At 53.1% G+C, this 137,523-nt stretch overlaps 8 protein-coding genes and 1 pseudogene across 13 annotated transcripts; 5 read left to right on the forward strand and 4 right to left on the reverse strand.

Moving 5' to 3' along the window:
• The first annotated feature begins 14,931 nt into the window (after positions 1-14,931).
• On the forward strand, positions 14,932-21,568 carry SLC6A8 (solute carrier family 6 member 8). The gene is made up of 13 exons (XM_075539694.1): positions 14,932-15,662; positions 16,766-16,897; positions 17,214-17,505; positions 17,798-17,930; positions 18,387-18,521; positions 18,602-18,705; positions 18,790-18,914; positions 19,024-19,136; positions 19,218-19,355; positions 19,433-19,535; positions 19,624-19,724; positions 19,832-20,002; positions 20,130-21,568. The coding sequence occupies exons 1-13, from the start codon at positions 15,422-15,424 to the stop codon at positions 20,271-20,273; spliced, it is 1,932 nt and encodes a 643-aa protein (XP_075395809.1). The 5' UTR covers positions 14,932-15,421; the 3' UTR covers positions 20,274-21,568.
• A 1,687-nt stretch (positions 21,569-23,255) lies between these two features.
• On the reverse strand, positions 23,256-38,371 carry BCAP31 (B cell receptor associated protein 31). Of its 3 annotated transcripts, none has more exons than XM_075538984.1 (8): positions 38,352-38,371; positions 37,501-37,624; positions 35,903-36,003; positions 33,250-33,397; positions 25,063-25,198; positions 24,539-24,662; positions 23,951-24,051; positions 23,256-23,509 (listed from the first exon to the last, which is right to left on the reverse strand). In XM_075538984.1, exons 2-8 carry the CDS (start codon positions 37,590-37,592, stop codon positions 23,471-23,473), a joined length of 741 nt encoding a protein of 246 aa, XP_075395099.1. In that variant the 5' UTR covers positions 37,593-37,624; positions 38,352-38,371; the 3' UTR covers positions 23,256-23,470. The 3 variants fall into 3 exon arrangements, with proteins under 3 accessions (XP_075395099.1, XP_075395096.1, XP_075395097.1); XM_075538981.1 differs by lacking the exon at positions 38,352-38,371 and adding an exon at positions 38,211-38,286; XM_075538982.1 differs by lacking the exon at positions 38,352-38,371 and adding an exon at positions 38,175-38,267.
• Positions 38,372-38,652: 281 nt separating this feature from the next.
• Positions 38,653-70,134, forward strand: ABCD1 (ATP binding cassette subfamily D member 1). 2 transcript variants are annotated; one of them, XM_075538626.1, is made up of 11 exons: positions 38,653-39,884; positions 42,080-42,260; positions 63,287-63,429; positions 63,506-63,674; positions 63,971-64,065; positions 64,474-64,619; positions 64,792-64,937; positions 65,319-65,403; positions 65,485-65,610; positions 65,699-65,931; positions 66,630-70,134. In XM_075538626.1, the coding sequence occupies exons 1-11, from the start codon at positions 38,988-38,990 to the stop codon at positions 66,761-66,763; spliced, it is 2,355 nt and encodes a 784-aa protein (XP_075394741.1). In that variant the 5' UTR covers positions 38,653-38,987; the 3' UTR covers positions 66,764-70,134. The 2 variants fall into 2 exon arrangements, with proteins under 2 accessions (XP_075394741.1, XP_075394742.1); XM_075538627.1 differs by lacking the exon at positions 66,630-70,134 and having other exon boundaries at positions 65,699-66,463.
• On the reverse strand, positions 54,213-54,848 carry LOC142434892 (large ribosomal subunit protein bL35m pseudogene; annotated as a pseudogene).
• A 26,780-nt stretch (positions 70,135-96,914) lies between the features above and the next one.
• PLXNB3 (plexin B3) lies at positions 96,915-108,736 on the forward strand. Of its 2 annotated transcripts, none has more exons than XM_075538752.1 (36): positions 96,915-97,029; positions 98,313-98,436; positions 99,395-100,432; positions 100,597-100,776; positions 100,965-101,093; positions 101,174-101,274; positions 101,470-101,602; positions 101,696-101,852; positions 101,946-102,054; positions 102,135-102,249; positions 102,333-102,458; positions 102,532-102,648; positions 102,846-102,939; positions 103,013-103,182; positions 103,294-103,445; positions 103,578-103,683; positions 103,838-103,968; positions 104,065-104,241; positions 104,331-104,526; positions 104,604-104,843; positions 104,933-105,091; positions 105,191-105,342; positions 105,420-105,520; positions 105,619-105,842; positions 105,998-106,176; positions 106,258-106,324; positions 106,466-106,775; positions 106,858-106,961; positions 107,047-107,137; positions 107,237-107,418; positions 107,501-107,661; positions 107,746-107,893; positions 107,992-108,056; positions 108,160-108,235; positions 108,317-108,391; positions 108,486-108,736. In XM_075538752.1, exons 2-36 carry the CDS (start codon positions 98,377-98,379, stop codon positions 108,588-108,590), a joined length of 5,730 nt encoding a protein of 1,909 aa, XP_075394867.1. In that variant the 5' UTR covers positions 96,915-97,029; positions 98,313-98,376; the 3' UTR covers positions 108,591-108,736. The 2 variants fall into 2 exon arrangements, with proteins under 2 accessions (XP_075394867.1, XP_075394868.1); XM_075538753.1 differs by having other exon boundaries at positions 108,317-108,378.
• A 387-nt stretch (positions 108,737-109,123) lies between these two features.
• On the forward strand, positions 109,124-112,608 carry SRPK3 (SRSF protein kinase 3). The gene is made up of 15 exons (XM_075538507.1): positions 109,124-109,173; positions 109,240-109,370; positions 109,545-109,653; positions 109,745-109,832; positions 109,967-110,054; positions 110,324-110,430; positions 110,502-110,667; positions 110,772-110,797; positions 111,016-111,145; positions 111,233-111,472; positions 111,554-111,654; positions 111,819-111,926; positions 111,994-112,063; positions 112,143-112,235; positions 112,309-112,608. Exons 1-15 carry the CDS (start codon positions 109,124-109,126, stop codon positions 112,491-112,493), a joined length of 1,692 nt encoding a protein of 563 aa, XP_075394622.1. The 3' UTR covers positions 112,494-112,608.
• A 74-nt stretch (positions 112,609-112,682) lies between these two features.
• On the reverse strand, positions 112,683-118,292 carry IDH3G (isocitrate dehydrogenase (NAD(+)) 3 non-catalytic subunit gamma). Its single transcript, XM_075538866.1, has 13 exons — positions 118,151-118,292; positions 116,159-116,200; positions 116,040-116,051; positions 115,814-115,911; positions 115,517-115,629; positions 114,925-114,985; positions 114,715-114,847; positions 114,488-114,621; positions 114,308-114,410; positions 114,084-114,230; positions 113,120-113,214; positions 112,977-113,037; positions 112,683-112,865 (listed from the first exon to the last, which is right to left on the reverse strand). Exons 1-13 carry the CDS (start codon positions 118,229-118,231, stop codon positions 112,767-112,769), a joined length of 1,179 nt encoding a protein of 392 aa, XP_075394981.1. The 5' UTR covers positions 118,232-118,292; the 3' UTR covers positions 112,683-112,766.
• A 115-nt stretch (positions 118,293-118,407) lies between these two features.
• SSR4 (signal sequence receptor subunit 4) lies at positions 118,408-120,482 on the forward strand. Of its 2 annotated transcripts, none has more exons than XM_075538864.1 (6): positions 118,408-118,618; positions 119,322-119,464; positions 119,869-119,943; positions 120,012-120,101; positions 120,182-120,247; positions 120,332-120,482. In XM_075538864.1, the coding sequence occupies exons 1-6, from the start codon at positions 118,552-118,554 to the stop codon at positions 120,434-120,436; spliced, it is 546 nt and encodes a 181-aa protein (XP_075394979.1). In that variant the 5' UTR covers positions 118,408-118,551; the 3' UTR covers positions 120,437-120,482. The 2 variants fall into 2 exon arrangements, with proteins under 2 accessions (XP_075394979.1, XP_075394980.1); XM_075538865.1 differs by having other exon boundaries at positions 118,418-118,618; positions 119,337-119,464.
• A 2,356-nt stretch (positions 120,483-122,838) lies between these two features.
• Positions 122,839-127,595, reverse strand: PDZD4 (PDZ domain containing 4). The gene is made up of 6 exons (XM_075539229.1): positions 127,342-127,595; positions 126,498-126,588; positions 125,653-125,751; positions 125,300-125,362; positions 125,028-125,129; positions 122,839-124,912 (listed from the first exon to the last, which is right to left on the reverse strand). The coding sequence occupies exons 1-6, from the start codon at positions 127,410-127,412 to the stop codon at positions 123,155-123,157; spliced, it is 2,184 nt and encodes a 727-aa protein (XP_075395344.1). The 5' UTR covers positions 127,413-127,595; the 3' UTR covers positions 122,839-123,154.
• Between the last annotated feature and the right edge of the window lie 9,928 nt (positions 127,596-137,523).

Here is a 137,523-nt window from a genome sequence, read left to right on the forward strand (position 1 = left end):
TGGGTCCGGAAGGCACAATATAGGGCGATAATTAGTAAAGATTATAGTAAAGTCATAAAGAATAAGATAGAAGAGAGATTGAAATAATGGAATCAGACACATTTCATAGTAGCATGCTCACCTCAGCCCCACTTAGTAGTACAGGGCAGGAAAGAGACAGTGAGAGGGCAGGAAAGAGGGGGAGAGGGGGAGGGGAAGGAGGACAAGGGAGTGAGGACGGAATGGCGGTAAAAGAGGACTGGGGAGACAGAGCGCTCTTTATTTCTAACCAAGGGTTATATATATCTTTGGGGGTGTGCAAGCCCCCTAATTACAGATGAAGACATACATCACAGGAAGGGGTTGTACTATAGGTAATACAGTAATAAGAGGGGGACGATCTATGCACGCAATAGGAAGGGGAGGGATTGGGGGTTCACGTGTGATAGGATGGGCGGATCCTAGATTCAGGATGGCAGCCTAACTTTGGATGTCACTGAGCAGGTTTGACCTGTTCCCTGACTCTCCTTGGAAGCAATTACTATCCTTATCTGTAGAGTGTGCGCCCCACCTAAGGTGGACCAGGTGCCTTCAGGGAGAAGATCTTTAAGCATCTGACCTCCCACCATGTGCTGGCAAACAGCCTCTCATGTTTGGTATAGTTTGGGGGAGACAAATCTGGGGGAAAGTCTTATACACCACAAAGCATGGTTGATCACATTGGCTGAATTAAGCCCACCTGGGTGATGCCATGAGCCTGGGCCTACTTGGGGCTGCCCAAGTGTACCGCCCACCTGGCTTGGGGCCTGAATTTGAGCATGTCCAGTTCAGGGGTCTTCATAGGTGTTTAATGGTTGCCTGAGTCCTTCCCAATCCCCTTTAGGGAGGCCTTCGCAGGCATGGGAGGGACAACGCCCGTCCCTGTCTCTACCTATCAAACACAAGTGGTGAAAAAAGTATAATCCCTGGTTCCCAGAGGAAGGAACTTTCAATCTAGGAACTTGGGAGGAAGTGGGTACAAACTGAAAGAAAGCATACCGAGATAGGAAGAATATCCCCGTGGAAACATGGTCTCTGTGGATTCAAGTTAATATGGTTTTAGATCCTCTGCCGGAGGAGAAAGGATTTTTAGTCTAGTGCAGTGGTTCCCAACCTTCCTAATGCCGTGACCCTTTCATACAGTTCCTCATGTTGTGGTGACTCCCCAACCATAACATTATGTTCGTTGCTACTTCATCGCTGTCATTTTGCCAGACCAAGAGGTAACATCAAGATAAGCAGAGAAAAGGTTGAAGGGGTCAAGGACTTTGGCTTGGGTCCACAATCAGTGCTCATGGAAGCAGCAGTCTGGAGAGCAAAAGATGAGTTGTAACTGGTAAATGTTTTGCAGAAGGTCTCTTCAGAGGATTGAAAAGCAAGGAGGTGACGGTGAGGATTAAGGGGCAGCTGACCCGAGCCAGGGTTTTTTCAATGTTCTCATAAGTATGCGAAAGTTGGACATTGAAAGTTGGAATTGGAATAAGGAAGGGTGAAGAATTGACGCATTTGAATTGCGGTGCTGGAGAAGAAGATTGAAAGTAGCATGAACTGCTGAAAGGACAAACCCATCTGTCTTGGAAGAAGTGCAGCCAGAGTGCTCCTTAGAGGCCAGGATGGGGGGGCCAGAGTCTCATGTACTTTGGCCATGTTGTCAGGAGAGACTCGTCCCTGGAGAAAGACATGCTGCTTGGTACAGTGGAGGGGCAGTGAAAGAGAGGCGGGCCCTCAAGGGGATGGATGGACACGGTGGCTGCAGCTCTGGGCTCAGGCACAGGAACCATGGTGATGGTGCAGGGTAGAGAGGCGCTTCATTCTGTTGTGCATAAGGTCGCTATGGGTCAGAACTGATTTGATGGCACCTAACAAGAACAACAACAACTTGTAGGCAAAGCCTCAAACGCCGACCGTGTGACCGTTCCTAGCATGGGTCTAGGAGGAAGGTGGAGGAAGATACTGATAGGGTTCACCTGCAAGTCACTGCAAACAGGATTCCCTGGATTTCTGTCCTGCTGAGTATAAAATAGGTCCCCTGGACCCAGGATCCCCACACAATGAATCTCCTGGATCCAGATGACAGCTAGACTGTCGGAGGAGCAGCATCAGAGCCAGGCGGTGGGCTTTCCAACCCACAGAGCAAGGAAAGCTGAGTGCCTTCCGGTTGCTGCTGGACGTGCTGACCCACGGAAATGGAGCTGAGTGCCTTCCCGTTGAGGCTAACAGCACAGTGGTGCGCCTCTGCAGGCGTTTATCCTAAGACCGGAAACTCTGGAACATGGCCTGATAAACACTGTATCCGGAACCTTTCTCCCTAGCAGCTTCCTTCATAAAGCCTTTAAGCATGAATTTTGCCTATGAGTTCTGTGTAGCCATTGCAATGGGTATTAGAATTTAGATACAAAGAATGCTACTTAAAACAAGGTAACAAGTTCACACACCAATACCACTTAACCAACACACTGTAGGTAAAAGACCAGAGCAATTGGCGAAATTAGCAGTTACAGACACACAAGAAACAACCAACTCAACAGCATGTACTTGCAGCACATGCAGAGAACACCACGTGAATGGGAGCGCCCATGTGCCCGGGTCGTCATGACAGCTGGGATCAGATGTATTAAAAGGCTCAAAACTCACGGGTGCAATGATGATCGAGGTGTCATCACCACCACCACCTGCCCCCACCCTCCGGGGAGGGACTCCAGAAAAAATGGGTGACGGGAGACAGTGGACAGTGTGAAACATGAAAACAATAATTATTTATAAGTTATCTAGGGGTCATGAGGGTAGGAGGGTGGGGGGAGGGAAGGGAAAAGGAGGAGCTGATAGCAAGGGCTCAAGGAGAAAGAAAATGTTTTGAAAAGGATGATGGCAACATATCTACAGCTGTGTTTGACACAGGGATATATGTATGGATGGTGGCAAGAGCTGTAAGAGCCCCCAATAAAATAAAGAAAGAAAATGCTTTGAAAACGATGATGGTAACATATGTACAGACGTGCTTGATCCATTTGATGTATGTCAGGATTGTGATAAGAGCTCCCAGTAAAATGACTTATAAAAGCAAACAAACAAACAAAGGCTGGGCTCACCAAAAGGAATTGTTGCCGTTATAACTACATACAGGGAGCGCGCGCGCACACGCACACACGCTTTTCCATGTGATTTGGGTGAAGGTTGTCAGAGCAGATCAGCAGATTTACTGACATTCAATGCTTCATCCACATTCTGTTTCAACTCATCCACTGCAATCCCCTCAATGTGCCCTCGCTTCCCAAGTCCTCCTTGTGTTTCCATTCCTCCTTTCCTAACACTTCCAACCTTTGTCACTGCGGGAAAACTCCCATTTCGCCTCAAAAGGTTGCTTATTCTGCCTCTCAGTCTCACTGTTCCCCTGATAGACCTGTGTGTATTGTTTGCTTGAAAAGGGATCCATGGGAGTGAGTTCAGCTTCGGGCCTGAAGGGTGGTTGAAGGCCCGAGTCTTGGGGGTTCTACCAGTCTCTGACTAGCAAACTGGTTCTCTTTTATGATTTTGAGTTCTAAACGAAACTTTTCTCCCACTGTCTCCAGGACCTTCTAAGAGTTCCCTTTCAGAGCAGCTGGTAGTGGGAGCCGGGCACCACCTAGTTCTTTTGGTTTCAGGGATGTGGAGACCCATGTTCGCAGGGTCCTTCCATTCATTAGACTAACAGTTTCCATGTGACTTCCCTCAATTTCCCTTACTCTTCTTGCCTGCAGACTGCGAGAGACTCGTGGCTGCATCCTAGATGGCTGTTCTCGGGCTTTTACGACCCCGGTCTTTGCTCACCCAAGTAGGAGGTAGCGCATTGTCTCTGTGGACTAACTGACCTTTCGTGCCTCCACAAACTGTGATCCTGGCCCCACCCTACCGCCCACCCCCAAGGCCAGGGACTCATTCCCTACAGGGAGAGTGTTCTGAAAAATAACACATTTCTGCGGAAATGCCGCACAAACCACGGCTTTGACCTGCACCCTCACAGTGCCACCAGTGTCAAGCTGGGAAAAATTCTGGGCTAACTGCAGCCATGATGAAGATTTCGTTTTGTTAAACATGCAATGAAAGAAGTTTTATCACAAATCGTGACAATTGAGGAGCTGAGACCAAGGGCTCAAGGAGAAGCAAATGTTTTGAGAATGATGAGGACAAATGGACAAATGTGCTTCACACAATGGATGGATGGATTGTCATAAGAGTTGTACAAGCCCCCAGTAAAATGATTTTTAAAAAATCAAGACAATAAATACTCCAAAGGCCTGGTTCTCAAACTGCGAAACTGTTTCATTGTGCCTTTTTGCTGAGGGGGAGGCCAGCTACCGTGCCCAAGTGGCAGTCCAGCTCCACACAACTACAGGGGGAAGATTCACAGCAGAATCCCTCCCTCCCCCCTCCCTTCCTGACTTTTTCTTTTGACCAGGAGGTTTTATTTAGAATTGGAGGTCTTTGATAACAAATCAGTCTCTGCTTCTTCCGTTTTTTTTCTCTAAAGTTTCATCACGGGGAATTCATACTCATTCAAAGAGGCAGCTTGCGTTTTCAAATTCGCATAGCTCACAGAAGACTTCTCACTAGACCAGTGGAGTCTGACATTTTGCATCGTCTCACCCCCTGAACGGCCATGATCTCAACAACTGGGTCCGCACACAGTGCGCACAGAGGGGGCAGGAGAAGGTGGACGCGGAAGGACATGGGGAGCAGGGATGGGGGAGAGGGGCCAGGGGAGAGAGAAACCGGGGACCAGGGGATGGGGGAGAAAGCACCGGGGGAGAGACACGGGGGAGAGAGCTCTTTATTGCTAACCAAGGCTTATATATCTTTGAGGGGCGTGCAATCCCTCTAATTACAGGTAAAGACATCCATCACAAGAAAGGGTTGTACTAAACAAAAAAAAAAGGGTTGTACTAAAAAAATAATAAAAGTAAAATTAATTTTTAAAAAATTTTAAAGAAAGGGTTGTACTATAGGTAATACAGTAATGACAGGGGGACGATCTGGGTATACACGCAATAGGAAGGGGAGAAATTGAGGGTACACATGTGACCAGATGGCGGATCCTAGGTTCCTGATGGCGGCCTAACCTTGATTGCCCTTGAGCTGGAGGCTTGATTTAGCCTAAGCTTCCAGGGGAAGTAATCCATTGTCCTTAACAGCAGGGAGTGGGCCCCACCTGTGGTGGGACCAGTCTGAGGACTGAATGCCTTCAGGAAGGATATCTCTAAGCATCTGACCTCCCACCACATGCTGGCAAATAGCCTCTAAGGTTTGGCATGTCTTTGGGGGAGACAAAGCTGGGGGAAAGTCTTTTTATATCCCACACTTCCTAATGCCGTGGCAATTTAATACAGTTCCTCATGTAGTGGGGCCCCCACCCCAACCAAAACATTAATTTCCTTGCTACTTCATCACTGTCATTTTGCTACTGTGATGAATCGGGCGAGCCCTGTGAAAGGATCATTAGAACCCCACCCCCCAGCCCCCAGCCTAAAGGTGATAACACATCCGAAGAAGGTAGTTCAGAGGCTATTAAACACTGCCATGAAGCTCCCTTGCTTTCAAAGGTAGAGAGAACTAGCAGAAAAGGACAATTTAGAAACCAAACCTACAGGACATTTTTGTTGTGGAAAGATTAGATGCTTGCGAAAGGAGTGCCGGCAATACCTTGCAGCGAAGGGTGGGTCCAGAATCAGCTTTCCTGAGCCCAGCCTCTGCTGAGGTAAAGTCAGGCAAGGAAAGGTTAACGAGTGCCTCCAGCAGCTTGTTGAAGCGGAAGCTTGGGAGCCTCTGCTTGAAAAAGTAGTGCAGTTTTTACCAGGGAAATTTAGCCCAAGTACTCAAGGCATTCAAACTGATACTGGAGTTATCGGGCAAAGTTATGAGGAAAAGCGAAAAGCTGTGCTCAAATCAGAAATTATTAAAACTGGTATTTGGAGTCTGCTGCCTGAAAGAACTCTAAGGCCTTTATTAGGAAGGGCCAACCTCAATTCTCCAGGTGTTCAGATTGTTACTGGAATTATCGATCAGGATGACGAAGAAGAAAAAACTAGAGCAGTGGTTAAACCTGCAGTACCTTGGTTTAGAAAGGAGGAAGATTGCTTAAGCCCATAAATTTTGCTTCCTTACATTTCTATTGGTAAAATAAAAGCCACTTGGGAAAGAGCTTCTGAGCCATCTGATCTCATAGGCCAGGGAGTGTTTGGGGACGCCATCATGGTCAAGCTAAAGCACCCCCACCTGGAACTAGAGATTGGGGGAAAAAAGTGTTTAGGGATGTTGAACTCTGGAGCTAAGGTCATAGCCATGAGACATCGACAATGGTCTAAGGAGTGGCCACTATTTTCAAAATGACTTCTTGATTCCAACATAGAGAAACTAGGGGAAGTTAACCAGGGGAAAATATGGCCGCGTTTTAAAGTCGTTCGGTGGATAGGGCCTGAAAGACAGTCAGGTTTAATGAAGCCTGTAGTTATGCTCACGACCTCTGATTGCAACATAAGGAAAATTGGATATAAAGGGAGAGGCCTCAGTAAAAAACAAGGAGATCCCCCTCTAATGGAGGTTGCTTCTCAATATAAGTGTTACGGATTAGCAAATCCACATCTGTTCATCAGGACTGCTGTTAGGAGGCGTGCACCCATTAAACCAACTTGGAAGTCCGATGACCCGATATGAGTGAAACAGTGGTTCCTTATTAAAGAGAAACCGCACACTGCATGTGTTAGTTCAAGAGCTGATCAAAGAAGGTCACAGGGAAGAACCTCTCAGCTATTGGAGTTCCCCTGGATTTGTAGTTAAGAAGAAATCTGGTAATTGGCGTACGCTTATAGATTTAAGAGCCATTCATTTGATTGTACAGACTGTGTGGGCCCTCCAACCAGGCCCCCCACCTTCACTTAGATAGCTGACAGCTAAAGACCTGCATCGCTGCCAACCAGTGAGTGGGTATGAGCCATCAATCATAATTTTGCCATATACCCCAGCTCAGATAAAAACACTTATGGAATCTTCTAAAGCTATTCAGATAGTGTTAGCTGAATTTTGTGAAAAATTAAATTGGCATTACCCTCCGGGAAAGCTCTGGGAGTTCCATAAATGAACTCCGTGCATCTCAGTCTCATCCCATAGGCCCCTTGAGGGAGCCCCCACTGACTTGACAGGAGGCGGCAGTAACGCATAGCGGCCTACTGGGGTCCTGCTTCTCGACCCTGTCGAACTGTCACACCTCTGCCCAGAAAACAGAAATGTCAGCTCGTTCTACTATTCACAGATGTACAGCAGCCTATCGATGCAACCGGTGATTCAGTGCGTACGGTACGAGTGTGTTCCTCCAGTGAAGCAGTGGAGCTGAAGCCACATCCACGCTCTGACATTGGCAAGTTGTTCACCACCCTCCAAACGCAAATAAGGCCCCGTCTCCATCTGTTCTTCATCGGGCACACGAGGGCGCACACCCAGCTACCAGGGCCGATTTCTATGGGAAATTCCACAGCAGGCAAGTTAACCCAAAGGGCATTCGCTGCTCTTACACTCCAAAAGCTGAGCATCAAAGTCTGGATGACAACAGGGATTGTCTAACGTGAGCCCAAGCCAGACAAATGTTCAGCGAATGCGCGTCAGCAAGCCTCATGTAGCGAGGGACCTGATGGACTTTATCCAGGTGGAGACCAGTCACATGCACTCCGGCAAATGGATGTCACTCACCTACCCTCCTTTGGATGGCCAGGCGCTGTACACGTTACTATAGATACTTACTCAGAATTTTTATTTTCATTTGGAAATCATTTTATTGGGGGCTCATACAACTCTAATCACAATGTATGCATACCTCCATTGTGTCAAGCACATTTGTACACGTTTCCATCATCATTTTCAAAACACTTTCTTTCTACTTGAGCCCTTGGTATCAGCTCCTCATTTTCCCCTCCCTCCCCGCCACCCTCCCTGACGAGCCCTTGATCATTTATAAATTATTATTATTTTGTCATGTCTTACACTGTCCGACTTTCTCAGACTATTAATGGGCGTCAGCCATGACTGGTGAATCCACAAAACATGTCGCCATTTACTGTCCTGTTTCACTGTGGTGGGCACCCCAGCACATCTGAAAACGGGCAATGGCTCCCCGTACGCCAGCAAACGGTTTTTGTCAAGATTGGAATAGTCATGTCGAGCGGGCACACGGCACTCTAAAGTCTCATTTATTAAAACAGAAAGGGGGAGACAAAAGGTGATTCTGTGCGTGACAAACTTCATTTAGCTATAACTCGAAACTGTTTCTCCCTACCCAAAGCTTCTAACATTAGGGCAGATAAACCCATTTCTACTCCTACAGAGAAAGCTGATTTGCGGACAATGGCGTCTGGGATCCGGGTTTGCTAACCGACCTTGGGAGGGGCTGTTTGCTTTGTGTCTTCCCGGGCGAAGGAGTGAGTAAATGGATTCCCGCCAGGCGATAAGTTCGGCTTTTGGCAGGACAGTCCCAATTTTTAACAATTTTTCCCCCGTGTCCTGTGGCATTTTTAAAAAGTCCCGATTTTTGGAAAGAATGCACGACAAGCTAGGGTATACGGTTTTCGGCTGCCACGTGGCTATTTCGCCAGGATATGAGTTTTATCACTGGTGTCTTGCTGGTGTCCCGCTTTACCAATGTGAAAATCTGGTCACCTTAGCCAAGGTCCAGGAAGAAAGGAACAGCTGACAGCGTGACATGGAGAATGGAAAGACAAGCTCAAGACCTCAGTTCTCATTGCGGAAGCTACACAAAACATCAAGAAAGACCTGGCACATCTGTGACAATGGCGATTGCTGCTCGCCCACGCTCGTGGTCATTTCCGCCATTGCTGACATTGCCAGCAATCATAACGCAACGTTTTCATGCAAAACGATTGGACTACTACACCAGATTGTTCATTTACTTCATCAGTTTATAGACTTTCAATCGCATTCCATGCAAAAATGTATTAGCATGCAGATTTTTTGTTTGTTTTTAAATTATTTTATTGGGGAGTCGTACAACTCATCACAATCCAGCAAGTGTGTCAAGCACATTTGTACATTTGTTTAGAATGCAGATTGTATGTAACCCCTTGTCCATATAACGCAACCTTCCAGGAATGGGCTTTAAATATAAACCATTGGCAGAGATTTAAGGGAAACATCTCAGCAGCTAAAAAAGAAAATGTTTCATTCAAAGTCTTTCTCATAGCTGAGGTACAGGGAACAAACATCCCATTAGAAATCAGACAACTAAAGAGGGAGATTCTCAATGCATTGAGATTTTCTATCATCCCCTAGCTTTGGCGGCTGGATCCCACAAGCTTGAGTTCAAAGTATTTCACACAGCTTAAGTTCTGGTCTAATGGTGTTGTTCATTATCATAATTTTGATAATCAGCAGTCACATGCTGTTTCCATAGAAAGTAAAGGTGTATGAAAGAAAATCATGTGGCCTTAATGGCTCTTTGAATTTTATACATAAAACAAAAGGGGTATTTTGTGTGGGGCGCAGAGAACAGGCAGAGAGTGTATACAGATAAATCGTTTAGTCTCAGATATTAAGGAGCCTGGCAGACTGGGTTCTGGAGTGGTCGAAGTCCTTCACCCTTGTCAGTTGGAGGTGAGTCCCAATCACATTCTTTTTTTAAAAAACTTTTTAATCATTTTATTGGGGGCTCATACAACTCTTATCATAATCCACACATACATCAATTGCATAAAGCACATGTGTATATTAATTGTCATCATTCTCAAAACATTTGCTCTCCGAATCACCTTCTTATAATTAATATTTTTCCTCATTATATTCTCCCATCGTCGTGCTACCTTAGAGTTACCTCGTGCAAGCACATGGCCGGCACCTTTAACTATAGAAGCAGACATTCTTTTGCTCTCTCTTCCTGCTGTGTCACCCAACCCTCCTCAAGCCTTCCCCCAATAGTGGATGGGCTGGCAGGGGGTGGTTACCCACAGAACCTGGATTAAAAATATTTGCCATAGCTCAAATTTTTTATTTGGCTGCATTAATATTGTCTTTAATTTTGCCTTGGCAGCTTACAATGTATAGAAAGTGACCCTGTTGTCTCTGTAGCTGTTTTGAATTTAATACATAAAACAAAAGGGGAGTTAGTGGGAAATAGAAAAGCAATTCCTCAGGTTGTCTCCCCCATAATATATGCCAAACCTGAGGCACTGGCTACACACTTGGAGGTCCACTGCCTGAAGGTTGTCAGCCATCTAGAGCAATGAGACCCTATGGTCTGTGCCACCCTGAGTAGAGGTCACTCCCTTCTGATCAGGATAATGGATGTTCCCCTGAAGGAGCGCCCAAAGACACCTAAAGTCAAGCCAACTTAGGAACGCCCAAAGTTAGACTGCCATCTGGATTCTAGAGTCTCCCCATCCTGTTACATGTATGTCTTCCTGTCACATGTAAGTTTCTAGTGCCTCCCCTTCCTATTGAATGTGCACCCCTAGCTTGTCCCCTTCCTGCTACACGTATGCCTATTGGACAGCCCCTTCCTGTTATAGTTACCTGTAATTAGGGGAGCTTGCACGCCCCCCGAGTGTAGCTAAGTCTTGGTTGGAAATATATCCTCTCTCTGCATGGATCAGTCCTCTCTTAAATCAGCCCTTGCATGCATTCTCTTGTCTGATGTGTCTTTAGTTTGACCCCTCAATGACACAACTGCCCCTTGGACCTGTTCGATTGTGGGGGCTGGTGCCCCACACTCTGTACTCAAAACCCAACTCCTTGCTGACGAGTCATCAAGTCTCATTCCCAGCAACCCAGGGGGACATCATAGAACTGCCTTTTGAGTTTCCAAGACTGTCACTTTTTACAGGAGTGGAAAGCTTTGGCAGGTGGTTTCAAACTACTGACCTTGCAGTTAGTAACCAGGGCTCCTAGGACACAGCCTAGGATGGCTACATCCACAGCATCACCACCACTTGGTGAGGATGTGGAGCAACCAGAACTCTTCTTCAGCACCAGTGGGATCGCCACTGTGGAAGGCAGTCGGGCAGTTCCCGAGAAGGCTAAGCACTCATGGCCTTCAAGTTTTAGCCAAGCGAGGTGAAAATGCATTTTCATTATGAAAACCTGCATGCTAACATTTACAGTCCCTCTGTTCAGAAGTGGCCCAAACTGGAAGCAATGAGGATATCCCTCAACGAGTGACTGGCAGTGATCGGAGCCACCGAGTCCATGCCAACTCACAGTGACTCTATAGGACAAGGTAGACTGTAACTCTTTATAGGAGCAGGAAGCCCCATCTTTCTCTGACCTTCCAGTGAGAAGTCAGTCTGACAAGGGGCACACTCAAGGATTCCACCTAGGTGAACATTCTGGAAAGGCCAAAAACATCCAGACTGTGACCAGATCAGTGTTTGGCAGAGGATCAGCACTGTGCATTAAGTCAAAACCCGTAAGCAAGAACTTTCAAGTCGGCAAACTCACTATGACCCTTCGGGAGGTCGGGGGCTCCCAGGACAGAATGCAGATTGTGACCAAATATGTGCAAGCAGATCATGAGAAGGTCTCAGAACTCGGGCGTCAACCCAAGTCACTTTGGACATGAGGTGCGCCTGTTCCGCTGCAGGGAAAAGGCATGGCAAGCAAGCCCTGCCCTGTGCCTGAGAAAGCTGCTTCCCAGGCATGTGGGGGCAAGCGACTCTGCACTCCCTCGGCAGCTATCAGGGAGCTGAACGATTAAGTTGTAACAGATGGGCAGAGCCAAGTTTCTCACTGTTGAAGGGGAGGTGACAGACAAGCAAGGTGGAAAAGGCTAGAAGGATCCCTGTGGACCTGCACTGAAACTGGAGGCATCAGTACGAATGCCTCTTCAGCTGAATACACACACAACCCATGTATATAGGACTACTTATCACAACTGGCTGCATTCCCCCCCCAGCCACGCCCCTCGGCAGGGAATGGCTGGTGGTTGCGAAATGCTAACTTTGGGTTAGCAGCCGAATGCAGAGCCCATAATTGCTACCAGGGAATATTTATGGATATGTATCTATACATGAGTCAGGACATGCATCTATTTCCGGGCTGCTGAGATGTGGCTTTCTACTCCCATAAAGAGTCACCATTTCAGAAACCCCTGTCCTATAATGTCGTGTCGTTAGGAGATGGCATTGACTCGATGACAGCGAGTTTTGAGTGTTTCTTGGCGATTGAGAGACCCAGAAGCAAGAATACGCCAGTGACAGTAAAGGCCAGCAACGGCCGCGTCTTTGTTCCTTGGAGAAATGGCTGATACTGGGACTGGACATGAAACATACAAGATGTGCCCAGAGAGTCTTAGAGGGCCTGGAGGGAAGTGATAACCCAGAACACACAGACTGATGGACACCTGTCGAAGGGGCAAAAGATGAAAAGACACCATGAGCAACAAAAGGAAGCGGTCGGCGCTGGCTGCATTTCCAAGTGCCCGGCAGCTACCCAGGAGTCGGAAGTAAACAGTGCAGACAGATGGGAGGAGCACGGCCTTCCAGTCATGTGTCCGGTTCCCCTGCCCCTTCTTCTGAACACCCAGCAGGCAAACACTCAGCCTAAGCAAGGTCAAGCTCCACAGTGATAAGGCACATCTAGAGCATGTGCCCTGGATGAGGACAAAGTAATGAGAATGGCACTTGGCCTCTGTGGCCTTCTGCTTGGAACGCCTAGAGACGCAGTGGAAGCCTCGGGCAGTCTACACATGCTCCCCAAATTGTCGAGGTCATTAGAAACAAGGATGGAGCCCAGAGGAGCAGAGGAGACATGAGGTGGCACATTGTGGGGGACCTTGGGACAGAAAAGAGACCTCTGAAAAGATGACTATGGAGGTCTGGTGATGGTATGTCTCCTCTGCATGTGTGGACTGCCCGAGGCTTCCACTGCGTCTCTAGGCGTTCCAGGCAGTGAACGTTCTTCACAGATAGGTTGGGCTGGGGCGGACATGGGACGCTCCAGGCCCATCTGTTAATGTAAACCTGAAAACACACCAAATTCTTTCCAGCGGTCTGTGCCTGTGAGCCAAGGCGGGGGTGGGATGGAGGGGAGGGATGGGCGGGGGTGGGGCAGGTTGCCCCTTCCACTCCCATGAGGCCCCACAGCCCCTCTGGCCCCTAGCAGGGAGCAGGCCCTCCCCTACTGGCTGTGGTGCTGCTGGGAAGAGTTTGTCACACAAAGCCTTCAAGGTGGACCCCAGCTTCCCCTTTGTTGCAGCTAATTTCCATTCTAAAGCTCATTGTGCCTGCAGGCCTGAGCCGCCAGGCTTCCTGCAGGCCCTGTCGCCTGGCCCGCCCCCCCCCCAATCCCCAGCTGCCTGTCGCCCCCATCACCCGTGGCCACCAGTTCACCCCAGTGATCACCCCCTCCTTCCCTTTGGACTGGATTGAGGACCTAGCAGCCGGACAGGACAGTCCCAAGGAGGCCAGCAGGTGTAAGGCCAAGGGCAAGTGTGGGGAATGTTGGACCGGTTCAGGGGACTACTGGGGACTGGGAGAAAGTAGGACAAGAGGCCAGGTTGGGGGCACTGCTGCCCATCCCCATACGACCCCCAAGGGTAGGGACCCTAGAGAGATGGCAGCGTACCAGTGGAAAGGTCTACACCAGGCTGGGCTGCCACTTTGTCTGGACAGTTTCTAGCACCTTTCAGCTGGCCAGCGTCCCCACTGCTCCCTGTGACCTCACAGAGGGCGAATGGCCCTCAACTGATCTTGTAACCTCCCTCTGAGCCACCTCATTCCTGCTCCCTGGGAGGGAAGCTGCTGCTGTCTGCAGTCAGACCTCACTCGTGCCACAGGCCAAAGCAAGCTCTTCCGTCTGAGCATGGGGATCCTGCCACTGCAGCGGGGTGGGGGACACCCCCCACCCCACTAAACAGCCCTCTTTTTATACCCCTGTGGCCCCTCCCATCGAGAGCGGGCAGCCCTCTGAGGATGGCAGCGACTGGCTCCAGCAAGGGGTGGGGGCACCGACCCCTTCCTTTTTAGCCGCAGGCTCATCTGTGCCCTGGAAAATTCCGAGCAGCCAGCAAGGAGGAAGGTCTCCCCACACCCAGGCTGACTCGGGACGCCTGGAAGTCCCTGGGGAGTCGGGGCCTGCGATCTTTGGGGGCAGGTCTGTGCCCCTGTCAGGCACCAGGGGGCAGCCTCATCCCATTTCTGACCCAAAAAACCCTGAAGGTCAGGGGTCTCCACCACCCCTCTTGTCCCTACCCCACCAGGTACGGGTCAGGGTGGCAAGGGTCACTGGGGACCCTGCCCCTGGGAGGTTTCTCCCCATACAAGGCCAGTTCCTGCTTCTCTGCTCAGCTGGCGCCCTGTGGGCCCCTCGGGAGATTCCCGAGACTTGTCAGCCCAAGACCTGACCTGGACCTCTAGCCCCTTCCGGGGGCGCGCCCCTTGCAAAATCCGGATGCCCAGAAAAGATCCCCCCCCACCCTACCTCAAGCCTTTGGCTCTGCGCCCCTCCCCAGCCCCCTTTGGTACGCGAGAGCGAGACACTTTATGAGCCTGGAAACCCAGCGCACGTCAGCTTCCATCCTGCCCCCCCGCCCCCCGGCTGAGGTCAGGGCGCTGGGGAAGCCATGGTGCTAGTCGAGACTGGAGCAGGGCGAGAGGGGGGGTCAAGGGAAAGGAGAAGAGAAGACGGGGCCGGGCGGGGGCGGTGGAGAGCCTGGCAGTCTCCCAAGCGGCCGGCGGGTCTGTACGCGGGGCGTGGGTGTAGAGCGCGGAGGGGCGGGCAGGAATCCGTGGGGTGGGAGGGGCCCCGCGGCTAGTCTAGCCTTCCGCGCCCGCAGGAGCGGCGTCGCCTCCGGGAGGAGGCGGCCCAGGAGGGGGAGGGGAGAAGTCGGCGTGGGGGTGGGGCGACAGTGACATCACCCGGAGTCGCTTCTTAAACGGCGGCGGTCAGGCCTGGGGAGGAGAGAGCCGGTTGCAGCGAGGTAGTCTGTCGCTGAGCCCGCCGCGGGCCCACACAGCGGCTGGAGCCGCGCCGCCGCCACCAGCTACCCGGCTGCCGCGGGCCCGTCGCTCGGGGGACGCCGCTCGGCCCCGCTCCCGAGTGCGGGCGCCCCGCCACCCGATGCCACCCGCCGCCCTCTAGGCTGAACCTCGGGCCGGGTGCGCCGCCGCCGGCGGAGCCAGAGCCGGAGCCGCCGCTGCGGGCGGGAGCCTCGGGAGCCGCCGCCGCCGCTCGGCCCGGCCCCGCAGTCGCCCGCGCGCCTCCGGGCCCCCGACACACATGAGATTCTTCAGGCTCACTTTCAAGTGCTTCGTGGACTGCTTCTGAGCGCGCCCCGCGCGCCGTCCGGCCCGGCCCCGGGAGGGCCCGTCGCGCCCTCGGGACCCTCCCCGCGCCCGCACCCGCACCCGCACCCGCGCCCGCGCCCGCCGGGGCCATGGCGAAGAAGAGCGCCGAGAACGGCATCTACAGCGTGTCTGGCGACGAAAAGAAGGGCCCCCTGATCGCGCCCGGGCCCGACGGCGCCACAGCCAAGGGCGATGGCACCGTGGGCCTGGCCGTGCCGCCGCGCGAGACCTGGACGCGCCAGATGGACTTCATCATGTCGTGCGTGGGCTTCGCCGTGGGCCTTGGCAACGTGTGGCGCTTCCCCTACCTGTGCTACAAGAACGGCGGAGGTAAGCGCCCCCGCCGGCGGGGGGGTGACAACAGGGCCCCCCCCCGCCAGTCATGTGCCTGGAAGTGCGGGGGGAGGGGCCGGCCTCGGGATTGGCCTTGGAGGTGGGAAGCTAGCCTGCCCTGGGGGTCCCAGAGGTGAAGATCCTTGGCTGCCCCCGCGATTCCGGAGTCTTGCACACAAGTGGCACATTGTGTGGGGCCCCCACGTGTGCACACACGAACACACACACAAAGGGCTGCTCTGTCCCTCCCCCTCCCAGTAGCCCTTCCCTTTCCATCCCTTCCCTCCCCTCCCCTCCCCTTCCCTTCCCTCCCCTCCCCTCCGCCCGTGCCTGGAACACTGGGTGCCAGAGCCAGCCTTGGAAGCCTGCGGACCGGCCCCTCCAGCGCCACTACAGGCCACACCACATGCACACGCTAGGGTGGCCACCCACTGCCACAACCATGGCCTCACCACTACTGGAGCCACAAAGCTGCAGTGATTGCGTGATGGAGTGGGGAAAAGGCCCACTGATAAAATGCCTTGGTCCAAGGTCACGCACAGAAGTAGGCTGAGGCTGCCATAGAGCGGAGGGCAGGTCCTGGCAAGGAGAGGGGGTGGGGAGAAGGCGGGGAGCAGGATGGGCTGCTGGGGTCACCCGCTCCCCACACTGCCCTGCCAGGGCCTATCTAGGCCTCTGGCCCTGAGCCATACTGAACCCCTCACCACCCTACTGTCAGAAGCCTACTGCCTACCTCCCCACTCCTGGCATTTACAGGGGCGGCCCCCCTTCCTTGGCCCAAGCCCAGCCATGGACAACATGTATGCACACGCCACACATGCCTGCACACATGCCCTCAACTCTTCCTTCCTGTCTGCCTGGTGGCCAGAGGCCCCACTCAGCCTGCGTGTGTCAGCACACGTAGCCTCAGCCCTGTAGGTCAGTGCAGGCGGCCGTGGGGAGCAGCCCAGTGGGTGGTGAGCCACATGGCTCTGGCCGCCCCTGGCTGGTTCACCTGAGTCAGCACCACAAGCTCCACTGATTCACCAGGAGGGTGGGGCTCAGCTGGGCTCCACCCCTAGGAAAGCAGCCTGATTCCGCCCCATGCCCCCCCCACCCAGGTGTGTTCCTGATCCCCTACATCCTGATTGCCCTGGTGGGGGGCGTCCCCATCTTCTTCTTGGAGATCTCACTGGGCCAGTTCATGAAGGCAGGCAGCGTCAATGCCTGGAACATCTGTCCCCTGTTCAAAGGTGAGGGCGCGGTAGGTGGTGCGGATTGGCCATGTAGGGGGCCAGGGGAAGGAATAGCAGGGCACAGTGGGACAGTGGGGGTGCCTGAGCCTACTAATAGTTGCCCATTGTACAGAAGAGACAGCTGAGACAGGAGCAGTTACTGTCTCTGGTGGGGAGCCACTGGCCATAGGGACCCTCTGAGGCAGGAGAAAGTGACCCTCAGGGGCCTTGAATTCCCCACTGAGGTGTAGAGGGGCAGTGAGAGCAGAGACTTGGTTGCTGCACCCCCTGGTCGGGGAACTGGCCAGCCAAAGGTACCTGGTGCCACCCCTAGGCCTGGGCTTCGCCTCCATGGTCATCGTCTTCTACTGCAACACCTACTACATCTTGGTGCTGGCCTGGACCGTCTATTACCTGGTCAAGTCCTTCACCGCCACGCTGCCCTGGGCCACGTGCGGCCACAGCTGGAACACCCCCAACTGTGTGGAGATCTTCCGCCATGAAGACTGTGCCAACGCCAGTTTGGCCAACCTCACCCGCCATGAAGACTGTGCCAACGCCAGTTTGGCCAACCTCACATGTGACCAGCTTGCTGACCGCCGCTCCCCTGTCATCGAGTTCTGGGAGTGAGTCAGGCGCCTCTGGGCCCAGCCCAATGTGCCCCCTCTGTTCTCCCCGCTTGGCCGGCATCTCTGGGGCCCAGCCCTGGGAGTTGCGGCCAGGTGCTGAGAAAACCCTCCCAGGCCACACCAGCTGTCATTCCCACTCACTGTCATCCAGGCGCACCTGCCTGGTGGGGAAACTGGTGCCACATGTTTTGGTGTGGCCCAGCCAGGTGGACCAGCAGGACCAGCTGCAGCCACAGCAGAGGGGGAGAGCCATATCACTGCCCTTGCCTCACGAGTGGTCACTCCCTAGGAACAAAGTCCTGCGGCTCTCCGGGGGACTGGAGGTGCCCGGGGCCCTCAACTGGGAGGTGATGCTGTGTCTGCTGGCCTGCTGGGTGCTGGTCTACTTCTGTGTCTGGAAGGGGGTCAAGTCTACAGGAAAGGTAGTCATGTGGGGGCGGGGGATGGGGCAGCCTGGTCTGGGGAGGCGGGGGGCAAGACCTCAAGAAGAGGAGGTGCTTTTAGACCCAGGGAACTTTGCCCCCTGCCCATCCTCCCAACTCGGGACCCTCACTATCTGAGCTCACTCAGTCTCTTGTCTGCCTTCCTGGCCCAGGCCTCTCAGGCCCCAAACCAGGGGCCTGCCTTCCCCAGAGAAACGGCCTGGACATGTGTTTGGGACATGGGAGGCAGAGGGCCTGCCCTGGCCTGGACCCCACAAGCTTCTCCACCCATGCACCTGGGGGCACTTTCAGATGAGTGCTGCCAACCTGTCATGCTCCAAAGGACGGGCTCCCAAACACTGCCCTTGCTGCAGCTGACCTTGCTGCTGGGGGTGGGGTCGGGTGAGGGTGCATCTGGCCCATGTGATCCTGGTCTCTGAGAATCCTGACCCCTAGATTGTGTACTTCACTGCGACATTCCCCTACGTGGTCCTGGTTGTGCTGCTGGTGCGCGGCCTGCTGCTGCCTGGCGCCCTGGAAGGCATCATCTACTATCTGAAGCCTGACTGGTCCAAGCTGAGGTCACCTCAGGTGAGGGCTGAACAGCGCAGGGTGGCTGGGGTGGGCTGCTGGGACCTGCTCACCCTCGCCTATGCACCCTGGCCCTCCAGGTGTGGATCGATGCAGGCACACAGATTTTTTTCTCCTACGCCATTGGCCTGGGGGCCCTGACAGCCCTGGGCAGCTACAACCGCTTCAACAACAACTGCTACAAGTAAGTCTCTCAGCGCCCCATGCCTGCCTGCCAGCCTGCTCCTGGCCCGTGTGTACTGATCATTTCACTTCATCCCACCACCAGGGATGCCATCATCCTTGCTGTCATCAACAGCGGGACCAGCTTCTTCGCTGGCTTTGTGGTTTTCTCCATCCTTGGCTTCATGGCAGCCGAGCAGGGCGTGCACATCTCCAAGGTGGCCGAGTCAGGTGAGGGCTGCAAGCCAAGCCACCTGGATACCTGAGCCCCTGCCCCTTCCTCTGTGCCAGAGGTTGCGTATCTGAGGGCTGTTCTGACACCCTCTGCATCTCCCCACAGGACCCGGCCTGGCCTTCATAGCCTACCCCCGAGCTGTCACGCTCATGCCAGTGGCCCCGCTCTGGGCAGCCCTCTTCTTCTTCATGTTGTTGTTGCTTGGTCTCGACAGCCAGGTCTGGAAGCGGCCAGCGGGTGGGGAGGGGGGTTGGGGGGCGCAGAGTTGGGAACAGGGCCTCACTTGAGCTGCCTACTAGTTTGTAGGTGTAGAGGGCTTTATTACTGGCCTCCTGGACCTCCTCCCGGCCACCTACTACTTCCGCTTCCAAAGGGAGATCTCTGTGGCCCTCTGCTGTGTTCTCTGCTTCATCATTGACCTCTCCATGGTGACTGATGTGAGTGGGCTGGATGGGCCACCCCTGGCTCCCACTGTTAACCAGACCCTGCCTGACTTGGTTGTGCCTCTCACCAGGGCGGGATGTACGTCTTCCAGCTGTTTGACTACTACTCAGCCAGCGGTACAACACTGCTTTGGCAGGCCTTCTGGGAGTGTGTGGTGGTGGCCTGGGTCTACGGTAGGTGCTGGCATGGGGAAGGGGTGGGCCGGGCCAGGCCAGGGTGGACTGTAGGCAGGACTGCAGCTCCTCATGCCCTCCCTCTCAGGTGCCGACCGTTTCATGGACGACATCGCTTGTATGATTGGGTACAGGCCGTGCCCCTGGATGAAGTGGTGCTGGGCTTTCTTCACTCCATTGGTCTGCATGGTAATGTAGGGTAGAGTGGGGGTGGCGGCGGTGGTGGTATCCAGAGGGCAAGCAAGGGGGCTCATGTGGCTAGGCATGTAGTGGCTGAGGCCTCTCCCCTGCCCCAGGGCATCTTCATCTTCAACGTGGTGTACTACAAGCCGCTGGTGTACAACGACACCTATGTGTACCCGTGGTGGGGCGAGGCTGTGGGCTGGGGCTTCGCATTCTCCTCCATGCTCTGTGTGCCCCTCCACCTCCTGGCCTGCCTCCTCAGAGCCAAGGGAACCATAGCTGAGGTCAGTGCCCAACACCCTGCCCGAGGGAACAAAGCCTGGGGCTGGCAGGGGAGTGGGGGGTGGGTTGTCTCCAGAGGATGGGGTGGGGGCCCTGGAGGAGAGGTCACTGTGTCCTTCTGTCCCACAGCGCTGGCAGCACCTGATCCAGCCCGTGTGGGGCCCCCACCACCTGGAGTACAGAGCTCAGGACTCGGACGTCAGGGGCCTTACCACCCTGACCCCTGGGTCGGAGAGCAGCAAGGTGGTGGTGGTGGTGGAGAGCACCATGTGACAGCGGCCCTCCTCCAGCCAGGCTGGCCAGCTTTCATCACCAGCCCCCTTCTTGGTAGCCATAGCAGCCCCTGCTTTTGCCCCCACCCTAACCCTCCATGGAGGGGTGGGGGTGCCTGCCTCTCCTTGACAGTTTGGGGGGTCTGCCTGGGGTGGGGGTTGGGGAAAGCACAGTGAGTGCTAAAATAATTTTTCCATTTTTAATAAAACACCAAAAATATCACAACCCACCAAAAATAGATTCCTCTCCCCCCACCCCTCTTGTCGGCAGTCCAGCTGGCATACATGCTGCTTCCCAGACCCTTCCCTTCCTCTGAGTACCCCGAAGGCCCTGCTCACTGGCCTGGGGCCCCTTCCTCCAGGTTCTGCCCTGCACAGTTCCTGCTCTAGGGAACCCACTGTCCAGAACCAGCAAAAGCCACGTGGGGGCCTGAGGAGAGGGAAAAATAAGGCAGGGTTAGAAGGGGGAAGAGAGTGATGGAGGCTGAAATTGCAACTGGGCCAGCCAGATCCCCCACCCCACCCCCTCCTAGCTTAGAGCACCAGCCTGCTAAGGAGTCTTCTGGGTCTGGTGGCTAGCAGTTGTGTGCGTGAGCCCTGTGTGTCTGGAACATATCTCAGCAAAAGTGAATACCAGGTGCCAGTGAGCAAACCAGGCTTGTATTTTGCACATTTTTTAAACACTTGAGATATGCTTGTATATTTCTAAAGAGAAACAGGCCCATGGGGCCTCCTCACACCCTTCCCCTGTGCCCTGACAGCCTCCTTTCCCCCTGCCAAGGAGTGTGAATTTCTAGTTCTAATTTTCATAGGCAAAACCGAAGCTTCCAGCTGTCAGACGAATGAGTCGTCTGCGATCGTGGCCCCAGATGGGTTGGGAGTGGTAGGGCAGGGCCCTTGATGGTGGTGGGGTGATCTCCCTTCCTGGTCCCACAGACAATTGAGCAAGTAAAAGTTTCTGTCCTAAGGGGCTCTGGACTGTTCCCCTGGGCTCTTCCAGGCCTGCCTACACCCCACTCTGCTCCCGAGTGGGCCAGGATAGCAGGGATCCAAGATCATGCCTCCTGCCTCCAAGCTTAAGGCTGTGCATTTCCAACGTCTGAAGTCTTCCACGTAGCAGCTTTAACCCCACGTCTGCAATCATGGCAAGGCCAGGCAGCTGAGTGGACCCAGGCAAGGATCCTCCACCCAGCACCTTGACATAGGTGAAGGGTGGGGATGTCCCTGCACAGGGACATTATTACTGTGCTAAAAAGCCACTGCAAACATAGCAATAAAGACATGTCATTTTCCAAAGTGGCTCTTGCTTCTGCCTCAGCTTCCCTGGGGGAGAGAATGGTGCAGGGGACCTTCCCCCAGTGGGGCCTGGCCTCTGGCAGGGTGGGCACGGGAGGGAGATGAGGGGAACATGGAGCTGACAGTTGGGCAGATTGGTATGAAACCAAGCAAAAGAGGGGGGACAGAAAGGAGAGTGGTGTTGAGAGTTGACATTTCACAAAGGATGATTCACTGAAAAGGTCTGAAGGTGAGGTGCTGGTTGGCAGCACTTCAGGTCAGAGGCCAGCGAGGTGGCAACACCACACCCAGCCGGAAAGGTGGTTCTGGGCTCAGGTGTGCAATCAGTGGGGTGAGGGCTCTGTTGAAGACAGTAGAGGACAGTGGGGAACCTAACATGGCCAGTTGTGTAGGAGTAATTTAAGTGGAGGTGTCTGCTGGCAGCTTGAGACGGGAACCAGGAGTTCCCCATAGACGGACTAGGAGTGTGTGCCAGGCTGTGGAGGGCCTGTCCTCATCAGGAAGGAACCCTCCATGGGCTGGATGCTTCCAAGGTCAGGTCAGATGGCCTGTGGAGGCTAGCTGGTTTTGGCAGTGCATTTTGGGTGCCACCAAGCAAGTGGGATGGTGGTAGGATGTGGACCTATAGGAGGTGGGCAGATCTAGCATGGAATGTGGCTTCGTGGAGGCCTAGGAGGCCCTCGTGCCCATCCATCAAAGTCTTATCTCCAAGATTACTTATTTCCTTCTCACTGTACCTTGGCCTCTCCCCCATACCTCTGCCTCTCCCCCACCCATCTTTTCCTGCTGCCCCAGAGCCCTACCTCTAGCCCATCCTCCAACCAATTGTCCCTTGCTCAGCAGGACTGAGGTCCCCACCCTTGATGAAGACTAGGGGTGTGGCAGGAGAAAGCCAGGGCCCACAGGAAGCAGGCAGCCTGAGAACAGGTGAGCAGGACATTCCCACAGCTCAGTCTCACCTGAGGAGGCGCGCGCGCGCACGCACGCGCACACACACACACACCCTACCCCCTGCAAGGCCTGGCACAGACGGGCACTCAGGAGGGGGGCGGTGGGCCTGCTGTTGACGAGGCAGGATTGGACTTTCGCCTTTAGAGGCTCAGGGTGGCCTCAGTGGCGTGGCCGCTTCCTGGAGGCTTCTGCATAGCAACAGGCAGGTAGCAAGGGAGCGGCCAGGCCCAGGGCAAGGCTGGTGGACACCCCGCCTCGGTCAAGGCCAATACCCGGGGGCAATTCCATCCTCAGCTTGGGTCCCTGATACAACCTGGCGCAGCTCCAGGGGTGGCTGAGGAGGTGACTCACCCTAGAGTGACTCTTAATGCCTAGTCTACTTCTGGGGGCTGGAACAGGTCATGGTTACGGTCATGGCCAAGGGCAAGCTGTCTCTTGGATTCACATTAATCAGAGGTCATCCTGTAACCTTTAAGAGAGGGTGAGGCCAGGAATGACTGGTGGCACTCTGCCAAGTTCTCTCTGTCCCAAAAGTGAAGAACAGAAACTTGGAGCTGGCACCTGCCACCCAAACCCCTGCCAGCTCACCTGGATGACTGGTCCCCAGTTCCAGCTGCCAACCCCCTGAAGACTGGCAGGCCGACACACCCTGGGCTGCCAGGACCCAGGCCTCAGTAGGCGGGTGCAGAGTTCCAGAGACAGGACAGTTTCGGGCCTCAGCAAGTGGGGGATCAGAAGCAGTCATACAGCAACCTTTATTGCCCCACCCACAGAGAACAAGGGAGGGGCCTCAACAGCTAGAAAGTAGCCCCTGCCCGAGCCACCCAGACCTGGGTGGAAAGCAGACCCCTGTCGGGTGCTGGAGGGACAGAGGCCAGGGAAGAGAAGTAATGGGACAAGGTGAGGTGAGTGCATGCGTGCAGGCTGGGGACTGCTGAGGAGCGACTGTCCTCACTCCTCCTTCTTGTCGCTGGGCCCATCAACCGCCACCTGGAGGGGACAGAGAGCAATAGGTTGGCAAGGTGGACTTCCACCTCCAGCCAAGGTGCCAGGGTGAGACCATCCCCCCACCCCTGACCCCACGGGAGCTTGCTCCCCTGCCCAGTCTCCCTCTCTCTTGCTTGGGCCCCTTGTTCAGTCAGGGGGTCTTCTGGCTAGTTTAACCCATGGAAAGGCACCTCCCCAACAACTCCCAGGAGCACTGAAGTCCCACCCATCTAAGAGTGGCATTTCCCCAGCTTCACATCTTTAGTGGCTCCCAAGGAAGCTGCCCCTCTTGCTCAGATTTGGAGGGGAGGCACATGACAGTGTGGGGTGGGCAGGCTCCCCCCTCCCCACCATCACCTCTCCCTGAGAGGACCACAAGGCCACCATCTCAGCTCCTCAAAGCGCTGCCCTTCTGCAAGGAAGATGAGCCGGGTGCCCCCTGACCTGCAGCCTGGCATGCTCCTCCAGCAGGCGGTCATACTCCTTGGTCAGGCCCTCTGACTGCTTCCGCATGGCCAGGGCCTCATTCTCCGCCTTCTCCAGCTCTGCAGCCCAGGCAAACAGGTGAAAGGAGGACACGGCAGGTTAGAGAGCAGGGGCCTACCTCTGTACCCACCCTGAGCCTCCCACCCCACCTAAAAAAATGGGATGGCATTAAGCCAGATGGAGACTTTCAGTCTGACCTTAGAGGAAAGCAGGTGGCTCTCCCCAAGACACGCTAGGAGTCTCCCCCATTCCCAAGCTGTTTTCCATTTAAAAAGCAAAATGCAAAAAAAATAAAAAGCAAAATGCTCAGCCACGAGCTCCTCCTGCCCAATGGGCCACCTGCTCCCTGACACCCCCACCCCATATGTGGCTGGCCCATGCCTAAAGTGATGGGCTGTGAGATTTGTGTTCCCACCCAGCTCCACTCAGGCCGATTGCCACTCCACACGGCCTGGGGTGGAAGGGGGGGGAGGACGAAGAAAGAAACGTGAAGACAAATCCTTTGGCACAAGGGGGAAGTGCCAGCTGTGGGGGAGAGCTGCTCACTTTGCTTGCTGTTGGCCAGCTCCTCCCTCAGCTTCTTCAGCTCAGCCTTCAGGTTCTTATTCTCTTCCTCCACCTTCACCTCAGCTTCCCCAAGGCGCAACTTGCCTCCATCAACACCAGCTTCCTAGGAAAAGAGCCAAGGGCCCGGATTACTCAAGAGGGAAGGCCCAGTTCCAGACCTTCCCTTCCCTCCCCCCTCCCCAAATGTCAGCACAGAACTGGCCCACTGCTTCTTCTAAGCCACCCATCAAAGGCCAGGGCTGGGCTGCCTGCCCAGGGGAAAGGCAGGGCAGGGCCAGCTGGACCACCTGCTGGCGTTCAAAGTCGCATGTCCTATCTGCCTCAGTCATCTCCCTGCACCCAGCATTCCTCAGCAGGCCCCACTCCATCCTGACCTCAGGAGCAAGTGCCTGAGTCACCACTGGCCCAGACACCATCCCCCACAGGCTTGCTTGCTACTCTCCCTCTACCCTGGGTCCCCAGTCCATCCACCATGGTGGGCTGGGGCAGGCCAGGAGCCGCACCTTTTTCAGCTGCTCGTTCTCCTCCATGTACTTCTTGGCCGCCTCACTGGCGCTCTCTGCCTGCTTTTTAAAGGCTTCATTGGAGGCCAGCAGGGTGGCCTGCTGGGAGATGAGAGTCACCAGGCGTCGAAGCAGGCTGCAGAGGACAAAGATGGGGGCTGGTTGGCATCCACTCCTCTCTGGGCCCAGGGAAGGGGTCTCTGACAGGGACTCAAGCTGGCAGTCTCCCAAAGTGGGGCCTCTCAACTCCTTCATGCCAGATGCCAGCATTTCTCAACCAGCAACCGGATGCCCCAGCTACCCCAGAGCCACCTCTCAGAGGAGCTGAGAGGTGGGCCACAGGGAATAAGTCACATTCAGAGCTAAGGTTAGGGGGATACCTTCACATTCCCCAGGAGGAACCAAGGGCTGCTCTGCTCCTTTCTGCACACACTGCCCCAGGCAGCCAGCCACTTTTCACATGGCCAAGGCCACCTGATGTCCAGCAGAGGCAGCCAGGTGGCAACTGGGAGCAGAGGTTGGACCCCCAGCAGAGGGACTGGCCCACTCCATCCTCCATGATGGCAGCTGGCAAGAAGAGGCGGGATGCCCTCCCTTCAATCCTTGAGAGCAGCCTGGCTCAGTCAAGGAGCCAGAGGCTAGAAAAAGATGGCAGCTTGAGAGGAGTCTCAAGTCAACCAGAACCAGCTCCAGGGGGTGCACATGAAAGAAGAGAGCCAACCCCTTCATTCAGGCTGAGAGGAGGCCGGGTGGTGCACCCTCAGTGACCCAGGCCCTCCTACAGGGTCTGCCCACCCATACCTGCCACTCAGGCTCCCTGAGAAGGGCCAAGGACAGCACTAGGCCCACACTGCTACTGGCCCGGCCCTCAGTCCCAGGGTCCTGGTGAAGCTGCTCCATCACTGAGATGGGGCGAGGCCCCAGACCCCAGCAGCATGGGCCCAGCCAGGCACTTGACTCCTGGCAGGAGAGGGCAGTTTCCAGTGACATGTGCTTGCTAAAATTAGTGTCCGGGAACCTTGTGGCCTAAGGCTCAGGTTTCCTGCCTAGCTCAGCCTGCCCACCAGGCCTGACCCTCACTGGGCTGCCCCCCTGGAGGTGGAAGGAAGGACCAGCTGCCCCAGAAGCCAGGGAAGGAGCCAGCCTGACTCACACCATCATGGCTGGAAGTCACTGGGCATGTCAAGTGTGACAAGCCCACAGGCCCAGCACAGGTCCAGGGGCTGCGCGCCAAAGCTGTGGCACCGGCCCACTACCTTGGGCTGGGCACCAGTAGAACTGGGCACCAGCTATGGGGTGTCACCTAGTGGACACCACCAGGACCCAGCTGGCTAGGGCTGGCAGGACCATGGATGACACCTCCCCATGGAGGTCAGCTATAGGCAACAAGGGCCCTGTAGGACAGAGCCCACACACCCCACCCAATAGATACCCACCCCCTGCCATGTCCTTGGGAAAACCCAACCTATCCTCTCTGGGGCATCCCAGGCTGAGGGAGGGTTACAGTCAGGTCTGTGGACACTAAAAAGCCGACCCCAACATTCACTGCCTCCTCTCCACTGCCCTCAACCCCACCTCAATGGGTGGCAGAAGACAGAGTGGCAGAAGACTACCTGCACAGAGTGTCTCCCCACACAGGCACCTATATGCTCCCCAGGACGCCTAGGGTGGCCACAGCTAGTCAGTACTGGATCTTGAGAGTAGAAAGCTACCTTCTCACCGCCTCTCCTCTCCTGATGCCAATAAATCAGTCACTGCCAGGCCTCTCTACCTCTGCTCTGTCTCCTCCTGTTCTCACATGGCCTTCCCGTTGATCTCATTTTAGCCCAGACATTTAGACCCAAAGACTCTCTGGGGACCGTGTCCAAATGGGTTCTCTCGTCCCCTCCTGATTCCCCACTCAGCCTCCTGTTATGGAGAGCCCTCCAGCATCTTTTTTTTTTGCAGTGTGGCATGCTTCTAGAAAGGCTGGAGACTGGAGGACCCAGCACAGTAGGGCCAGCTACCCTTGCACAGCCCTTTTCTCAGCCCCTTCCCTCGCTCAGGGCAGCAGGGAGCCATTGCACTCAGAAGGAAGTGGGGAGAGAGTGGGTGGGAGGGGCCTGCCAGATTTTCCTCAGATATTCTAGGGGTTGAACACTAACCAGGCTGCTTCCTGGGGTTAAGGTAGGGGGAGGGAGAGGGACAGGGGAGGCCTGTGGGCCTGGGCCTCAGAGCCACAGTGCCACCTGTTGAGGCTCTCGGCTTACAACAACTAGGAGAGGCGCTGGTTCTTGCCTCTGCTGGAACTTCTTATGAGAGAGCCCAGGACTAACAACATAGAAACCATCCCCAAGCCACCACGCAGTCTCCTGAGGACAAGGAAGGCAGCTACAGGCTAGGGCACAGGAGGCGGTGTCTGGGGCCAGCCAGGGCTGCTTAACATTGACCACCCAGCAATGAGACACCACTAGACTGCAACCCAGAGAGAACGCCCAGCCCTCTGCCCTTTGGGCAAAGGGAGCCCTAGGGTCTCTGCTTCTCACAGACGGAAGTGTGCCGAGGCTTGATCATAGGGAGTGAGGAAGAGAGTTCTGGGGTCTGACAACCACTTTCTCTGCCCTGCGCCGGCTTCCTCAAGGCTGAATGGGTAAACTGGCCCACCCTTGGCTACATAGGCAATGCTTTCTGACAGGACGTTACTCAAAGCCCCCAACTGCAACCCTGAAACATGGCTTCCTGTGTACATAGGACACCTGGTATTAGCAGCCCTGAAGAATGGCGGGAGCGGAAGCCAGATTTCTGAGGGTTCTTGGGGGACGTCAGGTGACTCTTCCCAGCTCAGGGTCACATAGCCATGGAGACTGGTCTTTGGGGGTAGGGGTGCTTCCTCCAACCGATCAGAACCATTTCAGCCTCTACCCTGGGTAGGCCCCCAGGGATGGGAGGGGGTAAGCAAGCAGTAACAAAAAGCCCCAGGCTCTGGGCGCCCTGCTTTAGAACCACAGCTGAGACAACAATCCCCTCAAATCCCACAGGCAGGCAGGTAGCAGAGGGGTCATCAGCCTGGGTCCAAGGGTAGCACAATTAAACATTATCTGTGTGACTAAAGAAAGCCTTACAAAATGAACAACCACCACACCCACATATACGCATGCGCATGTGAGGGTATGATTCAGGACTGTGAACCGGTTCTTATGTAAAGCAGCACCCGGGATCTATCTTGTGACATGCAGACTATGAGTCAGTATAGCTGGGAGGGGGGGAGAGAAGAACAGGGTCTGGAATGAATCAGTTCACAGACATGATATGACAAGATGGCACTATGCTCCTAGCTCAAGGGACCCCCATCCCTCTTTTCCTTGAAAGGCTGTGCTCCCTGCCCCCAGCAGCTCCTCCTGTATCTCAGGTCCCTTGAGGCTTGAAGACGTTCCAGAATGTCTCCTGAGCGCTGTGGTGAGCCACAACCCCAGCAAAGCTGCCAGCACCTCACATATCTGTGACCTTTGACCTGGTCCCTGCTCCATCCCACTGTGGGCAAAGAAATGCTATTAAACACACATATTGCACCTGGCCCAGCCAGATAGGTAAAGGCAGGGGCAGTTAGCCTGCAAATACGACAGCCGGCTGCCCCCCCACCCCCACGGCCTCTCACTCAACTAATTCCTGCCATGAACACACGCCCAGGAGGCTCCCAGCCAGTCATGAAACCAGAAAGCGGGACAGGAGCTACCACAGGTCTACTGAGGCCTCCCAATGCCTGGAAAAGACACGGATGTGCCAGACCCAGAGGAGGAGACTGGTGGTGCCATGGGTGAAGCACTAGGCTGCTAACAAGAAGGTGGCTAGCCGTTCAAACTCGTGGCAAACCTGCTCCCAAACCAACAGTCTCTGCAACTGAGGGAGCAATTCCATTCTGCCCTAGGGGGTAGCTGGCACTTGGCAGTACCTCGGGGGCAGTGGGTGGGACTTCTAGGGATCAATCCTCTTGGGAACTGATGGGCAGTGGCTTAGCAGCTGAGCATGTGACTGCAGTCGTCATTGTCCTCCAAGAGAACACCCCAGTTTTCAGAAAGGGAATGAAGAGAAGGTAACTTTCGCACAGCTTGCACCATCAGCAGGGGCGGCTATGTCCTCCCAGAGGTCAGGACAGAGGAACTAGGGTTACAACACAAGAAGGTACCAAGCCCATGTCAACTCACAGGGACCCGAGAGCAGATACCCTCGGCTTTCTTCTGCAGAAGACCTGTGGGTTTGAAGTGCTGACCTCATGGTTAGTGGTCCAACGCCCAACCCATAGCACCACCAGAGCCCCTTCTATCCAAAGCCAGATCAGTAGCACTGAGGAGGGAAGCCTTGCAGCAGAGCCACCCTGTCCAAACAGTTTCTACCAACTGAAGCCTTCTGGGGCTTGACTACAAGAACCAGAAGTAGGCACGAGTCTAGGCTTGGCCCGAGAAGCCCCATGGGCTTCTCAGTGTCTTTTGGCTTCTCTCCTCCATTTGTAAAGGCCCCACACAGCAGGTCTGGTTAGTGACTCAGGGTCTGAAAGTTCTTATTAGGGACTGTTTGGGCCGGGCCAAGAAATTGAGTGCTAGAAAATGTTGGGGTTTTATGGAAAGAGGGTTCTACGATTCTTACTGGTTTCAACTAGAGCTCATGGTGGAGCAGACTATTCACCCATGCAGTTAAGAGTCGAGCCGAGGGAGAATAGCTTGAAGTCACAGCTGGGGTTTCAAGCTCTCCCATTTGCACCAGCAGGTCTCTACACTTCTCCAGAACACACAGCCCAAAGGAGGGGCTAGGAGGGTAGGAACAGCTCAGTTCCTGGAAACCCCTCCCAGCCCCCAGACAAGGGCAAGGAACAGGGCACAGACAGGGCCAGGTGCCCAGGCCTGGATGAACTCTTGTCTAGGCAGAAGACTCCAGGGGCCTTGTGAATTGCAGCTTCTACAGTACAGGCTAGCCCCCAGGCCATGGTGAGGGGTTGGAGGGTCCAGGACTCCACCCGTCTACTGTCAATGATTAAAAGAAAAAAATCACAACTGAAGGGGCAGTGCAGCACAACTAGAAGCCCCAGATGCATGGCACTTGCTCCTGCAAACACCTGGAGTCACTGGGAAAGCCACTAAGATGACCTATAGGGTGATCAAGGTCACCCAAGTACAGAAACCCTCCTCTGATACTCCAGGCTAGAGCGCTTTGGGCCTTCCTCTTGTCATCAGACGGCAATTATATTTTTAAAGTGCTTCCTCAGTTCCCAGATGGGTTGTGGTTGTCTGGTGCTGAGCTGGGAAGAGAAGCTTCCGTGGCTAGGACCATGCTGAGGAAAAGAAAAGAAGCTCCTAGGGGCTCAGCCACTGTGACTGGAGCAGCCCCAGCAATAAAGGCATAGGAGACCTAGGTCCTGGGGGCGCAGCAATTTGTGCATCTCCTAGGCTCCCTCTTCTAGAACAACCCCCTCCCCAATTCTTGTCTCTTTCTGGGGCAAGGCCCTGGTTTGCATACAGGGTCCTGGGCCCTACTGTGTTCTCACATATGGACAGAGAGGTGAGGGATCATGGCTGCCTCAACAATTTCATGCACATGAGCACATAAATGCAACCACTTCTCATTGTATGCATTTATAAATGAATGCCGTCAGGACACCAGGCGTGTCAAACGGAAGGCAGGCTAGCAGACATGGACAGCACAGAAGGCAGGATCAGCATTGAGAGGGCAGTGCACTGGCTAGAATAAGTGCCTGTGTCGCTGTAGGAATGGCGTCACTAGAAATGAGGGGTGCCTGTATTTAAGGCCACCTGAGAGGCCATAGAGGTAACTGCTGGCCATTCTACCCCATGGTGGTGGCGGCAGAGCAGGACTTGACTCCGGGCAGCAGCCCCAGTACTATAGGCCCACAGTGGTGGCTCTGTTGCACGTCCATTTAAAATCCACACTGCCGGGTCGCCCGCGCACTCAGCTTCCGTGAGTGCTGTATACTGGGAACAGGCCCCAGGGTGACACAAGGACCGGCTAGGAGGCAGCCTGCTAGAAGGAGAAGGGAGTGGGGAGGGCAGCAGCACCAGGAGTGGGGAGGGCAGCAGCACCAGAGCAGCAATATGCTCTCAGCCAAAAGCAGCAGTTTGCAGGCACCTGGGCAATCTCCCCAGAGGTTCCTATACCTACACACTGCCACTGGCTCGGTGGTCCTACGCAGGTCTTCACACCCTCATGGAGAGGCTCACTCAGCCTTCAGATGGCAGCACTGAGCAGGCTGCCAGGGCTGGCCAGCCTCTGCAGCCCCTTGACACAAGCCTGAGCTGTGCTGTGCCTCTGAACACAGTCCCTCATGTGATTTGGGGCTACACCTGCCCAACATTTAGCCTCTCATCCACAAGAAAACCACCCAAATGGGCAAACACTTGGCTGAAAAACTTCGCCCCAGCTCTCTCATGCACCTGAATCCACTGGTCTTAGAGCACAGAGATTAAAGTGGCATCACATAGCAATCGCAAAGGATGCCACTCACTTCCAAGCAACTCCTTCTACAACAGTGGTTCTCAACCTTCCTAATGCCACAACCCTTTAATATAGTTCCTCATGTTGTGGTGACCCTGCAACCATAAAGTTATTTTCGTTGCTACTTCATCACTGTCATTTTGCTACTGTGATGAATCAGGCCACCCTGAGGGGTCGAACGACCCAGGGTTGAGAACCACTGTTCTAGAACATGGCTGTTGTGACTTTTCAGCCTCTCTCCCACTCTCCCTGGGGCAGTCTTCCCACCCTGGGTTGCTTGCCGCTCCTCCCACCTTCCTTGACAGAGAGCACTGGCAGGCAGGTTTTAGTCCCCAACACCTGACGAGAGGCTCACTGTGCTCTCCTTCCCTCCTGGTTTCCGGTGCCCCCCACCCCCCTGCCCACTCCACTGGCATATATGTGTTACCTTGACTGGGCCACAGTGACCAGTGTTACCTCACCAGCCTCTATTTTGTGACTTTGTGGTACCACTCTGAATTATAGATGTCATGGTGAGGACCCCAGACATAAAATGCCACTAGTCATCCCCAACTGACAATGACTGAGTGACGATAAGCGGAGGCAGGACCCACCTACAGGCTCAGATTGGATCCTGGGTCCCTCCCCACTGAGAGATGAAAACACGAGAGCCAGTGAGACAAGAGCCTCCTGCCTCCAAGAATGAGAAGCTGGGTGCAGAGTGTCCCCCTCCCCTCCACCCCCAGGTGGCAGCCAGCCCTTTCCATTGACCTCTTTGGGACACTTCCTGAAACCTTGATATCTGAATGTCCCCAGGCTCATCATTTACCAGCTTCTAGAAGTTTTCAGCTGACATGCTTCTGAGTCCTTCTCTAGGGCCTTGCCTCCTCCAGCAATGTTCCCACCTGGCCTGGTTCAGCTTCCACTGAGAATCCAGGTATACCCGAGCAACTAAGCCAGAAAACCCAACCCTCAGACAGGAAGGTTGCACCCAGGGTCAAGAGTGGGCACGTCCTGGAAGCGCTGAACGTTTTGCTCTCTGGGCACACTACCAAGTAAGGAGTCTAGCCTGATAACATTGAACAACTTTTACCATTGAGCCCCCGAGAAAGCCCCTTCTCAGAATTTTTGCAAATCTTTGGCCTTGGCTGTGTGGCAACTGATCAGCCAACCAGTTAACAGCTGGAGAACAAACGAGCCAAGGGTCTGAACCCTGCTATGGAACAAGAAGCAGCCATCAGGACCACAGGGTGGCCCTGGCCCTTGGTCTCACCAACCACCAGCAGCCAATGGTTTGTCTGGCTGGGCTCACTTAGGTCAGGCCCCCAGACATTAACCTCTCCCAGCCTGACTTACAATGACTCTGAGTGATGGAAAACTTCACTCATGCCTGCAGTGTTTACACATCTGATCCCTTGCATGATGTTTAACAACGGCATCCCTCACAGATGTTCAACGTCAGGACTTACATAAGGGGCAGTAACACTGAGAACTAAAAGATGTTCATCACCAAACTGTTACAGAATTGGGACCGGATCACTCTAGAGGAAGAAATCCATGGACAAACAGTGCAAGTGGCCACACAATCACATCCCAGGTCCTGAGTCTCAGCTCATCCCCACCCCCTTGGAACGTTGCCCGCTGGGAAATGGTGAAGCTCCCCTAACTGGGAGAGCGCCCCTGTCTGAAGGCCCCTAAGCCACAGGAAGAGCCCCAGGCAGCGCTTACAAGGACAGCAGCAAGGCGAAGCCAGCGATGTAGAGGTTCCTCTGAGCACGGAACAGCTTCATGTGGAAATGCTCCATGGCGCCAGGGTTGTTCTGGAGGTTCACCTTCTCCGTCACGTCGTCATACTTCCAGATCTCCCGGCCAGCATCTGTGCAGTGAGAGAGGAGCTTGCCTCCAGTTCCAACTCAGAGAAACCAGGTCCCCAGCCCTGGGAATGGCTGCTGAGGAGCTCCCCAACCCCCAGGCAAGGAACATGCCAACCAAGACTCTAGATCTGCTGAAGATCTTGTCTCGTGATCACAAAAGGCACTCATAGTCATTCTCAGGACAAGCACACCAGAGACCTAGGAGGAGAGGTGCCACAGGCATGTTCCCCAGGAGTTTCCTGCTGTACAGGGGGCTCAACCTTCTACCCCAAGTTCCTCAAGAGCAGAGAGCTTCCCAGACTGATCATAGTGCTGGGCACAGCTGCTCTACCAAGGGAGGGAGCCTGGGCTCCCAAGAGTCCATCGAGTGTATGGCTCCAGGTGGGGGGTCCTGACTGTGGAAATGGCATCCCTACTTCCCCCTGCTAATGCTGGGTTGGAGGGAAGGGGGCTGTGTACCTGAGCTGTGACTGCTGGAATGATTGGGCTGCTTGGTTTTTTGGCTGATCTCCATGGGGGCTGAGGGTGAGCCTATGTCATGGGACCAACAGCTGTACAATGTACATTGTCAGCAGAGGATCAATAGAGGGGGGCATTGGTGATGGTGTCACCAGCTCAAAGAATCTGACAGGAATTCAAATGAGGTGAAAAAGGTGTCCAAGACACTGGGAATGCAGACGACACAGCACAAAGCATTGTGTGGCGACTTCAGAATTGAAATGGCAGCATAGAAGATGCCTGTGGCCACTCAAAAAGTGTGGGAACCCTCAGGGGTGTAACCAGTGAACAGCTAGCTGCTGACTGCAAGGAGGTGGCTTGGGTTCGCCCACAGGTGCATAAGACAGGCCTGGGTTTACTTCCAGAAATGCGGTCACTGAAAAAATCATCATGGAGCACAGCGCACCAGGAGCTGGGAACTGACTCCATAGCAGCTGGTCCAAGGTTCCAAGTTTCAGAATTCAAGAAAATAAGGGTACATTATTTCTCTAATCAGAAAAAGAGGATTAAATAAAGTTTTATTCTGTCACATGCACTCAGGAAGCTGGTTCCCTGGAGGACCACCTGGAAATATGAATCAAAAGCCTGGTGCTTGGTGTGGGAGGATGCCCGGGAAATCCCGGGAGGCAGCATCACTCTGTCCAAAAGCACTACAAATTGGAATCAACTTGACAGCAACGTGCTTTAAGGACATTTTGGGCCGATGGTACAAGTGGACCAGGGGACATAAGTGGAGACCTAGGCACGTAGCACAACAGGGTACCCCTGGCCCCATCATCCATCCTCAGGGTCAGTTCTGCCCCAGGTCTTTCCCACCAAAGACCCTAGCCAGCCATGACTAGAGCTTTCACCAGGGTCACCTAATGCCCAACTGGCGCACACTGCTCCCCAACAGTACCCCGAACCCCAGGGCAGAGAACCAGTGACAACCTCGCCCCCCACCCTCATAACTGTCGGCAACTTCAAAGGTCCTCACAGGATCTCCTGAAGAGGATAGGGAAAGTGAGTAAATCGTCCTCTCCCCAATTCTGGCCCTCACCCCAAGAGCTAAATCCCACTCAATCCAAGAGCTCTGCTGTCTGGTTTCTCATGGCACGCAGCCCTAGGGATGCTACGCATAAGCCCCACCCATTTCTGGCTCAGAGAGAACCTCAACTGGGAAGAGAGCAAGTCCACAGAGCCTCTTCTAGCGCTCCGGGAGGCATGCAGGCAGCTGGCACCCATCCTCTGTGCCTGGGTGCTGGTCGGCCACACCTGGCCAGTTCTGAGGCAGCCCTGCCTGAACAGATTGGACAGGCTGAGACAGCAGAAGGGCAGTGCCAAAGGCTGCTGTTGGAGAGTGGAGTTGTGCACACTCCCTTGGCCAGGCTCAGCTGGAGATCGTGGGGAGGTAAGCCCTTGGACCTGTTCCTGGATGGCAGCCCAGCCCCTACAGAGCTGCGGTGTTCTCAAGCAAGGGCCTGTCGCACTGACCCCACAGCAAGGCAAGCCTGCCAGTAGACCTGCAGCCAGCCTCTCTCGAACCCCTCATCTTCAAATGGTCACCTGCCAACCCCTCCCATCCCTGAACCAGCTCAGCTTCCAAGCACCTAGGGGTATACTCAGCGCAGAGGTTACAGAACTAGAGAGCCAGAAGGACCCTGAATGACCTGCCTGAGAGACCTGGGGTCTCTCTCCTCCTCCTACTGAAAACAAGTGGCAGGGCTTCCCATCCCCCCATCCACCAGAGCCTAGGTCAGGCATGGAGGGAGAGCAGAGTGCTACTGTGGAAGTGACAGGTGATCGGTTATCTGATCACGTTCATGGGCCTGTGAGGGGGGGCATCCTAAGATGAGGGGGGCCATCCCAAGATGAAGGGGGCTGGGTCTAAGCTCCACCCACTTCTAAAGGGGCCCTGCAAACTGTGATAGTCACCTAGACACAGAGTGACACAACCGGTCTACTGCAGGGAACTCTCCCATGGCACAAGTCACGGGCAAGGGTCAGGGTCTCAGGCCCAGCTCACTCACCCACAAGCAGAAGTACGAGAATAACAATGAGAACCACAAAGAAGGTGTTGCCGTAGGTCACTACCAACTCCACCAGGCGTGACTTGAAGATCTTCTGCCACCTGTGCAGGAGACAAAATGGCCTGAGGCTGGATTGGGCACGGGAAGGGGGAGGGCACCAGCGAAGCCAAGGGAATCTCTCTGGTGTAAGACCCTGCTGGCAAATCAGGTTACCCCAAAGGCAGCCATTCGAACCTACCAGCCACTTCCTATAGCTCTACTCAGTCCCGGGGGAGTCAATAGTAGTGAGAGTTAACTAGATAGCAGCAGGCTAGATCTTGGGGTCAAGAGAAGTAACAAAATTTTTAAAAATGATTGTCCATGTGTCAAAATTACTGGAAAACCACATTCTTAAACAAAGATAGTTGCTGAGAAAGGCAATTACCTTCCCATATTTCTTTTCAAGGTATTCAAAATCTTTTGTCACATGCTCCTTATTTCCTTAGGGTGTTTTTTTGACATGACTAATCAATCATCCTTTGTCCTTTATCTATACACCCACTCCCCTGGGATTGAGAAATGAGTCCAACCCACCACTTTTACCCATTAATATTCAGTATGGCCCTCTGAAAGGTTAAGAACCTTTCAAAAACATCGAGCAGATATAGAAAGTGAGCAACCCTTTCCAGATCAGAGCCAAAGTTTCTAACTGTGGCTAATTTTCAAATAGTCTATGGGACTCAGGATCCAATGTGGCACTGGGCTTGCCTGTCGCTCTAAGTGCCTTCCAGCTCACCCCTTCTCCCCAAGATCCTCTCAACTGCTATCGAGTCGATGCTGACAGACAGCAACCTTATTTATAGAGCAGGGGAGAACTGCCCTGTGAATTCCTAAGACTCTGTTTATGAGAGTAAAAAACACTGTCTTCCTCCCTTGGAGAGGGCTGGTGGTTTAGAACTGCTGGCCTATGAGAGCACAGGGCAACATGCAACTACTATACTACCAGGACTCCTTCCTGTCTCCTTTGGGAGGTAGTCTATCTGCCAGTTTCCCAGACTGCCTGCTGCAAGATGCGGGTGAGCCTCTGGTACACCTCCAGCTGCCAGTAGCCCAGGCTCCCCACTACAAGCACAAGGAGGGAGGAGAAATGGCCTGGGGGGGTGGGGGGAGAAGAGGTGTCAGCACAGATCACATGTTCTCTTATCAGGCATGAAGAGAAATGCTTTCCGAGTGCACTTTCCCTAGCCTCATGGGAAGAGAACCCGGCTTCACCCTTCACAGACTGAGTAACGTTTGTGAAGCAACGCTAGTAAGGCCAGAAGTCACCAAACCTGCAGCAGCGTGAGTGGGTGCTGCAAGCCTGCCGGCGCCCATAGCCGTCCCTGCAGACTGCAGTCCAGGGACTGCAGGGGAGGGAGGGCCAGAGCCTGAGTTGAGGGGTGTATGTAGGGGGGGGATCTTTCCTTGGGGGCATGCTAAAGGGCAGGATGCAGGGTGTGCAGGGAAGAAACTCAGCCAGAGGTGAAAATGCAGCAGAGCAAACCAGTGGTGCTTTCAGCAGGACCGGGTATCAGCTTGGTCACCCCCCAACCCTGGGCCTACCCACTGTGCAACCTGACCTTTTCGGGGGGATGAAGGGGATGCAGAGCAGCAGCACGACGAAGACCTCGGCGTACAGGAAGGTGGCCACGGCGGTCCACTGCAGACTCATCGTGGCTGCGCGGCCTTGATTGTCGCTGTCTCCTGCAGGCACACGCGCGCGCGCGCACACACACACGCGCGCACACACACACACACACACACAGACAGACAGACAGACAGACAGACAGACAGACAGACAGACAGACAGACAGACACAAGCAGGCGTGAGCGCCCGGTCCGAGGCCAAGCCAACTCGGCTAGCGCCGCCAAGGAGACCACAAGAGCGACTCCTAGAGGGCGCGAGGTGGGGCTTAGGGGCGAGGCCGGGAGCCCCAGAACCCTCAGGGGCCCCATCCGGAGAAAGTTCAAGAAGTACCAGTTTTCCTGGCAGCCAGAGGCGGCCCACCCCCCGCCCTCTCGGCAACGGGAGCGGTAACCCCGGTCGCTCCCACGGCTGACGCGCTGGTCAGGGGGCTCCCCACGGGGCCGGGCCGCGCCCTCCCCGCCGCCTCAGGGCCTCGCCCCGCTCGCCGGCCCCTCACCCTCGCCCCCCGCCGGCTCCCCTGAGGGTTCGCATTCTCCACCCGCCAAGTCCCTCAGCCCGGTCCCCCGCACCCCGGCCCAGGGCCCCAAGGCGGCCGCCGTTGCGCACCGTTCACCAAGTTCCTCACAAACGCCGAACACGCACCTCAGAGAAACAGGCACCTCCGCCAAACTCTCCCACCACAGCTACAGGCCCCGCCCCTTCCCCTGCAGCCGGAAGCCGGAAGCCGGCCACGGCCACGCCCCTCCCTGCCCGCCCACCAACCGCCGCCAAGCCCCGGCGGACCTCCGCCTCACGGTCAATTCTCACCCCGCCCCTGGGGGCTGGGCGCCAGGGATGACGGGACTGGCAGCCAGCCGCGGCGGGCGCGCAAGACGGGGCCTTGACGCGAAGGCGCAGGCCGCTCTGCCCGTCTGGTCCGCGAGATCCTCCAAAGCTCGGTGGTTGGGAGGGGGCGGAGCCACTTGTGAGGCGAGAACGGGGTGGGGCGCTCGGCCTCCGCCTCCCGCCCCGCCTCTGCCTCCGCCCCTTCCCCGACTCGCCCCTGGGGAGGGGTGGGTGTGGGTGGGGATTATGGGCTGGTGGCGGAGTCACTGTCGCTTCAGCCAGGCTGTGGAGCGGACGGACGCGCCTGGTACCCCAGGAGGGGGCTCCACTGGGGTAGGAGGAGGTGGCGGGAAGAGGCGCCCTCCCTGACGCAGGGGCTAGGGGTCTTGCGTGGAGAGGAGCCCAAGTCCTCTGCTCAGCTCCCAGCAGAGGCCTCGAGACCCTGAGGGGCCTGAGCCCACCCAGCAGGGACTCTAACCGCACTCCAGTTGCCTGAAGCAGCAGGCCGAGTAACCACTGCAAGGCCTTCCAGCCTCCTGCCTCGACTGCTGCTTCAGGCAGTAGTCCCCGTCGTGCAGGGGCCACCCAGGTGACATGCCGGTGCTCTCCACTGCCAGGCCCTCGAGGGCCACTACGCTGAAGCGCACAGCCGTGGTCCTGGCCCTCGCCGCCTATGGCGCCCACAAACTCTACCCTCTGGCGCGGCAGTGCCTGGCTCTAGCCAGGGGCTCCCCAGGGCCAGCGGGGGACCCCCAACCAGAGGCCCTCACGACCTCAGCCAAGGCCAGCTTGAACCGGGCGTTCCTGCAGCGGCTCCTGTGGCTCCTGCGCCTCATCTTCCCCAGGCTGTTGTGCCGGGAGACTGGGCTGCTGGCGCTGCACTCAGCAGCGCTGGTCAGCCGGACTTTCCTGTCCGTCTATGTGGCCCGCCTGGACGGCCGCCTGGCCCGCTGTATCGTCCGCAAGGATCCACACGCCTTCGGCTGGCAGCTCTTGCAATGGCTCCTCATCGCCCTCCCAGCCACCTTCGTCAACAGTGCCATCCGCTACCTGGAGGGCCAGCTGGCCCTGGCCTTCCGCAGCAGACTGGTGGCCCATGCCTACAGCCTCTACTTTTCTCAGCAAACCTACTACCGAGTCAGCAACATGGACGGGCGGCTGCGCAACCCTGACCAGTCCCTGACAGAGGATGTGGTGACCTTCGCTGCCTCGGTAGCCCACCTCTACTCCAACCTGACCAAGCCGCTGCTGGACGTGGCCGTGACCTCCTACACCCTTCTCCGCGCTGCACGCTCACACGGTGCCAGCGCAGCCTGGCCCTCAGCCATCGCTGGCCTCGTGGTATTCCTTACTGCCAACGTGCTGAGGGCTTTCTCACCCAAGTTCGGGGAGCTGGTGGCTGAGGAAGCACGACGCAAGGGGGAACTGCGCTACATGCACTCCCGTGTAGTGGCCAACTCGGAGGAGATCGCCTTCTATGGGGGCCATGAGGTGCGGATGGCTGGAGGCCGGGGTAGGGAGAGGGGCTGGGGCCAGGCCTGGCCCCGACAGGCCACGGAAATAGAGAAGCAGGAAGGCCTGTGGGGCTGCCCCGGGCCAGCCGCCTGCCTGAGCCCAGCCACTTCTGCTTCCTCTGGCAACCTTGGGCTGCCAGCCTAGCAGGACGGATCCTGCTCCTGCCAGGCCACCCCTGAAGCAGCAGCAGCTGGCCAGCGGTGGGACAAGTGGGCTGCCAGGCCTCCTGGCTGGGCCCTCGGCCCTTTGAAGGCCAGCCGGGGCCGCGTCCAGCGGCCGGCATTATGGGCATGACTCAGCCCACGCGGAGGTTAATGAGTACTGTCCTGGCGGCAGGCGCAGCGCTGAGGGTCACAGCTGCCCCCAGAGGCCTGCTGCCAGGCCCCCCACCACCAAGGGACGCACTTCCTGCCAGGCTGCCCCTGGCATGCCGCCCTTCCGCCTGGCCCGGGGCTCAGTTCCGCGGGCAGCAGCGAGGGGGGTGAGGTGAGGTTACTCCAGGCCAGCAGTTCTTTATCTCGCTTTGCCCCTCCCCTTCCTTGTGCTGGGGTTGGAGCTGCCTCAGGCCCTGCTCTCTGGGACTCTGGTTTGGGTCCTGGGGGGGGGAGGGGCGCAATGGCCTCTGTCCCCCTGTGTGCACTCTCAGAGGCCCGATCTTATCTCAGTGGTTTTGCACTCAGTGCTCAGGAGCGAGTTAGTCCCAGACATGGATGACTTGCCCCTCACCTCCTGGTCTGCAGAGGGGCATCCGGGCCAAGGAGCTGGCTGCTGATCAGCCTGGTGTTGGGCTGTGACCCTCTTGCTCCTGAACTGGGGCTGGCAGTGCCTTGGCAGGCAGCCAAAGCTGTGGCCTTGGGTGAGGTTAGCACGTTCCCCGTGGCTACATTGTCTGTCCTGGCTGGGGCTCCTGTCAGCTCACCGCTCCAGTCCGTTGTGGGGCTGGGCTCAGGAATGAAAGATGCAGCCCTGGGCCTTGGGTGGGGCTGGGCTGGAGAGACCGGATTGGTGACAGAGGATGTCTTCTGGCCCAGGACCTATGTTCCCAACAGGTCCCCTGCGGTCTGTGTGCCCAGGTGGGCCGAGCGTACACTGGCTGTGCAGACACAAGGAGCAGCCTAGCTCTGCTGGCTGGTCTCCCCATGGACACAGGCCCAGGCTCCCAGCTCCATCGCCAGGCACGCCCTCTCGTCTGCTTGAAGACAAGTGTGGCTTTCCTAATAAGCCGAGGTTTTGTGGCAAACAATCTCAGTCTCCTCAGGGCTCTGGCTATGTAGTTCACATGCCAGCACTGCTTCTTACCTCTATGCTGTGTGATCTCAGGCAAGGCGCTTTGCCTCTCTGAACATATTTAGTGGGACGGCATGAGAATCGAGTGGAGTGGCTAATCTGGAAGCACTGGGAGCCAGGCTGGGCGTCCCGAGGTTCCCTGTACTATACCAAGAATCCATGGCCCTTTGGCTCCCTTGCCATGACCACTTCTGGAGGGACCCCTACCTTTCCTGGCTGGTGGCTGGCTACTGCTACAGGACTCCTCTTCCATTCCTGCCACTGAGGCCCCTTCCCTGAACTGTGAGGTGGCAGGTGGTGACTAGGACAAGAATGGGAGGGCTATGGGCTTGGGTCTTCCACGGAGTGAGCAAGCAAGGCGTGCGTCTTCATGGTTCTGGTGGGAAAATGTCATGAAGTTTGTCCTGGCAAGGAAACCTGGGGAAGGCGATGAGGATGGGTGAGCGCAGCCACTTGCAGTCTCTGGGCCCAAAGAATGGGTTGCACGGAGCCGGTATGCCTAGGACTAGGTGTCAGAAGGGGAAATGACAGGTCAAAATCTTAGTCTGGGAGACTTGGGAGCAGATTGGGTTCTTGGCAAGCAGCGCCACACAGCCCGGCTGTCTGCCATCTTTGAGTGAGGCACCATTATTTCCCACTCCTCTGCTCAAGAGAGTTGGTTGCTATGCAATGTGCACGCTGCCTTGGTTTTCCAAGAAGGAAAATGCAGTCAGTCCTAGCTGGGCACGGACCTGTACTTTCTCCCCTTCGTCACTCCACTGTGCTCCTGCTGGATGAGCCTTCTACCCCCTGTAAACTCAGTCTGGTGGGGCCCATCGGCTGGTGGGGTGGGTCCACACCATTGTCACCAGCCCTTCTCACTCTGATCTCTGGTGGCCCCGCAGGTTGAGCTAACCCTGCTGCAGCTCTCCTATAAGGACCTGGCCTCCCATATCAACCTCATTTTGTTGGAGCGCCTGTGGTATGTCATGCTGGAGCAATTCCTGATGAAGTACGTCTGGAGCGCATCAGGCCTGCTCATGGTGGCTGTCCCCATCATCACCGCCACTGGCTACTCAGAATCAGGTGAGAGCCTGGGGACCCCATGTGCCCCGCTGGGGCAGGAGAGGAGGGAGGGCTCACAGCAGCATTCACTACGGGGCCTTCTGGCTGAATTTGCAGAGGAAAGAGACCTGGCCAGAATGCCTAGTGGCCGGGCAGCTGGCCTGCCTCTTGTTTGAACCCTCTGTCACATCTTAAGTCCTACCCTGCCCCTCTCTGCTGGTCAGCAAAGCACACATTCTATGTTTCGTCTTGAGTCTTCAGAGAAACTTGGGTTAATCAACAGCTCCCTCCTCCCCAGAGCCCTGCTCACAGAGAACCAGTTTGCTCCAGTGCAGCCAGGCCCAGGACAGGCTGGATCTCGGGCTTTGGACATGTTGCTTTATCCAGTTGGTGCCATTCCTTAGGCACCTCCATACTCCCTTCATATTCATTTACCTTCTTCCATAGGCAGGCAGCCCTCAGAAACTGGGAGTCTGTCCCCAGCCCACCCCAGTGGCAGTGGCATGACGCTAGTACAAGGAACTCGGAAGATGCTGTCGGGTAAATGTTGGCCTGCTAACTGCAGGTCAGGGCTGCAAGCCTACAGCCACTCCTGGGGAGAAAGATGAAGGTGTCTGCTTCTGTAAAGACTGACAGGTTTGAGAACCATGTATGTGGCTGCTGTGCATCGGCATTGACTTAATGGCACTGGGTGTGGGTTTGGTAGCCTATCAAGTGTACAGCAGTGTTGTTGTTAGGTGCCATCAAGTCACCTCTGACCCATCCAACAGAACGGAAGTGCCCGGTCCTGTGTCACCCTCACAATTGTTCCTATGCCTGAGCCCGTGGTTGCAACCACTGGGTCAATCCATCTCCTTGTTTTAGTTGCTCCTCTACTTTACCAAGCATGATGGGCTTGTCCAGGGACCAGTCTCTCCTACTTACATGTCCAAAGTATGTGAGGCGAAGTCTCCCCCTCCTTGCCTCTGAGGAGCATTCTGGTTGTACTTCTCCCAAGCCAGATTGGTTTGCTGTTCTAGAAGTTCACCGTATTGTCAATGTTCTTTGACCAACACCATCATTCAAATACATCCATTCTTCTGTGATTTTCCTGATTCGTTGTTCAGCGTTCACATGCAGAATGTGTAATTTTAAAAACATTGACTGCTGCGCGTTAATTCTGAGTTATAGCTACCCTACAGGACAGAGTAGAACTGCCCCTGTGCGTTTCTGAGGCAGTCCATCTTTATGGGTGCTGACAGCCTCACCTCTCTCCCTTGAAGTATGAAAAGAATTGGAAATATTGTGAGAAGTTCCAGAGTGTGCCACAGAGACACAAAGTGAGCATGCACTATTGTGTTTCGTTTTGTATTTTTAAAGCACTGTCTGTGTCGGGGTGGGGGTGGGGAGCCCTCCATTTGCTGGCTCTTTGGAAACCTTCAAAGGAAACAAAGGGGAGACAATGTCAAGGAATTCAGGTAGAAAAGGAATGTTTGGAAACTGATTGTGGTAGCAATTGTACAATTCTGCTTGACATGATTGAACTGTGGGATGATATGACATAGATGTTAATGAAGAAAAAGAGGATACTTGTGTGGAGCGTAGAAGCTGAGTTTGTCAGAGGCTTTCTCATCAAAGATTGTCAGCCCTTTGACGGCCGGCCCCTCTCCTCTGTGCTCGGAAAAAATGATGGTTTATTGGTCCTTCCATTGTCATCTGCATTTTCTCTCTGAAGTCTTCTCTTCAGGCATCATGCAGTTATATTATACTGTCTTTAGATGTAGGTTTCTGATTCTTCTTTGAATAACACTCTTGGGGTAGTCCTGTTTTTCTAGAAAACCCTCCACCTTTATCTTTTTCATATGTGGCTTCTCTTCCATTCTGAACCTCCTGTGAGCCACATGCTGAGCCTTTCACCTTGTTCTTTGTCTCTTTAATCTCCTGGACTGCCTTCCGTCTGATAGTCTCTGGGCTGAATTCTAGGAGATATCTGATTATCACTAGGTCACTGATTTTCTCTTCCACTGTGTCCATTTTTAATTTTTAAAATTTCAGTGATAGGTGCCCCAGGGGAGGAAGACAGTAGTGCTCAGCTGCTCCCCCAAAGCTAAGTGGTTCGAACCCCCAGGCATTCCATGGGAGAAAACGGAGGCTGTCTGCAACCATCAAGATTGGCAGCCTTGGCTACCCAAAGGCACAGTTTTCTGCTGTCCTCTAGAATGGCCCTGAGTGGAACTGACTTGAGTTTCTCGGACACTACTTTTCTGATTCCATTGCATAGCTTCCTGTTGGCATCATTTATACAACTTTGTGTCCAGTTAATCACATTCTCCCTCACCCACAAGCTAAAGGTCTGGGAAGGCTGACATCTCCCTTTCTTTTCTGCTGCCCTCACTCCTGGCGAACTGTTTCCTTGTGTCCTTAATAACCGAACTTCTGTGAGAATCCTGTGTGGCCTAAATGGAAGGTGTCATTCACAGTGGATTTCAGCTTTTGTCCTAACCAATCACCCAAGGGGTAATTAACATTCCGAGGCCATTTTCATATTAGCTTTGCAGCTGGGGGAGGTTCCTGGACTCAGATCCATAAGGGGAGAGACTTTTAATTATACATTGGCAGGGAAACCCAGGCCGAAGCTGATGAAGCATCCTTGTCCCCTCTCTACATCTGGACTTCAAAGCATCCATTCTTTCTGGCACCTTCTCATCCTGCCCCTCACTTCCCTTCGAGCAGGACTCTGCTAAGAAACATGGTCTAGAGGGCCATTGGAGCGAGTGTGGTGGTGCATCCTGGTATGCAGGTATGGGCTGGGTGGCTTCCAGAAACCACAGTCTCTGAGTTTCTGCCTGGTGAACTCTCCATCGTGAGCTATGTGCCACTCAGGTCAGCCATCTGTATAAGTGCCCACGGGGCAGGATGGCATGGGAGGAGGGGCTGTTCATAAAGAGTGGCCTAAACTCGGGTGTGGCTTAAGGTGTCCTGGACCCTCTGGTGCCTCAGCCCTGCCCCCTTCCTTTCTAGTCCATTACCTTCATAAAGGTGACAACCCCCCACCTCTCTCCTTGTCCCACCCTGCAACCCCAGGGAGGCTTGTGCCTCAGGCCTTTGCTCATTCTGTGCTTCCCTACAACTCTCTCCCCACTGTCAACAGCCCAAGTCCTCTATCTCTGCGTGGTTTCTCACCTGTCTGCATGCCTAGGACCCTTTGGGCCCTGCTGTGGGCCCCATGCCTGGTGACAGCTTTGGTGCCATGAGCTGGCTGGAAAATACTTACCAGTGTGGGGAGATTTCTAGCAGCTTTGTGGTCCTGAACTCAGCGCTTTTGCGGGCACTAGTCCAGGATGCTCGTGGCCTGTGCTGGTTGGCACCTAGGTCTAGGGAAGGGGGAAGAGCTCCAGCCCAGTGGCCTTGCCAAGTCTCTGTTACCAGGTCTCTACTCTTAGCTGAGGACCCTTTTGTCCACAGCAGAGAAGTTGGGGGTGGGGACTGGGCAGAGATGACCCAGGAGGGGCTGCCAGATAAAGGGAACAGGAGAGAGGGCAGTAACTGACCATGCCTGCAGACACAGCCAAATGGCCAATGATTCACCCCCCACCCTCTGCTAAGTTGTATTTATTTAGTTGTTGTTGAGAACTTATCCAGCAAAGCACACGCTGACTTCAGTAGTTCAACAGTTGCTCCCTGTATAAATGTTCTACCTTGTGCAACTGTCTCATCTGCATTTGCCGAGTTTCCTACCCACCCCCCACCCAGTTCTAACCAAAGCTCAGGGCCCCTGGGGATCCTACCGAAGCATTCGAGCTGTTGTTGTCAATTTGATCCCATAGAAATAGTTGGTAAAAGAGCATAGCCCTCAAGGCAGACTTGCGTACTAGTGAAGCTGATTATAAAAAGACTTTAAGAAATATTTTTGATTTAGCTATAAAGATGATCTCAGGGCTTCCATAGTTCCAGAAAAATCTAGAATCCATGAGATTTTGCAAATCTGTTCTGTATGTCCTCCATTTGGGTCAGAATTCTTCTATGATCTTTGATTAAAAATTTGGTGATGTAGCGGGGTACCTTCTAGTTTTCCTGGCCTCCTGACAAAGGAGGGAACTGTTCATGGAGGTAATGCCACATATTCCTGCTTCCTCTGTTGCTCCAGGCTTATAGGGACCGTAGCTGACAACTTGGAAGGCCCCAGGACTCAACAATGAACCAGGAGGTAGAAGAGAAGCATAAACACCGTTACTAGGCCAGGAAACCATTACCCTAAACCTCCAAGCCAAGGAGCCAAATCCCACCAGGAGTATGTAGTTGGATATAAGCAGTCACAGCAGCTACTCTTTTTTGCCATTTTCTGGTCATTGTTGTTAATATATTATCACACAACTTGTGTCACTCTACCTTTTTATAGGTGGGTACCTGGGGGGATACAGAAAGATTTCTCCCAAGTAGTATTCCCCAAATATATGGCAAACCCAAGATGCTGCTTGCTGCACAGGGTAAATGACTGTACACTAGGAGGTCAATCAGAGTAAGTCAGAGGTTATTCTCCTTAAAGGGTATCAGCCATCTAGAACAACCAGACTGGATAGTCTGCCTCATCCTAAGTAGGGCCCACTCACTTCTGATACTGTTCCCTTGAAGGAAAGCCCGGAGGCAAGCCTGGGACCACTCAAGGATGACTAAGGTTAGGCTACTATACTGAGTCTAGGGTCCACCCATCTCGCCACATATGTACCCCTATTCCCTCCCCTTACTATTGCGTGTACACCCCTAGGTCATCTTCTTCCTATTGCTTGTACTGCCTATGTTACAACCGCTTCCTATGAAGTACATTGTTATCTGTAATCAGAGGGCTTGCATGCTCCCAAAGATTTATAAGCTTTGGTTAGAAATAAAACCTCACAAGAACTCTCTCCTGTGCTCCCGTCTCCCACCTCTACCTGTACCACCAAGAGTAGCTGAGGTAAGTAAGCATGCTACCATGAAATGTGTCTGACTTCTTTATTTACCCTCTCTCCCATCTCTCCTATTTCTCTCTGACTTTACTATAATCTATGTATATCTAAACTGCACAATTGCACCTACGGAACCCATGATTAGTTTTGGGGGGCTGGTTAGGCCCACAGGCACCTCATTGACAGCAATTATACCCATTAGCTATGTCGCCCTAACCTTAAGCAATGTGATATCTCCACACCCCCTACCACCCCCCAACCCCCCCACTGTTAACCTTCCTTGCCTCCCACCTACCTACCCCAAGTAACCACTAAAAACCTGGGGCTTTGAAACATTTGACTTTTCTGATCTTCTCATATAAGTGAAGTCATACAATATTGGTCCTTTTGTGATTGGCTTCTTGCACTCAGTATAGCATCCATACCGTAGCAGGTACCAGGACTTCAGGCCCCTGCTGACTAGCTGGATGCTCCTTGCCTTGTTTATCTGGTCCTCTGTTACTGCCCAGGTAGGTGGTGTCCACCTTTGGGCTGTTGTGAATTATGGACAATGGTGTACAAGTCTCTGAGTCAACTCAACTGGGTCACATGGTAGTCCTGCATGTAGTTTTCAGAGAAAACTCCCAGCTCTACCAGCCAGGGATCAGCATTTCTGTTTCCCCAGATCTTCACCAAGATTTCTCCATTTCACGGTTTTTTGCTTTTGTTGTAGATCTTAGCCAACCTAAGCAACAACAACAACAACGCCACTGCCATTGAGTCCGTTCTCGCTCACAGCGGTCATGTAGGACAGACTAGCATTGCGCCATAGGCTTTCCCAGGATGTCACAGCTTCATCTTGCAGAACAGCAGCCACCTTCTGGGTTGGCAGTGGATCACTTTAACTGCTGTGCCACCAGGGCTCCCTTTGCCATCCTAGTTGAAGGGATGCAGTAGCCCATTGGGGCCCTGGGTTTGCATCTCTGTGAGGCCTCAGGCTGCTGAGTAGTCTTGGTGTGTGGTGGCCACTGAAGTCACCAGCTGGTAGTGGGAGCCAGGCACCACCTAGTTCTTTTGGTCTCAGGGATGTGGAGACCCATGTTCGCAGGGTCCTTCCATTCATTAGACTAACAGTTTCCATGTGACTTCCCTCAATTTCCCTTACTCTTCTTGCCTGCAGACTGCGAGAGACTCGTGGCTGCATCGTAGATGGCTGTTCTCGGGCTTTTACGACCCCGGTCTTTGCTCACCCAAGTAGGAGGTAGCGCATTGTCTCTGTGGACTAACTGACCTTTCGTGCCTCCACAAACTGTGATCCTGGCCCCACCCTACCGCCCACCCCCAAGGCCAGGGACTCATTCCCTACAGGGAGAGTGTTCTGAAAAATAACACATTTCTGCGGAAATGCCGCACAAACCACGGCTTTGACCTGCACCCTCACAGTGCCACCAGTGTTTTTGTTTTAATAAATCATTTTATTGGGGGCTCTTATAACAATCATTACATCCATTGTGTCAAGCAAATTTGTACATTTGTTACCATCATCCTTTTCTAAACATTTGCTTTCTACTTGAGCCCTTGGTATCAGCTCCTCTTTTTTCCCTCCCCTGCCCTCAGAACCCTTGATAAAATATAAATTATTGTTTTCTTTTTTTTTCATGTTTAGCAAGCTTCATTGTTATTTTTAATCATTTTATTAGGGGCTCGTACAATGCTTATCACAATCCATACGTACATCCATTGTGTCAAGCACATTTGTACATTTGTTGCCATCATCATTCTCAAAACATTTGCTTTCTACTTGAGCCCTTGGTATCAGTTCCTCATTTTTCCCCTCCCTCCCTGTTCCCCCTTCCTCATGAACCCTTGATAACTTACAAGTCATTATTATTTTGTCATATCTTACACCATCCGCTGTCTCCCTTCACCCACGTTTCTGTTTTTCGTCCCCCTTGGGTGGGGTATACATCAGTCATCAATCCTTGTATTCAGTTTTCCTTTTCTCCCCCCCTCCACCTTCCCCTACCCTCATGGTATCGCTGCTCCCATTATTGGTCCTGAGGGTTTTCTCTGTCCTGGATTCTGTGGGTCCAGATGTCCTGTGCCAATAGCTTTTATCTGTACCAGTGCATATATTCTGGTCTAGCCAGGCTTGTAAGGTAGATAGTGGGCGGGGGTGGGGGGGGTAGGCAACGCATTAAAGAACTAGAGCAGTGGTTCTCAACCTGTGGGTCTCAACCCCTTTGGGGGTCAAACGACCCTTTCACATGGGGTCACCTAAGATCATCAAAAAACACATAAATATTTCACAATATAGAATTATATATTGTTTTGTGATTAATCACTATGCTTTATGTTCAATTTGTAACCATGAAACTACATCTTGCATAAGATATTTACATCATAATTCATAACAGTAGTAAAATGACAGTTATGAAGTAGCAACGAAAATAATTTTATGGTTGGGGATCACCATAACATGAGGAACAGTATTAAAAGGGTTGCGAGATTAGGAAGGTTGAGAACGACTGAACTAGGGGAATGTTGTGCATTTCATTGATGCTATACTGTACTCTGGCTGGCTGGTCCCTTCCTTGTGACGCTCCTTTGAGGGGATGGCCAATTGTCTACACATGGGCTTTGGGTCTCTACTCCAACCCACCTCGTTCACATCAATATGATTATTTGTTTTGGGATCACACAGTCTGGTGTGCTTCTTCCATGTGGACTTGGTTGCTTACCTACTAGATGACTGCTTGTTTATCTTCAAGCCTTTAAGATCCCAGATGCTATAGCTTTTCACAGCCAGGCATCATCAACTTTCTTCACCACATTTGCTTATGCATCCATTTTGTCTTCAGCAATCATGTCAGGAAGAAAGTTAGTGTCACAGAATGCCACAAAGTGTTCTTGCATTCAGGGAGTACTTGAGTACAGGTCCAAAGTCCAACTGCTACCTTAATACTTAACCTGTAAATAAATAAATATATATATATATATAATTATATAGACATACATTTACATATGTACATGCCTAAATCTATAACTCTATCAATGTCCTTTGCCTCCTAGTTCTTTCCTCTATTTCCTTTCACTTTCCTCCTGTCCCACTATTATGTTTGACCTTCATTTGACTTTCCACAATTCCTCTCAGCTACATTGCCCTTGATTGAACCCCACCAAGGCTTTCTATACCCTCCTTGCCATTGATTTTGATGTCTTGTTGTTCCCTTGTCCCTGGGTTTGTGGTTTACCCCTCCCTTTCCCCCACCTCTCCCTCTCCCCTGTCCCCCGGAACCATTGGTATTGTTGTTTTCTCTTTCTGATTGTTTATCTTGCCTTTTTTATATAGATAGACATGGAGGGAAAAAAAGAAGGAAGAAAAAAAGGGGGGAGGACTCTAAATAGTTCCAGGTCTGTCTATTGACTCTTATGTATATTTTCTGATCGAGTTTAATGAGGTGCCAGGCCCTGTCGTCTGAGTCTACTTTCAAGATTCCTCAGGGACTTCGTTGCCTTGTTCCCCTTGTTGCTCTGTTGCGCTCCCTACGTGCTTCACCCTGGTGTGTGTGTGAGGGGTCAGACTGGGTGAAATTCCCACACTGTGTCTCCAGTGCTGTCACCTGACAGCCCTGTGGGTCAGTGAGGGGGCATTGTATTTCATGGTGGGGCTGGCCGTATGGTCCTCTCTGTGCCTTGACAGCAGGAGTATGGTCCTCAAGGCTTGGTAGGCTAGGATGCGATTCATTCTGTCTCCCTCTCTCCCTCTCTCCCCTACTTAATTTGTTCCCATGTGGTCTGGGAGGACCCACCACTTTCCCTGGACTGTATCTTCAGGGCTGCCCTCTGTAGTGCAGTCTTCTGGGGAGGGGGTTGATGTAGCTGGGATTATTGGGGCCAGCCCTGCAGACCTCTCTGTTAGTTTGCTGCTTCTTACCAGTATGTTGCCCTCGAGGCTTGGCATATCAGGTTGAGATCTGGTCCCTCTCTCTGTTTCCTGTGGAGACTAAGCAATACCCTCCCTGTGGGTGGGTTAGTGCCCTGTCCACTGCCCCCCCACCCCAATATCCATGTCCTCTCACCCTTCCCCCTTTCCCTCTCCTTTTTAGTTGACTGCCATAGGCATCTCTGGGTTGGGTCTGACCCCTGCCAAAGTGTCTGGACCTTAGCCTGTGAATTTATGCATTCAGTGGCTTTTCCCCTATGTCCCTTGTGCTTTTTAAGCTTCACTCAGTGGACTCATGTTGTACTTGTCCTTTTGTGCTTGGCTTACTTCGCTTAGCATCATTTCCTACAACTCTTCCCGTGCAGCAATGTGCTTCATGCATTCACCACTGCATTTTAGAGATGCGTAGTTTTCCATGATGTGTATGTGCCAGAGTTTTTTAATCCATTCATTGGTTGATGGAAATTTGGTTTATTTCCAACTCTTTGAACTGCACCACAATGAACATTGGAGCACAGATGTCTGGCCGTGGTCTGTTTCTTACCTCTTCTGGGTATGTCTGTCCATGTCCCTAGTCATAGACCACTGCTATTGCGAGCTTACACATATTACAGTATTCACATCCAGTGCACTCCGTCTTCCCGACTCTATGCTTTTGTTGGGACCTCCCTCTTGTTATATATTACCTTCCCCTCCACCCATGTTATTACGGATCAAGCCTCTGGTGATTTGTGCCCCTGCCCCTCCCATCTGTAGTAACCATGGAGGAATACTTTGGGTATAAAAACCCTTTCTTGACTTTTTATAATTGTTGTCTTATATAATATCTGGCCTTTTGTGATTGGCTAATTTCACTCAGTATACTGCCCTCCCGGTTCATATAGATTATGAGGTGTATCACAGATTCATTTTTCAGGATTTTCTATATATAGGATCTATATAGAAAGTTGCTATGAGTCGGAATTGACTCGATGGCAGTGACTGAGAGTGATATATAGGATCATAGTACTTGTCAATAATAGAGATTATTTTACTTTTTTTCCAATCTGTGTACTTTTGTTTCTTTTTCTTGTTTTAATGCTCTGGCTAAGACTTCTAATACAATATTGAATAGAAGTAGTGAGAGTAGGTACCCTTGTCTTGCTACCGATTCCAAGGGGAAAGCTGTCAGTCTTTCTCCATTGAAAATAATGCTGGTGGCTGGCTTTTTATATCTGTCCTGAATCATATTGAAGGATTTCCCTTATATTCCAATCTTCTTTAAAGTTTTCATCATGAAAGGGTGTTGGATTGTATCAACTTTTTTCTACATCATTAGGAATGATCATATGGTGCTTTTCGTTTGTTCTACTAATGTGGTGTACTACCTTAAGTGACTGTCTAATGTTGAACCATCCCTGCATTCCTGGAATAAATCCTACTTGGTCAGTGTGTGTAATGCTTCCTATTATGCTTTGAGAGTCTGTTGGCCAGTGTTTTCCTAAGAATGTTGCTGCCATATTCATAAGAAATATTATCCTGTAGTTTGTTTTACTTGGAGTATCTTTCTCCAGTATTGGTATCAGGGTTGTTTTTGCTTCATAGAATGAATTAGGGAGTGTTCTTTCTCTGAAAAAGTTTCAATCATATTGGTATCATTTCTCCAAATATTTGATAGAATTCCCCAGTAAAGCCATCTAGTCCAAGATTTTTTTTTTAATCTGGTCTTGTAACTTGTCTGCTGAGGCTTTCTATTTCCTATTTCTTTTTTGTTTGTTTTTTTCTATTTCCTATTTCTATGGGTAGGCTGTGTGCTTTTAAGAATTGGTCCATTTCATCTAGTTATTCAGTTTATTGCCATGCAACTGGTCATACTATTCTGTTTGGTTATTATTATATAATAACAACATAATAAATGTTGCTCATTCCTGCACCATCCTTATAACCGTTGCTATGTTTTAGCACAGTGTTTCCCAAAGTAGGTGATACTGTCCCTTGGGACTGGGAAGGGGGGGGGGTGCTGGACCAATCCAAGGGGCTTAAAAGCAGTCACCTATATTTTATCATGGATTGTGACCTATAGTACAAAAGTTTTTCATGGCCAGTGGGGATTCTGAGTAATTTTTTTTTCTGAAAATGGGCCTGTAGTCCAACTAAGGTTTGGAACCTATATTTTAGCTTGCTGCAGCCGGGTGTCCATCTATCTCACTCAGGGTCTCTACTTTACCAAGCATGATATCCTTTTCCAGGGACTAGTCCCTCCTGGTAACATGTAAGACAAACTCAACATCCTCACTTCTAAGTATCATTCTGGTTGTGCTTTTTACAGGACAGATTTGTTCATTCTTCTGAGACCCCATGGTATATTCAATATTCTTTGCTAATACCTTAATTCAAAACCATCAATTCTTCTTCAGCCTTCCTTCTTCACTGTCCAGCTCTTGAATGACAAGGAGGTGATTAAAAATGCCACAGCTTGGATCAGGTGCCCCTTAGTCCTCAGAGTGACATTTTTGCTCTCTGACAAAATCTGCTGTTTTGCAGCAGATTTTCCCAATTCGATAAATCATCTGATTTCTTTTTTTTAATCACTTTATTGGGGGCTCGTACAATTTTTATCATAAGCCATGCATACATTCATTGTGTCAAGAACATGTACATTTGTTGCCGTCATCATTCTCAAAACATCTGATTTCTTCACTGCTGATTTCATGTGTGTTGATTGTAGATCCAAGTAAAATGAACTCCTTTGTAATGTCGGGCTTTGCTCTGCTTATATCATGGTGTCACATATTGATCCAGGTGTGAGGATTTTGATCTTCTTTGCATTGAGTTGTAGTCCAGACTGCAGGCTGCAATCCTTGATCTTCAACAGCAAGGGCCTCAGGTCCTCTTCACTTTCAGCAAGCCAGCTTGTGTCATCTGCATATTGCAGGTTGTGAATGAGCCTTCCTCTAATCCTATTTACAAATTTTTCTTCTTGTCAGCTTCTCTGATTATTTACTCGGTATACAGATTGAGTAAGTATGGTGAGAGGATTCAACTCTGACACATACCTTTCCTGATTTTTTTTTCTACTCCATTAAGTTTTAATGTTGTTTAGACAGGATTACATGTATCAGCTGGTACAGTTTACATCATCAAGTTACACTCATTCATCTTTGCAAAGACACACACATAAAGGGCACACACTCAGCAGCTGGGAAACATTCCCACTCCTCGGCTCTATACTTTCAGGTTTGTGCGATCATGGTAGAGCTTGTAAGGATCATTAGCATACCAGTTTCTCCTCTTCCAGAAAGATGTCGTCATCTTATTTAAGAGTTTGCTCTTGGTTTTATTGCAGAAGACAAACTCTCTCAAGCGTCTCTTCCTTGCAGCTGTCTTTTTCCACAGCTTTTTCTTATAGCCGACCCAAAGGCCAGAATGAAGTTGAAGAAACCGATATACGACAGCCTTGACAGTCTTTCTCTTTCCCTTTCTTATACTACAGTAAGTTAGAGTTCTGACTAGTAGCTTCAGGATACTAGGAAGCAAGGGACCCACCCTGTTGAGAATTGGTGCGGGCAGCCAGCACGGCAGGTTTCCCACAGGGGTAATCAGTCTGGGAGCAGAAGAAACAACTGGTGTTTGCAGCTGACTAAAATGTCGGGTGGACAATGCAGAGACAAGGCACGCATTCTTGGCACAGTTTTGATAGGCCGAAGATGCCAAAATACTCAAGGGTGGTAAGAATCCTGAAGCGGCTCTCACGGCCCCAGCCAAGGCCTGGGACACCATGCCGCCAGCCGCCCACAGTACGGCGGCCGCGCGGGGCCGGAAGCCCAGGGCCAGAAGCCACCTTTCCTGATTTGAAACCGTGCAGTAGACCCTTGTTTTGTTCCCACAACTGCCTTTTGATCCATGTACACGTTCTACCTGAGCACAATAAAGTGTTCTGGAATTTCCATTCTTCTCAGAGCTATCCACAGTCTGTTATGATCCGCACAGTTCAATCCCTTGGCATAGACCATAAAACACAAGCAAACATCTTTTTGGTAGTCTCTGCTTTCAGCCAAGACCCATCTGACATCAGCAATGATATATATCCTATGTTCCTTCCACATCCTCTTCTGAATCTGACCTGAACTTCTGGCAACTCTCTGTCATTTTACTACTGAGACAATTATTGGAAGACCTTTGGCAAAATTTTACTTGCATGTGATATCAATTATATTGTTCTATAATTTGAGCATGCTTTTGGGTCACCATTCTTTGGAATGACGAGATAGGGATCTCTTCCAGTCAGTTGGCCAAGGATCTGTCTTCCAAAGTTCCTGGCATAGCTGAGTGAGTGCTCCCAGTGCTTCATCAGCTTATTGATACATCGCCATTGGTATTGCATCAATTCATGGAGCCTGGTTTGTGGCTAATGCTTTCAATGCAGCTTGAGATTCTTCCTTCAGTATTACTGGTTCTTGCTCAAATGGTGGAATGTTGATTAGTGGTTTGGGTACTTTTTGGGGGATACTTTTTGTATTCTTTCTATCTTCTTTTGATACTTCCTACATCGTTCAATATTTTGCCCCTAGAACTTTTCAAGATTGCAAATCGAGGCTTGAAGTGTTTTCTTGAGTTCTTCCCATTTAAGACATGCTGAGCATGGTCTTCTTTTTGATTTTCCAACTCTAAGGCTATGCATATTTCATTATAATATGTTGCTTTGTTTTCTTGAGCTGCCCTTTGAAATTTCCTATTCAGCTCTTTGGCTTCCTCGTTTCTTCCATTTGCCTTAGCTATTCTATGAGTAAGAGCAAGTTTCTGAGGGAATCCAAGACAGATGAACCCCTCAGGACCAATAATGAGAGTAGTGGATACTGGGAGGGTGAAGGGAAGGTAGGGTAGAAAGAGGGAACCGATCACAAGAATCCACATATAACCCCCTCCCTGGGGGACGGACAACAGAAAAGTGGGTGAAGAGAGACGTTGGACAGTGTAAGACATGGAAAAATAATAATTTATAAGTTATCAAGGGTTCATGAGGGAGGTGGGGCAGGGAGGGAGGAGAAAAATGAAGAACTGATACCAAGGGTTCAAGTAGAAAGCAAATGTTTTGAGAATGATGCTGGCAACTAATGTACAAATGTGCTTGACCCAATGGATGTATGTATGAATTGTGATAAGAGTTGCACGAGCCCCCAATAAAGAGCAAGTTTCAGAGTCTCTTCTGACATCCCCTTTGATTTCTGTCAGGAGTGTTCAGTGCATTAAATCTGTTCTTGAGATGCTCTCAAAATTCAGGTGGAATAAACTCAAGGTCTTTAATTGGCACTTGTGGGCTTGTTTTAATTTTCTTCAGCTTTGACTGAACTTCCTTATGAGCAATTGAAGGTCTTTTCCACAGTTGGCCCCTGGTCTGTTTTTAGCTGCTGATATTGAGCTGCTCCATCATGTCTCCCCACAGATGTAATCAAATTCATTTCTGTGTATTCCATATGGTGAAGTCCACCTGCATGGTCATCTTTTGTGTTATTGAAAAATGGTATTTGCTATGAACAAGTCATTGGTCTTACAAAATTCTCTCACGGTATCTCCAGCTTCCTTTCTGCCACCAAAGTAATATTTTCCAACTATTATCTCTTCCTCTTTGTTCCCAATAATTATCCATGTATTTTGATTGCATGTTCGCTCAACTTCAGACTGAAGGCATTATTTGCTGCTGTTGTTACTACGTGGCATCTAGTTGATTCCAACCCATAGTGAGCCTATGCTCAACAGGACAAACCAATGTCCGGTCCCGCCCCAGCCTCACAGCTGTTTGTATGCTTGTGCCCATCGTTGCAGCCACTGTGCCAGTCCATATCATAGAGGGCTTTCCTCTTTGTCACCACCCTCCTACTTTGCCGAGCATGAGATCTTCTCCAGGGACCGGTCTCTCCTGGCAACATGGCCAAAGCATGTCAGATGCAGTCTCATCATCCTTCCTCGAAGGATCCCTCTGGCCGTACTTTTTTTTTTCTTTCTGGCCGTACTTTTTCCAAGACAGATCCATTTGTCCTTTGAGCAGTCCATGGGACTTTGAATATTCTTCTCCAGCACCACAATTTGAATGCATCGATTCTTTTTCAGTCTTGGACAATTTCAAATGTCCAACTCTCACATGCATATGAGACAACTGAAAAGACCATGGCTGGGGTCAGGCGCACCACAGTCCTCCAAGTAATATCCTTCCTTTTCAAGATTCTAGAGACGGCTTGGGCAGCAGATTTACCTACTGCAATACGTCTTTTGATCTCTTGACTGCAGCTTCTATGAGCATTGATTGTGGATCCAAGCGAGACAAAATTCTTGACACCTTCAGCTTTTTCTCCATTCATCATAAAGTTACCTAGTGGTTCAGTGGTGAGGATTTTGGTCATCTTTACATTGAGTTGTCATTCATACTGAAGGCTGCAATCCTTGATCTTCATCAGCAAGTGCCTGAAGTCCTCCTCACTTTCGGCAAGTAAGGTTGTGTCACCTGCGTTGCAATAAGGTTGTTAACAAGCCTTCCTCTGATCCTGATGACACAGTCTTCCTCATACAAAATAGTTTATCTGATTATGTACACAGTATACAGATTAAACAAGTATGGTAAAGGATACAACCCTGACATCCACCTTTAAAATCATGACACGTGATTTTAAACCATGCAGTAGTCCTTTGTTGTGTTCACACAACTCCCTTTTGATCCATGTAGAAGTTCCACCGGAGCACAATGAAGTGTTCTGGAATCCCCATTCTTCTCAAGGCTATCTCACACTTTTTAATGATCCACACAGTTGAATGCCTTGGCATAGTCAATAAAAAAACAAGTAAACATCTTTCTAGTGTTCTCTGGTTTTAGCCAGGATCTATCTGATATCAGCAATGATATCCCTTGTTGCATATCCTCCTCGGAACCTGGCCTCAACCTCTGGCAATATGCTGTTGCAACTGTTGTTAGATGATATTCAGCAAAATTTTATTTGCACAGGATATCAATTCTATTGTTCTATAACTTAAATAGAATGTTGGGTCACCTTTCTTTGGAATGGGTACAAATATGGATCTCTTCCAGTCAGTTGACCAACATTCCAAAACGTTTGTAGACTTCTTCAATTTCTTCAATCATGAGCTTTAGTGATTGGTGCATACATTTGAAGACTAGTTGTATTGATTGGATTTCCTTGAAGGTGGATAGATAATAATCCTATCACAGACAGCAGTGTACTTCACAATAGATCTTGAAATGTCCTTTTTGACTCTGAATGCAATGTTGTTCCTCTTGATTGTCATTACTACAATAGTAAGCCAGTTCTCTTATTCAAATAGCTAATACCAGTCCATTTCAGCTCAGTAATGCCTAAGATATTGATGTTTATGAGTTCTATTTCATTTGTGATGACTTCCAATTTTCCTACACTCATACTTCATACATTCCAAGTTCCGACTATTAGTATATTTTTGCAGGCGTTTCTCCTTAGCGTGAGTCGTGCCCCATCAGCAAAGGAAGATCCTGAAGGCTCCACGCCCACAGGCTTGACTCCATTCACGCCACCCTGGTTGACTTCACACTGAGACAGCAGCTCCTACTCAGTCACATCTTCAGTGCCCTCTGACCCAAGGGGCCCATCCTCCGGCAACTGTGTTCGCCAATATTTTGCTTCCATTCATTAGACCTTCAGTGTCTGATAGTACTTCACAGCTATTCACAAGGTTTTCAGTGGCTCCTTCTTCCAAAGTGAGGAGCTGAGTCCTTTTCCTTTGTCTGTTCTTAGTCTGGAAGCTCTGCTGAAACCTGGTCACTTTGGGTGACCCTGCAGGGCATTTGAAATTCCAGTGACATAAGTTTCCAGCATCACAGCAACACGCAAGCCACCACAGTATGACAAACTGACAGACAAGTGGTGATGATTGGTAATAGTGTGTCATATCATTTCTTTGGGGTCAGTTGTAATATATCCCCCCCTTTTTAAATAATTTGCATATTTTCTTTATCGGTCTACCTAAAGCTTTGTCAATGTGACCAGAGTCAACTGGTCGTTTTATCCACTCTCTCTATTGTTTTCCCATCTTTATTTCTTTGTGTTCTGAGAGGGTTCATTCTTCTCTTTCTAGTTCCTGGATTTGTTGAGTTTGCCTGTGAGCTTAAGACCTTTCTTCTTCTTTTGTTTCCTTCTTTTGGAATGTAGGCCTTTGTTGCTCTGAGTACTGCCTTCGCTGCATCCCATGTTTTGTTGCTTTTGCTTTCATTTTCATTGGACTCAAAAGGATTTGTGATGTCTGTTTTGATTGCTTCCTCTATCCATTGGTCTTTAATAGTGTATTGTTTAATTTCCATGTTTGTGTGTTTTCAAGGGGTTGGGGTGTGTGTTTCTGTTATGAATTTCTACCTTTGCTCCATTGTGGTCAATGAAAATACTATTTCATTGCCTTGTGGCCTCCAAAATTTTTGAGGAAAATTAACCTTTATTTGGTATTTCAAATGCTCAGCAGGGTCACCCAAAGTGACCATATCTTTTAAGTCTCTCTCTCTCTCTTTCTCTCTCTCTCTCTCTCTCTCTCTCTCTCTCTCTCACACACACACACACACACACACACACACATACACACACACACACACACACACAAAGCTTTCAGAATTTTCCTTTTAGCTTTGATTTTTTATAACCTCACTATGCTGTGTCTTGGAGTAGCTCTTTTGGGGCTTATGCTGCTTTGGGATTTTGTAAATTCATGTCCTTCATTAGATTGGGCAAATTTTCTACCATTAGTTTGTCAAATGTTCTTTCTGTCCCACACCCCCTTCTGGAGCCCCCATGATGTGTGTGTTATTTCCCTCGTGACCACTTGCCTGTCATTTTGTGGTGCTGTGGTGGCTTGAGTGGAGCTGTGATGCCGGGAACTATGTCACTGATATTTCTAGTGCCAGCAGGGTCACCCAACGTGAGCAGGTTTCAACAGAACTTCCAGATTAAGAGCAGACCATGAGGAAGGGCTCAGCAGCCCCTTTTGGAGGAAGCAGCCACTGCAAACCTTACACAGAGCATAGAAACAGTGTCGGAAGCTCAAGGCTTAATGGATGGAAGTAGAAAATTGTCTGAGGCAGTGCCTGAGGACGGACCCTTTGGGCCGGAAAGTACTTGAAATGTGACTGGGGAGGAGCCGCCTTCTCAAAATAGAGTCAACCATGGTGACGTGAATGGGACTGGTCTCACCTGATAACATGTCCCCAGCATATAAGACAAAGTCTTATAGCAGTCCATGGTCCTTTCAAAATTCTCCTCCAGCGTTTCTGATTCAGAGTCCAACTTTCACATGCATGTGAGGCCATTGAAAATACCATGGCTGGAGTCAGGCGCACCTCAGGCCTCAAAATAACATGCTTCCTTTTCAATATCCTAAAGAGCTTTGCTTGCGGATCCAAGCAAGATGTAATCCTTGACAGTGCCAATCTGTTCTCCATTTATCATAATGCGACCCACTGGTGCAGTTGTGAGGACAACCACTCACCTACGTTCTGTGTCCATGGCCTTGCCTGTTCTGCACAGTTCAGATCAGTGGACTCAGGGCCTAGGGAGCCTTCTGTGTCTGACTGCTTTCACTCAGCATAAGACTCTCGAGGTTCATCTCAGAACTCCATTGTGCTAGATGGTGGAGGAATGTTCCACCGGGTGTCCGCGCATCATTGCCGTTGTCCATTCATGTACTGGTGGCCACTGGGTGGGTGCTACCTTTGGGCTACTGTGTAAACTGCTGCCCTGAGCATCCAGGTATGCGTATGTGTTTGCAGTCATCTTGGATGGGGGGGAAGGGGTGCAGAATGGAACTCTGTTTTTATCAGATAGAGGCCCTGCCAGACTGCCCTCCGGCCACAGCCACCCACTTGACCACCCCCACCCCACCAAAGCAGTTTGGGGAGGGTTCCTTTCATTTCTCCTCCACCTCAGCCAATACTTATTATCTGTTTTGTTTGGTTTTGATTTTAATAGCCATCCCAGTGGGTGGGAAGTGGCATCTCGTAGAGTTTGGGATTTGCATTTTGTTTAATGACTGATGCTTGATGCGATTAGATTTTCATGTGCTTACTTGCCATTTGTAAATCTTTTCTGGAGAGACACCTTTCAGATCCTCTACGTACATTTTAATGGGCTTGTCATTTTAATATGGAGTTGCAACACTTCTTATATTTCAGATGTCTGAGTGGCAAACATTGTCTCCCAGTTCCGTGGACTATCTGTTTACATTACTGATAGTGACCTTTGAAACAAACGTTTCCAATTTTTATGAAGTCTAGTCTATCTTGCTTGTAAATTTGGTATCCAGTCTAAGAAGCCATTGTCAAATCCAAGGTCATAAAGTTGGTTTTTTTGGTTTTGTTTCTTTCCGTTTCACTCCTTTATCTTACTTTTTTAAAAACAGTTTTTTTGTTGCTTCATCCACTTGTCATACAATTCAATAATTCAGTCATTTCAAGAAGAATTGTACAGTCATCATGACAGTCAATTCTAGAACATTTTCTTCTTCCTTGTACTCATTGTTATTTGTGTAATTAAAAATATTTTATTAAAAATCATTTAATGCTAAACCATTCGTAGACAACCTGCTTCTGGGTCGGGGTTTCGTACGTAGCAGAGCAGCTCCCTCGCTGCGATCTATTGAAAGTCAGCCCTCGACACAAGGGTTTGAAAAAGAAAAAAAAATCATTTAACTGGGGGCTCATACAACTTATCACAATCCATCCATCCATCCATTGTGTCAAGCCCATTTGTACAATTGTTGCCATCATCATTCTCAAAACATTTGCTTTCTACTTGAGCCCTTGGTATCAGCTTCTCACTTTTCCCCCCTCCATTCCCTGCCCTCCCTCCCTCATGAACCCTTGATAATTTTTTAAAATCATTTTATTGGGGGCTCATACAACTCTTATCACAATCCATATATACATCAATTGTGTAAAGCACATTTGTACATTCTTTGCCCTCATCAGTCTCAAAACATTTGCTCTCCACTTAAACCTTTGGCCTCAGCTTCTCATTTAACCCCCTCCCTCCCCACTCTCCCCTCCCTCATGAACCTTTGATAATTTATAAATTATTATTTTGTCATATCTTGAACCCTTGATAATTTATAGTTTTTTTTCATGTTTTACACTGAACGATGTCTCCCTTTACCCACTTTTCTGTTGTCCCTCCCCATGGGAGGGGGGTTATAGTTAGATCATTGTGATCGGTTCCCCCTATCTCCTCCCACCTTCCCCTTCCCCTCCTGGTATGGCTACTTTCAACATTGGTCCTGAGGGGTCGTGTAATTTTTTAACTGTGGCAAAAGTATGCAGAACCAAACATTCTCCAATTCAACACTTGTACAGGTATAATTCAGTGCCATTGATTATATTCTTCGTGTGTGTGACCATTATTGATATCCTTGTCCAAATGTCTTTCTTTCTCTTATCACAATCCATACATACATCAGTTGTGCAAAGTACATTTGTACATTCATTGCCCTCAGCATTCTCAAAACATTTGCTCTCCACCTAAGCCCCTGGCATCAGCTCCTGATTTTCCCCCCTCCCTCCCTGCTCCCTCCTCCCTCATGAACCCTTGATAATTTATAAATTATTATTTTGTCATCTCTTGTCCTGTCCAATGTCTCCCTTCACCCACTTTTCTGTTGTCTGTCCCCCACCTTTTTTCTTTCTTTCTATTTTATTCCGCCAAGCCTGTTCCCTTGGCTGTGGTTTCGCTGGATAGTAGGTAGGGACAGTGGGAATCTCGTTCATCCATTCATGCGCATCACTAATTAGATGACGAGGCATTTGGCTACCTTAAGAGAGTCATCGTTACTCCCGCCGTTTACCCACAGGTCATTGAATTTCTTCACTTTGACACTCAGTGCACTGGGCAGAAATCACATCGCGTAAACACCCGCCGTGGGCCTTCGCGAGCCCCACCTTTTTTCTTAGATGATTTTTTTTTTGGTTGTGAATCAGGTGCAGACAGGGCCATAAAAATTTACACCTCCATTTTCTTCTCAGACTTGTACAGTCGTGGTGTACTTACATTTAGGCCTATGGTCCATTTTGAATTCTTTTCTGTGTAAGGTGTGAGGTAGGGGTCCATCTAGTTATCACAACACCATGTTCGAAAGACTGTTCCTTCCCCATAGTGGCTCACTTTGGACTTTCCATTGTCACCACTCCCTTTTGACCTCAACAGAAGCAGAGGCAGTAAAGAAGGCGACCATGAAGAATAAAGAGGAGGAGCTGGTGAGTGAGCGCACCGAAGCCTTCACCATTGCCCGAAATCTCCTCACCGCTGCTGCTGACGCTATCGAGCGCATCATGTCATCCTACAAGGAGGTAGCCCTGCTTCTGCTCACCCGCCATGCCCCTCTCCTTTTCATGGGCAGCGATGAACCTGGTGGCCTCCTCACAGGTGACAGAGCTGGCTGGCTACACAGCCCGGGTCCATGAGATGTTCCAGGTCTTTGATGATGTCCAGCACTGTCGTTTCAAGAGGCCTGGGGAGCTGGAGGATTCCTCCGTGCGGCCTGGAGCTGTGATGCGCCCCGGTGTTCGTGTGGAGGGATCCTTGAAGATCCGAGGTGAGGGTTCAGTCTCAGGAGGGGCAAGCTGGCTGGCAGCTCACTGAGGCCTCCCCTACAGGGAGTGGGACTGCAGGGAGGGTTTGGGACAGAGGTGGGGCGGTTGCTGTCCTCGGGTGCCCTGGACTGCATTTCTCTTTGCCAGACAGGGGAACGAGGTTGCTGCAGGGAGCCACACAGCTACCAACGTCACCCCAGAGCCCAGGCTGTGTCTGAGCACAAGTAGTCTGGTGGGAGTCGGGGGCTGCAGAGTGGCTCAGGGGCCCACAAAGCCCCTCTTGGTGTCCTTTCTCCAGGCCAGGTGGTGGACGTGGAGCAGGGCATTATCTGCGAGAACATCCCCATCATCACTCCCACCGGAGAGGTGGTGGTGGCCAGCCTCAACATCAGGGTAGGCGGGCATTGCAGGAGGGCTGGCACCCAGGCAGGCTTCCTGAAGCCGCTGTCCCCAGCTTGATGTGGCAAGTGGGCCAAGGTCTAGGGGCAAGACGAGCGTGGCTCGGACTTTGTTCTGATAAAAAGCTTGGCTTAGTCTGCCTTGCCCCTCGCAGAGGCCCAGCTCAGGCGTTCCCTCGGCTTCAGCGCTGTTCTTGCCAGCCTGTGAGAGGAATCCCAGTCCCCTAAGCCACCCACATGGCCCCCCCCCACTTCAAGAGAATGTGGGTGGAGCCAGGGTCATTCGTCTCCTCTTTGATGTCAGTCCCTGGGGAGGGTGACTCTGACCATTCAGGCCCCTGGAGCATGCCCCCTGGAGCCCCCCACCAGGGAGGGTGGACCCAAGACTGTGTCCCACCTGCAGGTGGAGGAGGGCATGCACCTGCTCATCACAGGCCCCAACGGCTGCGGCAAAAGCTCACTGTTCCGCATCCTAGGCGGGCTGTGGCCGACCTATGGGGGTGTGCTCTACAAGCCCCCACCCCAGCGCATGTTCTACATCCCACAGAGGTAAGCAGCAACCACCCTCTGCCCCCCACTCCAGCCATCATGTGTGTGTGCATGCCCATGTGGTGTGTGTATGCGTGCGTGCACATGTCGGTGTTAGTGCCCATGGTGCATCTGCAGTTTCATGTCCGCCTGGCCAGCGCCAGTACAACCCTTTGACCCCTGTGCCCTTCAGGCCCTACATGTCGGTGGGCTCACTGCGAGAACAGATCATCTACCCGGACTCGGTGGACGACATGCTCAGGAAGGGCTACTCGGAGCAGCACCTGGAGGCCATCCTGGACATCGTTCACCTGCACCACATCCTCCAGCGGGAGGGAGGTAGGGAGGCTCGGGCCACACAAGTGATAGGAGCCCCTAAAAGCCCTGGGACTTGCTGGGACAGAAGTGTGGTGAGCCACAGACCCCACGTGGCTGGTTGAAGGCCCTCACAGGTGATGCACCTGAGAGAGGCAGGCACAGCTGGTGGGGGGGGGCCTCCCTTCCCCAGGTCACCTCTGGGTGACACCCCACTGGCCAGGATTTAGTTACATAGTCCCACTGTAGGAACGGGTCAGCTGTGGGACCTTCTCATCTCATCCCCACAGCCCTGATAGGCCAGCCCATTCCCCAGCCTGTGCTGGCCTGGAGGCAAACACTGGACAGCCCAGGGTGATCAGCACCCCCCCTCCCCCGCACCAACACGCTTGGCCCTCTCCCCAGGTTGGGAGGCCGTGTGTGACTGGAAGGACGTGCTGTCTGGTGGCGAGAAGCAGAGGATTGGCATGGCACGCATGTTCTACCACAAGTAGGTGGACGGAAGGCAATGGGGCTGGGGGGGCCACGTGGGATGGCCCTCAGGCTGCCATGGGGCTCCCTCCACCCCCAGGCCTAAGTACGCCCTCCTGGATGAGTGTACCAGCGCCGTCAGCATCGACGTGGAGGGCAAGATCTTCCAGGCTGCCAAGGACGCAGGCATCGCCCTCCTCTCTATCACCCACCGCCCTTCCCTGTGGTAGGTGCCCTCAACCCATCACACCCCACCCCCGCCCCAACTGCCTTCCACTGGCTAGCCAGGCAGCCTTAGCCCTTCTCCTGTCCAGGAAGTACCACACTCACTTGCTGCAGTTCGATGGAGAGGGCGGCTGGAAGTTTGAGAAGCTGGACTCAGCGGCTCGCCTGAGCCTAACCGAAGAGAAGCAACGGCTTGAGCAGCAGCTAGCGGGGATCCCCAAGATGCAGCAGCGCTTGCAGGAGCTCTGCCAAATCTTGGGCGAGGCAGCCACCTCCAGGTCACCCCTGGCCTCCAGCCCCGCAGGACCTGGGCTTCCCCCAGGTATCACCACCTGAATCGGCGCCCCAACTCTGGGCCCTCGGCCCCCTCCCCTCCCCTGATCATATGAAGGAAATAACAGCCCCCCCACCCCCGCCACCCATCCCTGCACGCCTCTTCCCTCCCTGTGCACCCCTCCCCGAGCCCATGTCCCTGGGCTCCACTGCTGACCGAAAGGTGCCTTGGAAGAAAAACCTGGCATTTGACTTCCAAAAAGAAAAGTCAGCCGTTGAAACCCTATGGAGCAGAGCTGTTCTCTGCCCTTGCGGCACCACAAGTCAGTAACTGTGGCCTGTTAGTGGAGTTGGTCCCTTATTTTCCTTTGGGGCCCAGTGAGCAGGCAGGGTATATGCGAGCCTGAGACCTAAGTCCCCGCTCCATCTACCCTTTTGTCCCTCGAAGACCCTGTGCCCCATCAACCCAGCAGAAGCCTGGCCAAATCATGCCCTCGGAGGAAGGACGCAGCATTGGCTGCCAAACACGACAGGATTGGAGCTGGGCCTGGCTCGGTCCCGAGCCTTCTCTTATTCTAAAACCTAATTTATTTGAATCTTGGTTTGTATATGTCCTAACTGCCTATGTGAGCTTCCTGCCAGTGGGGGAGGCAAGACCAGGCAGGAATCCACCCGGTGCCAAACCCACAGCCCCTGGACATCACTGCTCTGCCAGTCTACACTGCCAGCTGCCCACTGTGGTTCCAGGTGCCGTGAGTGAGGGTCCCAGTGTTCCCAGCTCAGTGCCAAAGAGGGGTCTGCTGGAGGTACTGTTGTGCCAAGCCAACCCTCACCAGAAGAAGGGGACCCCACTGCCGCCGTGTGCCTTTACTGGCCCCTGAACCCCCGGACCAGGGGCCTCCCTCAGTCCCCTCAGTAAAAAGCAGCCATGAAAAAATCTCCCTGCCTCTGTCTGTGGGGTATGGGAGGGAGGGGCATCTAGGCTGAGAGCTGGGGAAGTGGTTGGGGGACTGTTCTAGAACTTCAAGAACAGGGAGCTAGCTGCTTGTGCCAAGGCCCACAGTGCTGATGAACGCCCCTCAGGCAACCCGAGCCATCACTGAGGCAGAGCCAGCACTTATTGCAGCACTGTTCCCCGGTGACCCAAGGCGGTGGTAACCCGAGGGCAGTCAACACCCGGCCTCCCAGGGGCTGATAGACAGTGGTCGTGGTGTTAGCTGCTATTGACTTGGTCCCCGTCTCATGTACCCCACATTTAAACACTGCCCGGTCCTGCACTAGTCACAGAATGCTTGTTCTGATCCAGTTGTTTTGCTCCATAGTTTTCATGGGCTGATTTTTGGAAAGAGAGTGCCAAGTCTTTCTTCCTGGTCTTAGTCCGGAAGCTTTGCTGAAACCTGTTCAGCATCATAGCAACACTCTAGCCTCCACTGACAGATGGTGACTGTGTCTGAGGTGCCTTGGGCAGGAATCAGACCTCAGACTCTTGCATGGAGAGCAAGACTATCACCCCGGAGCCCCCAGTGCCCTCGAAGTCAGTATGTCTCTTGCTGAAGCAGCAGTAGCAAGGTGGTTCGGAGGGCTGCCTCCCTGCGCTAGGCTGCAACAGATGGGAGGAGTGCTGGCCAGAAGACAGCCAGGGGAGAGCAATCAATGCTGAACCTTTACGGAAACCCACACGCTTCTATGTCCCAAAACAGGTCTCAGCAAATATGGAAAAGATTTGATATCATGTACAGCAAACTCTCAAAAGACAGCAAAGTGAAATAAGGAGTTGATCATAAAACTAAAAGAAGCCCCCCTGCCCCCGATATATTAGAAACTTTTAAACTACATTGGCCAATAACTCCCCTGTTCAAAATGTATAATAAAACTTTTAAAACACCTAGAGTGGATCTAAATGAACACTACAGATGAAAGCGCACAGGCAAGCACTCAGGCGGGACTTGTGCAGAAACAGATGAACTCCAACTCAGGGCATTTCAAAACCAGAATAAAATGCACACACAGCATAGAAAGAGGGAAATTGTAAAGAAACCAGGACTTAATGAGAAGGAGGAAGAAAGACTGGCTCCTTGGAAATAAAATTAACAGATGTCTCCCAAGAGTGACAGGGGAGCACATACAAAGCCACCGCCTCCCTCGGGAGACCGCTTTCCCATCTGGAGAGGGGACAGCAGGGGGCCGTGTGAACCTTAAAGCAGGCACAACTTAGGAGGCACAGATGGAAGCAGAGGCGTGTGCCAGGATTCTTTATTGGTTAAGAAGATAGGTCGAATGTGCTGGACACAAATGATGTATGTACAGATTGTGAAAAGAGTTGTATGAGCCCCTAATAAAATGATTATTAAAAACAAGAAGCTAGGTCGATAAGCAGATTCCCTTTGAGAAGTTGAAGTCCCAAATCTATAGGTCAGGTGACTAGGCTGGAGATCCCAGCAGTCTTGTGCTCCAATCCATAGGTCCGACAGAGGCGGGAGAGAGGAATTCCAGCCAGCTGGCTGTACGGCCATAAAGAGTTCCAGTCTGAAAACCCACGGAGACCATTCTGCCCTGTCTTCTAGGACCGCTGTGAGAATCCACTCGATAGCAGGCAGTTTGGAATTTGGCCTGGTTGACAGACTGGAGGCAGGACGCTCCCTGGGAAGCCTCTGGCTTTGCTATTTAGGCGCTCACTCACTCACATGTCCTTCCCTTAGAGTTCACGGATTGGAAATGTTAACTGCAGTCACAGAATACCTTCTCAGCAGGCCAAGTCAAGTCCAACCTAAAAAGAGCCCCCACAGAGATCTTCAGCCGGACTCCGTGCTCTTGTGACAGGGCAGCAGCTCACTAGTCAATGACCCAGTGGCAGATTCCCCCATCAGCCCCCAGAGCCCCACTCTTAAAAATAAGAAACCACCCATCCGAGAGGAAACTGGAGAAACAGAACATCTGGCAGCCACGTCTTACAAGACAGTGCCTTTATAAGATCAGGCCCAAAGCCACGTGGTTGCAGAGAGTTAAAAAGAGCTCTGGAAATAATAACTATGAGCGCAGCGAAAGGATGGTTTTAAATTGTTGGCTTGGAAGCTGATGTTGAAGGAAATCTCACAAGAAGTGCAAACATGCACAGAAGAAATGGAAAACAGCAAAGGAAAGCAGAGTCCCTTCAAAAAGGTTCCAGTTTTCAACACAGCTACCAAAGGTGGAGCTGGCCCGTGCTTCCTTTGTATTTTTCACCAGAAGAAAACCCAGACTGTTCCCAGCACCTGGGAGACTGAGGCGACTTGGAGGCTTCCGGGTGGTGGGAATATTCTGGTCTCCAGCTGACAGCAGTGCTCCTGGGTAGCACTTCATCAGCATTCTTTCGACAATTCATGTGAGTTAAATGAATGTGCTCCTCCACCGACAGAACTATAGGAGAGCACACAGCCCAGCAGACAACCGTCCCGTCCGTCAGGCGTTCCTGGCCTGCTTCATGTGGTGCCGTCATCTTCACAGTCTTCTCCCATGTCATCCCACCGCCACTACCTTCCAATCCATTTATTTAAAGCAACAACCAAGACCCTCTTTCCCTTGCACTCTTGTGAGGAGCGCGGCAATGACCCTTGGTCTACCTGGGTCTGTCTGTGCCGGTGGCTGCTTCCAGGGTTTTCGGATCCATGCCTCTGACTGGAATTGTTGCGTCAGATGGTACTTCTCCCTGCCCTCAAGTCCACTCTGACTCACAGCAACCCCACAGGACAGGGTCGAACTGCCCCTGGGGTTTTCTGAGATGGCAACTCTTTCTAGGAGAAAGCCCTGTCTTTCTCCTAAGGAGCCACTGATGATTTCAAACGGCCAACCTTGTGGCTCGCAGCCCCATGTGGAACCACTACACCACCAGGGCTCCCTTTTCCCCATACCAGCTCTGCCAATTCACAATCCTCGCCAGCAGCTAGCAGTTTTGTCATCGTTATTCTACTGGGAATAAAATGGTATCTCACTGCGGTTTTGCTTTCCATCTCCCTAAGGGCTAATGGGAGGAGCCCTCCTGGAAAAGTGGGTTACGCATTGAGCTGCTGCTGGCAAAGGCAACAGTTCAAACTCACCAGCTGCTCCTCCGGAGAAAGGTGTGGCTGTCTACCCCCATAAAGACCGAAAGTCTCAGAAAGTGAGTGTTTGGAGAATGCTGAGGGCAGCAAATGTACACATGTGCTTGACACAATGGACAGATGCATGAATTGTGATAAGAGTTGTACCAGCCCCCAATAAACTGATTTTAAAAAATCGAAAGTCTCAGAAACCCAAAGGGGCACTTCTACTCTGTCCTATAGGGTCACGATGAGTTGGAGTCAACTTGATGGCTCTGGGTTTCTTTGTTTGTTTGGAATGGAATGGCTAAGGAGTATGCAGTGGCACTAGTAGGTAAGTGTTGGATGGCTGACCACAGGGTCAGTGGTTCAAACCCAGCAACCACTTCAAGGGACAAAGATGTATCTATCTGCTCCTGTTAAGATTACTGTCTCCAAAGCCCTATCTAGGGTCCCTTAGAGTCCAGGTGAATGTGATGGCAGTGAGTAATGGCTAATGAATGAGAAGAAGCCTTGTGGTGTCATAGTGGGTTACAAGTTAGGCTGCTAATCTCAAGATAAGCAGTTTGAATCCACTAGCCACTCCGTGGGAGAAAGATGAGGCAGTCAGCTCCCTTAAAGAGTTACAGCCTCAGAAACTCTAAGGAGAAGTTATAGTCTGTCCTATAAGGTCCCTATGATTCAGAATTGGACTCGATGCCAGCCAGGTTGGTTGTTTTGAATGGCTAATGACAGAGCCCTGGTGACGCTGGGGCATAGGAGCTGGACTGTTGCTCAAACGGTTCAGGGCTGTCTCTGCCCTCCTCTGGCTTCCCTCCAGCCACGAGACAGAGGTCTGGCGTGCCTCTACCCTCCATCGTTCTTTTCCAGTTCCTCACACAACACTCGACGATGCTGGGCTCCACAGCCCATTTTCGACAACTCACCAACAAATACTCACAATTGTGGGGGCTTACTAGGGAAGTTCATAGGTTACCACAAGCTAGGATCAACAAGAAAGATACAGTCATTGGTCCGCAGCAACACCTCAAATCAACACAACCAATCTCTCTGGTCCTCAGCCACGTGGCCCCTTGCCCTCTGCCTCCATGAGCCAGGAAGGCAGCCTGCTGCTCTGCCTCACAGCCCCATGGTCCTCTCAGCCAAGGTCTTCTGTTCTGACTCCTGGTTTCCTCGTTGCCTGGCTTACGTGCCACACCCTTTGGTCTCACTGCAAGCACAGATCTCAAACGTGCTCCACCAGGGGGTAGGGGGCTGTCTTCCTGGATGGTCCTGGGATGACTTCTTCCTTTTCTTTTAAATTGAGCAAGTCACTTATTTGCATGTATCATTTTAAAAATCATTTTATTAGGGCCACAAGCAACTCTTATCACAAGCCATACATACATCAATTGGGTACAGCACATTTGTACATTCATTGCCCTCATCATTCTCAAAACATTTGCTCTCCACTTAAGCCCTTGGCATCAGCTTCTCATTCCCCCCCTCCCCCTCCCTCATATAAATTATTATTTTGTCATATCTTACACTGTCCGACATTTCCCTTCACTCTCTTCTGTTGTCCGTCCCCCAGGGAGGGAGTAATATGCAGATCCTTGTGATCAGTTCCCCCCTTTTCCCCCACCTTGTCCTTACCCTCCTGGTATGGTTACTTTCATTATTGGTCCTGAGAGGTTTATCTGCCCTGGATTCCCTTTGTTTCCAGTTCCTATCTGTACCAGTGTGCATCCTCTGGTCTAGCCAGATTTGTAAGGTAGAGTTGGGATCATGATAGTGGGTGGGGAGGAAGCATTTAGGAACTAGAGGAAAGTTGTATGTTTCATCGTTGCTACACAGCACCCTGACTGGCTTGTCTCTCCCCCGTGACCTTTCAGTAAGGGGATGTCCAATGGGCTACAGATGGGCTTTGGGTCTCCACTCTACATTCCCCCTCATTTACAATGACAGGATTTTTTTTGCAATCATATATGGGAGGTGAGCACACAATGACATGATTTTTTTGTTCTTTGATGCGTGATAACTTATCCCTTCGGCATCGAATGATCACGCAGACTGATGTGCTTCTTCTATGTGGGCTTTGTTGCATGGCCGCTTGTTTACCTGCAAGTCTTTAAGATCCCAGACATTATATCTTTTGATATCCAGGCACCATCAGCTTTCTTCACCACATTTGCTTGTGCACCTGCTTTGTCTTCAGCAATCGTGTTGGGAAGGTGAACATCATAGAATGCCAGTTTAGTAGAACAAAGTACTCTTGCATTGAGGGAGTAGAGTGGAGGCCCAATGTCCATCTGCTACCTTAAGGTCCTAGGACTTCTGAAATGGCTCCTTCTTACATGGAGGTAGGTTTTTTGTCTTTCAGAAGACCATAGCCTCAAGGAAACAAAAATTTATGCCCTCTACTAGGATGGAGATTCAGACTATATCCCACCTTAATTCTATCCATTAACAGAACAGAGGACTTCCTCCGAAATGGGATTCTAACCTGGCATAGAGGCTACAATTGATAATACATCACATAAGGCATTGCGGCTGGGAGAGCCATATTGATTGACTGTTTCAGCTGATTATAAAAATTTTTTTAAGTCAGTGGTTCAAATCCACCCAACACTCCATGGGGAAAATATGAGGCCATCTGCTTCTGGAAAGATTTCCTCTCAGAAACTCTATTTTGTGTCACTGTGTTAGTCCTGGTAGACTAGAGAAACAAATTCATAGACATGCATACATGTATAAGATAGAGCTTTATAAAAAAAAGAAAAGAAAGAGCTTTATATACAAGAGCAATTTTTTAAAGAGCAATTGTATACTGAGAAAATATCCTAGCCCAGTCCAGATCAAGTGCATAAGTCTGATATTAGTCCATATGTCCTATACCAATCTATAAAGTCCTCTTCAGACTCATGCAACACATGCAATGATGCCAAATGTAGAAGATCACAAGCCAGTGGGTGGAAAGTCTTGTGGATCCAGTGGTGGTAGAAGCATCTCAGCGCTGGCTGGGGTCTCCACGAGGCTCCTCCAGCTCCAGGGCTCTGGCTACATCAATATAGCTCCATCTGCCTTGTCAACGGTAACGTCTCTTAGGAAGAATGTGTGACCCGCTTCCAGGGAGGAAGACAGGAGTTCCGGAATCCTCAGGAAAAGGCCATGCCCACACAGAGGACTTACTAGCTGTGACCTGATTGACGGGCTAGACTCCACCCCTTTGCTCGAATTGACATATTACATACTGCCCCATCACTATGAGTCAAAATTGACTTGATGGTAGTGGGTTTGGTTTGGGTTTGAATGTCTAATGAAGGAGCCCTGGTGGCACAGTGGGTTAAGCACTGGCCTGCTCATTAAAATATTAGCTGCTCAAACTCACCATGAGGTAAAAATGAGATGGTCTATTTCCATAAAGATTTACAACCTCAGACACCCTCATATGAGAAGCAGATGACTGTTATACCAAAGTTGTGGATTTGGAAGTCATTGGCTTTGGCTTAGTCTTGCTTGGAGGGTACTCAGTAATTGCAACCAAAGACTACCATGCATTTGCTATTTTCACCCTCTCTTTGCTTTTGTATGACACGTCTTAGTCCAGCAGGCAGAGTCCTGCCTCAGCGAACGAGAGTTGCGGAAAGCTTTGCTCTATTTCCAGCCCTCATTGTTTGAGTAGTGTGTAGTCACTTAGATTTCTATATATAAGAGCCAATAATACATACATTTTAGCCTAAAAAAAACTGTCTGATACAGGTATACTTTCTTTTCCCCAACAGTATATCTTAAATCCTATACCATGGGCTAGATTAATGATACTATTAATAGAATTTCCATATACCCCATGGGGATTCTTTATAATATTTCTTAAAATGGATCAGAGACATATGAATGGATATTGAGCTCATCCTTAATCACAAACCCTAATTTAAGAACAATGAGTTCGAATGATGTGGCCCTACTTCATACTTGCCTTCAGGAAGGGATCGCTGAGATATGAGTGCTACAGTAAAGCGTGGCAAAGAAATCAGAGAGTGCCTGGCTCTCAGAAAGAATAGCTCCTGGGCGTCTTAAAGGCTTATCTTCAAATAAGCAGCCCATAAGTGAGGTGCCACCTAAGACCACACGGAAGAAGGACACCAACCAGCATGATAAAAGAATGAACAATAAATTCCCAGATCAGAGGAGGAGACTACCAGACTTTTCAGAGCCCCCTATATGGAGCAAGTCTACAATGAATCTCCTATGTCCCTTGTGCAAGGACATGAAGAGTCCCACAGAGAGAAGGCATCAGAATGTGGATTACTGCAGATAGAGGTAGGGTACATTTCTTTTAAAATCATTTTATTGGGGGCTTGTACAACTCATCACAATCCACACATACATCCATTATGTCAAGCACTTTTGTACATGTGTTGCCCTCATCATTCTCAAAACATTTGCTTTCTACTTGAGCCCTTGATATCAGCTCCTCATTTCCCCCTCCTTCCCCATTTCCCCCTCCTTCATGAACTATTTTTTTTCTTTTTTTACATTTTATTACGGGCTCATACAACTCTTATCACAGTCCATACATATACATACATCAATTGTATAAAGCACATCCGCACATTCCCTGCCCCAATCATTCTCAAAGCATTTGCTCTCCACCTAAGCCCTTTGCATCAGGTCCTCTTTCCCCCGAACTCTTGATAATTTATAAATTATTATTATTTTGTCATGTCTTACACTGTCCGACGTCTCCCTTCACCCACTTTTCTGTTGTCCATCCCCCAGGGAGGAGGTTATATGAAGATCCTTGTAATCGGTTCCCCTTTTTTCCCCCACCTTCCCTCCACCCTCCCAGTATCGCCACTCACACCACTGGTCCCGAAGGGATCATCTGTCCTGGATTCCCTGTGTTTCCAGTTCCTATCTGTACCAGTGTACATGAGGTAGGATACATTTTAACATCTTACCAGTTAGTTTTCCTTTTAATCCATTCTCAACTTGTTCTACTTTTTATTACACCCTACTGTCTTTTGGATTGAGGTCCTTCGCTATTTTATTCGGTTATGGATATTATGCCTTAATTGAATATATATCATTTCCCCAATTTTTTCCCATTCCGTAGACTATGCCTTTTGTAAAATTTTTATGAATAGACACATTTCATTTTTGTGAGGTCCTGTTCATTTGTTTTGGTCTCTTCTGTTCCTACTTTTGTTTTGTATCAGATAGTGTAGCACAAAGTCCAGGCCTCATACTGTACAGGACGTTTGGAAATCAGTACATGTTATCCTTCCTGCTTGTTTCTTCTATAGGGTTGCGTTAGCTCCTTGGGGTTCTTTATCATTCGATATAGATGTGAGGGTTTAGTTTTCTGTTTCTGTGGGGAAGAGTTGGTATTTCCAGGTGAGCTGCACTGAGTGTGTAGATTGCTCTGGGAGCATTCGGGAGGCAGGAAGCATTCTACTCCAGTGACGAGTTACCACCTCAGAAACCCAGAGTCCTCTGGGCTCACTGGGAGTTGGAATCGATGGCATCCAGTATGGGTAGTACTGATGACAAAGACTGCAGCCTTCAGTAGGGACTACAACTCAAGGCAAAACCCAAACTCCAGACTCTCTTCCATCGAGTCACGTCTGACTCTACTTAAAGAACTGTACAGAAAACCACAATCCTCACAACTGGACCAATAATAGGTAACATCATCACAAATGGATAAAGATTGAAGTTGTCAAGGATTTCATCTCACTTGAATCCACAGTCAGTGTTCATGGCAGCAGCCGTTAAGAAATAAAATGATCCATTGCACTGAGGACATCTGCGCAAGACCTCTTCAAAATGTTGAAGAGCTGGGGATTGATGAAGGGTGAAGTAACCGAGAGGAATTAGTGAAACCCAAATGAAGGCTGAGCATGATAGTGGGACAAGAGGAAAGTCAAAGGAAATAGAGGAAAGAACTAGGAGGCAAAGGGCATTTATAGAGGTCTAAACACAGGCATGTACATATGTAAATATATTTATATATGATGATGGGGAAATAGATCTATGTGCATATATTTATAGGTTTAGTATTAAGGTAGCAGTGCCTGGCTATCAAAAGATATAGCATCTGGGGTCTTAAAGGCTTGCAGGTAAACAAGCGGCCACCTACCTCAGAAGTAACAAAGCCCATATGGAAGAAGCACATCAGCCTGTGTGATCATGAGGTGCTGAAAGGATGAAGTATCAGGCATCAAAGAACAAAAAATCTTATCATTGTGAATGAGGGGGAGTGAGATTGGGGACCCAAGGCCCATTTGTAGGCAACTGGACATCCCTTTTTAGAAGGGTCGTGGGGAGGAGACGAGCCAGTCAGGGTACAGTGTAGCAGCAATGAAGCACACAACTTCCTTCTAGTTCTTAAATGCTTCCCTGTTGGGAGCCGATAGCCATTAAGACCCTGGCCTCAGACACGTAGCAGAAACTTGGCCACTTTCTAACAGCAAGGCTTTGTTTCCTGCCCAACTTTGCCCCCACATTCCAAGCTACTGTAGCATGAGCAGTTCCGATAACTGACCTTGTTGCCATTAGTCAAAGTACTGAGCACCCATTGAACTGCAGATATACCATATTAGGAACATAGTGATAAGTTCACCCGCACATCACCACGATGTCTTTCAGTACTGCTGCGCACCCTTTGTACCTTATTGGGAACATGTGACTGATTGGTTGTTGTACACAATGTGCTTCATTGGAATATGTGCCTCCCACTTCCTTCTCTGTTGTGAATATATACCCAGAGTTTTGGCAAAATAAACGGGCTTGATCAGCACTTGTCTTGCCCCATGTCTCTCTTTCTTTTTCCCATCCAGGTTCGCTGCCCCTCCGGGTCACTGCGTGAGGGTCTCGCTGGACGAGACCCTAACACTTCCCCACCCCACCCCCCACCCCACTATCATGATCCCAATTCTACCTTACAAATCTGACTAGACCAGAGGATCTACAGTGGTCAGATAGGAACTGGAAACACAGGGAATACAGGACAGATGATCCCTTCAGGACCAGTGGTGAGAGTGGCGATACCGGGAGAGTAGAGGGAAGGTGGGGGAGAAAGGGGGGAACCGATTACAAGGATCTACATATAACCTCCTCCCTGGGGAATGGACAACAGAAAAATGGGTGAAGGGAGACATTGTACAGTGTAAGACATGACAAAATAATAATAATTTATAAATTATCAAGGGTTCATGAGGGAGGGAAGAACAGGGAGGGAGGGAAAAATGAGGAGCTAATACCAAGGACTCAAGTAAAAGCAAATGTTTTGAGAATGATGAGGGCAACAAATGTACATATGTGCTTGACACAATGGCTGGATGCATGGATTGTGATAGGAATTGTACGAGCCCCCAATAAAATGATTAATAAAGATGTTGAAGAACAACGACATCACTTTGAGGATGAAGCTCGGCCTGACTCTAGCCATGATATTTTCAATGACCACTTACACATATAAAAACCAAAAAATGAAAAAAAAACCAAAAAAAAATGATTAAGGAAGAATAAAGAACGAATGCCTCTGAGTTATGGCATTGCAGAAGAATATTGAAAGTAACATGGACTACCAAACGAACAAACAGATCTATCTTGGAAGAAGTACAGCCAGAATGTTCCTTGGAAGTAAGGATGGGAAGACTTCCTCTCACAGACTGTGGACATGTTATTAGGAGAGACCAGTCCCTGGAAAAGGACTTCATGCTTGGTCAAGTGCAGGGCAGTGAAAAAGAGGTGGACTGTCATGGAGATGAGTTAACACAGTGGCGACAACAATGGGCTCAGGATTGTGTGGTGCACAGGATCTGAGTCAAAACCAATTCAATGTCACCTCACAACAACATATTTACAGTAAAGGATTTAGTAATATCCTCTGGCAAATCTACGTACATTAATGAGTATGCTCACACTCTGCCTCCCACATTTGTTCAGCCTGTGTACTGATCCAAGCACCTACTCATAGATCATTGCTATTGCCTGGTTGTGCATATAACAATATTTGCCTCTGTTACCTTTAACTCTTGCAAACGTCCTGATGTTTTCGTCTGCCTCTGTCATTTAAAGAATAGTTTTATTGGCACATAATTTACATTTTATACAATTTAATAGTTCAATTATATGATGAAAAATTTTCCAATCAATTTCAGAGCATTTTCTTCTTCCTTGTACTCCTTGTTAGCTCTCCATTTCCCCATATCCTCCCCTGCCATGTCCCTAGGTAATTAGTAGTCTAGTCACTGTCTCTATAGATTTATCTATCCTGGATTTCATGAGCAGAAAACCACACAAAACCAAAACAAGGGGGGAAAACATTTAAAACATAACAGAGAAAAAGCCTCAGTCGAAAATATGAAAATCAGTAACAACTTCGAAATGGGTCACAAGGCAAATCAAGTGCTAAGGCGTTACATTACTTTACAATGGGCTCTAACTGATAGCGAGGCTATTCATGTCCCTAGACTACCATCAGAGGGCATTCACCGGAGGCATAAAACACTGTGCAGATCCTGTGGATGGATTTTGGGCTTCCACTGTCAACCAGAGCCTTCTGTAAACCAAGTGTTCACAATTGAAGCTCTGATATCGCTCCCTCTTTTGGATTTTATTATTTACAATCCTTGGATCATACAGGCTGGTGTGCTTCTACCATGTGCACTTACTTGAGGCCTCAACTGAATGGCTGCTTGTAGCCTTTAAGACCCCAGAGGGTATTATTTCGGATGACAAGGTACCATATAATTTCCTTCATGAAACTTTGTTGATACAAAGCATTATTTTTGGTGAACATTTTTTAATTTTCAGTGAGCATTATTTTCAGCATTATTTTCTCTTGATGAGGGTGCGTATTGAATAGCATCATGTCAGATCTAGTTGTTCTTAGATTAGGTTTTGCAGTTCAGTGCAACTCAAAAGGCATTCATATATTTCTATGGTTTATATATGTCTCTGGTCCCTTTTGGAGACATTATTATCATTTTATAACTGTTATTAATTATTTTTATGCTCGTGTCATTAGGTGCCATCGAGTCAGTTTTGACCCATAGCCAGAAAAGAAGTGAACACGGCCTGGTCCTGCACCATCTTCACAACTGTTCTTATGTTTGAGCCCATCGATGCAGCCCCTGTGTCCGTCCAACCATTGAAGGCCTCCCTTTCTGTCGCTGCCCCTCTGCTTTACCTTGCATAATGCCCTTTTCCTGACAACACGGCACTCTGGTCATACTTCATCCAAGACAGATCAATTTCTCCATGGTACTTTCAATATTACTCATCATCTCCACCATTCAGATGCATCACCTCTTCTGTCTTCCTTATGCAGTGGCCAACTGTACATGCATAGGAGACGATGGAAAAGACCATGGCTTGGGTCAGGCACACAGTAGGCTTCAAAATGACATCCTGGCTTTTCAATACTCTTACAAGGTCTTGTGTACCAAATTTCCCTAATGCAATGTGTTTTCATCCACTGCTTCTGCTTTCATGAGTATTGATTGTGGATACAAGCAAGAGCAATTCCTGGGCAAGTTCAGTGCTTTCGTGACGTTACCTATTGGCCCAGTGGTGAGGATTTATGGTCTTCTTTGCATTGAGTTGTAATCCACACTGAAGGCTGCAGTCCTCGATCTTCATTAGCAAGTGCCTAAAGCCCTCTGCCCTTTGAGCAAGCAAGGTTGTGTCATCTCCATATCACAGATTGTTAATAAGACTTCCTCCAATCTCAATGCCACATTCTTCGTCATGTAAGCCAGTTTCTCTATTTGCCCAACATACAGATTGAGTAAGTATAGTGAGAGGATTCAACCCTGACACAGACCTTTCCTGATTTGAAACCATGCAGTAGGCCCTGGTTTTGTTCCCACAACTGCCTCTTGATCCATGTACACGTTCTGCCTGAGCACAATAAAGTGTTCTGGAATTTCCATTCTTCTCAGAGCTATCCACAGTCTGTTATGATCCACACAGTTCAATCCCTTGGCATAGACCATAAAACACAAGCAAACATCTTTTTGGTAGTCTCTGCTTTCAGCCAAGACCCATCTGCCATCAGCAATGATATCCCTTGTTTCACGTCCTCTTCTGAATCCAGCCTGGACCTCTGGCAGCTCCTTGTCACTGCAACCTTTGTTGGATGATCTGCAGCAAAATTGTACTTTTATGTGATATCAGGGATATTGTTCTGAATTTCAGCATTCTGTTGAGTCACCTTGGTTTTTGGTTTTCTGGTTTTCTTGGGTTTTTTTTTTAATGGGTACAAATATGGATCCCTTACAGTCAGTTCGCCCAGTAGCTATCGTCCAAATTAACAGGCATAGAAAAGTAAGTGCTTCCAGTGCTTCATCAGCTAGTTGAAATGTTGCAATTGCTGGAGCTTTGTTTTGGGCTAATGCTTTCAAAGCAACTTGAACCTCTTCCTTCACCATTGATTCTTGCTCATATGCCACCTCCTGAATTGGTGGAATGTCGACTAGTTCGTTTTGGTACAGTGACTTTGTGTATTCTTTCCATCTTCTTTTGATACTTCCTGCATCGTTCAATATTTTTCCCATAGACTTTTTCAATATTGTAACTCAAGGCTTGAATTTTTTCTTTAGTTGTTTCTGCTTAAGATATGCTTTTAATGTTCCTTTGAACATTATTTTTCTAAGTCTAGGTCTCTGCACATTTCATTATAATATTTGACTTTGTCTTCTAGAGCTGCCCTTTAAAAGGTTCCATTAAGCTCTTGGGCTTCATCATTTCTCCCATTTGTTTCTGCTACTCTATGATTAAGAGCAAGCTTCACAATCTCTTCTGACATCCGCTTTGGTTCTTTCCTTCTATCATGTGTTTTTTCCCTCCCCCCACTCCCTATCATGTCTTTTTAATGACCTTTCACTTTCTTCATGAAGGATGATCTTGCTATTCTCCCACAGCTCATCGGGTCTCCTGTCATTAGTGTTCAACGCAGCAATTTTGTTTTTGAGATGTTCTCGAAATTCAGGTGGGATAGACTCCAGGTTGTATTTTGGTTCTTGTGGACTTGTTTTCTTCAGCTTCAACTTGAACTTATTAATAAGTACTTGATAGTCTGTTCCACTTGGCCCCTGGCCTAGTTTTAGCTGCTGCTATTGAGCTTCTCCATGGTCTCTTCCCACAGATGTAGTCAGTGTGGTTTTTGTGTATTCCCTCTGGAGAAATCCATGTGTGTAAGTCCCTGTTTGTGTTGTTGAAAAAAGCTTTTGTTATGAACAAGTCATTGGTCTCGCAAACTTCTATTCTGGGATCTCCAGTTCTGTTTCCTTCACCAAGTCCATGCTTGTCAGCTACCGTTCCTTCCTCTTTGTTGCCAACTGTTGCATTCCAATCACCAATAATTCTGCAACGTGATTGCATGTTTCATCGATTTCAGAATGAAGCCATTCGTAGATTTCTTCAATTTCTTCATCCCGAGCTTTAGTGGTTGGCGCATACATTCGAATTCTACTTGTATTGATGAGATTTCCTTGAAGGCGGATAGATAAAACACAACTGGACTTCAAGACAGATCTTGAATTGTTCTTTTTGACAGTGAATACAATACCATTCTTCTTGAACGTGTCATTTCAAGCACAGTTAACTATATGATTCTCTGACTCAAAATGGTCAACATCAATCTATTTCAGCTCACTAATGTGGAGGGTATTGATCTTTATGAATTGAATTTCTTTTTTATTTTTTCAGTTTCATTTTTGATGACTTCAAATCGTCCTAGAGTCATACTTTGTGCATTCCAATTCCAGTCATTAGTAGATTTCCAGCTGTTTCTTCTCCCCTTGAGTTGTCCCCCATCAGCAAATGAAGATCCTGAAGGTTCCAATCCCACAGACTTTACTCTGTTCACATCACCGTGGTTCATTCTATTTTGAGAAACCAGAGCCTCCTTAGTCACATTTCAAGTGCCTTCAGACCAGAGAGCCCATCAGTGGTGGGGTTCAGCCGGTTCACACCAGTTTGGCAGAATGTATACTGAATGTTTTGTTGAGTTTGGAAAACTGGTTGTTAAAATGACACTTGCGATCAGGGTCTTCTCTAAGGTGGGCAGTCATCCAATGTAGAAGTAACAAATTTACATTCCTCACTCTTTTTGGACAGCATATTTTAAGTGCGCATAGTAATGTTCATCCTGTACACAGGTATACAAATTAGACGGAACTATGCTTGTAATAGTTATTTATTCAGTGCATAAAACTTGTTATACGTTTGATGAAATCCTACATTTTTATTCCTTTGTGTTTGTTTCTTCAGTCAAGAGACATAAAAAGTAAAGAGAAAAAGTGCCAGTCAAAATGACAAGCTTTGTGCTATGCCCTAAGTTCCCATGAGATATGAGTGGATTATGCAGTTCCCAAAAGTGTTCACAGAACTAAAAAGGTTGTCAGAACAATGGCTGTACGTTCAGCAGCAGTGGAAAAGGGTTTTTGAAAGATGAATCCAATATGTTCAGAGAAGTGGACTTTTTTGAACCTATCAAACACAATGATTTGTTTATTGGGCCTACCTCTAAAGCAGTGGTTCTCAACCTTCCTAACCCTTTCATACAGCTCCTCATGTGGTGGTGACTCCCCAACCATAACATTATTTTAGTTGCTACTTCATCACTGTCATTTTGCTACTGTTGTGAATCGGGCGACCCCTGTGAAACGGTCGTTCCACCCCAAAGGGGTCATGACCCACAGGTTGCAAACCGCTGTTCTAAAGGAATGGGATCCTTCTATGGTGAGAAGAAGATGGTTAAGGATGAATCACACAACCCATGATGTTCGGGTAAAAGCAAAGAAAATTACAAGTTAGGATGCCAACCAAGAAGCAAGATGGAAAGATCTTGAATAGCAGCTATATTGTTTTTGCAAGATATTTTTAAATATTTTATTAATATCTTAAAACTCTTATAATCTAGTTTTATGTATCTTTTACTGTTCTTATTTAAGTACTAACTGTATGAAATAATAAACTTCCTTTCAGTATACCCTTTTTTATATGCTTAAAATGGTCATTAGGGCAGCAAACTAGTTGTTAAAAATCATTTGAATCCCACCACTGGGCTGATCCTCAACCGTTATCTTCAACACTTTAATCTTTTCTTTCTTTCTTGTCTTTTTAACGACCTTTTGCTCTCCTCATGAATGATGTTCTGGATGGCCTCTCACACCTTATTCAAGGCTTCTGTCAGTGTTCTGTGCATCAAATCCTTCTTTGAGATGTTCTCTAAATTCAGGTGGGATAGACTCAAGGTCGTATTTTGGTTCTCCTGGACTTATTTTAATTTTTTTTCACCTTCAACCTGAACTTATTTATGAGCTACTGATTGTCTGTATGTTCCACAGTCGACTCTTGGCCTGGTTTTACCAGCTAATATTGAGCTTCTCCATGGTCTCTTCCCACAGATGTAGTCAAATGTGACTTCTGTGTATTCCCTCTGGAAAAGTTCACCTTTATAAGACCTTGTTTGCATTGCTGAAAAAGGTATTTGCATGGGGAGCTGATATCAGGGGCTCAAGTGGGAAGAGAATACTTTGAAAAATGATGATGGCGGCATATGTGCAAATGTGCTCGACACACTAGGCCAGGGGTCCTCAAAGTTTTTAGACAGGGGGCCAGAATACTGGCCCTCACACCCGTTGGAAGTCCAGACTATAGATTAAAAACAACTATGAACAAATTCCTATGCATACTGCACATATCTTATTTTGAAGTTAAAAAAAAAAACAAATGGAGCAAAACACTCGGCAGGCCGCATGTGTTCCGCGTGCCGTAGTTAAAGGACATCTGCTTTAGAGTCTCCGGATTCTGTGACATGTATGCCTTCCTGTCACCTGTATGTTTCTAGTGCCTCCCCTTCCTATTGCGTGTATACCCCTAGTTCGTCCAGTTCCTGTCACACGTGTGCCTGTTGTACAACCCTTCCTGTTATGCATACGTTTACCTGTAATGAAGGGGACTGACACCCCCCAGGGGTATTTAAGCTTTGGTTGGAAATATACTCTCTCTCTCTGCACGGATCTGGCTCCTGAAATCATGGTGGTCCCGAAGGTGAGCACTTGCATGCTTTACGTTGTCTGGTGTGTCTTTCATTTTACCCCTCAATACACAACCGCCCCGTGGATCCATTCGATTGTGGGGGCTGGTACCCCAAAATTTGGGGCCTGACACAGAGACCAAGGGAAGGTCTCCCAGAGGAGAAATTACCCCGTGCACCAGTTGTGTAACCCCATCGGACGTGGAGTGAACCGGGGAAATTGTTTGCAGTGAGGATCACGTTGGAGGATTAGCAGATAAGTAGCAGCAGCAGCAGGAGGAGGAGGAGGAGGAAGAGGGAGAGGAGAATAAGTATTTTTTTAAAAGACAATGGGGAAAGGTAGAGGTAAACCTGAAACTTATATTACGCTCATCCATTTACTGAAAAAATGGGGCTTCAAAGTAACCACAAGATGCAAGGTTTTCTACAAGTGTGAGGTTTCTCCAGTGGGTAATACCTCCTTTATGGGGGCCTTTGCAGGCATAGAAGGGACGAGCCCCTGTCCCTGTCTCTACCTACCGAGTATTTCCTCCTTGAAGGAGTGTGGACCCAAATCTTTGGGGTACTGGGTGATGACATCTCTGCTGGCAGAGGGGACATGATGTGGGACCTTTGGGGTCCACCCCTTCCTACTCTGTTGGGAGGGGTTGTCCACTTAGGGGCCCAAGGTGGATGAGGTTGGGGTGAGCCAGGAGCTGGTGGTCCTGGGGTTGGCACACTTGACTCAGAGTCATTGGTAAGTCGACCACTTCTGGAAGAAACACAACAGGTGAACGGTTGAGGTCAGGCAGGGATGAAGCTGTGAGAAAGCAGTGCCCTTGGAAGGGTGGGTTAGTGTCTCTGGAAGATGTGAAAAGAAAACTTAGGACTGGCAGGCCTGGGTGCCAATTTACTTTATTTTTATTTATTTTCTTTCTTTTTTTGGATCAGGTGATAGCGCGAACGCCAATTTACTTTAAACACAGGTATTGTGTGGAAGCATTTGCTGGCTTAAAGACCGCTGGGGGTCTGAGGCAGGGTTTTCCGTGGAGCGCTTGTCTGTCTCGGGTGGCGGTGAACCACCATGTAAAGCGTGTCCAATGGCTCACGGGAGGACTTGTCTGTGTGCTGCGCTTCCGAGGGGCCCGGGGGCGACGGCTTTTTTCCACGACTTCACCCGTGAATGGTAGATCCAAGTACTTTGCCCTGGGACTTCAACGGTAGTGGGGGTAGAGAGAATTCCTGGGAAGGGACCCTTTGGGACTGGCTGGAGCTGGGAATAGGGGGAATCTGACCTTCCAGGATTTGATAAGAACCAGGCCTCCAGGCAGGCACAAGGGTGGTAGCTTCGCCTCCCCTTGGGCCTGGATGAGCCAGTGCTGATGGAACGCCTCTGGCATGGGGCTGCTCTTGAGGCCTATCGCTGTGTGAGAGCAGCCTCAGGGTCTATGGGCGGCTCTGTTACAAGGAAAGGTCGTCCGTATAACCTTCATAGGGGCTGAAACACGTAGGTTGCCGTGGAGTAATCCTGAGGCTGTGGGAGAAGACCAGCCCCTCACACTGTCACGGGTTCGGTAGGCGCAATCGTGTGGTGAGGATATGGAAAGATTATGATAAAGTCACAGAGAATAAGAGAGATCGAAGGTAAAATAAAGGACGCAGACACATTTTATGGTAGCATGCTCACCTCAGCCCTTCTTGGTGGTCCACATGGCTATGCGGGAGGAGAGGAGGGCAGGAGAGACAGGTTTATTTCTGATGAAGGCTTATATCTCTTTGGGGACGTGGAAGCTGCCCTGATTACAGATGACCCCATAAGCAACAGGAAGGGGTTGTGCCACAGGCAATACAAGCAAAAGGAGGGGGATGAGCTAGCGGTGTACGCCATAGGAAGGGGAGGGAGTAAGGGTACGCATGTGGCAGGATGGGTGGACCCCAGACTCAATATAGCAGCCGAACCTTGGTCATCGTTGAGTGGGCTCAACCTTACTTTGGGCCTCTCCTTCAAGAGAGCAATCAATCCACTACCCTTATCGGGAGGGACTGGGCCCTACTTAGGGTGGGACAGACTATACAGCCTGATGACTTTAGATGGCTGATACCCCTTAGGGAGAAGAGTCTCTGACCTGCTTTCGTTGACCTCCAAGTGGACAGCCGTTTAACCATATGTAGCAAGCAGCACCTTAGGTTTGGCATGTATCTGGGGGAGACAACCTGGTAGAAATCTTTCTGTATCCCACATGGGACGTAACAGAGCTATTGGCAGTGCATCTCTCCAGTTCATCTGACTTTCTTGTGTCAGTTTCCTGGGGTTAACTTTAGGTGTGGATTCATTCTCTCTGCTTTCCCAGAGACTGTAGCCTCCAGGAGCAGTGGAGACAATAGGCTATTCCTAAGTATTCCAAATCAGCCCGAGAGATTTGCGAGATGATGGGCAGACTCGTTATCACTCATAAGTGATTCGGGAAGCCCAAATAGAGGAGTTACTTCCTGAAGGAATCTTGTAGCCACTTTGCAGGCCTTCTCAGTGTGGGTGGGAGATGCTTCAATCCACCCAGTAAAGGTGTCTGGGAACCCTAGAAGATACTTGACTCCTTGGACAGCTGGAACCTGGGTAAAATCTGTCTGCCAGTCTTCCCAGGGCAGGATCCCTTGTGCTGGATAGGCGGAGCAAAGTGACTTCTAAGGGCCCCTTGGGGACTGCTGTCTGGCAGGTGGGACAGTGAGAGGTTACGGACCTGATAGGCGAGGGGAGGTGGGCCCCACGGAGCTGTTGAGTGAGTAGGGTCAAGCACGGTTTATAGCTAACATGGGTGGCGACATGGAAAGCCTTTACAAGTTTCCACCGTCGCCTTTGTGCAATACGAGTTTGTTGTTTTTCTCCCCCCACCCCCATCCCCCCATCCATTAGGTCGAAGGCAGAGTTCCTGAGTCTTAGGCTGCTCCACCTCATCTGGAGAGTCATCTGGAAGAGGAAGCTGGTGTTGGGGAATTAGGGTACGTATGGAGGCTAGGGGCTTCCTGCCCTGGGCTGCCCTCTGAGCTGTCAGCTGCTCGGTTGCCCGCAGTGAGTTCAAAGTCGCCCTTCTGGTGCCCTTGGCAGTGCACTGCTGCCACTCCTTCGGGGTTTTGGATAGCTTCTAAGAGTGCCCTGATTTGCCCCCCTGTGCTTTTTTCAAACGTTTAATTTGGGGCTCATACAACTCTTATCACAATCCATACATACATCAGTTGTGTAAAGCACACCTGTACATTCCTTGCCCTCATCATTTTCAAAGTATTTGCTCTCCACTTAAGCCCTTTGCATCAGGTCCTCTTTTTGCCCCTCCCACCCCACTTCCCCCTTCTCTCGTGAGCCCTTGATAATTTATAAATTATTATTTTGTCATATCTTGCCCTGTCCGATGTCTCCCTTTCCCCTCTGTACTTAATGGGGCTTCCCTGGGTGGTTAGATAGCCTCTTTCCTGCCAGATTGAAGGTTGTATGTAAAGAACTAAGAACCCATAGTTAGAATCCGCGTACAGCATTAATTTCTTTCCCTCTGCTAGCTCGAGGCCCCATGACAGAGCTATGAGTTCAGCCAGCTGCGCCAAAGTACCCAGGGCCAGAGGATTGGCTTCAAGGACTTGGTAGAGGGAGACAATGGCATAACCAGCCCTGCGCACCCCATTGGTCACAAAGCTGTTGCCGCCAGAGAACCAGGCAGTCTGCTACAGCAAACGGTTGGTCTTTAAGGTCCGGTGGGAGCAGGTTATTAGTCGACAGTAGCTCAAAGCAGGAATGGAGGAGTTCAGAGTCCTCTCTCGGGTCAGGGAGAAAGGTAGCTGGATTGAGGGGTGCTACAAGTCTGAACGGTGACATCAGAGCTCTCTATAAGAAGATTCTGGTGCTTTAATAGGTGGCTGTCAGAAAGCCAGCTAGAGCCTTTAGCTTGTAGAACTTGGGAGAGTCTATGGTTCGTCAGGACCTCGAAAGTTCCTCCTATGGTAATTGAGATAGTTAACATTTATTGTGCCAACCTGGCCAATGAACACGTGTGGGATTAATTGAAGGTGGGGGGAGATGAATGGCTTGGCAAACCTCGCCTTTCTTGTCTCTTGCTCTTTGATTATCGAACCAGTGTGCGGCTGCCTGGCTTGGTCTGTGCCTCCATTTGCAAGCTACGCTACCTGTGGGACACCTAACCCGTAGACTGTGTCACTGTAATTTTTTTAAGATAGGAAAAGAATAATAATAATTTATAATGTAGCAAGTGGTCAAGAGGGTGGGAAGGTGGGAGAGGGAGGGGTTACAAAGCAGCTGATACCAAGGGCTCAAGTAGAAAGAAACTATTTAGAAATGATGAAGGCAACACATATGCAAATGTGCTTCACACAATGGATGAATGGATTGTTATAAGAGCTGTAAGAGCCCTCAATAAGATAAAAATAAAAAGAAATATATATAGATGTGTGTGTGTGTATATATATATATAATTAGGTGTTACCTAGGAAACGTAGAAAGCAAAGGGCAGCAAGAAAGACAGAGGCAAGCACCCCCATCATATTCATGTGTCTTCATCTTTCAGCTCCTCATCACCGAGAGACCAACCAGAGCCTGGCCAACGGACAGACACCGACTGGGGTTCAGTTCCAACACGGGCTCCTCCCTCTTCTGCTCTGTGCTGGCCTCAGCCCAGGCCTGCCATTGAATGCACCTCGACGCCTGGATTCAGTTGTTCAGCTTCTCAGACGTGGCCGAGTCTTGCTGTGTAGGAGGCCCGTGCTTACCGTTGGCCTGACCTTGCCCACAGGAAGCCAGTTCGAAGGGGCACACTCTGGAGAGGGCGAGCCTGTCCTAAAGAGAAACCTTATCCCCAAGAGAACCGGGAGATAGGCGGGCATTCATGATTTGATGCTGATGGGGGTCCTCTAAGCGTCCTTCCTGTTCATGCCCCCCGTAGTCGTCTTCTGGGGGGTGCTCGCCACCAGGGCTCCAAAGACAGGCAGGAAGGTGGAAAGACATCTCACTCCTTGCTGGAGGAAGAGGCGAAAGGAAGCATAGTGCTGAAGGTAGGACCCTGGCATGAGGTCGAGGAGATGGGGAACACACGTGAGACTCTGGCAGGTCAGGAAAGTTGAGTGTTTGTCGTGTCGCTGTAACCTGAGGTTCCGAAGCATTCGCCACACTATTGGAATATACCTCACTTGAGCTGGGGACTGTTGCACCCTGTCATCTGGCTGACGGTCGGTGACCTGCCTTGCTGTTTGCAGCCTGTGCCCAGATAGCCTGGATTGCTCTACAGAGGACTACCCGGCGGCCCTCGACACTGGAAGTGTCTCACAACTGTCTCACCGGAGTGAGTTGCACTGAGCCATTTGTACTGCTTTATAGATGGTTGATTTCTTTTTTTTTTAGACAATTTATTAGGGGCTCATACAACTCTTATCACTGTCCATACATATACATACATCAATTGTATAAAGCACATCTGTACATTCTTTGCCCTAATCATTTTCTTTTTTTTCTCCTCTTTTCTTTGATGGTTGATTTCTTATGTTACATATCTATCTATCTAAATATATACATAAAGTTATTAGCGTTCTGGTTTCGTTGCTCTCGAGAACCCTGTCGAACATAGTAATCTTTTTTTTTTTTTGTGGTGTTCTTTTTTTTTTTTTTTAACAATTTATTGGGGCTCATACAATTCTTTTCACAGTTCATATATATACATACATCAATTGTATAAAGCACATCTGTACAGTCTTTGCCCTATTCATTTTTTTCTCTTTTCTTCTTTTACATTTTATTAGGGACTCATACAACTCTTACCACAATCCATACATATACATACATCAATTGTATAAAGCATATCCATACATTCCCTGCCCCAATCATTCTCAAGGCATTTGCTCTCCACTTAAGCCCCTTGCATCAGGTCCTCTTTTTTTTCCCCTCCTCCCTCCCCCTTCCCCCCTCCCTCATATGCCCTTGGTAATTTATACATCGTTGTTTTGTCATATCTTGCCCTATCCGGAGTCTCCCTTCCCCCCTTCTCTGCTGTCCCTCTCCCAGGGAAGAGGTCACATGTGGCTCCTTGTAATCATTTCCCCCTTTCCAACCCACTCACCCTCCACTCTCCCAGCATCGTCCCTCACACCCTTGGTCCTGAAGGTATCATCCACCCTGGATTCCCTGTACCTCCAACCCTCATATGCACCAGTGTACAGCCTCTGTCCTATCCAGCCCTGCAAGGTAGAATTCGGATCATGGTAGTTGGGGGGAGGAAGCATCCAGGATCCGGGGGAAAGCTGTGTTCTTCATCGATACTACCTCACACCCTAATTAACCCATCTCCTCTCCTAAACCCCTCTATGAGGGGATCTCCATTGGTCGACACTTGGGCCTTGGGTCTCCACTCTGCACTTCCCCCTTCATTTAATATGATATATATATACATATATATACATGCATATATACATATACACATATATACACATACATACACACACTTATATCTTTTTTTTTTTTTTGCATGATGCCTTATACCTGGTCCCTTGGGCACCTCGTGATCGTACTGGCCGGTGTGCTTCTTCCATGTGGGCTTATTTGCTTCTGAGCTAGATGGCCGCTTGTTCACCTTCAAGCCTTTAAGACCCCAGACACTATCTCTTTTGATAGCCGGGCACCATCAGCTTTCTTCACCACATTTGCTTATGCACCCATTTGTCTTCAGCGATCCTATCATGGAGGTGTGCAGTCAATGATATGATTTTTTGTTCTTTGATGCCTGGTAACTGATCCCTTTGGGACCACTCGCTCACTCAGGCTGGTGTGTTCTTCCATGTGGACTTTGTTGCTTCTGAGCTAGATGGCCGCTTGTTTATCTTCAAGCCTTTAAGACCCCAGTCACTATCTCTTTTGATAGCCGGGCACCATCAGCTTTCTTCACCACATTTACTTGTTCGCACACTTTGGCTCCAGCCGTTGTGTCGGGAGAGTGAGCATCATAGAGTTCCAATTTAATAAAAGAAGGTATTCATGCATTGAGGGAGTGTTTGAGTAGAGGCCCAAGGTCCTTCCGCCACCTTAATACTTGACCTATAAATATAGACACATAGATCTATTTCCCCATCCTCCTATATATATTTGCATGTACATGTCTTTGTCTAGACCTCCATGAATGCCCTTTGACTCCTAGCTCTTTCCTCCATCTCCCTTGACTTTCCTCCTGCCCTACTACCATGCTTCATCGCCACCTGGGCTAGAGTATACCTCTTCTCTAAGCAACCTTACCCTTGATCATTTCCCACCAGGCCTGCCACTCCCACTTCTCTACCATTTGGGGTCCCATGTTTTTCCCTTGTCCCTGGGTTTGTTAACACCACTTCCTTACCCCCCCCCTACCCCCCCACCCCTAGTCCCCCCAAAACTGTCGGTCCCGTTGTTTTTCCTCCAGATAGTTCATCCAGCCTGTCCTATTCAGACAGACCTGTGGAGTCACTAACATGCACGAAAACTAGACAGAGGAAAACAAAGCAACAGTATACAACCAGACAACAAAACAACAAAAACAAACCACTGACAAAGAACAGAATAAAACAGTTCACAAGAGAAAAGCTTGTAGTTAGTTCAGGGATCGTTTGCTGGCCCTTAGGAGCGTTTTCCAGTCCAGTCTGTTGGGGCACCACGCCCTGGCCCCGAAGTCCACTTTCAGCATTCCCTGGGGACCTTGCCACTCCATTCCCTTGCTGTTCCGCTGCACTCCCCCAGTGATTTGCCTCGGTGTGGTGGGATCAGGTCAGGTGCAATTCCCACACTGTGTCTCCGGTGCTGTCCCCTGTATCGCCCTTAGTCACTGAGGGGCATCATGACTCATAGTGGGGCCAGCCAGAACATAGTAATCTTAACTGCGTCTTAGACTAAGAGTACCACAGCAGCTGTTGTGTGTTGGCAAGGCGACCGGCCGGCTGAGGTAAGATTCAACCTCTTTGATAAATATGCCACCGGCTGAGGCTGGGGTCCTAGCTCTGGATTAGCACTCCTAGGGCTACCCCCTTTCTCTCAGGTGCCATATAGGAAAAACTCTTTCTTAGGGTCTGGGAGAACCAGTGCTGGGGCCAGGAACAGAAGAGCCATTGTGTGCTTTTGCTCCGTGCCCCACAGGAGCGGCTCTAAGTCACTTTTCCCTTTCAGGCTTTCATATAGAGGTTTTGCTCAGAGTCCATAGTTGGGGATCCAGATTCTACGAAAACCCCGTGAGCCCTAGAAACGCTCATAGCAAAAATAAATAAATGCTCGTAGCTATCGCAGAGTTTCGGGCTCGGGCAGCCCCACAATTGCCCGTACTCATTCTAAGGAGAGTCCTTTCTTTCCTTTTCGTAAGACTGGTCTCACGTACGTTACCTCCTGTTGCACGAGGTGGGCCTGGGCCCTAGAGTCTCTGTAGCCTCTCCCTGCCAAGAAGTTTAGAACTTTTACCGTATGAGCCAGGGTCCTCACACTTCTTTAACAGGGGCCAGCTCACTGTCCCTCTGACCCTTTGGAGGGCCGGAGTATAGGTAAGAAACAAAACTATGAACAAATTCCTATGCACACTGCACAGTTCTTATTTTGCAGTAATAAACAAACGGGGCAAAAACACCCACGGGGCCTGCTAAATGTCCTCCATGGGTTGCATATGGCCCGCGGCCCGTAGTTTTAGGCCCCCTGCAGTAGATGATTGTATGGATTGTGATAAGAGATGTAAAAGCCCCCAATAAAATATTAAAAAATAATAAGATAAAGATAATAAAGATATATATCTTTCCTCAGATAAAAAAAGAAAAAAGGTATTTGCTATGAATGAGTTGTTGGATCTACAGTTTACTTCTATCATCATACTTTTCATGTATTGTTCCTTCCTCTTTGTTTCCAATCTTTATACATTGCAATCACCTATCATTAACAATGTATCTTGCTTACCTGATCAATTTTAGATGGAAGACAGTAGAATTCCTCAATGCCTGCATCACTAGCTTTAGTAGTTGGCACATAAATTTGAGTAATACTGTATTGATTGTATTTCCTTTTGGTAGAGAAATAATATCTTCTCACGATTTTCTTTGTAACTCTCACTAAGCGAACTGGACTTTGTCTGAAACATGCCAGTCGCAGATAAAAGTAACTGAAATACTTCCCTAAGTGAGAAGAAGCAGATGACAACTATCACAAGGATGCAGATGTGGAGGTCATTGGATTGAGGGTCAGAATTTTTGTCTGAAGGGTGTCCAGTAAGTGGCAATGGAAGTCTACCATATATGTACTATTTTCATATATTTTTGCCTTTGTGAGAGAGCACTAATGAAAGTTTTGCCCCATCTCCAACCCTCACTGTAAGTGTGAATAATGTCCAGTCACCTAATCTGTACAGATAATCCATCTATTCTGTTCTGAAAAAAACCAGTCATATACATATGTACTTATTTTCCTCCAGTGTTTTATGTTCTACACCTGCAGCTAAAGTAAGGATTATATCAATAGAACTACCATATTCTCCATGGGGATCATTCATAATGTCGTTCGACAATATAATAATGATGGATATCTGCAAAGTGTACGAGGACCTATATAAGTCATAGACATAAGCTCGTACTTAATTGTAGCCCCAATCTAAGAAGAATTCGTTCATATGACATGGCCCTGCTCAATATCCACCTCCATGAAGTGATGACTGAGGAGATGTTATTAAAGCTTACATGCTGAGTACTCGGTTTGCCGCAGTGAAAGCCCCAAACTCATTTGTAGGGTCCCCCATGTGGATGAAGCCTCTGATGAATTCCTTCAGCTGCTGGACCAAGATGGGAAGAACCTGTTAGCAGACAGACGATAATTGTAATGAAGTCAAAATGTGATCTTCACCATCCCCTTCTTGACCCAATATAGAATTACTCCAGTTTTTAATACTTTCTGCTTAGCTATATTGATTAAGGTTGGTCTCTGTTTGATTGTGTCACTGTTTTGGACTGTTTGTCTTCTATCTTGATATTTTGCTGTATATGAAATGAGGTCAATCTATAGAGCCAACATGTTGTGATCTGCATGGTCGGCAGTTCAAAACCACCAGCAGCTTTTGAGGAGAAAGACCGGACTCCCGTAAGCAGCTACGGTCTTGCAAACCCACAAGGGGTCACTATGAGTCAGCAAGGACTCGATGGCAGGAAGTTTTGGATACAAAGACAACAACCAGATCCCTAGATTCAAAGGGACCTGACAGGGGAAGCTGGGAGGCCATGGATGAAGAGGACAAGGATGAAGCAATGTCCTGGAATTGATTGCAACTCCCGTGAATGTGAGTGAAGGATTGAAATGTATGAGAAGTGAATTGTATGTAGGTGAAGTTGTTCAAAATAAACTAATTGTTTACAGAAGATACAATCCTATCACATATCATACAATTCAATCCTATCAAGAAGGTGGTAGAATCATTACTATAATCAATTTTAGAACATTTTCTTCTTCCTTGTACTCATTGTTAGGGTAATAATTGGTTTTTTAAATCATTTTATTTGGGGCTTGTAAAACTCTCATCACAATCCATGCATACATCCATTGTGTCAAGCTCATTTGTACATTTGTTGCCATCATCATTCTCAAAACATTTGCCTTCTACTTGAGCCCTTAATATCAGCTCCTCGTTTTTCCCTTTCCCTCCCCTTCCCCCTCCCTCATAAACCCTTCATAATTCATAAATTATTATTTTGTCATATGTCACACTATCCAACGTCTCCCCTCGCCCACTTCTCTGCTGTCCATCCCCCAGGGAGGAGGCTGTACATAGATTCTTGTAATCAGTTCCCCCTTTCTGCCTCACATTCCCTCCACCCTCTAGGCATCGCCACTCTCATCACTGGTCCTGAAGGGGTCATCTGTCCTGGATTCCCTGTTTCCAGTTGCCATCTGTACCAATGTACATCCTCTGGTCTAGCCAGATTTGTAAGGTAGAATTGGGATCATGATGAGGAGGGGAGGAAGCATTTAGGAACTAGAGAAAAGTTATATGTTTCATCGCTGCTACCCTGCACCCTGACTGGCTCATCTCCTCTCCACAACCCTTCAGTAAGGGGGTGTCCAGTTGCCTGCCGATGGGCTTTGAGTCTCAATTATTGTTTTTTAATTGTGACCAAAACATACAGAACAAAGCATTCTCCAGTCCAACAACTTCTATGAGTATAATTCAGTGCCATTGATTATACTCTCCGTGTGTACAACCATTATTGATATCTTTTTCCAAAGTATTCTACCACCATTTACATGAACTCAATGCCCCCAAAGCAACCACTCTTCCTCCTTCTGCCATGGCAACCATTGGTCAAGTTTGCTTTCTTCCTTTTTACAAGTAATTTTCTTTATATCAAATTCACATCGCATACCCTTCCATAGCTAATGAGTTACTTTATAAAAGAGTTGCATATACATCATCACACTCAGTTCTAGTGCTCCCTCCCCCTCCTGCATTCATTGTTTGCTCTCCAATTCCCCTCTTCCCCACCCTCCAATTGCATTAGTTATTGTCTCTGTGCACCACTCCTTCTGTGCTTCATAAATTGGAAAACGTAACACAAGAACAAAATGAAATAGAAAGAAGAAAAGAATAAGAATAATAGAAATTTTTAAAAGAATAATAGAAAGATAAAAGAAAGAGAAAGGCAGAAAATACCACCAGCAATATTTAAAAAGCCAGAGAGAACATTTCTGTCATGGAACAAGCGAGAAATATTTGAGCCTAGAGCTAATTCAGGTTGGGTCGAGAGGGAGGCCAACTGACCAAGTATCACATTACACCATGGTTTGATCCACCACCAGCAAGTTGGCAATAACCTCTCTCTGCAAGTCAAGCTGTCCAGGTCCCTCGCCTGTGGCCACAGGGGCTCTGCCAGAGGCGTCATCTGACTAGATTCTCTGCAGAGGGATTTGGGGTTCCCACCGTCCTCCACAGCCTTCTACAGATTGGGGGTTCACAATTTGTGCTCTGATACTTTTCCCGTCATCATATTTGGTTTTGTTATTGTCATCTTTGGATCACACAGGCTGGTGTGCTTCTTGTGGGTGGGTTTAGTTAATACCTCACTTAGATGGCTGCTTGTTTGAATACAAGCCTTTTTAAGACCTCAGACATGTTGATGTAAGTATTTCTTAGTGGTTCCATGACAGAAATTTCTTCTCTGGCTTTTTGAATGGTGTTGGGGCTCTATTGTATCTTTGTCTGTGTGATGTTATGTTTTTATCCTTCCCACTTTAGCCTGATTTTGCTTTGTATGGTTTCTGTGGGTCTCCAGCTGTGGAGCATGGGAGTGGCACATCACAAGAATAACTGATACAAGGGGTTATCGGGAAGACACGGGTGTGGGGTGGAGGGGCAAGAGATCGTGGGAGGGCAAGGGAGCACTAGAATGGAGTGTGTGCCTCACCCCTGCCTCCTCAGAGCACAGTGGCCACAGACGCTGTGGACCACACTGAATGACAGTGTCGATATATGTTTGCCGTCTTTCCACCCATCTCTCCCCCAGCCCTTCACCACTCGGGGGTCAGCCCCGCGCTGCCCTCGAAGGGAAACCATGGCGACCACCAGGAAGCCCCAACCCAGGCCCAGAAACAGGGGCACTGTACAGGAGGGGTGATGAGCCAGACCCTGCCCCGCCCTCGAGGACTAGCCCCCCAGCTCTGCCCTTCTGTCTCTCTGCCATTGGCGCACTGAGGGATGCCACTGCGTGGGTCTAGGTTTCCATCCCACCCCTGTCCCAGGAGACTCTTAGTACAGTTGGAGGTGGGCATCGAGAACCTTCCAGGAAGGTTCTGGGAGGGTCCAGGGCCCCGCCCCTCTCACCTGCCCTGGCCAGGTGCCCACAGCCGCCCTCCGCTGTGCCCACCAAGGCCGGCAGAGGGCAGTAGCGCCCTGCCCTGCACCGTCGGGCAAAGGGGCGGGCGGGGAGGGGCCGGAGGCCCAGGGAGCCCCAGGATGAGTCGGGCTGGGCGGGTGCATTGTGGGGAGGGAGGCTGGGGCTCACGGGCCGACTCCAGCGCCACAAGCTGCTCCTAGCCTGCCCGCCCACCCAGGTAGGCAGGAGCCCGGCCGCGCGGGGGCAGGGGTCCCCTGTGGAAGGGTGCTGCGGGCAGAACCTCGGCCCGAATACAGCCAGGAGGGCGCGGGGAACATTGGGCAGCTCAGGCAAAGGCCCTGGGTGACCGTCGCAAGCCCTGCGAGGGCACCTCCTGATGCCCGGGGCCTCTGTGCCCAAGGGGGTGACCCTGGAGCTGGGAGCTGGGGACCAGGGACTTCAGGGCCCACACAGGAGCTAGGCGATCAGTACAGGCCTGGGCCGGGATACAGGGTAGGGAGGCAGCCACCCTGAGTTCCTGCCCCCACAGCCACTGAACCGGCCCAGCCAGGCGGCAGCAAGCCCCAACACTGCCACCTTGCCAAGAGCCTCAGGCTGCTGTGCTTGGTGAGCTGATGGTGGCTTAGGAGTTGAAGGGGACACACTCTGCCACCACCCCTCCTCTCCTTGCCCACAGAGCGCTTCCGGGGGGGGGGGGGGGAAGCAAGGCAGGCTGGCTCCCTGGTGGCCTCCCTCCCTGCCCACCACCCACTCACTGAGCTCTCTGCCTCAGACCCCTCCCTGACACATCTTGTCCTGGCTGCCACTGCCACCATGCTGTACCTGGCACGATTTTGCCAGCCCCTGGGGATGGCCAGCCTGGGGGCTTGCTCTCTGGCCAGTGTGATCCTGAGCGGTGGGGGCTGGGGGATGAGGTCTTCTCTGTGGGCCACTGCCTTTGTCAGCGTCTCCCCTGCCCCCAGCCTGGACAAAGACACCCATTGAAGCCAGAACTGACACTTCAGCCGGGCACCAAGGCTACCAAGGCCGAGGCTGGCATTTCTAGGGTTTGGCGCCTCTGGCCTCCTGAGGAGGCTCTGTGGCCCATTCTGACCCGGCAAAGGAATGGCGGGGGGGGGGGCAGTCTAGCTTCCTAACTCAGGAGCACGGGAGAGACACACGTGCTATGGGAAGACAGGGTCTCGTTTCTCTGGAGGACACCTCATCCCTCTGTCCCCACATCCCAGCGGGTGTCTCCCTGGGGTGGGGAGCAGCAAGGGAGCCCCTTACCCAGAACACCCTGCAGGGTGGGTAGTCAGCGCACCAGATAACGGGCCCTGGGAGTCAGGACAGAGGGGACATTGTTGAGGTGGAGGCAGGGCTATATTGGCCATGGCCACTATTGACAAAGCTGCCAGCTGTGGTCGAGCCCGGCCGCCAGGCCCTCAGCCCCCAGCCGCCCTCCTCCCCCAGGCCAGTGGGAATGGAGCTGAGCCTGTTTCTCGTCCCCCCCGCCCTCAGGACAATGCCCCCCACAGCCCACTTGTGCCCAGCACCACTACCCCAGGGCAGCTGAAGTGACCAGATGGACTTTCTGTGGGCTTGTGCGGCCCAGAAGACCCCCTGGCTGCAGTGCTGCACAGCAGTAAGTGCCTGTGACCATGGTCCTCGGGGCAGCAGAATGGCACAGGCGGGGGAGGGGGGAGATAAGCCAGGCAGCAGGAAGGGCTATGGCTTTGGAGTCTCCCAGGCCTTCCTGTCTGTGGTCCAGAGATAAAGGGTTTTTTTTTTGGGGGGGGGGGTTGCACCACAGTGCCCAAGCTCAGCCTCTCATCCTGGTCTTGGACTCTGCCACCTGCGCGTGGAGGTCACCCAGGCCTTCCTGTGATCTGTGTGTCCTTGGCCCATCCCCAGGCACCCAGCAAGCCCAGAGGAGTCACCTCAGAGGCTGACCTCTTTGGGGGGGAGGGGTGATAGAGAGGGGTTCCTTTCTCTCACTCCCTTCTCTCCCCTCCCGCCTGTTTCCTCTGGTGTCTCCTTGCTCTGACCACCCCCACCTCCATCCGGGCCCTCTGAGCAAGACCCTGCCACCCTTACCAATGCCTTACCTTAGTTTCCCCAAGCTTCTCTCCCCACCCCACCCCGGCTACCCTTTCTGTGTGTGTGTGTGTGTGTGTGTGCACGCGTGTGCACAGAGGGCTTCCCACCCTCTGCCTCCTCACCCGGTTCATCCCAATCCCCTGGCCTCCCGCCCTGTCTGCCACCCACCAACCACTGCCTCAGGCTGGCCCAGCCTCCGCCTCCCTCCATCTGTCCCCCAGAGTCTCTCTGTCCATGTTCCTTGCTGCCCTGCCTTTTCCCAGCTCTGGAATACTATTTGTCCCTGTCTGTTCCTCTGCTGTCGCCCTCCTTTTCTATCCCTCTGCCGCCCTGTCCCTATCTCTGCTGCCCCCATCCTCCCTGCCTCTCTCCCTCCCTGTCTCCCCCGCAGCCCCAGTGATTGCTCTGCCCCAAAGGTCCCTCCAACGTGCCTACCTTAACCCCTTTCATACCGTCTGGCCACGATGCCTTCCCACGGGGCCTCACTGCTGCCCCTCCCCCAGGTCTCTGCGATGGTTCCCCGGCCTCCCTTCTGCTGTCTCCACCTCCTGCTGCTGTTGCTGTCACCACCACTGCTGTCCTTAACCCTGGCCCAGCGGTTCTCGGCAGCCAACACCACTTTCAATCACTTGGCGCTGGCGCCAGGCTCCCTCTACGTGGGCGCCGTGAACCGCCTCTACCAGCTCAGTCCTGAGCTGCAACTGGAGGCCGTGGCTGTCACCGGCCCTGTCCTCGACAGCCCTGACTGCGTGCCCTTCCGAGAGCCGGCAGAGTGCCCGCAGGCCCGGCTCATGGACAATGCCAACCAGCTGCTGGTGGTGAGCAGCCAGGCTGGGGAGCTGGTGGCCTGTGGGCAGGTGTGGCAGGGTGTATGTGAGAAGCGCCGCCTCGGGGCTGTGGCAGAACTATTGTACCAGGCCGAGGACCCTGGGGACGGGCAATTTGTGGCTGCCAACATCCCTGGAGTGGCCACGGTGGGCCTGGTGGTGCCCCGGCCAGGAAGAGACCTCCTGCTGGTGGCCAGGGGCCTGGGGGGCAAGCTGTCGGGCGGGGTCCCTCCGCTGACTGTGCGCCAGCTGACGGGGCCCCAGCCCTTCTCCAGCGAAGGCCTGGGCCGCCTGGTGGTGGGGGACTTCTCTGACTACAACAACAGCTACGTGGGCGCCTTCGCTGACTCCCGCTCCGCCTACTTTGTCTTCCGCCGACGTGGTGCCCGAGCGCAGGCGGAATACCGCTCCTACGTGGCCCGCATCTGCCTGGGTGATGCCAACCTCTACTCCTACGTGGAGGTGCCCGTGGTTTGCCACGGCCAGGGTCTGGTCCAGGCTGCCTTCCTGGCCCCGGGCACACTGCTAGGGGCCTTTGCCGCTGGGCCTCAGGGTGCACAGGCCGCCCTGTGCGCCTTTCCTTTGGCCCAGCTGGACGCCAGCATGGAGGATGCCCGGCGGGTCTGCTACACGGCAGCTGGGCGGGGCCCCAGCGGCTCTGAGGAAGCGACCGTGGAGTACGGCGTGACGTCACGTTGTGTCACCTTGCCCCCCGTGAGTGGCTTTGCCCTCACCCCTCTCTACCCCTCATCGGCCAGCCCTGCCTCCTGTCTGTTGTACTGCTCCCCCCCGCCCTCGGTGTGCACGTCTCGATGTGTACCCCGCCATTTCCCTGTTCTGCACAAACCTCCCGCCGCCTCCTGCCTTCCCTCCCTCAGGATGCCCCTGAGTCGTACCCCTGTGGCGAGGAGCACACACCCAGCCCCATCGCCGGCCGCCGGCCCCTAGAGGCTAAGCCCCTGCTACTGCTTGAGCAGCCCATCAGTGCGGTGGCCGCCCTCGAGGCAGACGGACACACCATGGCCTTCCTGGGGGACACCCAGGGCCAGCTGCACAAGGTGAGGCTCCCGGATGCCGTGGGCCAGGCTGGGGCCTGGTCCTCGGAATGCCTGGCAGATCAGCTCCTGGTGCTAGAGGGCCTCATCAACATGGAAGGGAAGTGGCCACATGCCCCCCACCTGGAGAGCTGGCCTGGACTTGGGGTTGAAGCCAGCGGCCCAGTCCTGCCCTGGTCTCCTGCTCCCAGGTCTTTCTCAACGGGACCCAAGGCCAGATGTACTACTCCCAGCAAGTGGGGCCTCCAGGCTCCACCATCAACCCTGACCTGCTGGTGGACCCCAGTGGTAGCCACCTCTATGTCCTGACCGCCCAGCAGGTGAGGACTGTCAGGGGCAGGGGCTGGGCACATGGCCCCAAGTGCCAGGCTCATAGCCTCTCACCCTGCTGCCCATGTAGGTGGTCCGGGTGCCCGTGGCAGCCTGCCCCCAGTTCCCTGACTGCACCAGCTGCTTGCAGTCTCAGGACCCGCTTTGTGGCTGGTGTGTTCTCCAGGGCAGGTGAGTGCCACCCCAGTGCTGTGGGCTGGGAGGCCCGGGGTCACTGCTGACAATCTGGCCCCTTTCCAGCAGCCCAGTTGCCTAGGAAGCCTGGCTCCCAGCCGTCAGGCACACCTACCCCATCCCTTCACGCCCTGCTGTTCACTGTGGCGGGGCCCAGACCTCGCAGTGACCCAGTGGCCCCCTGGGCACCAGGTGTACCCAGAAGGGCCAGTGCGAGCGAGCGGCTCAGCCAAACCAATGGCTGTGGAGCTACCAGGAGGGGGGCGGCTGCCCACACATCCGGGATCTACACCCAGCCCAGCACCCCCGCCGGGAGCAGGGCCAGGTAGGACTGTCAGGCTGGGCCTCTGTGGTGTGATGGGGTGCTTTTGTGGCATTGCTTTCCACCCCTGCAGTGACCCCCTCCCATGTGTCCCAGGTCACTCTCTCTGTCCTCTGGCTGCCTGCCCTGGCCCCAGATGAATACTTTCACTGTGCCTTTGAAGACTACGACAGCTTGGCTCACGTGGAAGGGTCCCATGTGACCTGTATCACACCTCCCCATGACCAGGTGCCACCTAACCCTCCTGGCTCAGGTAAGGGGCCTTGTGGTCATGCGGGGTGAGTGGGAGCCGGTGTAAGCTAGTCCGAGGCCCCTGACCCAGCCTGGCCCCACTGTGCTACCGCAGACCATGTCACGCTGCTCCTGGCCTTGATGTTTGAAGACGTAGTGATGGCTGCTACCAACTTCTCCTTCTACGACTGCGGCGCCGTCCAGGCCTTGAATGCTGCTGCCCCGTGAGTTCGTGAGCTGGGCACCTCTGGGCAGAGATAGCAGCCCCCAGCACGCCCACCTGAGCTATCTCTCTGCTCTTCAGGTGCAGCGCTTGCGTGGGCAGCCTCTGGCGTTGCCACTGGTGCCCCGAGAGCAGCCAATGTGTGCTCGGGGAGCACTGCCCCGATGGCGAGAGGACTGTGTACAGCGCCCAGGAGGTGGGTGGGGTCCCGGACCACAGCTGCCTTTCCCATGGCAGGTCACTTGAGGTCTGAGGTGCTATGGGCTCTCATCTTCCCAGGTGGACGTCCAGGACCGAGGCCCAGCGACTTGTCCCCAGGTTGAGGGCCTGGCAGGGTCCCTCTTGGTGCCAGTGGGCTGGGAAAGCCGCTTGACGCTCCATGTGCGGAACCTTCAGCATTTCCGAGTGAGTGGAGGAGGGAGTGGGACTCGGGCGAGTGAGTGTGCCGTGTCCAGGCTCCTGACTGATCCTGCCCTAGGGCCTGTCTGCCACCTTCCACTGCTGGCTGGAACTGCCGGGAGAGCTTCGGAGGCTGCCTGCCTCACTGGAGGAAAAGGTTGGGAATGAGGGCTTCATCCACTGCCAGGCCCAGCAGGTAGGTGGTTGCCGCCTCCTCCCTACCCCACCCCACCCCCACACATATAACTCACCATGAACCTGAAGCCCTGGGACGAGGGCCGGATACACTTTTGCCAGGGCTTGTTCTGTGTCAGATACTGAACAATTGCACTGATTCTCAGGGCCTGTGGGGAAGAAGTGGGCCTGGGGCCTGACCCACGCCTCCTCCCACAGTTCCAGCCCTCGACCTCCCAGCGGGAGCTCCGGGTGCCTATCTACGTCACCCGTGGAGAGGCCCAGCGCCTGGACAATGCCAGCCCTCTTCACAGTGAGCTGGGGGTGGGCAGGGGGGCGGGCTTGTGGCCGAGGGGCAGGGCCTCAGCATTGCCGACCTTCCCTAGTGACCCTGTACGACTGCGCCGTGGGCCACCCTGACTGCAGCCACTGCCAGGCAGCCAACAGGAGCCTGGGCTGCCTTTGGTGTGGCCAAAGCCAGCCAGCCTGTCGCTATGGGCCCCTGTGCCCACCTGGGGCTGTCCAGCAACTCTGCCCCAGGCCCAGCATTTTCTCGGTGAGGACCCCTCGCTGTCTGCACTGCCCTAGCCTCACCTGCCCCTGGGACCAAGCTCTGATAGCAGGGCAATGAGGAGAGCTCAGGGTCTTTCCTTCCCCCTGGCTGCAGATTGAGCCCCACACTGGTCCCCCGGAGGGAGGCATGGCCCTCACCATACTGGGCTCCAACCTGGGCCAGGACTTTGCTGATGTGCAGGACGCCGTGAGCGTGGCTGGCCAACCCTGCAGCCCTGACCCAGCTCTCTACCAGATCTCTGCCCGGTGAGGTGCCAGGCCTAAGAAGCAGAGTGCTGGCAGCAGAGCAGCTGATGGGATGGGCAGAGGGCAGCTGGGGTCACAGCGTTCACCCCGGGGACCGTGACAGTGGCAAGATTCCTGGCCTTCACTTTTCAGGATTGTGTGTGTAACGTCCCCTGCCCCCAATGGCACCACAGGACCAGTCCAAGTGGCCATCAGGAGCCGACCACCAGGTGTCTCCCGGCAGCACTTCACGTACCAGGTCAGCGCCCGGGCAGGCCAGTGTGGGAACAGTGGAGTGACTAAATGAGCTTCAGGGGGTGCCTGCTGGGGCCAGGAGGCTTTCTCAAGGTTGAGTGTTCCCAGGGGTCTGAGAGGCGAGGCGGTGCCGGCCCAGAATGTACTCTGTTCCCCAGGACCCTGTCCTGCTGAGCCTGAGCCCTCGCTGGGGCCCCCAGGCAGGGGGCACCCAGCTCACCATCCATGGGCAACACCTCCAGACAGGAGACAACATCAGTGCATTTGTGGGGGACCAGCCCTGCCCCATGTGAGTACCTGCTGGGTGGACTTGGGCTACTGAGGAAGGCAGGTGCTGGTGGGGAGGCCTTGGTCCCTGCCAACGCACCTCTCCCCACCCTGGCAGCCAGGAGCCGGTGTGTCCAGAGAGCATCCAGTGCCGCACCATGCCTCAGGCAGTCCCTGGAGGAGCAGCTGTGCGAGTGGTCTTTGGTCAAGCCCAACGCACACTGCCATCCAGCCCATTCATCTACACTGACAACCCCCAACTCTTGGCAGCCGAGCCCAGCGTCAGCTTCCGGGGGTGAGCAGCCCAGCGCCCAGGACCGCCAGAAGTGGGGGCTGGGGCCACCTTCAGCTGGAGGTTTGGCCCTTGATGGCTGTTCTCTCCAGGGGCGGCCGGCTGATCCGAGTCAGGGGCTTGGGTCTGGATGTGGTGCGGTGGCCTCTACTGTCTGTGTGGCTGGACAGTGAGGGTCCAGTAGAAGCCGCACCGGCCCAGCCCCAGGACTTGGACCTACGGCGGAGCTGTGGAGGTCCCACTGCAGACCCCCAAGCTTGCATCCAACTTGGAGGGGGCCTGCTGCAGGTAAGTCCCCACGCCAGGTAGGGGCTGGGGTGGGTAAGCAAGTTGGGACCCCAGCTGACATTCCTCTTTGTCTCCAGTGCTCCACAGTCTGTTCGGTCAACTCGCCCAGCCTCCTCCTGTGCCCAAGCCCTGCCGTGCCTGACGGTGCCCGCCCGCGCAGGGTCTTCTTCAGCCTGGACAATGTGCAGGTGGACTTCAGCAGGGCCAGCGGGGGCCAGGCCTTCCTCTACTATCCCAATCCCCGCCTGGTCCCCCTCAGCCGTGAGGGCTCTACCCGCCCCTACCGCCTCAAGCCAGGCAACATCTTGGATGTGGAAGTGAGGGTCGCTGAATCGCGGGTGGGCAGGAGGGCGGGCAGGCAGGTAGCCAGCGGAGTCAGCCAGATTCACTCATGCTCCATCCCCAGGGTGAGGGCCTGAACCTGGGCATCAGCAAAGAGGAGGTGCGTGCCCTCATCGGCGATGCCGAATGTCTGGTGCAGACCCTCACCCTCACCCACCTCTACTGCCAGCCCCCGCTCCGGGCCCCACAGCCAAGCAACGGCAGCAGCCTGCCCCAGTTTGTGGTGAGGCCCAGTGGGCAAACGGGCAAGTGGGTGAACGAGGGTAGCCAGCCCCCAAGGGCCCCCCCACCCCCGCTCAAGCTGCCTACCGCCCACCCGCAGGTGCATATGGGCAACGTGCGGCTGGTGCTTGGTCCCGTGCAGTACGACGCGGAGCCCTCGCTGGCAGCCTTCCCCGTGGAGGCTCAGGTGGGCCTGGGCCTGGGTGCTGCCCTGCTGACGGCCGCCGTCCTGCTGCTCACCCTCATGTACAGGTGAGGTGGTCGCCCTCCCCCAGGGGGTGGGGTGGGCACCCTGGCCGGCCCAGGGCTGATGTGGCCCTGGGCTCCAGGCACAAGAGCAAGCAGGCACTGCGGGACTACCAGAAGGTGCTGGTGCAGCTTGAGAGCCTGGAGGTCGGCGTGGGGGACCAATGTCGCAAGGAGTTCACAGGTACTTTTGCCTCCTTCCCATTGCCTGGTTCCTGTTCCCTCCCCCTGGCGCTGCCCTCTCCTCCTCACCCTGCCCTGCCCCTCCCCACCTGCCCACAGACCTGATGACCGAGATGACAGACCTCAGCAGCGACCTGGAGGCCAGTGGGATCCCCTTCCTGGACTACCACACATATGCCGAGCGCGCCTTCTTCCCTGGCCATGGAGGCTGCCCGCTGCAGCTCATGACCGAGGGGCACGAGGAAGAGGGTCGCCGCGCCACTGTGCGCCAGGGCCTCATGCAGCTGTCACACCTCCTCAACAGCAAGCTCTTCCTCCTGACAGTGAGTGGCCTGGGCTTGGGCTTGACAGGAGTGTGTGTGTGTGTGTGTGTGTGTGTGTGTGTGTGTGTGTGTGTGTGTGTGTGTGTGTGTCGATGGGGGGCAGGGGGATGGAGGTTCCAAGGGCCTTCAAGAGTGAGTGCTGGCCTCTCCCCCAGCTCATCCACACGCTGGAGGAGCAGCCCAGCTTCTCCCAGCGTGACCGCTGCCACGTTGCCTCGCTGCTGTCCCTGGCCCTGCACAGCAGGCTGGAGTACCTAACGGACATCCTGCGGACCCTGCTTGGGGACCTGGCCACCCATTACGTAGATAAGAACCCTAAGCTCATGCTGCGCAGGTGGGCCTCCCAGGTGAGGGCGAGGGCGAGGGCGGGCCGAGTGGAACCGCTGCCCTGAGCTGGGCCTGCTACCTCTTGCAGGACGGAGAGCATGGTGGAGAAGCTGCTTACCAACTGGCTGTCCGTCTGTCTGTACGCCTTCCTAAGGGTGAGGGGCCTGCTGCAGGACGGGGACCTGGGAAGGAGTGGAGGGACATTGGGAGGGCACAATGACTGAAGGAGGGGGGACTAGGAAGGAGCAGGAACCGAGCCTTCCCAGGCGCAATCACACCCATACTCATGGCTGCAGGAGGTGGCTGGTGAGCCTCTGTACATGCTCTTCCGGGCCATCCAGAACCAGGTGGACAAGGGCCCTGTGGATGCCGTGACAGGCAAGGCCAAGCGCACCCTGAATGACAGCCGTCTGCTGCGAGAGGATGTGGAGTTCCGGCCACTGACACTCATGGTGCTGGCGGGGCCGGGGGCCAGTGCCGGGCAGCACTTGCCAGCCCGGGTCCTGGACGCCGACACCATCACGCAGGTCAAAGAGAAGGTGTTAGACCAAGTCTACAAGGGCACGCCCTTCTCCCAGAGGCCCTCCGTGCACTCCCTGGACCTCGGTGAGCAGGCCCAGCCACCTGGCCAGGAAGGGAGGACTCGGGGCAGAGGCTGGGACAGACAGACTTCCCTGTGTCCCCTCAGAGTGGCGCTCCGGCATGGCTGGTCACCTCACCCTGTCTGATGAGGACCTTACCTCGGTGACCCAGAACCAGTGGAAGAGACTCAACACCCTGCAGCACTACAAGGTGGCTGTCACCTGCCTGCCTGACAGGGAGGGGCCTCCTCAGGCTGCCTAAGCCTTGATGGCCAGGACTCTGTCCCATCCCCTAGGTCCCGGATGGAGCCACAGTGGGGCTAATTCCTCGGCCCCACACAGGTGCGGGTACCCCGAGCCCGGCTCCCAGCTGCCTCTCCGCAGACAGTGAGTGTTCCCTCCCCATGGTACAGGTACTCAAAGAGCAGGGCACCAGACTTGCCATGTCCCCCCCATTGGTGAGTGAGGCCAGCCTGTTGCCCCCAGATATGCCCATGCTGGAGGACAGGGAGGATGGGGACGAGGGCGGCCTTCGCCTCTGGCACCTGGTGAAGGCCATGGAAGAAGCAGAGGGAACCAAGCTTCGACGCAGCAGCCTGCGGGAGCGGGAGCGGGCCAGGGCCAAGGCCATTCCGGAAATCTACCTCACCCGCCTGCTCTCCATGAAGGTCAGGCTGCAGAGGAAGGTGGACCAAGCATAGCCTGCAGGGTCTTGCCCACTGAAACCCCGACGCTTCGCCTGCTTTGCAGGGCACGCTTCAGAAGTTTGTGGACGACACGTTCCAGGCCATCCTGAGCGTGAACCGGCCGGTGCCCATCGCTGTCAGGTACCTGTTTGACTTCCTGGATGAACTGGCTGAGCAACACAGCGTCCAAGACCCCGAGACCCTGCACATCTGGAAGACCAACAGGTGCCTTGTCACCCCTCCCCCGTTTCTGGTGCCCCTCCACACATCCTGGCCCCTCAGTCAGCTCCCTGTCACTGCTGTCCCCAGCCTGCTGCTGCGATTCTGGGTGAACACACTGAAGAACCCACAGGTCATCTTTGATGTACGCGTGTCAGACAACGTGGATGCCAGCCTTGCTGTCGTCGCTCAGACTTTCATTGACTCCTGCACCCTCTCTGAGCACAAAGTGGGCCGGGTGAGGGGGCCCTGGGGTCGTGGGGCCACAGGGGGCAGGGTGAGGGCCTTGCAGGCCTGGGGGGTAGCTCACACGCGTCCCCCCCCCTCTCGGAGCAGGACTCCCCCGTGAACAAACTGCTCTATGCCCGGGAGATCCCTCGCTACAAGCAGATGGTGGAGAAGTAGGTGTCCTACTGGCAGCTGCCTAGTTGCAGGGCAGGGGTGGGGGCCAGGAAGACAATGACCTGGCCTTCCCCCAACTCGGTTCCCCACCCTGACCCCCAGATACTATGCCGACATTCGCCAGAGTTCCCCGGCCAGCTACCAGGAAATGAACTCAACCCTGACAGAGCTCTCAGGGGTGAGGCTCAGAGCGGGGCAGGGGGTGGGGAGCATGGTAGGCACAGACTGGGCTCTCATCCCTGCCCTGTGCTGCCCCCAGAGCTACACCTCCACAGCCCACTGCCTGGCGGCCCTACACGAGCTGTACACACACATCCACAGGTACTACGACCAGGTGAGGTGGGCAGCTGGCCAGGGGCAGCAGGAGGGGGCAGGGCTCTCCTAGAGGCGGCAGCAGCCCACCTGAGCTAAGCGGTCTCCTTGGGCAGGTTATCAGCGCCCTGGAGGAGGACCCAGTGAGCCAGAAGATGCAGCTGGCTGGCCGCCTGCAGCAGATCGCTGCCCTGGTGGAGAACAAGGTCACCCATCTGTGAGAACCACTGCAGTGCCTTAGGACCCCTGGATCCAGCCAGTGCTACCCTTCCAGCCCCACCAACAACCCCCCTCCACTCCCGCCTAATGTATTTATTCACTTGCTGGAGAATTACATCTGGAAATAAAATAGACACACATCTTTCTAGAACAAGCTCTCTCCTCCTGCTTCCTGTCTGGGGCCCCTGGGCCCATCACGGATGCCTTTCGCAGCTCATGATGAGCTTGCTCCCACCAAGCCCCGCCCCTCCTTGCTGCCGGCAGGCTCCAGCCCAAACCCCTTCAAATAGGGCCAGAAGGGCATGGCAGGGCCGCCTGAAGTGGGGCTGGGCCTGGGGGCCGGGCTCTGGGGCGCCACCGGTGGCGCGCCGCCCCCTCCCTGCTTGGCCGACCGCATACCTCGCCACCACCGAGCAGCTGGGTGGCTATTTATAAAGGCGGGTGAGATCAGTGGCCGGGACTATAAATGCTTGGGCTGCAGCCGGGTCCCACAGTAACAACCACCCAGGACTCCAGAGTCGCGGGTCCGGCCGGGATGAGCGCCAGCACCGGTGTTGGTGGTGGGGACAGCGGCAGCAGCAGCAGGTAGGGCCTGGCCCGGCCCCCTTGGGCCTGTGGTGCTTCTCCAAGCTCACTGTCACCCACCCCCAGCTCCCAGACCTCCTGTGGGCCCGAGTCATCTGGCTCTGAGCTGGCACCCGCAGCACCGGTGCCCCAGCTGCTGCAGGGGCTTCTGGGCTCAGATGATGAAGAGCAGGAGGACCCCAAGGACTACTGCAAGGGTGAGGCCTGGGCTGGCCCCTGGCAGCCACTGTGGCCCAGGGCTGGCCCGAGGGGCAAGCCAGGGCTCCAAGGTTGGGAGGCCCAGCCCTGGGCCCAAGCAGGCTCTCTGAAAGGGGGTGGGGGGAAGTTGAGAGGCAAGGTGGGCCTATCACCCTCAGGGGCTCCCTCTGCAGGTGGCTACTACCCAGTGAAGATTGGCGATTTGTTCAATGGGCGGTACCACGTGGTCCGCAAGCTGGGCTGGGGCCATTTTTCAACCGTCTGGCTTTGCTGGGACATCCAGTGAGTAGCCCAGTCTCCCTGCGACCCCACTCCAGGCTAACCCAGGGGCACCAAGCTGCCTAGGGCCATAACCAACGCAGTCTTGTTGCAGGCGCAAACGGTTTGTGGCCCTGAAAGTGGTGAAGAGCGCGGGCCATTACACGGAGACAGCTGTGGATGAGATCAAGCTCCTGAAATGTGTGAGGCACCACCCCCTGCCACCGCCCAAGCCATGTGCGGGCACGGTGGCAGTGGCCCACTTCAGGCAGGCTGGGAACCCCTGGGAGGCGGGGTAGGACAGCTGGAGCCAGCTTGGCTCCTTGGCTTGTTTTAGGTGCGGGACAGTGACCCCAGTGACCCCAAGAGAGAGACCATCGTCCAGCTTATTGACGACTTCCGGATCTCTGGGGTTAACGGCGTCCGTATCCTTTGTGGAAGCACAGGGACGGTGTGGCAGGGTTCTCTCCACAGTGGGTTATCAGAGCGGCTCCATGCGGGTGCCTTGGGGCCTGGAACCTGTAGGATGGCCTCAGAATGGACCATCCAAACTGGCACACCTCTAAGTGACAGGGACTGCTATAAATAATTATGCCGAAGGGTGGCAGCCACTGGAAGTGCCTTAGGCCCCTCCTGAGTGTCCAGCAACTGGGGGCTGGTCGGGCGTGCTTCTACCCTTCACTCGCAGGCCCAGATGTGTGCATGGTGCTGGAGGTCCTGGGCCACCAGCTCCTCAAGTGGATCATCAAATCCAATTACCAAGGCCTGCCAGTGGCCTGCGTGAAGAGCATCGTGAGGCAGGTCAGCGAGCGGTAGCAGGAGGCCCTGGGGGGTGGGGGGAGTGGCAGGGGCTCAGGTGTGACTGCCCCCAGGTGCTGCATGGCCTGGATTACCTGCACACCAAGTGCAAAGTCATCCACACGGACATCAAGCCCGAGAACATCCTACTGTGTGTGGGGGATGCCTACATCCGGCGACTGGCTGCCGAGGCCACTGAGTGGCAGCAGTCTGGGGGCCCGCCCCCCTCCCGCTCCACAGGTACCAAGCGCTTGGGAGGCCTGGCTGGGACCTTGGGGCCTCAGCCCTGCTGAGTCTGTTTCTCCACCCCTCCCTCCACTACCTGTTGGTCTCCTGGCCCCCAGTCAGCACTGCCCCACAGGAGGCCTTGGTAAGTTGGGGCACCCTTTTGTCCTCTGCTCCATTATGTCTGGGTGGCAGGCAGGGGCAAGGCTCAGCCATGGGCACAGGGAGGGGCTGGGGTGTCAGTGGAGGGCTGCTCACCTTCCTTCTGAGAGGGGGAGACCCTAGGGCCCACAGACCTTCGCCCTTGTGGGGGGGGTGTCACAGTACCAGGGACTTTGGGGGTGACCTTGGCTGTGCCGGTAGATTGGGAAGCTGTCCAAGAACAAGAGAAAGAAGTTGCGACGCAAGAGGCAGCAGCAGAGACGGCTGCTGGAGGAGCGGCTGCGGGACTTACAGAGGCTGGAGGCCATGGAGGCTGCAGCCCAGGCAGAGGGTGAGGACGTCAGCACAGCCAGGCCTCGGGCATTGTCCGCTGGAGGAGATAGCCGGTTCACCAACCTCTCCTCTTCCTGTGTGCCAGATGCCAACTTGAGCCTAGAAGGGGGCAGTGGCTCCACCTCGTCTTCTGGCTGCCACCCTGGGGGCCCCGGTACAGGCCCCTCCCCTGCATCATCTTCGCCAGGCCCAGGTGGGGGCCGCAGTCTCAGCCCCAGTTCACAGACATCAGGCTTCTCAGGCTCACTCTTCTCCACTGCCTCCTGCTCCATCCTCTCGGGCTCGTCCAACCAGCGAGAGACAGGTGGTCTCCTGTCACCCAGCAGTAAGCAGCATGTGGCCTGGGGGTAGGGTGGGTGGAGGCCACGCCAGTGGGGGCCTGCTCAGCCCACCTCCCTTTCCCCAGTGCCATTCGGCGCCTCAAGCCTCCTGGTGAATCCCCTGGAGCCCCAGAATGCTGACAAGATCAAGATCAAGATCGCCGATCTGGGCAACGCCTGCTGGGTGGTAGGAGTGGGCCCTGCACCCTGGCAAGAGGGCACACAGCCCTACCCTTGGAGCCTGCAGTGTACACCCACCATGGTCCCCTCTAGGGACCTGCAGGGACCCTGAGGCTTAGCCTCTTGGGGATTACAATGCCCAGGCCCCCCAGAGCTCCCCTCTGCCCACAGCACAAGCACTTCACTGATGACATCCAGACTCGCCAATACCGGGCTGTAGAGGTCCTGATCGGCGCCGAGTATGGCCCCCCAGCTGACATCTGGAGCACGGCATGCATGGTAGGGGCTGGCCAGTTGGGGGATTATGGTAGGGCCTTGCAGGGCCCTTACACCTTCCCCGTTCCAGGCCTTTGAGCTGGCCACTGGCGACTACTTGTTTGAGCCCCACTCGGGGGAAGACTACAGCAGAGATGAGGGTAGGCAGAGCAGACATGGGCAGGGGAGGGCCTGGAGCGGGGCCCTGGGGCAACCTGCTCACCTGTTCTGTGCCTGCAGACCACATCGCCCACATCGTGGAGCTCCTGGGGGACATCCCCCCCGTGTTTGCCCTCTCTGGCCGCTACTCCCGGGAGTTCTTCAATCGCAGAGGTGGGTCCTGGGGCTCTGGGTCCCTTAGGGCAAGCCAGCCCAGGGGTGGAGCCTGATAAGGCACCGCCCCCAGGTGAGCTGCGGCACATCCACAACCTCAAACACTGGGGCCTGTATGAGGTGCTCATGGAGAAATATGAGTGGCCCCTGGAGCAGGCTACACAGTTCAGCGCCTTCCTGTTGCCCATGATGGAGTACATCCCGGAGAAACGGGCCAGCGCCGCCGACTGCTTACAGCACCCCTGGCTCAACCCCTAGCTGTCCCCCTCGACTCTGACTCCAGTGCCTTTAGGGAAGAAGGGCATCTCCCCTCCCCCCATAACAGCATCCCTCTCCCACCCCTGCCAGGTGCCACCCCCCACCCCCGGGCCAACAGCATGGTTCTTTTCTTAATAAAGTGAGGCCGGCACTCGTGGTGTCCTGAGAATGGGAGATGCACTCAAGTCGCATGGGGGCAGAGGCCACTTTATTCTGTAATTGGCCGGTTGTGCGTTTTCGGTGGGGGGGCACGGGCAGAGCAGGCCCGAGCAGCTAGGCCTCCACGGTGCCGCCGTTCACTCGGATGTGGCGGATGATGTGCTGGATAGCTTCGGAGGTGGTGCCCTGGCCCCCAATGTCCGGGGTGTGCACCTGCAGGCAAAGACATGCTTCATGCTTGGGCCAGAAGCCTGTCCCGAGTGGGACACGCCCCCTCCCAATGGGGCTGGGAACAGGCGAGGCAGCAGGAGGAGGGAGCCTCACATTCTCATTGTCCATGGACACCAAGACGGCTTTGCGGATGGCACTGGCGTAGGAGTGGAGCCTAGAGAAGGGAAGAGGCAGATTTGAGGTGGGGCTTTGAGGCCGGGCAGGGGGGTGTCTGGCCAGGCAGGGTAGCCACTCACTTGAGGTGGTCCAGCATCATGCAACTGGCCAGAAGGGTGGCTGTGGGGTTGGCGATGTTCTTGTTCGCGATGCTCTTGCCCGTGTTCCGGGTGGCCTGGAGAGGGGAAAGGCGCAGGGCTCATGACTCCAGGTCAGGGGCCACCCAGGGGGCCACGGGCACAGACCATCAGGGAGCCAGTGAGACCTTTCCTGAGGGGAGGGAATCCCACGTATAATTCATTATTTTAACCAATAGCCTTAATGCTAGCACACCGGGCTCTACAATCCTCACTCCAGAGCCCAGGGCTGTGCGAAAGCAAGGGTCACCGCGCCAGGAGCAGACTGGTACTGCCTGTCCTTCACACTGGGTGCCAGAAGTCAACCACAAAGGGCACTACACGGTTCTACTGATGTGAAAGACCCATGACACGAGGGGCTAGAGACCCAGAGTTGACTGGTGGGAGCCCGGGGCTGGGCAGGCTGGGTAACAGGGAACCGAAAAAAACTCAGTGCCACTGAGTCAGTGCTGATCGATAGCAACTGATCCTACAGGACAGGGTGGAACTGTCCTTGTGGTTTGCTGAGACTCTAACTCAGCAGTCCAGCAACCCTTTCACAGGGGTCACCTGATTCATAACAGTAGCAAAATGACAGTGATGAAGTAGCAACACAAATAATTTGATGGTTGGGGGTGTCACCACAACACGAGGACCTGTATGAAAGGGTCACGGCATGAGGAAGGTTGAGAACCACGGCTCTAACTCTTTGTGGGAATAGAAAGCCCGTTCTGAAGAGTGCTTGGTGGTTTTGAACTGCGGACCTTGTGGATCACAGCCTGACTCGTAACTACTACACCGCCGGTGCTCCTTGGGAGACTGGGAAGTGAAGACTAAGTGTGCGGGGCTTCCTTCTGGATAAGACACAGTCACTGGGCTCTGTGGAGCCAGTCACACCAGCCTGGAGGAGAAAGGCCTGTGCACTCACCGTCTCAAACACTGCATAGACATGTCCATAGTTGGCCCCAGCCACAAGGCCCGGGCCGCCAACCAGCCCAGCGCACACATTGTTGACGATATTGCCATACAGGTTGGGCATCACCATGACGTCAAACTGCTGAGGCCGGGACACCAGCTGCAGGACAAGCGGGCAGTGAGCGGGGCCTGGGCAGAAGGCTAGCAGGGCAGGGACAGGGTGGCGCCATGACCGACCTGCATGGTGGTGTTGTCCACAATCATGCTCTCAAAGGCAATCTGCGGGTAGCGGGCAGCCACCTCCCGGCAGCACTGCAGGAAGAGGCCATCGCCCAGCTTCCTGGGGAGAAAGAAGCGGGCCAGTGAAGGGGCGGGCTGGGGCTCCAGGGGCTAGGTGGCTCCAGGAGGGGAACCTACATGATGTTGGCCTTGTGCACTGCAGTGACTTTTTTGCGGCCGCTCTCCTGGGCCAGCTTGAAGGCGTACTCTGCGATGCGCAGGGACTTGGCCTTGGTGATGATCTTCAGGCTCTCCACCACTCCGGTCACGCTCTGCGGGGAGGGAAGGCAGAATGGGGCTAGTCGAGCTGGGAACACCTTCCTCACCACCACCCTGGGGGGGGGAGGGGGCACCACCCCACCTACCTCATGCTCCAGACTGCTGTACTCGCCTTCGGTATTCTCGCGGACAATGAGGATGTCAATGTCCTTGTACCGGGTGACCACGCCTGGCAGGCTCTTACAGTGGATGACATTGGCATAGAGGTCCAGGCTGGTGCTGGGAACAGAGAGCAGAGTAGCAGCTGGGCCTGACGGAGCCCCTCTGGCCCAACCCCCTCCCCCCCAGGACCTCACCGGAGGATGTTGTTCCGGGATTTATGGGATGGTGGCAGGTTGTGGTTTGTTTCAATGTTGCCTACAGAAACAGAACATAAGCAGGCTGGCAGGCCCCAGGAGCAGCTCCATCGCCAGCCAGTCTTTCCTGAAGCGGCCTTGGGCAGCCACGGGGCACCGAGCATGAGGCTTTGGTGAACACACTGGCTAGACCTGCTGAGCTCCTTGGCTAGTAGAGGGGGGCTGGGATGTGCTCCAAGGCCTGCATGGGGCCCAAGCACAGCAAGTGCTTGGCCACACCCACCTTCCCTGCCCCCCACACCGGGTCTCTCCTGCTCTTTGCCAGACTGGCCAGCAGCCCAGAGCCAGCAAGGTCACCTTGGCCATGGTTGCTGCAAGGCCCCACATCAAGCCCCACAGAGACTGTGGGGAGCTGCTCTGAGAGGGTCAGGGGTGCCAAGCAGAGATGGGCCTCAGAGTTGTACTCTGTCCAGTGACCAGGGCGCCCCATGCAGGGTGGGGCCTACGAGAGACCTGTCCCCCCCTACCATGGCTCAAAGCCTTTTGAGTTTTCACAGTAAACCCCAGGAAGATGGTCCAAAGGTCAACTCACCCTTCAACGCCACACGGTTCCGACGGATGGCCATGATGGCATTTCTGATGTCTTCCTCATCGGCCGTGGAGCTCACATGTACCTCCTCAAAGTCTACCGGCACACACGCATGCCTGGGGTAGCGCCACAATCAGGGCCACCAGCAGCCATCGCCCCTGCCGCATCCCAGCACAGGAAGCCCGTCCCAAGTTGAGCTGTCCAGTGGCAGGACTGACTGAGGTAACCAACCCTAGGACCCACCCCCTCCCTGGGCCCCAAGCCCGCAGTTGCCAGCATGGCCCTGCAGGGGCTGCGTACCTGAACACTGACTTCACGTGCAGCATCAGCTCAGGACCGATGCCGTCCCCGGGAATCATGGTCACTGTGTGTCGCCCACCATACTTCGCTGATGGAGGCTGCGTAGGGAGTGAGTGAGAGGGAAGACAAGCCTCTTGCCCAGCAACCTGGACCCACCCAACCCTAAAGCCCACGCCCACCCCTACCCCACCAGGGGGGCAGCAAAAAAATTCAGAAGACTACTCACAATTGTTTGCTGCTAGAACAGGGCCAGGAGGAATAAGACACGAAAGGGCAAAGTTAGGGGGCAGCAGGACAGGACAGGGCAGGGGCATGCCGGCCCGCCCGCCTGCCGGAGCTCCTTACCGAGGAGATGCTTCTCCGTGGGGCCTCGTGGGTACCTAGGACCTGGCGACGACAACCCAGACCCAAACACTGTCACCAGCTGCAAAAACCTTCTTTTGCTTCTGATTCAAAGTGGGACAGCGACATTGACAAGCAGGCACACTCAGCCATTTCCATGTCTTCCTTAGTCCCTTCGAGAGGAGCGGGTGCACCCAGTGTTGCTGCCCACTGCCCTCTGGCTGGCCAGCACTGCCTGAGTGCAGGACAACAGGCACACCGACACTGAGGAAGGCTCCCAAGAGACCCCCTTGTGTCCTACAAGCCAAAGATCTCCCTTGTCCCACAGAGCTGCCAAGCCACTTGTCTCCCTGGGCAGTGACTGGGCCTGAACTTTTAGAAGGAGCCATTGCCACCCTCTAGGTGCCACGAGAGGAGCTACTCTGCCACCAGGCTAAGCACGAGCTCAGAGAGTGCTGGGAGATGTTAGCTTCCTCTGCCCCAACCGGGACCAAGCCTGGGTCTCTGGACTTGGTCCTGACTCAGTGAACCTGTAGGCCAGGGGGCCTCGAGACTCCGCTCAATCTGGAAGAAGAATGCCTCCTCTTCCTTTGGCGGGGCAGGTGGGAGGTTTGAACCACCCACCTTTCAGCAGATGCCCTTCCCCATGGTCCATTGCATTCAGCTGCAGTGCTGCCTCCTGGCCTCTACACCCCCCGAGAGCAGAGGCCACGCCTGTCTACCTCCTCTGTCATCCCAAGACCCAGCACCCAAGGACTGCTTCCAGAACACATAGGTGGGACTAAGGAGACCCAGCTCTAACCCACTCCTGTAGCCAGCTGTGTAGATGGAAGCCTGGGCAGACTTGGCATGGCTGCTGGCAGGGCCGAGTGAAGGCAGGTTCATTCCCAAGGGTTCCCAGTCCAGGCCCCTCCAACCTGACATCCACCGCCCCACCTGGGTCCTTCAGGCTTTGATCCAAGACCTGGAAAGAACTCCCCCGTATGCACACACCTACTTTGAAGGGGTCACCCAGGTTCCACCCTCACCCTGGGGCACAACTACACGACAGCCCTGTCCCTCTGCCTATGGGGTTCCATCGTCCACTTGAGACTGCAGCTGCTCCCTCCCACACCAATCCCTGTACCGTCTGCGGCAAGCCAGTGGCTCCATGTTCTGAAAAATCCTAAGCAGTCCGGGCAAAGGGGTGGGATTTCTCTCTAAGGGGGCCCTTACTAGGGCCAATGGTCTCCAGATAAGGTACTGCCTCACCGCCAGCTATTCACTTCTCACCCATTCCTGCCCCAATGTGTACCCACACATCTTCACTAAGTGTCTAGGAGAGCCGTCGAATCTTAAGCTGTGAGGTGACAGGGCGGCAAGGTGAGCAAAGTCGCCATGTTCTTGGAGATCAGCATTTGATAGGTCTTCAGGGAACTAACTGGTTGGGCAGAGGAGAAAGGACTCCAGCTAGAGGTCACGCCTCCTGCCCCCAGGGGTATGGCTGGCTGGCTGCTGCTTCCAAGGCCGCTGGATTCCCACCTCACCGAGGTTTTCCGGCAGCGGAGAAAGGGAGCAAAGCCTGGCATCCTCCCTCCCCCCCCCCCCCGACGGAAAACCGAGCTCCCTCATTCCAGGCTGTCAGCACCAGGGGCGGGTGTGAAGCTAGACAAGCCTGATCCGCCACTTCCACCAGGACAGGTGGCCCAGCGGTTGGCGACAGAGGGAAACGAGGGGGACGAGGCCCAGACCCGGGGACCCAGGCAACAAGCGCCACGCAATCACGACACTTGCCAGACCCCGGTCCGGCCCCAGCTTGCAGACCCCTGGGGAAGCAGAACCAGCGCCAACTTCACCAAGCCCCTCACAGACGGCAGAAAAGGCCAATCCTCAGAGGCGCGCGGTCCTCTCCCCGCCCCTGTCGGGGCCCACGCCAATCAGGCTGCAGGCCACCCGGCAGCGCCCCCGCCCGCGACCACCCTGGCTCTCCCCGCAGGCTTTGCTACTCGGTCTCACCTCCCAAGGACGGCAGAGGATGACGGGTCTGAGAACTGCCTTCGCAGTGCCACAGGCGGCTGTAGCCACTTTCAGCGCCATGACGGAAAGTGGTCACGACCGCACGTCGCCAGCCCGAAGACACTGCTCTCGCGAGAGTCTTGCCGGGGAGAGAAGTCCCTGCGCGGTCAACGGAGCGGTAGTGCGCACGCGCGGCCCGGCCCGTTCCCACGCCCCCTTCCGGCGTGACGACCGCCGCCGCCATCTTGGAGGTGGAGGACACGCCGTGTCGCCCGCGACGTCACGTGGGCTGAGCCGGCCCTCCGCCGCCTAATTGGTTCGCGCGGCCGTTGACGCGCCGCGCTTCCCCGTCTGTCCTCGTGCTCTAGAGCCCGCCCTGTCCTCTCGGCCGAGAATAGGCGATGGCGGTGGCGGTAGCTCTCGGGGCCCTGGCTCTCTTCCTGCTGTCTGGCCTGTCCGGCTGCTCAGGTAGCGGCGCAACCGGCGCCTGCACGCCGCCGCCTCCTTGGCCGGGTGTGCGTGGGGGCACAGTGGGTGGCGCAGCGGCGCTGGCTGGACTGGCCGCCCACGCAGACCCTGTAGCCACCCGCCGCCGTTGCGGAAAATAGTCGCAGAACGGCCCTCCAGCTTCCCCCCACCCCCCCTTCGGTCTCCGCCGCAAGGGGCAGGGGCCGGAGAAGGGCCCAACAGTGCTGAGTGGCCCTGGCTGGCCCCGTGCACCCCCTCCGCCGGGCCCCCACGGCGTCGCAGGAGAGGCCAAAAGCCTGGAGCAGGGCTGGCGGGGGTGGGGGGGGGCGCACGGCTGTTTCTTCCCCCGTGGGCCACACAGAAAGTAGCTGAGAACTTTCGCAGCCCAGGTCGCGGGGGTGGGCGCCCTTCTGGGGTGCAGATGGCTGAGGTAGGGCCCTTCCCCGGCAGCAGGGCCTAAGGGAGCAGGCAGAGCTGCCCCTACTTGCTGTCATCACAGTGGGGGGCAGAGGCCCTCTCCAGGTGTTCCGTGTTGTCAGCACCTTCCATGTTGTGTCCCTGCTAAGGTAGGCGGCCAGGAAGCTAGCGACAAAGCTGCAGTCTGGCATGGCTCCCCCAAAAGTACTTGCTTTTTCTCCACCGTGGGATCTCAATCCCACTAGCAGGACAAAGCCACGCTTGCTTCTTGGCCCTCTGTTGACAGGGTCCTCTCTGCCAGGTCCCCCTGCAGAGGCCTGCGTGGAGCCCCAGATCACCCCCTCGTACTACACCACATCAGATGCTGTCATTGCCACGGAGACGGTCTTCATCGTGGAGATCTCCCTGAGCTGCAAGAATAGGGTCCAGGTGAGGGCTGCCAAAAGACCTGGCCAGTTGTCCTCTGCAATTGGCCGATGATGGCAGCATCCCATGGGGCGGGGGTGTGCAGCAGTGAGCTGGGACCTGAACCCTGGCCCACTTCCTCTTCTGGGGGCCAGAACACAATTCCATGATTCCATGGTGGGTGTGGAAGCACAAAGAAGGAACTTTGGCCTTTGGGGACACACCCCCTTGGGTTTCCCGTTTGCCTCCAACTTGCTGTGGGTGATGTGAACCTATAATTTCCCCTGGGGACGGGCATAATAGCAACTGCAGCCGTGTCTCCCACGGCGCCCCTCTGCTATGGATCCTGGACACCAATGGGAGTCTCCCATTGGTGCCTTTGCTTCCCAGAGAGGGCAGAAGTGACCCTCCTTTACCCACTCCATCAGAACATGGCTCTTTATGCTGACGTCGGGGGGAAACAATTTCCTGTGACCCGGGGCCAGGATGTCGGACGCTACCAGGTAAGGGGAAGTTCTCGACCCTGGGCTGCCCCCTCCCTCCCTGTGTCTGCTGACCACCCCTCCCTCAGGTGTCCTGGAGCCTGGATCACAAGAGTGCCCACGTGGGCACCTATGAGGTCAGGTTCTTCGATGAGGAGGCCTACAGTCTCCTGAGGAAGGTGAGTGCACGCAGGCCGTGTTCAGGTAGCCACAGAGGGGGGCCTCGTCGGCTCCCCTGAGCCCAGCTCTTCCCTTGTAGGCTCAGAGAAACGACGAGGATGTCTCCACCATCCAGCCCCTGTTCACAGTCAATGTAGACCATCGGGTGAGTGGCTGGAGGGATGGGGCGGCAGCTGGCCTGCCTGACTGGGTGCCTATCTGCATCCCAACCACCTGGCTCTCCACACAGGGCGCCTGGAATGGGCCCTGGGTCTCCACCGAGGTGCTGGCAGCTGTCCTGGGCCTGCTGCTCTACTACCTGGCCTTCAGCGCTAAGAGCAACATCCAGGCCTGAGGCTGCCACCCTCTTTCTTCTGCTTTCAATAAACATGGGCACAGGACTCTGCTTGTATTGTTGCGCTGTCTTCCACCCTTCCCCAGCCCCCAGCCTATGTCTTCTTCACCCTTGAGTTGCAGGCTGAGGCGGATGTCCATGGTCTAGGGCTTCTCCCCTGCTCGAATGCATCCTGGGGGACTAGCCTTCTGTCAGAGCACCCTCCTACGGCCAGTCTACAAAAGAGCCCTCTGCCCAGGGCTTGGGAAGCAGGTGGGAGGACTGGTCCAGACCCAAAAGTCCCTTGGGGCGCTCTAAGATGACACATGCACGTCCAGACAGCTTGGGCTATGTTGGGTGCTCTGAGGCCCAGCACCCCAGTTTTCCTTGTTCATGACTCTCTGGATCAGTGGGGGTGGGGGGTTGACCACCATTGTGTTAAGCCATCTGTCTAGCAGCCAGCTGGAGCCACACTGTACAGCCCCCTTCTCCCTGCACTCCAGACTGGCCCAAGTGGGGATCTCCCCACCCTGGAATGTGGAGAGGACAGAATCTTTAGAACCTCTTGCCTCCGAGCCCCGCATGGAGGTGATATCCCATGGGACCCAGGCCTCATGGGTGGTAGTTTGGGTTGGGCTCCATGGAATTGCTCTCCTCCCTTTCTGTGACAGCCTTCAGGAGTGTGGTCTGGGCCCAGAGAATTGAGTTATCATAAAAGCTGCCCTGGCTTCCCCAGGGCCACTGATCAGGGTAAAACTTAAACTTGTGTTGTGAGACAGTTACAGTTCTGATGGCTGGGGAGCTTCTAAGCACCCAATACAGCAGGACACCAGCAGCCGCAGGGCCTTGAGATCCCAGGAGGTTATGAGACCACTGGTTCCAGGGTAGAGAGCCCCTGGCAGGACAGGTGAGGGATCCACCTCAAAGAGATGGGGGAGTGGGGTGGCTGGCTTGGCTGGATGGTACAGTAGAGACTTGGGCTGAGGGACCAACCACTTACCAGGCCAAATCTCGTATGAAGAGCAGAGGTAGGTGCTCGGGGCCACTATTGGTGCTAACAAGTACCCGCTTGGTGTCAAGGAGGCGGCCGCCAGTGCAGGCTGTGGGCAACTGGTGAGCACGGCAAGCACAAGGCAACTGCCTGCCAGGGCTGTTCTTTTGGGTTCTGGCCCTGTCCTCAACCCCCCCGCCCCCTCCCAGGGGAGAGGGGTCCGGCCTTAGAGCCACTGTTGATGGCCTGCAAGCCAAGTGCGGCCAGCCCTCCTGGTGCCACCCTGCTGCTACTGCAAGCTATAGCACTGGTTCCCGCCACATGCTTTTCATGTCCAAGGGACTCCTGGTTCCCAGCCTGGCTGTGGCAGAGAAAGCGGGGTGCTGTCAGAGGGTGTCCCCAGCAGCTCCAGAAGGGAAAGTACAGGCACAGCTAGCCTTTGCCTCCCCCTTCCCAATCCCCCCTCAGCTGCTGCCAGGTCTCATGTGGGGGGGGGGGACGACAACTTCACCTCCAGACTCAGCCTCTGCCATCGTTGGCCTTCCCTGGAGGGCCTGAAGGGCCACTGGTGTTTCAAGCCTATTCGGGACCTATGCCCCCAGCACCCACAGCTGACCAGACCCCTCCTGGCTCATTCAGATTGGCTCTGAGCACATGGCCTGTGTCTGCAAACTCCCTAGATATAAAAAGTAGTTTCTGACCTGGATACCTGACCCCCTGCCCCCAGCTCCAGCCTCTTCAACATGTAGAGTTGGACTCCATTTTTCCCCTGCTCCTGAAGTGAGGACCCAGTGAGAACAGGCCTTAGCTTTGCACACACGCAGTGGCCCTGGTGTTCCTGGAGGCCAGCCCTTGGCCTAGGCGGCCTTCAGCTTCGTCCTGGGGCCATGCACCATATCTGTGCTCTCATGCCACACTGCCTATGGCTTCAACTACCAAGAGAAGCTGTGACCTTCCCATGGCCCTCCATGTCCTGGTGTCTGTCACCTCCCTGGACCTGCACACGGGAGCAGTGTTGTGCCTCACTCGGACAGTGCGGCCCTCAGCCAGCCATAAGACAATGACCACAAGAGGACAAGATTTGACCGAATTAAAAGGCAGCTCGCTTTATTCTGGTGGTGCAGGTGGGGCAATGCCAATCAGAATCTCTAAGCCAGAAGAGCCTCAAGGGTCCCCGAGGCCAGGTCTCATTGCACATATGGCACAAAGCTGGCCTGGCCTGCCCAGCCATGTCCCCTTCTGTGATGAGGGTCCTTGTGCCCCTCACACTCTGCTGTCTCATTCAGCTCCTCAGCCTCAGGCTTCTGGTCCCGCAGGACCAGGTAATCTGTGGTCTTAGCCGCCAGCAGAGGGAGCCCGTTCCTAGCAGCTTACACAGACCACCTTTCCCCCACTCCTCCCCTCCCCCCGGCCCTCCCCTTTCCTCCCCTTCCCTCCCGAACTTCTTCCCAGCCTCACTGGGGGGGGCCACACTTGGTCAGGTGGCCAGCCCCCAGAACAAGTCCACAAAACAAAACAACTATCAGCAAGCACAGAAAGGGCAGGAAACCACAAAACTCAGGGCACTCTGTCTACCAATCACCAAGGCTCCTAGGGGTGGGGCGGCCGCTTGGCCCAACAGTCCTGCACAGCTTCCTTTGCAGCTGCATGTCCCAACATGTTGTGCGCAGAGGTGCCCTCAGGTGCATGTGGCCCTCTGTCGCACACACCAGCTGCTAGAAGGGTCTGCGGCGACGCTGGCGATGAGCTCAGACAGTGGTGACAGACAGCAGAGGGTTGTAGACCCGCTTGCCGTCAGCAGAGCGTGCCCCATGGGCCAGCATTTCCTGGATGGTGATCCAGTTGTCGAGGATCTTCTTGTTCCGCTTCTTCAGGCTCTTGCGGTGGCTGAGAGCAATGATGTTGAGCTCAGCCTTGCCATCGCCGCCCTGCTGCTCCCGCAGGCACTCCAGGCGGCTCTGCATCATGAGCTCGCGCCGCTTGCGCTGCTCGCGGGCTCGGATCAGGTGCTGCTTCCGCTCCTCCTTGCTCCAGTAGCGGCCCATCTTCATCTCACTCACCGCATCGTCATCTGTCGTCATGCCACTACGTTCCTCACGAATCTTCAGAGCACGGGCCTTCAAGAGCCGGTCACGCACCGGCCGCTTGGCCACGTAGCGGGTCCCATCACTACGCACCTTCACCTTCCACTCCATACGAGGAGCTTCGGAGCCCGGGGCCACAGTGGGCACCCGCGGGCTGCCTGCCAAGGTCAGGGGACCCTGAGCCAGCTCCCCTAGACCCCGAGCAGAGGACAGTGTGCCACAGTGGAAATGCTCGCCCTCCTGGCCCTGGGCACGGGGTCGCCGGGAAAGGTAGGGGCTGCCCTCAGGGCCCACCCGCTCCAGGGTAGCCCCACTCTTGGGGCTGCGGCGAACCCGCTCCTCTGAATGCTGTCTCCGGCCCACCTCGGTGGCATCACGGGACAGGGAGCGGAACTTGGCGGGACTCCCTTGAGGGGCAGCCGCCTTTGATGGGGTGGGGCCAGGTGCACTGGCCACAGTCCGGTTCAGGTTGGAGTTGCTGGAGGAGGTGGGGCGGCGCAGGGGACTCTCTGGCAGCGGCTCAGTGAGTAGAGGCGTGCTGCGACAGCTCTCCCCGGTGTTGTAGGCGCTGGTGCTGTCCCGGTCCGACTTCTCGGGCAGCTCAGAGATGTCAGAAAGCTCATGCTTCGGGGGCTCGCTGGCCCCCAGTGCATACAGTCCCTCCTCCTCCAGCAGCCAGGCCTTCATGCAGCGTTCCCGCAGCTGCTGCATCTTCTGGGCCCGCAGAATGTTGCGGCACTTGAACTCCAGGTGCCGCAGCTCCTCCTCCAGCATGGCCACCTCGTGGCCAAGGCTTTCATTGCGATTGACGTCCAGGGCACTGGGCCCCACAGAAGCGCGTGGGAAGAGCAGTCCCAGTGGGTTGCCATTCTCCAGGTGGCCCCTGATCTCCAGCAGCTCCCGGTAGCGCTCACACTCCTCGTCGGTGAGGCCTGGGACGTCCCTGGCACCCAGTCCAGCACCCTCGGCCAGCAGAGAGTCCATGCTGAAGTGGAAGTCCCGGCTCTGCAGGGCGTCCCCCTGGAGACCAAACTTGCGCAGGGTGCCAGGGGTGTTGATGACGCTGGGGGGCTCGTCGCCCAGGAGGTCATGCTCAGAGCTCTCCTCGTTGCGCGTGCTCTCATCAGTCCGGCCCACCCCACTATCCAGCTCCTGGCTGTTGCTCAGGCCTGGGCCCCCAGTTGGGGCCACCTTTTCCTCCTCATTGGCCAGCTGAGGCAGAGAGATGGGCTCGTTGGTCCTCTCCTCAGCCGGTCCAGGGTCAGGCCCGGCAGAGGCCCCTGGCTCCCTCTCACCCTCACTCCGACTCACGGCCTGGGCAGGGGGTGATTTCAGCTTTGAGGCCCGGGACTCTCCATCGTTCTCTGAGCCAAAGTCATCCAAGAAGTCATCCCGGTCACTGTCCTTCCAACGCTTCGTCAACTGTAGAGATAGCCGGGGGTCTTCGCCACTGCTTCCTGGCCCTCCCAGCTGCACCCCAGTCCCATAGCATGCAGAGGGTCCCACCCTGACCACCCCAGTGGGGGCGCCCACACACCTCGCTCTCAGGCCGGGCCAGCAGCAGGGAGATATTGGTGTTCTCCTCCTGGCTCAAGACGGCCACAGCCTCCTCCCGATTCTGCACAGCCACACCGTTAATCTGCAGGGGGGTGGGTGCAATGAGCAAAGCTGCCACCCAGAGCCACGTGGCTCACACAGGAAGGGAGGGGCTGGAGGGCAGAGAGCAGTGGAAAGCAAAGCCTGGAACAAAGGGCGGGTAACCTTGCAGGACTAGGCTTCTGGGAGGCCAGGGTTGTGGGGCTTCCTCACCTGGATGATACGGTCACCCTCTCGGATTCGGCCGTCCTTGGCAGCGATGCTGTCGGGATTGACCTGCAGGCACACACAGCCCTCTGGATATTTGCCTCTCCCCAACTTGGGGCACAGGATGTGCACTTGATGCGTTAGTGAGAGTGTGTAAGGTCGCTAGGAAACTCTGCTTCCTCGGGGTGGGGGGTGGGGAGGTGGATGGGACACCAGACACTTGTTAAATACCAGGGAGCAGGAGCAGGACAGGCAGCTCATGGCTCCTTCTGAGAAGGTGTTGGCTGGGCCCCACCTAGGGTACTTAAGCAGAACTTCACCTGGCGGTGGACCCCACAAGAGGAAGCCCTTCCCTCTACCTCTCCAACGTAGATGCCCAGGTCCTCTTCGTCGTCTGTGCGGTAGCACACCATCAGGCCCAACTTGTCCCGGTGGCTGGTCTTATATAGCTCCACCTCCTGCCGAAGGGTGGGAAGAAGCACTGAGCCCCCGGCCCCTCCTCTCAACAGTCTCCAGCTGATCTCCTGTCCACTTGTGAAGGGTTGGAGTCTATCCTGTCCATCAAGTTGCAGCCTGATGACCTCATTTGGAGGTGAGATGGAGATAAATAGCTCACTGGAGGCGGACACACTCTCTCTGCATCCTTTCTCGCTACACATTGCTGTTGACAAGCCACATGGAGCCGCTCTGGTAGAGCCAGAGCCCTGGGGCTGGAGGAGTCACGTGGAGACCCCTGCCAGCACTGAGATGCTTCTACCACCACTGCATCCACAAGACTTTCCACCCACCGGCCTGTGATCTTCCTGCATTCGGCATTATTGCATGGCTGCATGAGTCTCAATGACTTTATAGACTGGTATTGGACATATGGGCTAATATCGGACTTAGGGACTTGAGCTGGACCGGGCTGGGATGTTTTCTTAATATATAATTGCTCTTGTATATAAAGCTCTTTCTTATACACATGAGTGTCTATGAATTTGTTTCTCTAGTCTCCCTGGACCAGCTCCTCAAGCCTTGAAGGTGGGCCCTCAAAGGATATTGAATGTTCTCCCTTGCCTAAGACGCACGCGTACACGCCCGCCCAAACTTACAAAGACTGTGCTTAGACCCCTGCGGCCCTTCTAACAGCCCCTGAGGCAGCTGCTAACTGTACGCATAGCTGCAGACACTGACCTGGCTGGCTCAGAGACTGCTCACTCACCTCATACTCCAACTCGTCCAGCCGGTCGGCCTCCTGCTGGCTGCCCTCCATGAACTCCGCAGGGTCGTAATACTCATGGCTGATGGGAGGGCTGCCCAGGAGAATGGTGGTCAGGCAATGGGGGCCCTAGCTCGCCACTCCCGACGCAATAGGCCCCTGGCTGCTTGCTTACAAGCTGCTCCTCTGAACTACTTGCACCCACGCGGGAGCCCGGGGATGTTCGAACAGGCACGTGAGGGTCCACACAGAGCCCTGGCTCCTCCCACCATGCAATGCCCCCAGGAGTTTTCCAGGCCCAAACCAGAGTGGGACTCCCTAGACCACCAAAGCTGCTCTCTGGCCTGAGGCCACGAGGGGCTGCTGGCCGTCTGCCTGCTGCCCCGCGGCCTACCTCCCTGCTGAGGAGGGTCCTGGCCCATGGCCCGGCAGCCGGTCCGAAGACGGGCTCACGCCCAAGAAAGAAGTCAGAGAGATTTAGGATGGGACAGACAAGGATGCGAGAGGATTCAGAGGGGGATGCTGGTGGCGCGGAAGGCGATAGGGCGGCAGTGGAGAAGAATGAAGGAGGAGAAGCTGGTGACCTCGGCCTGGCGGTCCCGGTAGCCAGGTCCCAGGACGGTTCGCCCTTGGCCCTGGGGGTAGATACAATGGGGACCGATATGTCAGCCTCCCCTCAGTTCTGTCTCCATCACTGGTTGGGGGCCGGAACTTTGGGAAGAGGCCGAGGAGGGGCTGCAGGCCACTGAGGGGTGAGCTGGGACCAGGCCTGGGTGGCATGGGGCCAGCTTCCCTGGGGTCATGCCCCCTGGAGGCAGGACCCGGGGCCCTCCTGAGGGCAACTCACAGCTCGGAAAGGACGTACGGCTCCAGGATGACCATTGGCGGGGTGGGCGGGCGTAGCTTGCCCAGCGCCATGATGTGCTGAAAGGTGATGTCCGTCTGTGTGCCGCTGTCCACCAGCTGCAGGTCGTGGCAGGAGCTGTCCCCTCGGAGGCGAGGGCTGCGGCGCAGCACCTGGATGACCAGGGGCTCTTTGGAGGAGCGCAACGCCCCCAGGGTTTGCTCCTGGGACAGCTTGGAGAGCTCCTTCCCGTTGACCTGCAGCCAAGAAACGCCAGTAACAAGCCTGCCCACAAGCTCCAGTCCAGAGCCACAAGCTCCACTACGCAGCCCACAGCCAGGGTGAGGCTCCATTCTGCCAAGCTGGCTGCCAGGACCAGCACAGAGTGACTGTGTCCGCACTTTTGACGACTGCCAGGGGCTTTCGTGCCAGGAGACATCTCCTTAGCCTCGTCTTCCCTAGGCCTCACTTCCCCAGTGCGTGGCCCTCCAAACCATGACCGGTGACAGCCACTAGGGCTCAGACATAGGCTGAGAGGGGAGGAGACTGAGTCACGGTGGAAAAATATGGGAACACATTGATCTGTGGAAGTCACAGAATGGACCTGAGGGGGTGTGGTCCAGCTGGAGGTAGGTGGGGAAATATGGCAGACAGCTCGAGGGGATGAGAACTAGTTGGGTGGGGCTGCTTCGGGTTTCTGTGTACCACTCCAACCGCCACACACACACACATACACACACACACACACACACACACACACGGACCTCCTCCCAGAATCTTTAGTCATGTGCACAGGTGACAATATGATTGTGAATGGTTTACATGTAGAGTCCTACATTATATGAACACTAACGACAAAATTATTGCCCAAGACAGTACTATCAGTGATGGAATTTTGATTTTTTTCCTCCTTAACCTGTAAGAGCTGCTTTATTTCAAAAGAAAATATTGACACAGATGTATGAGTACTAAATTATTTAATGTGGGTATTCTAGCTAACATAAGTTCACCTTCCCTTTGTTTTACAACTCAGTGTCAAGAAGAACAAAACCCTCACAGCCAGACCAAGAGGTAACATCAAGATAAGCAGAGAAAAGGTTGAAGGGGTCAAGGACTTTGGCTTGGGTCCACAATCAGTGCTCATGGAAGCAGCAGTCTGGAGAGCAAAAGATGAGTTGTAACTGGTAAATGTTTTGCACAAGGTCTCTTCAGAGGATTGAAAAGCAAGGAGGTGACGGTGAGGATTAAGGGGCAGCTGACCCGAGCCAGGGTTTTTTCAATGTTCTCATAAGTATGCGAAAGTTGGACATTGAAAGTTGGAATTGGAATAAGGAAGGGTGAAGAATTGACGCATTTGAATTGCGGTGCTGGAGAAGAAGATTGAAAGTAGCATGAACTGCTGAAAGGACAAACCCATCTGTCTTGGAAGAAGTGCAGCCAGAGTGCTCCTTAGAGGCCAGGATGGGGGGGCCAGAGTCTCATGTACTTTGGCCATGTTGTCAGGAGAGACTCGTCCCTGGAGAAAGACATGCTGCTTGGTACAGTGGAGGGGCAGTGAAAGAGAGGCGGGCCCTCAAGGGGATGGATGGACACGGTGGCTGCAGCTCTGGGCTCAGGCACAGGAACCATGGTGATGGTGCAGGGTAGAGAGGCGCTTCATTCTGTTGTGCATAAGGTCGCTATGGGTCAGAACTGATTTGATGGCACCTAACAAGAACAACAACAACTTGTAGGCAAAGCCTCAAACGCCGACCGTGTGACCGTTCCTAGCATGGGTCTGGGAGGAAGGTGGAGGAAGATACTGATAGGGTTCACCTGCAAGTCACTGCAAACAGGATTCCCTGGATTTCTGTCCTGCTGAGTATAAAATAGGTCCCCTGGACCCAGGATCCCCACACAATGAATCTCCTGGATCCAGATGACAGCTAGACTGTCGGAGGAGCAGCATCAGAGCCAGGCGGTGGGCTTTCCAACCCACAGAGCAAGGAAAGCTGAGTGCCTTCCGGTTGCTGCTGGACGTGCTGACCCACGGAAATGGAGCTGAGTGCCTTCCCGTTGAGGCTAACAGCACAGTGGTGCGCCTCTGCAGGCGTTTATCCTAAGACCGGAAACTCTGGAACATGGCCTGATAAACACTGTATCCGGAACCTTTCTCCCTAGCAGCTTCCTTCATAAAGCCTTTAAGCATGAATTTTGCCTATGAGTTCTGTGTAGCCATTGCAATGGGTATTAGAATTTAGATACAAAGAATGCTACTTAAAACAAGGTAACAAGTTCACACACCAATACCACTTAACCAACACACTGTAGGTAAAAGACCAGAGCAATTGGCGAAATTAGCAGTTACAGACACACAAGAAACAACCAACTCAACAGCATGTACTTGCAGCACATGCAGAGAACACCACGTGAATGGGAGCGCCCATGTGCCCGGGTCGTCATGACAGCTGGGATCAGATGTATTAAAAGGCTCAAAACTCACGGGTGCAATGATGATCGAGGTGTCATCACCACCACCACCTGCCCCCACCCTCCGGGGAGGGACTCCAGAAAAAATGGGTGACGGGAGACAGTGGACAGTGTGAAACATGAAAACAATAATTATTTATAAGTTATCTAGGGGTCATGAGGGTAGGAGGGTGGGGGGAGGGAAGGGAAAAGGAGGAGCTGATAGCAAGGGCTCAAGGAGAAAGAAAATGTTTTGAAAAGGATGATGGCAACATATCTACAGCTGTGTTTGACACAGGGATATATGTATGGATGGTGGCAAGAGCTGTAAGAGCCCCCAATAAAATAAAGAAAGAAAATGCTTTGAAAACGATGATGGTAACATATGTACAGACGTGCTTGATCCATTTGATGTATGTCAGGATTGTGATAAGAGCTCCCAGTAAAATGACTTATAAAAGCAAACAAACAAACAAAGGCTGGGCTCACCAAAAGGAATTGTTGCCGTTATAACTACATACAGGGAGCGCGCGCGCACACGCACACACGCTTTTCCATGTGATTTGGGTGAAGGTTGTCAGAGCAGATCAGCAGATTTACTGACATTCAATGCTTCATCCACATTCTGTTTCAACTCATCCACTGCAATCCCCTCAATGTGCCCTCGCTTCCCAAGTCCTCCTTGTGTTTCCATTCCTCCTTTCCTAACACTTCCAACCTTTGTCACTGCGGGAAAACTCCCATTTCGCCTCAAAAGGTTGCTTATTCTGCCTCTCAGTCTCACTGTTCCCCTGATAGACCTGTGTGTATTGTTTGCTTGAAAAGGGATCCATGGGAGTGAGTTCAGCTTCGGGCCTGAAGGGTGGTTGAAGGCCCGAGTCTTGGGGGTTCTACCAGTCTCTGACTAGCAAACTGGTTCTCTTTTATGATTTTGAGTTCTAAACGAAACTTTTCTCCCACTGTCTCCAGGACCTTCTAAGAGTTCCCTTTCAGAGCAGCTGGTAGTGGGAGCCGGGCACCACCTAGTTCTTTTGGTTTCAGGGATGTGGAGACCCATGTTCGCAGGGTCCTTCCATTCATTAGACTAACAGTTTCCATGTGACTTCCCTCAATTTCCCTTACTCTTCTTGACTGCAGACTGCGAGAGACTCGTGGCTGCATCCTAGATGGCTGTTCTCGGGCTTTTACGACCCCGGTCTTTGCTCACCCAAGTAGGAGGTAGCGCATTGTCTCTGTGGACTAACTGACCTTTCGTGCCTCCACAAACTGTGATCCTGGCCCCACCCTACCGCCCACCCCCAAGGCCAGGGACTCATTCCCTACAGGGAGAGTGTTCTGAAAAATAACACATTTCTGCGGAAATGCCGCACAAACCACGGCTTTGACCTGCACCCTCACAGTGCCACCAGTGTCAAGCTGGGAAAAATTCTGGGCTAACTGCAGCCATGATGAAGATTTCGTTTTGTTAAACATGCAATGAAAGAAGTTTTATCACAAATCGTGACAATTGAGGAGCTGAGACCAAGGGCTCAAGGAGAAGCAAATGTTTTGAGAATGATGAGGACAAATGGACAAATGTGCTTCACACAATGGATGGATGGATTGTCATAAGAGTTGTACAAGCCCCCAGTAAAATGATTTTTAAAAAATCAAGACAATAAATACTCCAAAGGCCTGGTTCTCAAACTGCGAAACTGTTTCATTGTGCCTTTTTGCCGAGGGGGAGGCCAGCTACCGTGCCCAAGTGGCAGTCCCAGCTCCACACAACTACAGGGGGAAGATTCACAGCACAGATCCCCCCCATCCCCAATCCTGACTTTTGGTTTTGAACTGTGTATCTCATTCCCACTCCCACCTCTCCCCACCCCCACTGCCCTTCTCTATCAGCTCAGAGCTGTCCTGGGGTGGCTGTGGAGGAAGCAGCCAGTTGAAGTAGGGTTGCTGCCACCAGGGAGGCCTCAGGCACACCGGGGGGGCTGGGGGGGGTAATGCTCAGGTGACAGGAGAACCACAGGCTCGTCTTTCTCCCTCTCGCTGGAATCACACTGTAGTAGTGTTGCTATGGAAACTGGGCCCAGGCAGTGGGGTTTGCGCAGGGTGGGCTGGATGTCAGAGGGGGATGGGTACATGTACAGACCCAGCAGCTAAAATCAGAATGCTGGTCTGTGGGTACAGGGCAGCCTGTGCTTTCCCCATTCTCGTTATCATGGCCTTTCTGGATGCAGTGCCTGCAGGAGGCGGGTAGGGCCAACTGAGTCCCCAGGGGTCATGGCTACTGACAAGGTGTAGGTAGACCCACGGGGAAGAGACAAGGAAGGCCGCTATTGGGCCCCTGGTGTTACCAGGCCAAGAGGGAAGCACACCATCTTCAGAAGGTGATGAGGGTGGGCAGTTAGCACGCTGAGGTCCAAAGGCAACGTTATGCTCAACTTGTTCAAAACCAGGCCTGTTTCTCCTCCACACTTGCATTCTCCCAAGCCTGCATCCCCCAGAAAAAGCAACCACAAACCCCTCCTCACAGCATGCACCCCCACCCCGCTTCCAGCAGCCATTCCATTAAAGACCTCACCTTACACAGAGCAGGCAGGCCAATTTGGAGAAGCGAGACTCCTAGCATGCCGGGCTGGAGAAGAGCGACTGCCGACAGAAATGGAAGCAGAACAGAAGCAAGCAAACTTTCATACAGCAGCAGACACTGACTCCGGGAAAGGAGAGAGCCCTCCAGTGCGCAGACTCAGTGAAGGCTTGATGGCAGTGAAGTTTGGGTCCTTATATAAGCAAAGACAATGGCTTGACAGGAAAGGGGCAAAGGCTACTCAGGCAAGCAATGAACACAATGAAGATGGTCAGAGGTGCTGCCTCAGTCGGGGCCCTTGATGCAACATGGATGAGCGTGTCCGCCAGGTGCCACCAACCCAGTCATTGACTGGAGTGTGGGGCTCAAGGTGGTGGGGATCACGGAGCCGTGCATCTGCAGTGGAAGCAGGCACACTTGATGCCAAATGAGACAGAAGCCTGACCTTTTGGTATGCTGCAAATAGTGCCACCTTACTGGGAGGGAGAGGCCTATGGGCGAATACTTGAGGAGGAAAACGTGGTAGGCTGGCTGCCTGCCTGCCCCACCCTACTGTAAGAGCCACTGCCATGGTCGTCAGCCTCTGGACGGCCTCTTGGCCCAGGCTCTCGGCAGAGAGTGAGAGCACCAAGGTCTCTGCCTGGCCAGAAGGTCAGTGGGGTAAAGACTTGTGTGAGTACAGGGAGGGCGTGAAACGTGGGTCTGGGTAGAGATGATCCTTATGTCCCCTGAACCAGGGCTGTCCCCACACCTCTCTGCTCTCCCTCCCCTCACACTTGCTCCTTGCCCCTGCCTTGTGCTGACACTCAGTCACCCAGGAAAGTGCCACAGGTCACCTGTTGTCACCCAAAGAGCTGAGACCAGTAAACAGGAAGCGGAGGAGGGGAACTCTAGTCCTCAGACCAAATCTTCAGCAGCCAGACAGAACTCGCCCACATGATCACCCTTCCAGGCGCTGTCTACCCACAGCATATAAGTCACACACTCCTGTATAAGCACATGTGGCCCAAGCCATCCCACTGCCGGGAGCAAACATCAAAGCCCTTGTCACCTCTTGGAAAAACGTCATACATGAGGCACCCAGTCACACACCTCCGCCTGCTTTCTGACCTGCAACAGCCCCAGAGAAGGTCAGAGGACTGAGAAGGGACTGGCCAGGCCCACCAATCCAGTGGCTTCAGTTAGGAGGGGAGAACAGACCCAGGGTGGCCAGTTAGCTGAGGCAGGCTCTCCATATGCTGAGGCCCCGGAGCACGCTGGAAACAGAGCAGAGACACTCATCACTCAAGTGCTTCCTCAACTGAGTGCATGCCCGCCTTCTTTGGAACCATCCAGAAGAAATCCACTCTGCTTCTAGTGCCAGGACTTCAGGACTTGTTGACCAAGCTGAAAGCACAAAACTCATCCATTTAAAAGGGCTTCCCTCACCAAGCACAAATCTGCCTCCTTTAAGAACCCTCTAGAAGAAATCCCATTTATCTTCCATATGCCAACACTTCACACATCTGAAGGCCATCCCACTGAAGGACACATGCTGTGTCCCTGTCCCCGGTTCCCAGTGACTCCCCGTGTCTGTGTTCACCCCGTCATCCCTTGTCACCCAGCTGTGCCTACAGGCTGCCTCTCTCTGCACACACTGCTGGTCAGACACTCTGAAACCAGCCATCCTCCCGGCCCTACTACCTTGTGAGCTACCTTGCAGTGTAACTCTACTTGCCCCCTAGCATATCATCTATATCGGTCTCAAGAGGGCTATGGGGGCCTAAGCTCAGGACTGTAGCATTAACCCTCACTAAATCCCATCCCTGGGCAAGTCAGCCTAACACAAGGTCCATTTGGGGCTAGCTCGTTTGCACCTTGGCCCGAGTCCCCTTCTAGGCTCTTTCAGGAGCCATTAAAGGGCACAAATTCCCGATGTTCAGTCTGTTCACAAAGCTGTTTGGTCACCTCCTCTGTCTAGGTACGGAACACTGTCATCCTCATTACATTCTGCCATTTCCAGGGGCATTTCCCAGAGGTGGCATCAGACAGTAGCTGTCCTTTGATGACAGACTTCTTGCCATTTTGGAACATGTGCCCAGTGGCCTGGCCCTGCCCCAGGGGACCCCAGGACACAGGTGCTGGCAGGCTGTGGGAGGGCCATCCCTGCTCTCGGGCCATGCCAGAGTGGGAGAGGATGGGGTGTCTGAAGGGGCACTGACTGTCCCAGACCCCAGACAGCATCAGAGCTCAGGGAACTGGGGTCTTCCCCCACCCTGGGAGCCACCACACCCATCACCCCAGATTCTCCGTGTGTGCAGAGATCCTGGAATCAACTCAGGCTCCCGGGAGCTAGGTGACATAGCTACCCCAGGAGAGGTCCGCAACAGGCCTCCCCAGTTCCAGGGGTCTTCTTGCAAGAAGGGAGACAATCACAGGAGGGACACAAGCAGGGAGGGAGGCCTGGGTGCCTCTGTAGGTCCAGGGCTCAAGGTCTGGGGTGGGGGTGAGGGTGGGCAGAAAGTCTAAGTGCTCATTCAATGTAAATTTCACCTCCAATGTGAAGTCCCCAACCTACTACTACCCCGCACTGCCTCACTGTCACCCTCTAGAGCAGTGTTTCTCAACCTGGGTTGTGACCCCTTGGGGGGGGGGTGTCGAGCGACCCTTTCACAGGGGTCGACCGATTCATAACAGTAGCAAAATGACAGTGATGAAGTAGCCTAGAAAATAATGTCATGGTTGGGGGGGGGGTCCCACAAAATGAGGAACTGTATGAAAGGGTTGCAGGCATGAGGAAGGTTGAGAAGCGCTGCTCTTGAGCAGAGTAGAACTGCCCTGGTGGGTTTCTGCGACTGGAACTATTTGCGGAGCAGGTGTTCTCCTCCTTCCCCTGAGCAAAAGCGGCTGGTAAGGTTCAACAACTGACCTTCTGATCAGCTCAGTGCCTAGCCCACTAGAGCCCTGGGCTCCCTAACACCTAGCAGGGGACCTCATTACATCCCAGGGCCACAAGGACTTCAGGGTAGTAGAGTGTAGGGCTGACGGAGCTTTCAAGGCTGGGTGGAGGTAGAGCTAGGGGCACAAGGAGGCTGGCTGGGCAGGAGTGGGGTGGGATGGGGGGCAGGTTACAGTCATGCTGATGATTAGAGGGTGAATAGAAGGAAAGGTTTCACCCACCAAGGTGGGAGGATGACGGAGACGTGAGGAGGAGAGAAGCGGCCAGGGGCTCAGGCGGCGGGCGCAGGCGCAATCTGTGGTGATCGCACAGTATCAAGTTGCGTGAGGAGGCGGGGGCCCGGCAGGGGCGGGGCTGGCAGTGCCGGGACCGCCCCCGGCTGTGGAGTCCCAGACAAAGAGCACGCGCGGTGGCTGCTGCAGCAGTGTACACAGGCTGGCTGCCCTGGTTCCCTGCTCTGACCCAGGCAGCTGGGAGTCTTGCCTTGTGGTGGCTGCTTCCAAGTCCAGATACTCCCCGGCAGGAGGCCGCGTGGGGCAGGGATTGGGAGTGGGAGGCCCTGTCCCGGAAGGTGAGCGTGAAGCAGGTTGGGAACGTGCCCTGGCCCCTCTCATCCCACTTCTCACCCATGGGGCCCACAGACGCAGCTGTGAGCTCTGATGTGCTGGCCAGGGCCAGCGGCATGGCTACCAGGGGCCGGCTAGATAGGCTGACCTCCAGAATCGCCTACCCCACTACCCTCGCAGGCAATGAAGGAGAGCGAGGGAGTCCAAGGTAATGTGGGGAGCGTTTACAGGGAGCAGCTGGAGAAACCTCAGGCCCCATCTGCACCTATCCTGGAAGTGGTGGGGCCCCCACTGATATCACAAACCCAAACTCACCACCAGCATGTCCCTTCTGACTCAGGGACCCATTGGACAGGGTAGAGCTGCCCCTGTGGGGTTTCCAGACTGCATCTCTTTACAGGAGTAGAAAGCCCTGTCTCTCTTGCTCCAGGCAGCCGGTGGTTTCCAACTGGAGGCCTTAGCAACGCACTGGACCTCCAAATGGGGAGACAAGAGCTGCACCAGGAATTGCCCCGATTCCCATCTCCCCACGCTGGAGTTTGAACAATGTCAACACACAAGAATGTGGAAACAAACCGCTGGCAGGGGTTGTATGCAGTCTTTTCCCCAGAAATTCCCAGACTGCCTGCTGTCAGCCCTGCCCTGCGCCGCCACTTGGAGATGGTACTCACAAAATTTCCCAGTGACAGCAACCCCTCACATACAATTCCCTCATTTTTAAACTCCCTTCTATGAAAAGTCTTCTGCAGAGTTTTGCAGTTGGTTTGTTTAAATCAAGGCTCATCCTTTGGTTGCTATCTCGCCAGTCTCCTCTAATCTGCAACAACTTATCCATAACTGTGCATCTCATGGCACTGAGCTGGTAGCAGCTGTGCTGTGGAATGTTCCTGAATCGGGATCTGCTCAGTTAGAATGTTGCTCGGGTGACAAGGTCTCTTCCCTCACCCCTGTGTCACCTCAGGAGGCACAGGTGAGCAGGCTGTGGGGCCTGCAGCATGGTGGGCGGCACTCAGTTTGATCAGGTGGTAGAGGCGCTGTCCTTCAAATCTCTCCAGTACAAGGAACATTCTTCTCTCCCAAAGTGACAGTGATTTGGGGGTAACACTTGGAGATTGCAGTTCGGTCCCTAACAATCAGTATACAACAAGGACTCTCAGCTCATCAAATGACTGCAACTCTCAGCTCATCAAATGACCGTCATTCTAGCAGGGGCTCAGCAGTAGGCCCTTCAATGTGCAACTGGCCCAGAGAAGGGCTAATGTGCTCAGTCGCAGCCGACACCTTCGAGCAGTTCAGTAGTGGGAGTGCTTGGGGGCCCGCATGGTTAGTACGCGTGCTGTGTCCCTGGAGCAGTGTCACTGGAGCACTGCTTGGGCTACAGCCCCTGGTAAGTCTGGTGTGAGGGGGCTGGGTAAGGCCTAGACCATTCCCTGTAACCAGATCCCTTCCCTAGGGCCACCAGCAGTGGTATCTGACCCGAAGCAATCAGTCTAGAGAGGACCCTAGTAGCATAGTGGTTATGCATTGGGCTGTCGCTTTCGACTCTTATAAAGAGTGACAGTCTCAGAAACCCACAGGGGCAGTTCTGCCCTGTCCTATAGGGTTCCCATGAATCAGAAGCAACCCCATGGCACTGAGTTTCATTTTCTGGAATCTCT

This window comes from Tenrec ecaudatus, chromosome X, assembly GCF_050624435.1.
Source record: "Tenrec ecaudatus isolate mTenEca1 chromosome X, mTenEca1.hap1, whole genome shotgun sequence".
Lineage (NCBI taxonomy): Eukaryota > Metazoa > Chordata > Mammalia > Afrosoricida > Tenrecidae > Tenrec > Tenrec ecaudatus.

Bases quoted from the DNA above. Each gene is read 5' to 3' on its own strand.
- SLC6A8 (XM_075539694.1), top strand. From the start codon at position 15,422: ATGGCGAAGAAGAGCGCCGAGAACGGCATCTACAGCGTGTCTGGCGAC. The intron at 18,522-18,601 runs GTGAGGGCTGAA...CTGGCCCTCCAG, and splicing joins CCAAGCTGAGGTCACCTCAG to GTGTGGATCGATGCAGGCAC. The intron at 20,003-20,129 runs GTCAGTGCCCAA...TCTGTCCCACAG, and splicing joins CCAAGGGAACCATAGCTGAG to CGCTGGCAGCACCTGATCCA.
- BCAP31 (XM_075538984.1), bottom strand. From the start codon at position 37,592: ATGAGTCTGCAGTGGACCGCCGTGGCCACCTTCCTGTACGCCGAGGTC. The intron at 36,004-37,500 runs GTCAGGTTGCAC...TCTCCTGCACAG, and splicing joins CCCTTCATCCCCCCGAAAAG to GTGGCAGAAGATCTTCAAGT. The intron at 24,663-25,062 runs GTGCGGCTCCTG...CTCTTTTCCTAG, and splicing joins AGAACGAGCAGCTGAAAAAG to GAAGCTGGTGTTGATGGAGG.
- ABCD1 (XM_075538626.1), top strand. From the start codon at position 38,988: ATGCCGGTGCTCTCCACTGCCAGGCCCTCGAGGGCCACTACGCTGAAG. The intron at 39,885-42,079 runs GTGCGGATGGCT...GTGGCCCCGCAG, and splicing joins CCTTCTATGGGGGCCATGAG to GTTGAGCTAACCCTGCTGCA. The intron at 63,430-63,505 runs GTAGCCCTGCTT...GCCTCCTCACAG, and splicing joins TCATGTCATCCTACAAGGAG to GTGACAGAGCTGGCTGGCTA.
- PLXNB3 (XM_075538752.1), top strand. From the start codon at position 98,377: ATGGACTTTCTGTGGGCTTGTGCGGCCCAGAAGACCCCCTGGCTGCAG. The intron at 100,433-100,596 runs GTGAGTGGCTTT...TCCCTCCCTCAG, and splicing joins GTTGTGTCACCTTGCCCCCC to GATGCCCCTGAGTCGTACCC. The intron at 107,662-107,745 runs GTGCCTTGTCAC...TGCTGTCCCCAG, and splicing joins CACATCTGGAAGACCAACAG to CCTGCTGCTGCGATTCTGGG.
- SRPK3 (XM_075538507.1), top strand. From the start codon at position 109,124: ATGAGCGCCAGCACCGGTGTTGGTGGTGGGGACAGCGGCAGCAGCAGC. The intron at 109,174-109,239 runs GTAGGGCCTGGC...ACCCACCCCCAG, and splicing joins GACAGCGGCAGCAGCAGCAG to CTCCCAGACCTCCTGTGGGC. The intron at 112,236-112,308 runs GTGGGTCCTGGG...CACCGCCCCCAG, and splicing joins GGAGTTCTTCAATCGCAGAG to GTGAGCTGCGGCACATCCAC.
- IDH3G (XM_075538866.1), bottom strand. From the start codon at position 118,231: ATGGCGCTGAAAGTGGCTACAGCCGCCTGTGGCACTGCGAAGGCAGTT. The intron at 115,630-115,813 runs GTACGCAGCCCC...GCGCTACCCCAG, and splicing joins CACGTGAAGTCAGTGTTCAG to GCATGCGTGTGTGCCGGTAG. The intron at 112,866-112,976 runs GTGAGGCTCCCT...CTTTGCCTGCAG, and splicing joins TGTCCATGGACAATGAGAAT to GTGCACACCCCGGACATTGG.
- SSR4 (XM_075538864.1), top strand. From the start codon at position 118,552: ATGGCGGTGGCGGTAGCTCTCGGGGCCCTGGCTCTCTTCCTGCTGTCT. The intron at 120,102-120,181 runs GTGAGTGCACGC...CTTCCCTTGTAG, and splicing joins CCTACAGTCTCCTGAGGAAG to GCTCAGAGAAACGACGAGGA. The intron at 120,248-120,331 runs GTGAGTGGCTGG...CTCTCCACACAG, and splicing joins CAGTCAATGTAGACCATCGG to GGCGCCTGGAATGGGCCCTG.
- PDZD4 (XM_075539229.1), bottom strand. From the start codon at position 127,412: ATGGCGCTGGGCAAGCTACGCCCGCCCACCCCGCCAATGGTCATCCTG. The intron at 125,363-125,652 runs GTAGAGGGAAGG...GTGTGCCTGCAG, and splicing joins TGGGCATCTACGTTGGAGAG to GTCAATCCCGACAGCATCGC. The intron at 124,913-125,027 runs GTGTGTGGGCGC...CTATCTCTACAG, and splicing joins TGGCCCGGCCTGAGAGCGAG to TTGACGAAGCGTTGGAAGGA.